Genomic DNA, 144,179 nt, shown 5'->3' on the forward strand with positions numbered 1-144,179 from the left:
TTGGGATAGCCCCTCTTTATGAAATTTTGTGCCATTTGTTGTAGGGCGGGTTCCAAATTTTCTTCATCGCTGATGATGCGCTTCGCCCTGGTCATTTGGCTCAAGGGTAAAGATCTTATCATTTGTCTAGGGTGACCATTCTCGAAGCGCAGCATCGCATTACAATCAGTTTTTTTCTTGTACAAATTTGTGTGTACTACACCATTTCTTAGACTCACTGAAGTATCCAGAAACTGAACTGTATAAAATGAATACGTAAGTGTAAATTGAATCCTGGTATTGATCTGGTTAAGGAAAGCCTGGAACTCCAAGAGCTCCAGTACACTTCCTGTCCAGATGAGGAAAATGTCGTCTATGTATCTCCACCACCCCAGTACAAGACTGAAGTGGTGGGACACATAGACGACAAATTCCTCGAGGTGGGCGACGTATATGTTGGCGAAGGTGGGCGCCACATTTGTCCCCATCGCTGTACCATTGATTTGTAAATAAAAATTATCATTAAAGGAGAAGTAATTTTTGGTTAATACCAAGTCTAGTAGTGTGATGATAAAAGACCCTTTGTCACCAGGGAGATCATTTTGTATCGCGGCTCTGACAGCCTCCACATCCTCTCGATGCTCAATGGATGTATAGAGGCTGACTACGTCCAGCGAGGCCAAAATGGCTCCTTCCGGAATGTTTACACCCGAGACTTTGCATAGAAAATCAGCAGTGTCTCGGATGTAAGATTTGGCACCCATCGCATATCTTCTAAGTACCTGATCCAAAAACACTGATATGTGGCTGGTGACCGATTCCCTCCCGGAGACGATTGGTCTCCCGGGGGGGGTCGGTCACCAATTTCTGTATTTTTGGTAGCAAATACAAGAGTGGTGTAACAGGATGTGTCACCAATAGATATTCAAATAAGGCTTTGTCAATGGCACCTCTCTCTAAAGCATGTTCTAGAATCTCTTTAATCTTCTTCATTATTTCAAATCTAGGATCATGATCTAATTTCCTATATATAATCACACAAGAAAACGTCCGGCACTCAGAAAGTTGCAGATAAAACCTATAAATGGCTTTATTCACACGCTGTAAGGCAGGACACAAACTGACGCGTTTCGCACGCTCAGGTGCTTAGTCGTAGATAGACATACATTCAATAATACGAGTTAAAATACACATGAGTTTGGTCACATATATATATATATATATATATATATATATATATATATAAAAACCAGATACAGGCGCAGCACTCCAACAAAATAAGTGATTTAATATCTCATGTCAGCATTATGCTGACATGAGATATTAAATCACTTATTTTGTTGGAGTGCTGCGCCTGTATCTGGTTTTTATCTTGGATGGACTCTGATCAAGTCCTTTGGGACGCTGGCACCAATTTTTTGGTTGGACTGGATAAGTAGTGCTGCTTTATTTTGGGATTATATATATATATATATATATATTTGGTCACATATATATATATATATATATATATATATATTTGGTCACATATATATATATATATATATATATATATATATATATTATTATTATTATTATTATATATATATTTTTTTTTTTCCTCCTTAGCCTTCGTACCGCCGGACAAATGAGGGATTCAATTGTTTACGGTTTTGAGCCAATACCAATGTACATAAATATATAATATGCAATCAGCTTTATAATACATAAGTACTGTATTATACAGATCATTACAGGAATCAGAGTGTTATAACTAAGGGTATTTTCAAAATGTCATAATAAATTGCAGTGTCACGATGCCGGCTGGCAGGTAGTGGACCCTCTGTGCCAGAGAGGGATTGGCGTGGACCGTGCTAGTGGACCGGTTCTAAGCCACTACTGGTTTTCACCAGAGCCCGCCGCAAAGCGGGATGGTCTTGCTGCGGCGGTAGTGACCAGGTCGTATCCACTAGCAACGGCTCACCTCTCTGGCTGCTGAAGATAGGCGCGGTACAAGGGAGTAGGCAGAAGCAAGGTCGGATGTAGCAGAAGGTCGGGGCAGGCAGCAAGGATCGTAGTCAGGGGCAACGGCAGAAGGTCTGGAAACACAGGCAAGGAACACACAAGGAACGCTTTCACTGGCACTAAGGCAACAAGATCCGGCAAGGGAGTGCAAGGGAAGTGAGGTAATATAGGGAAGTGCACAGGTGAAAACCCTAATTGGAACCACTGCGCCAATCAGCGGCGCAGTGGCCCTTTAAATCGCAGAGACCCGGCGCGCGCGCGCCCTAGGGAGCGGGGCCGCGCGCGCCGGGACAGAACAGACGGGGAGCGAGTCAGGTAGGGGAGCCGGGGTGCGCATCGCGAATCGCATCCCGGCTGGCAGCGGGATCGCAGCGCCCCGGGTCAGAGGACGTGACCGGGGCGCTGCAGCGGAGGGAGTGAAGCGAGCGCTCCGGGGAGGAGCGGGGACCCGGAGCGCTCGGCGTAACAGTACCCCCCCCCTTGGGTCTCCCCCTCTTCTTGGAGCCTGAGAACCTGAGGAGCAGACTTTTGTCAAGGATGTTGTCCTCAGGTTCCCAGGATCTCTCTTCAGGACCACAACCCTCCCAGTCTACTAAAAAAAAATTTTTCCCTCTGACCTTTTTGGCAGCCAAAATTTCTTTGACCGAGAAGACGTCCGAGGAGCCGGAAACAGGAGTGGGAGGAACAGATTTGGGAGAAAAACGGTTGAGGATGAGTGGTTTGAGAAGAGAGACGTGAAAGGCATTAGGGATACGAAGAGAAGGAGGAAGAAGAAGTTTATAAGAGACAGGATTAATTTGACACAAAATTTTGAAAGGACCAAGATAGCGTGGTCCCAACTTGTAGCTAGGGACACGGAAGCGGACATATTTAGCGGAGAGCCATACCTTGTCTCCAGGGGAAAAAACGGGGGGAGCTCTTCTTTTCTTATCCGCGAACCTCTTCATGCGTGAAGAAGCCTGTAAGAGAGAATTTTGGGTCTCTCTCCATATAATGGAAAGGTCACGAGAAATTTCATCCACAGCGGGCAGACCAGAGGGCAAGGGGGTAGGGAGGGGGGGAAGAGGGTGACGGCCGTACACCACAAAAAATGGGGATTTGGAGGAAGATTCAGAGACCCTGAAGTTATACGAGAATTCGGCCCATGGAAGGAGATCTGCCCAGTCATCTTGGCGGGAGGAAACAAAATGTCGCAAATAATCACCCAGGATCTGGTTAATTCTTTCTACTTGTCCATTGGACTGGGGATGATATGCAGAGGAAAAATTTAATTTAATCTTGAGTTGTTTACAGAGAGCCCTCCAGAATTTAGACACGAATTGGACCCCTCTATCCGAGACAATCTGCGTAGGCAACCCGTGAAGACGAAAAATGTGTACAAAAAATTGTTTAGCCAACTGAGGCGCAGAAGGAAGACCAGGAAGAGGGATGAAATGTGCCATTTTGGAGAATCGATCAACGACCACCCAAATAACGGTGTTGCCACGGGAAGGGGGTAAATCAGTAATAAAATCCATACCAATCAGAGACCAAGGCTGTTCGGGGACAGGCAGAGGATGAAGAAAACCAGCGGGCTTCTGGCGAGGAGTCTTATCCCGGGCACAGATAGTGCAGGCTCGCACAAAGTCCCCAACATCCGTCTCCAGAATCGGCCACCAATAGAAGCGGGAGATGAGTTGCACAGATTTCTTGATGCCCGCATGACCTGCAAGATGGGAGGAGTGACCCCATTTGAGGATTCCGAGGCGTTGGCGTGGAGAAACAAAGGTCTTTCCTGGAGGAGTCTGCCTGATGGAGGCAGGAGAAGTGGAGATCAGGCAGTCAGGTGGAATGATGTGTTGCGGAGGCAGATCAACTTCTGAGGCATCCGAGGAACGAGAGAGAGCATCGGCCCTAATGTTCTTATCGGCAGGACGAAAGTGAATCTCAAAATTAAATCGGGCAAAGAACAGAGACCACCGGGCCTGGCGAGGATTCAGCCGTTGGGCAGACTGGAGGTAGGAGAGGTTCTTGTGGTCGGTGTAGATAATAACAGGAAATCTTGATCCCTCCAGCAGATGCCTCCATTCCTCAAGTGCTAATTTAATGGCTAGAAGCTCTCGATCCCCGATGGAGTAGTTCCTCTCCGCTGGAGAGAAGGTCCTAGAGAAAAAACCACAAGTGACAGCATGCCCGGAAGAATTTTTTTGTAGAAGAACAGCTCCAGCTCCCACTGAGGAGGCATCAACCTCCAACAGGAAGGGTTGGGAAGGGTCAGGTCTGGAGAGCACGGGAGCCGAAGAAAAGGCAGACTTGAGTCGTTTAAAGGAGTCTTCTGCTTGAGGAGGCCAGGACTTGGGATCAGCATTTTTTTTGGTTAAAGCCACGATAGGAGCCACAATGGTAGAAAAATGTGGAATAAATTGCCTGTAATAATTGGCGAACCCCAAAAAGCGTTGGATAGCACGGAGTCCAGAGGGGCGTGGCCAATCTAAGACGGCAGAGAGTTTGTCTGGATCCATCTGTAGTCCCTGGCCAGAGACCAAATATCCTAGAAAAGGAAGAGATTGGCATTCAAACAGACATTTCTCAATTTTGGCATAGAGTTGGTTGTCACGAAGTCTCTGAAGAACCATACGGACATGCTGGCGGTGTTCTTCTAGATTGGCAGAAAAAATTAGGATATCGTCCAGATATACAACAACACAGGAGTATAACAGATCACGAAAAATTTCATTGACAAAGTCTTGGAAGACGGCAGGGGCATTGCACAGTCCAAAGGGCATGACCAGATACTCAAAGTGTCCATCTCTGGTGTTAAATGCCGTTTTCCACTCGTCCCCCTCTCTGATGCGGATGAGGTTATAGGCGCCTCTTAAGTCCAATTTAGTGAAGATGTGGGCACCTTGGAGGCGATCAAAGAGTTCAGAGATGAGGGGTAAGGGGTAGCGGTTCTTAACCGTGATTTTATTAAGACCGCGGTAGTCAATGCAAGGACGTAGGGAGCCATCTTTTTTGGACACAAAGAAAAATCCGGCTCCGGCAGGAGAGGAGGATTTACGGATAAAGCCCTTTTTTAGATTCTCCTGGACGTATTCGGACATGGCAAGAGTCTCTGGGGCAGAGAGAGGATAAATTCTGCCCCGGGGTGGAGTAGTACCCGGGAGGAGGTCGATAGGGCAATCATAAGGCCTGTGAGGAGGTAGAGTCTCAGCTTGTTTTTTGCAGAAAACATCCGCGAAGTCCATATAGGCCTTAGGGAGACCGGTTACTGGAGGAACCACAGAGTTACGGCAAGGGTTACTGGGAACCGGTTTTAGACAGTTCTTGGAACAAGAGGACCCCCAACTCTTGATCTCCCCAGTGGACCAATCCAGGGTTGGGGAATGAAGTTGAAGCCAGGGAAGTCCAAGGAGAATCTCCGAGGTGCAATTAGGGAGGACCAAAAGTTCAATCCTCTCATGATGAGATCCGATGCTCATAAGAAGGGGTTCCGTGCGGAAACGTATGGTACAGTCCAATCTTTCATTATTTACACAATTGATGTAGAGGGGTCTGGCGAGACTGGTCACCGGGATGTTGAACTTGTTGACGAGAGAGGCCAAAATAAAATTTCCTGCAGATCCAGAGTCCAAGAAGGCCACTGTAGAGAAGGAGAAGGCAGAGGCAGACATCCGCACAGGCACAGTAAGACGTGGAGAAGCAGAGTAGACATCAAGGACTGTCTCACCTTTGTGCGGAGTCAGCGTACGTCTTTCCAGGCGGGGAGGACGGATAGGACAATCCCTCAGGAAGTGTTCGGTACTAGCACAGTACAGGCAGAGGTTCTCCATACGGCGTCGTGTCCTCTCTTGAGGTGTCAGGCGAGACCGGTCGACCTGCATAGCCTCCACGGCGGGAGGCACAGGAACAGATTGCAGGGGACCAGAGGAGAGAGGAGCCGAGGAGACGAAACGCCTCGTGCGAACAGAGTCCATATCCTGGCGGAGTTCCTGACGCCTTTCAGAAAAACGCACGTCAATGCGAGTGGCTAGGTGAATAAGTTCATGTAGATTAGCAGGAATTTCTCGTGCGGCCAGAACATCTTTAATGTTGCTGGATAGGCCTTTTTTGAAGGTCGCGCAGAGGGCCTCATTATTCCAGGACAATTCTGAAGCAAGTGTACGGAATTGTACGGCATACTCGCCAACGGAAGAATTACCCTGGACCAGGTTCAACAGGGCAGTCTCAGCAGAAGAGGCTCGGGCAGGTTCCTCAAAGACACTTCGGATTTCCGAGAAGAAGGAGTGTACAGAGGCAGTGACGGGGTCATTGCGGTCCCAGAGCGGTGTGGCCCATGACAGGGCTTTTCCGGACAGAAGACTGACTACGAAAGCCACCTTAGACCTTTCAGTGGGAAACAGGTCCGACATCATCTCCAGATGCAGGGAACATTGGGAAAGAAAGCCACGGCAAAACTTAGAGTTCCCATCAAATTTATCCGGCAAGGATAAGCGTATCCCAGGAGCGGCCACTCGCTGCGGAGGAGGTGCAGGAGCTGGCGGAGGAGATGACTGCTGAAGCTGTGGTAGCAACTGTTGTAGCATAACGGTCAGTTGAGACAGCTGTTGGCCTTGTTGCGCTATCTGTTGTGACTGCTGGGCGACCACCGTGGTGAGGTCAGCGACAACTGGCAGAGGAACTTCAGCGGGATCCATGGCCGGATCTACTGTCACGATGCCGGCTGGCAGGTAGTGGACCCTCTGTGCCAGAGAGGGATTGGCGTGGACCGTGCTAGTGGACCGGTTCTAAGCCACTACTGGTTTTCACCAGAGCCCGCCGCAAAGCGGGATGGTCTTGCTGCGGCGGTAGTGACCAGGTCGTATCCACTAGCAACGGCTCACCTCTCTGGCTGCTGAAGATAGGCGCGGTACAAGGGAGTAGGCAGAAGCAAGGTCGGACGTAGCAGAAGGTCGGGGCAGGCAGCAAGGATCGTAGTCAGGGGCAACGGCAGAAGGTCTGGAAACACAGGCAAGGAACACACAAGGAACGCTTTCACTGGCACTAAGGCAACAAGATCCGGCAAGGGAGTGCAAGGGAAGTGAGGTAATATAGGGAAGTGCACAGGTGAAAACCCTAATTGGAACCACTGCGCCAATCAGCGGCGCAGTGGCCCTTTAAATCGCAGAGACCCGGCGCGCGCGCGCCCTAGGGAGCGGGGCCGCGCGCGCCGGGACAGAACAGACGGGGAGCGAGTCAGGTAGGGGAGCCGGGGTGCGCATCGCGAGCGGGCGCTACCCGCATCGCGAATCGCATCCCGGCTGGCAGCGGGATCGCAGCGCCCCGGGTCAGAGGACGTGACCGGGGCGCTGCAGCGGAGGGAGTGAAGCGAGCGCTCCGGGGAGGAGCGGGGACCCGGAGCGCTCGGCGTAACATGCAGTCTATAGTCAGAATTACTTCATAGGTTGCAAAAGAAAATAGAGCTACATAATTTTATAAGACGTACCATATTTATCGGCGTATAACACGCACTTTTTAGGCAAAAATTTTTAGCCTAAAGTCTACCTGCATGTTATACGCCGATAAGCCGCTGCAGTTCAATGATTTAAAGCGGGTGCTTTAAATCAATGAACTGCAGCGGCTTTGCAGGTGCAGAGACCTGCCGTCGCTGCCGGCTTCTCTGCCCCTGCCTGTCATGGGTTCTAGAGCCTTGCTGCCGGCCCTTCTCTCCCCCTGGCTATCAGTGCCGGCGCCGATAGCCAGGGGGAGAGAAGCGGTACAGGCAATGGGGCAGCGGTGCCGACAGACAGGGGGAGAGAAGGGGCAGCGGCCACCATTGCCGGCGCCACTGCCCTGTTGCCTCCCCCATCCCCGGGTGTAGAATTACCTGTTGCCGGGGTCGAGTCCGCACTGCTTCAGGCCTCCGGTGTGCATCCCATGCGTCGTTGATATGTGCTGCGAGACGCAATGACATCACTTGTCATTGCGCCGTGCCGTGCAGTGCATAGCAACGAAGCATGGGACGCACACCGGAGGCCTGAAGCAGTGCAGACTCGACCCCGGCAACAGGTAATTATACAACCGGGGATGGGGGAGGCAATGGGTGCCACTGCCCCTTCTCTCCCCCTGGCTTTCGGCGCTGACAATGGGGCACCGATAGTCAGGGGGAGAGAACGAGCGGTGCAGATAGCCAGCGGCAGAGAAGGCCCGGCAGCAGGGCTCTAGACCCCAGGAAAGGCAGGGAGAGAGAAGCGGGCAGTGACGGCCTCTCTCCCCCTGCCTTTCCTGGGGGTGTATCGGGGTATACGCATGCACACATACGCACCCTCATTTTACCAAGGATATTTGGGTAAAAAACTTTTTTTACCCAAATATCATTGGTAAAATGAGGGTGCGTGTTATAGGCCGGTGCGTGGTATACCCCGATAAATTCGGTATTTAAAAGCAGGGACTTAAAATTGTGGTCTGGTGAATAGCAACTTATCCCCCGATGTCAGATCTCGCGGGGGACCACTGGGACACCCCGCAATTTCTTTAACATGCCTTCATAAGGACAGCAATGACAGCTACACTTTAAACATTTGTTTGTGGTCGTAGCTCCTGCTCGGGAAGCGTGCCTACCTAACCTACTGAATACCAACCCCTACCTAGCCAGTAGTCTGAGGTGTGCCATAACTGCAGCGTATAGAATATGCCTGGGAAAAGAGGACATACCCTGTGACTGAATAAATGAACCTTAAGGGAGGGTGGGTGGGGATCGAAGAACCCGCGGCGCTTGGATGTGACGCCGCCGTGGGTTCTTAAAGCAGCCCACTCCTCCCACAAACTCAGGCCAGCTGCGCAGGCCTAAACACTTGTGGTCGTAGCTCCTGCTCGGGAAGCGTGCCTACCTAACCTACTGAATACCAACCCCTACCTAGCCAGCAGTCTGAGGTGTGCCATAACTGCAGCGTATAGAATATGCCTGGGAAAAGAGGGCAAAACCCAATAAGTGCATGAAGTACGTTTATTACAGAAAGTTACAAAACCAATGATTCAAAGCACTAGCCATCTCTGAACGAGGGTTAGGGATGTATTGCATGTAACATCCCGATTTCAAGCGCCCCAATTTCTTTATGACGTGAGCTGGAATTCCGTTTTTCGATGCGGCAGTGGCAGCGCCGATTCTGAGTGAATGGCCAGTCAAAGCAGATGGATCTCCACCAAGAGACCTAATGAGAATGCGAAGATATTTAATGAATTGAGAAGTGGTTAGCACATCATGCTTGAAACTTAACAGAGGGCTCTCCGGAGAAGAACTAACACAATTACTAAGTAGAGCATTGAATACGGCAACCGGGCACCACTTGTGGGTGATAGGGAAATACCGAACTATGGTTACCTGACCGGGTAGGGAGGTTTTAGTGTTAAGCAAGGACAGCTCATAATGGTCTATAACAAACCTAAGTTGGTTGACTTTGAGACACTGACCCTTGGTAGATCTAGACGTAAATTCACCTGGCCTTAGGAACCCATAAAACCCAAGATATAAGGCTGCCTTTAAGATTAAACTATCTTGAAACCCAAATGGAGAGGTAACGAGAATGTCTGACAATTCCCTGAACCATTCCCCCGAAATAGGTTGCCTTACCGGAATGTTGGGAACCTAATTTCTCTGGATGCCCTTCAGGGCTGACTTGACTAGACGAGAAGAAAAGAGAGAATGACTATAGGGATTGGTTAAGGACAAATGGAACTGTATGCCCGCTAGATAGCTTTTGATGGTATTAATGAGAGATGCAGAGATAAGTGGCAAAACCCTATATAAGCTAAAATGAACGGAACAGAGTCAATTGCACTTTCATTGTGCATGGCTTTGAATCTTGTAAACGAGTTCCAACCCGCATCATAGATTCTTTGAGTGTTGGTAGAAAGTGATTGATTGATCAATTGTTGTGCTGCTTGAACATGTAGGTTCAGTTCAGGATTAGTAAATGGTAAGGCGGGACCTGGGCCCCTAGGACATCTGCTTCTGGTATTATCTGAAAGAAGCGGGAGAGATTATTTCTAGATAAGGCATCCGCTGCCATGTTCTGAACACCGCTAATGTGGGCGCAAGTGAAGTTAAATGCATGATGCAGAGACAACCAAACTAACCGCCTTGCTAAAGCCATGATAAGAGGACAACTAGATCGGCCTTTCAACAAAATATCCACTGTAGCTGCGTTGTCTGACACAAACACAACTGTGGATTTCCTCCAAGCGTGACCCCACACCTGGGCTGCCGCCACTATGGGGTAGAGCTCAAAGGCTGCTGAGTTGCTTGTGAAACCGTCCAGCTGAGCAATCTCGGTAGGCCAAGACGCAGCAAACCAGTGAGTACCCCAGATTGCTGCGAAACCCAAAGTGGAAGCCGCGTCAGAAAAAAATCATGGGGGACTGATTATCTACTGTCGGTATGAAAAAAGATATGCCATTCCAACCAGTCAAGAATGCTTCCCACATGGCCAGGTCGGCCAGCGCTTGTTGGTCTAGGTATATGATGCAATTCTGCTGGGGCGCAGAGGGAAGCAGGCTCAAAAGACGGGAAATGAAGGTGCGACCTTGCGGGATGATCCGCATGGCGAAATTGAGCATCCCCAAGATAGACTGCAGTTCTACCTTGGGTATATGGGGGTTGTTTCTGAAATTGCGGATGGCAGTTCTAATTCTAAGTAGCTTAGTTTCAGGGAGCCTGGCTTCCATCTTTTGCGAATCGAGCACCACTCCGAGGAAGGTAATGACTGTTGAAGGGCCCTCGGTCTTTGTCAGTGACACGGGCACTTTTAGCTGATGGAATACAGCTCTTAGGATGTCTAAGTCCCTAGGAATGGAGTTGGGTGGCTCGATTAGCAAAAAATCATCCAGGTAGTGTATAACGTGCCTACAATCGAACCTGTTTTCAAGTAGCCAATGTAAAGCCGAAGCGAAACGGTTGAATAGCCATGGACTGCTTCGAGCACCGAACGTCAGCTTAGTGGCGAAATAATACTGACTCTGCCAACGAATGCCGTGCCATCTCCATTGTTGTGGCATAATGGGGAGGAGCTTAAAGGCGTCCATGATGTCAGCCTTAGACAACCATGCTCCCTGCCCCATGGAGAGAATTGTCACGATTCGGCTTCCAGGTAGTGGATCCTCTGTGTCAGCGAGGGATTGGCGTGGACCGTGCTAGTGGACCGGTTCTAAGAGGCTACTGGTTTTCACCAGAGCCCACCGCAATGCGGGATGGTCTTGCTGCGGCAGTAGCAACCAGGTCGTATCCACTAGCAACGGCTCTACCTCGCTGACTGCTGAGAAGGCGTGGGACAGAAGGACTAGGCAGAGGCAAGGTCAGACGTAGCAGAAGGTCGGGGGCAGGCGGCAAGGTTCGTAGTCAGGATGGGTAGCAGAAGTTCAGGTACACAGGCTTTGGACACACTAAACGCTTTCACTGGCACAAGGCAACAAGATCCGGCAAGGGAGTGCATGGGAGGAGGTCAGATAAAGGCAGGGAGCAGATGGAAGCCAATTAAGCTAATTGGGCCAGGCACCAATCATTGGTGCACTGGCCCTTTAAGTCTCAGAGAGCTGGCGCGCGCGCGCCCTAGAGAGCGGAGCCGCGCGCGCCAGCACATGACAGCAGGGGACCGGGACGGGTAAGTGACCTGGGATGCGATTCGCGAGCGGGCGCGTCCCGCTGTGCGAATCGCATCCCCAACGGCCATGACAGTGCAGCGCTCCCGGTCAGCGGGACTGACCGGGGCGCTGCAGGGAGAAAGACGCCGTGAGCGCTCCGGGGAGGAGCGGGGACCCGGAGCGCTAGGCGTAACAGTACCCCCCCCCTTAGGTCTCCCCTTCTCTTTGTCCGGTAACTGCCTCCCCTGGGATGAGGACACCGGGAAAGAATGGAGGGTTTCCTCAACGGCAGGCAGTACAGCAGGAGTGGGGATGGGGAGGGAGGGCAGAGGGCGAGGCCTGGCACGGGGCAGTGTGACACCAGGACGGGGGCCATGGGGAGGCACAGAGGCTTGCCTGACGGGACTGGGAGGGGGGGAGAGGCACTTCCTGTGGCAGGCAGAGTCCCAGTTCCTGATCTCCCCGGTGGTCCAATCAATGGTGGGGGAATGAAGCCGGAGCCAAGGCAGACCGAGGAGGACCTCAGAGGTACAGTTGGGGAGAATGAAGAACTCAATCCTCTCAAGGTGGGGTCCAATAGACATGAGGAGGGGCTCTGTGCGGTAACGCACGGTGCAGCCCAATCTGGCTCCGTTGACCGCGGAAATGTAGAGCGGCTTGACGAGACGGGTCACCGGGATGCTGAATTTATTAACAAACGACTCCAAAATAAAATTTCCAGAGGCACCGGAGTCCAAGCAGGCCACGGCTGAGAGGGAGGAGTTGGCTGAAGAAGAAATCCGCACGGGTACCGTGAGACGTGGAGGAGCAGACTTGGAACCAAGAGACGCCACACCCACGTGAGCTGGGTGCGTGCGTGCGTTTCCCAGGCGTGGAGGACGGATAGGGCAATCCACCAAGAAATGCTCGGTACTGGCACAGTACAGACAGAGATTTTCTTCTCTACGGCGATTCCTCTCTTCCTGGGTCAGGCGAGACCGATCCACTTGCATGGCCTCCTCGGCGGGAGGCCCAGGCGAAGACTGCAAAGGATGCTGTGGGAGAGGTGCCCAGAGATCTAAGTCTTTTTCCTGGCGGAGCTCTTGGTGTCGCTCAGAAAAACGCATGTCAATGCGGGTAGCCAAATGGATGAGTTCTTGGAGGTTGGCAGGAATCTCTCGTGCGGCCAGCACATCCTTGATGCGACTGGATAGGCCTTTTTTAAAGGTCGCGCAGAGAGCCTCATTATTCCAGGATAGTTCAGAAGCAAAAGTACGGAATTGTATGGCGTACTCGCCAACGGAAGAATTACCCTGGACCAGGTTCAACAGGGCAGTCTCGGCAGAAGAAGCTCGGGCTGGCTCCTCGAAGACACTCCGGAGTTCAGCGAAGAAGGCCTGGACTGTGGCTGTGGCAGGATCATTGCGGTCCCAGAGCGGTGTGGCCCAAGACAAGGCCTTTCCTGAAAGAAGGCTTACTACGAACGCCACCTTAGACCGTTCTGAAGGAAACAAGTCCGACAACATCTCCATATGCAGGGAACACTGAGACAAAAATCCACGGCAGAGTTTAGAGTCCCCATCAAATTTGTCCGGCAGGGACAAGCGGAGGTTAGGAGCGGCCACTCGCTGCGGAGGAGGTGCAGGAGCTGGCGGAGGAGATGGTTGCTGCTGTAGCAGAGGCAGAAGTTGCTGTAACATGGCGGTCAACTGCGACAGCTGCTGTCCTTGTTGGGCAATCTGCTGCGATTGCTGAGCGACCACCGTGGGAAGATCAGCGAGACTTGGCAGCGGCACCTCAGCGGGATCCATGGCCGGATCTACTGTCACGATTCGGCTTCCAGGTAGTGGATCCTCTGTGTCAGCGAGGGATTGGCGTGGACCGTGCTAGTGGACCGGTTCTAAGAGGCTACTGGTTTTCACCAGAGCCCGCCGCAAAGCGGGATGGTCTTGCTGCGGCAGTAGCAACCAGGTCGTATCCACTAGCAACGGCTCTACCTCGCTGACTGCTGAGAAGGCGTGGGACAGAAGGACTAGGCAGAGGCAAGGTCAGACGTAGCAGAAGGTCGGGGGCAGGCGGCAAGGTTCGTAGTCAGGATGGGTAGCAGAAGTTCAGGTACACAGGCTTTGGACACACTAAACGCTTTCACTGGCACAAGGCAACAAGATCCGGCAAGGGAGTGCATGGGAGGAGGTCAGATAAAGGCAGGGAGCAGATGGAAGCCAATTAAGCTAATTGGGCCAGGCACCAATCATTGGTGCACTGGCCCTTTAAGTCTCAGAGAGCTGGCGCGCGCGCGCCCTAGAGAGCGGAGCCGCGCGCGCCAGCACATGACAGCAGGGGACCGGGACGGGTAAGTGACCTGGGATGCTATTCGCGAGCGGGCGCGTCCCGCTGTGCGAATCGCATCCCCAACGGCCATGACAGTGCAGCGCTCCCGGTCAGCGGGACTGACCGGGGCGCTGCAGGGAGAAAGACGCCGTGAGCGCTCCGGGGAGGAGCGGGGACCCGGAGCGCTAGGCGTAACAAGAATGATGGCGATGGCCTCGTATTTTAACGCGACTTCATCCGCAGGAATTAAAGAGTTAATACTCGGGACAGAGGAAGAATACGGGGCAGACAGATCATATATTAGCCGCTTTTTATTGTCAAATTTGCCAGTAACAAGGCCAACAGGACTGACTCTCCAGGAGTCGTATGGGGAATGGGAAAATGGACCAATCACAAAACCTTTCTCTACTTCAACTTGAATAAGGGACGATACGGTGACAGGATCAGCCAGAGCTGACTTTAGGTTCCTGCATTCATAGGTCATATCAGGCAGAGCCACCAGACCCGTGTGGAAACCAGACTGGAATCCAGATAATAAGTGCTGCACAAATTGCTGATCTGGATGGCCCTGCAAAAACTGACCCAGGAAGACAGTATCAACCACAGCTAGTCAGGATTTTTCAATTTTTTGACCACATGCGGTTTTAGGGTGGGCCCTATAGCAGATGAAGCAAATATGTAATAGTCTACATTGGCTGTAAGAGCAAGACGTGTAATTGAAATTATTACATATTTGCGACTTTCCTAAATACCCGATTGGCCTACCCAACTTATCTGTTAAACCTGAAGTTTTGGGACCCTTGGCCTGGCTAGCAGCTGAAGTGCTAGGAAGAGTTTCTTCGTTCACCGAGGCACACCACTCTGGGGTGTGGGAGGATGAATGACAGTTGGCGCAAACCGGGGCCTTGAGTCCTGCGAAATGATTGCAGTACAACTCAGTGTCCACAATTGCCCAGTTGACATTGTAATTGAACTGACTGAGGGCGGCCGCGGCTTTGGCCGCAAAGGATTTGTGATACTCATAAAAGGAATACCCTCCAAATTTATGGTATAGCTCTGTGATTTTGTACAGGTATAGATCCAGTTCCTCCCTTCTTTCAGGTTTCACCGTGCATATAATATCACGGTATATGCTGAAAGCCATTATGAATTCTGACAGGGTTAACTTCCTATTCAACCTGACGTCTTTGGACTTCAATACGACAGATACGTCACCACAGGCTATAGTTTTGTTTTCGCTCAGGTCGTGCGTGGCTATCAATAACAAAGCTAAATTGACCTCTTTGCCTTCTAGTATATCCTTTTTTATGTGAGCCGGTATGAAGTGGGCTGGCGCGATGTGAGGGACGGCAGAGGCAGTACCTGAGGTGCTAGCTTGAGGCTGGAATGGTGGAGGGAGGGTTATAGCCGGCAGTGAAGTAGCTGTGGCATCCCTGTTCTCCATAGCGTCCATCCTAGTTTGCATTTTAGACATGTTAGACGTGAGATTATTAATCATGGCATGTAGCGGCGTGAGGGAAGTCTGCAAGGTGGACATAGAAACTTCCTCAGGGTTAAGCCCTGCAGCCTCATTTGTCAAGATCCTATATAATTCTGCCTTACGGGCAGAGGCCGGGAAGGGTATACCCCTCTTGACCAACTCAGCAGTGAGTTTCGGCACAGTCCATGTTCTTAAGGAGGGAAGACTGGCATGCTAGGAAGTTCTGGCTGCGTTTTCCAGCACCGAAGCGGAGTCCTCTATGTCGGAGGCGTGAGACATTCTGAAACAATCAAAACCAAACTGCAGTGAATCTCTGAGCCTATACTGAACTGCTACCAACACCACAACTCACTTCACCTATTCACTTATCCACCCAAAACAACCTATAAAGGGTGACAGAACATCCGAGGGCGTGTCAGACAATGGTTCGTATGCGTAGGGGGCTTATCAAACATGCGTTAGTGATGAGTGAAAACGACTACCGCTCAACCAATACACTCTGTACTACTTACTACTACGTGACTTATGACTTGAAATAGGTGCACCGAAAAAAAAAACATTTTAAGTAGCCACAACCTGAAGGCGTGTCAGGTTCATGAGGTGACTACTTAATCTGAGCGACTGGTATTTTTACCCGAGATTGATGTCTTGATGCAACCTAGAACTGAACATAACACGCAACATCATGCAGGCCCGGAACAGACCTAATAACTCAGTGCCAGGCTATACTAGCCATAGACCACTCTGCCACCAACACCATGACTTATCTCACCTACTCACCTATTAGCCAGTAACACTAAAAGGGGGCAAAACATCCGAAGACGTATCGGATACCGGACTGATGCGTAAGGGGCCTAACAACTATGTTAGTGACACGTGCGCTAAATGGATCAACCAGAAGTTCACCAACGACACCCTGTACTATGAAGTACGTGACTAGTGAAGTGGATTAAGTGCACCAAAGGAAATAAGTAATCACAACCTGAAGGCGTGTCAGGTTCATGAGGTGGTTACTTAATATGAAATTGAAACACTCTTACCGGAGGCAGGTCTTGGCACAACCTGGAATAAACATGACATGCGACTTCACCTTAACCCAGAATATAAGAGGAACCTACTAGAGAAATCTGAATTGACGTACCTTAAGCCTGCGCAACCTATCAGGAAAGGATACGAGAAATGCTGAGTGGTGACCCGATGCAATGACAACCTGAGACAAGATACTTGAGAACCCAGACACTCCAAAATGCTGGGTCAGAGGCTGAAACAGAGACCAGGTATAAGCTACAACAAAGAGCACCAGGCTAAACCTACCTAACTCACGTACCTGACCTTAAGATGGTAGAAGGATGAGAGAGAGCAGGACCGGAACTTGGTGTTTGTTCAGGACACAACCGGATCTACGCAGAAATGTCCGTATTAACTATGTACAAATCACCAAGAAACCAAAGAACGGAGCATGCCTGGACCTTATAGGAATCTTGAACCGAGTAAGACCAGACAATGCAACCAGTAACAGAAAGTATTCCTAGCTATGAACAGAAAAAGGAGGCCCCAGCTAACAAAAGCACTAGAACATACCTGAATATAACCACTTGCCAATTAACGATCTCTGACCAATCACAAGAAAGACACTGACTGAAGACACTGGTTGACACAGACCTGTGAACTAAATTGACATGTTGTAGTGACTGAAACCCCCGACAACATTCCTGTAAGTGAAGTACTAACCCTAATATTGGTAAGTTGCTATGAAGATCTCAGAAGCAGACAACAAACATGATCTATGATAAACAAAAGAGTGTCGTGTGACTGATGTGCACAGCTTCGTACTGAAACTACCTACTGTTAGAACTATGCGACTGGTGAAACAAGACTGGATTGCTTGTATGCGCAAAATGAAAATGAACGTACAAAATCGTTTGTGCAATACAGGTTACCCCTGCCGCGGTTATACCGAGCAACACCACAAGTAAGACAGTGATTCACGTGTGTAACACCTATCCATGCATACTGCTGTTATGATACACTACTTTTTTGTTTTTTTGTTATGATATGTATAAATATATATACATATACATGCATAAATATATACACATATACGGCCTGTATGTGCACACATGCACACCCATACACATACCTACCCCCTATCTTTTATTTATAAATTTTATATTCAATCATTTATTTATTTGTTTTTTAAATAAACGCATGGATGTGTGAAAAGGGTGCGTAAAGATATGTGATCCCGCCTATGTGTGACCGAGGCAAGGCCATGGGATTTGACACGATATGAGACTATTTGTCCTGGATATAGTTAGAAAAAATGACCAGTATTGAAATAAACCATACATTGCATGGTAGACACTATGCCATAAACATAATGATAAGACAGTAGTCGCCACCCTGCATCGATAGGAATGAATGATTGAGATATGGGCAGATGAGGTTAAGGAGCCAGGTGCATGTAGGACAGCAATTACTGCGACAGAGAGTGACGTATCATAACATTAAGTGCCTGCATTGTTTGTGAGCAGTGGGGCGCGGTGATACGGGATAGCATACCCACCGGGCCAATGCAGCCCTGTGGCAGGTGAGCTACCCCTGCCCTGAACACACAAACATGACATCCCAGGGCCGACATGCAGGCCAGGAGTCCGCTGTACCCCGCTTATTAGGGCGGTAGGTTAGCGCGACTAGCGGCCCGGCATAGCTGCAAAATGGTAACATACCCGCAATTGAGTATCACAAAAGCATATGCTGGGTGAGTCGGGAGGTTGCCGGGCTAACCATATGGCGCAACGGAAACCAGGCGGCCCGACAACGCGACTCCCGGCGTCCCCAGCAACTCACCACCCGAAGCGCTGCTCCGTGCACACGTGTAGATGCCAACTTCCGGTCAGTTTGAACGGGAATCAGCTGACACCCAGAACTGAAGGATCGAAGAACCCACGGCGCTTGGATGTGACGCCGCCGTGGGTTCTTAAAGCAGCCCGCTCCTCCCACAAACTCAGACCAGCTGCGCAGGCCTAAACACATATTTTAATACACATAGCTGCCTGGTGTTTTCTGCCTTCTTTCATGTCTGTCCTGAAAGGACACAGGCTTTCACTGGCTCTACAGACGGCATGCCCTTCATCCATTTTTATGGTAGTGCCATAGATGCCTGAGTGCTAAAGTGTTTAAAGTGTAGCTGTCATTGCTGTCATTATGAATCAACATTGCATAAATGAAAGTTCAATTTAAAAAAAAAATAACTGTGTTATATTTCTTATTAGAGAAAAATGCTTTATTAGAGACTCTATGGATTTTTAGTTTCACTATCCTGAATAGTTACTTAAAATGACAGGTATTTAATTAAATGTTACAAAACACTATACTACTATGTGGATAAACACAACAAACATCAGCCTCTATGAAAAGGAAAGAATAAAACTCAGTTTCTTGAACTCAAACTGCTTCCAATACACAGTTACACAGCAACTATAGAAAACTCCACAGTGTAATGCCACCATTTTCTCATGATAGAAAAGTGATGGTAGAGAGTTGATATTAAGTTAATTCTGAGGAGTAGTGTTGAGCAGCATAGGCCATATTCGAATTTGCGATTTTCGCGAATATATGGACGAATATTCGTCATATATTCGCTAAATTCCCATATTCGTAATATTCACGTTATATTTTCGCATATGCGAAACTTTGCATATGCGAAAATTTGAATATGCAAAAATTATCATAAAAAAAATTTGCATGTGCGAAAATTTGCATATGCGAAAATTGGCATATGCAAATTTTCCCATATGCGAAAATTCGTACGCCAGTCTCACACAGTAGTATTAGAGCCTCCTTTAGACCACACAAGCTGGAAGCAGAGAGGGATGATTACTGTGATGTGTACTTTGAAAAAAAAAACAATATTTGTAATTACGAATATATAGTGCTATATTCGAGAATATTCGCGAATATGCGATATTCGCGAGCAACACTACTGAGGAGAATAGCATATGTTGGCTTAAACAAGATACAGTAGAGGTCCATTTTAAAATGTGCTGTGTTTTCTCCTTTTGTGTACCATTATGTATTAGGTTGTCATTTCATTTACCTAAATTGTAAATTTTCTAAAAAAAAATGCTAAATCTTTTTCTTTATAAGTCTAGTTTTGTTTAGTTTTAGTAAATGTTTTGTCATGAATTTGACATATTTCAAAAATAAAGTGTTTTATCTACTGAACTGGTGTTTGTGTTATACCCTAGTCTTCAGAGTACCCATATTCTGACTACAATAAGGGCTTGCATTTAATAAATAATGTAGACTAGATTGCATGAAGTATATTCGTTGCATGTGTCTGGATAAAGCTCAATGGGGTATGGTGAAATTTTATTGTCACGGAGGGAAAAAAAGGATAATCTGGAAACTGTCCATCCCCATACACCTGCCAACAATTAAAAATGAAGGAGCTTCTTCTGCTATAATCTGATTGAGGGCTCGTTCACACGAGCGGATCCACAGCATATTTTACGATGCAGATCCGCCGATGATGGACCCCTACAGTGTGTCTCAGATTTGCCTGCTCCAAGCGGCAATCCACCCTTACGAGCAGACACACTGCTGCAATGTGCAAGTCGCCGCACGCATGCGTGGTGTACTCACACACATGGCGGCCGTTCCCCCTGCTCCCTGAGCTAGGCCGAGAGCAGCTATAATGTGTGTGAGTATACTGAGCATGCTCGCGGCGACTCGCACATCGCAGTGTGCCTGCTCTAAGCGACGGATTGCCACTCCGAGCAGGCACACAGTAGGGGTCCATCGTCAGCGGATCCGCAGCGTAAAATATGCTGTGGATTTGCCAGTGGGAACTGGAATTTTAAGCACATACCAACACATACCAAGAAAAATTATACCAAGCTCTACTTTAGTATTTCCCAACCATGGTGTCTCCAGCTGTTGCAAAACCTCAACTCTTTGGCTGTCTAGGCATGCTGGAAGTTGTAGTTTTGAAGCTGGAGGCACCCTGGTTGGAGAACACTGTTCTAGTCACTTGTCCCACACTGCTTCTCTTTATCTTATTTTGGCCACTGTATGTGCATTTTATGTAAACTTGTACTGTATATCACTAAGGTCAACTACCATCTGAATACCAACAAGGAAAATAATGATGCATATTGATATTAGTGTGGAGAAACTAAAACATATTGGATCAGCATTGTAAGAAAGAAGGTATAGAAGAACTTTACATTTTAATATATTTGCAGGAGTTTGGGGGAATTTAAACAAAAATGTGAACAAATATGTTTATTTGAATGATAATGTACATACAGGGTGGCCCATTTATATGGATACACCTTAATTAAATGGGAATGGTTGGTGATATTAACTTCTTGTTTGTGGCACATAAGTATATGTGAGGGGGGAAACTTTTGAAGATGGGTGGTGACCATGGTGGCCATTTTGAATCCAACTTTAGTTTTTTCAATAGGAAGAGGGTCATGTAACACATCAAACCTTTTGGGAATTTCACAAGAAAAACAATGATGTGCTTGGTTTTAACATAACTTTATTCCTTCATAAGTTATTTACAAGTTTCTGACCACTTATACAATGTGTTCAATGTGCTGCCCATTGTGTTGGATTGTCAATGCAACCCTCTTCTCCCACTCTTCACACACTGATAGCAACACTGCAGGAGAAATGCTAGCAAAGGCTTCCAGTATCCATAGTTTCTGGTGCTGCACATCTCGTATCTTCACAGCATAGACAATTGCCTTCAGATGACCCCAAAGATAAAAGTCTAAGGGGGTCAGATCGGGAGACCTTGGGGGCCATTCAACTGGCCCACGTCGACCAATCCACTTTCCAGGAAACTGTTCATCTAGGAATGCTTGGACCTGACACCCATAATGTGGTGGTGCACCATCTTGCTGAAAAAACTTAGGGAACGTGCCAGCTTCAGTGCATAAAGAGGGAAACACATCATCATGTAGCAATTTTGCATATCCGGTGGCCTTGAGGTTTCCATTGATGAAGAATGGCCCCACTATCTTTGTACCCCATATACCACACCATACCATCAATTTTTGTGTTCCAACAGTCTTGGATGGATCTATCCAATGTGGGTTAGTGTCAGACCAATAGCAGTGGATTTGTTTGTTAACTTCACCATTCACATAAAAGTTTGCCTCATCACTGAACAAAATCTTCTGCGTAAACTGAGGGTCCTGTTCCAATTTTTATTTTGCCCATTCTGCAGCACCTGAAACTACGGATACTGGAAGCCTGTGCTAGCATTTCTCCTGCGGTGTTGCTATCAGTGTGTGAAGAGTGGGAGAAGAGGGTTGCATTGGCAATCCAACACAATGGTCAGCAGATTGAACACATTTTATAAGTGGTCAGAAACTTGTAAATAACTCATGTCATAATAAAGTTACGTTAAAACCAAGCACATCATTGTTTTCTTGTGAAAATTCCAAAAGGTTTGATGTGTCACATGACCCTCTTCCTATTGAAAAAACAAAAGTTGGATTCAAAATGGCCAACTTCAAAATGGCCGCCATGGTCACCACCCATCTTGAAAAGTTTCCCCCCTCACATATACTAATGTGCCACAAACAGGAAGTTAATATCACCAACCATTCCCATTTTATTAAGGTTTATCCATGTAAATGGCCCACCCTGTATTGTGAGAGAGTGACAGGAATTGTGGATAGTGTTGCTCGCGAATATTCGCAATTCGAATATTATTCGCGAATATCGCATATTCGCGAATTCGCGAATTTCGCGAACATAGCGCTATATATTCGTAATTACGAATATTCGTATATATATATTTTTTTTTCTTCACAGTACACATCACAGTGATCACCCCTCTCTGCTTCCAGCTTGTGTGGTGTAAAGAAGGCTGTAATACTACTGTGTGAGACTGGCGTGCGGAAATTCGCATATGCGAATATTAGCATATGCTAATTTTCGCATTTGCTAATTTTCGCATGTGCGAATTTTGTATATGCTAATTTCCACATGCTAATTTTCGCATACGCGAATGTGCGCATATGCGAAAATAAAACGAGCATGTAACGAATATGCGAATATTCGCGAATATATGACGAATATTCGTCCAGATATTCGCGAATATTCGCGAATTCGAATATGGCCTATGCCGCTCAACACTGATTGTGGATCGCTATGTCCCCAAGGCATCTGTCATATGTTGCATCCAGGTTTCAGGAGGCACATAACTTATCAAGGGAAAGTAGGGTGGGCTATGGGAAAATCCCCTAAAGAGTTAACTTTCTGGCAGACCATAGCTGCTGGGGACGTTGTTAAATTGGTTCAAGTTTTTTTATTGGATGAAAAACAGGTTTCATAGTGGGGCTTTTCATTCCCCTTCCATGACCATGCTGGGTTTTCACAATAGCCCAGATCAGCACAGGTACTGAAGACTGGTTTTAAAAGGAGGTAAGACATAGTATGCACCAAGGAACAAAGAGTAACTTAAAGGGGTACTCCCGAGCTTAAACATCTTATCCCCTATCCAAAGGATAGGGGATAAGATGCCTGATCGCGGGAGTCCCACAGCTGGGGACCCCCGGGATCATGCACGCGGCACCCCGTTTGTAATCAGACCCGGAGTGTGTTCGCTCTGGGTCTCATTATGGTCGACCACAGGGCGGGCGGCGTGTGACATCACGCCTCCGCCCTGTGTGACGTCACGCTCCGCCCCTCAATGCAAGCCTACGGGAGGGGGCGTGATAGCTATCACGCCCCCTCCCGTAGGCTTGCATTGAGGGGCGGAGCGTGACGTCACACGGGGGCTGAGGTGTGATGTCACACGCCGCCGGCCCTGCGGTCGTCGGTAATCAGTCCCGGAGCGAACACGCTCCGGGCACTGATTACAAACGGGGTGCCGCGTGCATGATCCTGGGGGTCCCCAGCTGCGGGACTCCCGCAATCAGGCATCTTATCCCCTGGTTAATTGCCATTTGTGAGGTTACACATTTGAAGTATGTGTTGTCAGGCAGCTGATACTACATCACCTGTATAGTGAGGGCACGTTAACATGTGCAGCTACTGCTTAAACAAGCAGATTTTGTTTTGTTTTTGTGGCAGTGTGAATGTGGCTGTATATTGTGTTTTGTCAAATAAATTAAGCTCTGCATTTGAACTATATCACTGTCTCTGACTGGGGTTTACTGCCATTTGCCCATGTTTACCCTTCTTCAGAGGGTCCACACTGTAAATGAAAGGTAAATCAAGGCTTACCTCATCAGTGACCACTCAGAAAGTTTTTGGGAATTGTCTATTGTATTCTTACTAATGTATGTATACAGAGCTGCATCCTGATTGTAATCCCATCTCCCCCTTTCCTTTACCTATTAGTGCTTAGGGTAACTCCTTTTCTGCTCGGTTGTTGCTGCTGTTTCTTCGATTTTTGCTCATATAGCACACACAACTCTTCATGTAGTTGACACCCTTTATAGACATGAATAGTTTTGTGACACACCGCCAATTGCATGTATCACATTGCGCTTCCTACATCGCATGCCCCTCCCGTAAACTTGCATTGAGGGGGCGTGGCGTGACACCATGAGGGGCGTAGTCGTGACTTCACGACCCCTGTGGCCTGCACCCAGCATTCGGGAAAAAAAATTCTGAACACTAGGGCAGTGGAGTACCCCTTTAGTTCCTTCCTTAATCACCCCCTGTTCCACATTATCCCCGCTCTGGGCCACATCCTTCTGCGCAGCGCAACTATGACAAGTGATGTCCTCTTGGGCGGCTCCTCGGCGTGACATAAGGGTGTCACTTGTCAGTTCCGGAAGCCACCAGAGGTCACTGATTTAAAGTAGCCACGGCACCAGCTGCCTGTGTTCAAGATTAGCAGCTATAGCTGCCTCCACTTTATAACAGTGACAAGCAGTGGCTGTTAATGCAGGACCAGACTCTATTAACTTCCATAAGGCATCTGGTCAATCCAGTCTGGCAAGTAGTATTACTGGTATGGAATAAAATATAATAATATTTGGAGCCCGGTAGCTTAGGAGTCTCATAAAAAACATGAGCCCTTGAGTATTTTTGTTAAAGGGGTACTCCAGTGGAAAAAAATTTTTTATTTATTTATATCAACTGATGGCAGAAAGTTAAACAGATTTGTAAATCCTTCCAGTACTTATTAGCAGCTTTAAACAACAGAGGAAATTCTTTTCTTTTGGGATTTATTTTCTGTCATGACCACAGTGCTCTCCGCTCTCTGTCAGGAACTGTCCAGAGCAGGAGAAAATCCCCATAACGAACATATGCTGCTCTGGACAGTTCCTAAAAGAGAGCAGAGAGCACTCTGGTCATGACAGAAAATAAATCCCAAAAGAAAAGAATTTCCTCTGTAATATACAGCCACTAATAAGTACTGGAAGGATTAAGAATTTTTAATAGAAGTAATTTACAAATCTGTTTAACTTTCTGGCACTAGTTGATTTAAAAAAACAAAAAAAAGTTTTCCACCGGAATACTCCTTCAAGGCAATTCTGATATATCAACAGCAGTAATTATCAATGTTTTCTTATTTTAGATATTTTGGGGGTCATCTCAAAATATTCTGCTGGAAGGTTGTCGAATTAAGATGACAAAAATGTGACAATGTTGATTTTTATACAGTATTTATATCGATTCATGTAATGGCTTCACATCACAGTTCATCTTTGTCATAAAATCAATAAACAACATTAAAATCAGGTGCTAATGGGGATTTCTACACGTTGTCCTGGTACTTTAACTGTTTGCTGTCCATTGCCTTTAATAGTGTCTTCTCTGCTAAATTACACTCTTGTGCCCACAGCATACATCTTTGCAGTTTCTGTCTGAGGTGGAGAATATATCTTGCTTACAGAACTTCTTGCACGAAGATAGGTTTTTCTAGAAGAATATGAATGGTTCCTTGCATATCTTGATTCTGAAATAAATAGAAACAGAGATTATGTTCGCACCAACCAGGACAATGATATTAGATTGTTTGTAATTTTTTTCCCATAAGAGCTCACCCCATGTGCACAAAGCCTGTACAGCAGTCCATGGAGTGCCTACAGGACTGCATTATAGTATATTAGTTTAGGATAGAGTACAAGGGGTGTCATCAAATATCTCTATTAAAGGGGTACTCCAGCCTAGACATCTTATCCCCTATCCAGAGAATAGGGGAAAAGATGTCTGACTTCTGGGGTCCCGCCACTGGGGACCCCTGCGATCTCTCCGGCTGCACCCTCCGTGGCTGATGACGGGCGATACAGGGGATGGAGTATCGTGATGTCATGGCCCTGCCCCCTCATGACGTCACGCCATGCCCCTTCAATCCAAGCCTATGGGAGGGGGCGTGACAGCTGCCACGCCCCTCCCATAGAATGGAATTGAGGGAGTGGGGTGTGACATCATGAGGGGGCGGGGCCGTGATGTCACAATACCCCGTCCCCTGTATCGCCCGTCATCAGCCACTGAGCAAACATAGCTCCAGGCTGCTGATGTACGGTGGTGTAGTAGGAGAGAGGGGGACCCCCGTGGATAAGATGTCTAGGGGTAGAGTACCCCTTTAAAGAGGTCCTGTAACCAACCCCCCAAAATTGAGATTAAATAGTTTAGGATGCTCTGATCAAACACCTTATTTTAGTTGTTTGATACGTCCTTCTGATCCTGAGAGTTCATAGTTTGTAGGACAATTCAGGGAATTAGTCAAATAAAATAAAAAATTTAATTCTGAAGTTATATGGACGATGGGCGGGATTATGCAGTCAAAGGGTGTGTACTCCGCATACACCCCTCAATGTACACACTCTCCGACTGTATAATCCTGCCCATAACCTGATATTCACTCCTATTATTAAAATAAAGTTTACGCCCATCTGACTGATTCCCTGAATTGACAGACGAACTATAAATCCCAATATCTCAGGAACAGAAAGGCATATTAACCTCTTCAGGACACAGGGCGTATGGATACGCCCTGCATTCCGAGTCCTAAAGGACCGAGGGCGTATCCATATGCCCATGGGAAATCCGGTCCCCACCGCTAGCCGGTTGGGGACCGGAGCTGGATGCCTGCTGAAATCATTCAGCAGGCACCCTGGCACATCGCCCAGGGGAGTCCTGAGACCCCCCCCCCCCCCATGTCGGCGATTGGAGAAAATCGCATGTCAATTCAGACATGCGATTTTCTCCAATTCCAGGCTGATCGGGTCTCTGGTGACCCGATCACCCGGAAAATAGGGCTGATCGTAGCTGTCGGCAACAGCCCCGATCAGCCTAAAGGATAGGAGTGAGGTCGCAAAGCTGCAATCTACTCCTATCCCCTGGCATTAGTCAGAACGGAGTTCTGACCAATGGCAGCGCAGGACAGGGGGTTGCCATGGCAACCCCCCGTTCTGCCCGCCCCTGGATGTCGAGGGGCTCTGGGAAGAAGATGGAGGCCGTACCTGCAGGAGAAGATGCCTGGGGACCTGGGATCTTCGCTGGAGCCTGCTGGATCCTGATCAGGTAGGGAATCGACAGTGGGGGGGGGGGAATTGAAAGTGAAAGTAAATCGATCTTTACTGTGGCAACCACTAGGGGGGCCAAACTGCAACTCCCAGCATGCCCAGACAGCCAAAGGCTGTCTGGGCATGCTGGGAGTTGTAGTTTTGCAACATCTGGAGGGTCACAGTTTGGAGACCACTGTTACAGTGGTGCCCAAACAGTAGCCCTCCAGATGTTGCCAAACTACAACTCTCAGCATGCCCCGACTGCCCAGGCATGCTGGGAGTTGTAGTTCTGTAACATCTGTCCCTTTAGATTTGTCCCCAACATAAAGTGGACATATTGTGTTTGTGAAGAAAAATAAAATTTATTTGGAATATCCATTTTCCTTACAATTAGAGAGCTTCAAAGTTAGAAAAATGCTAAATTTTCAAAATTTTAATGAAATTGTGGGATTTTTCACCAAAAAAGGATGCAATTAACGCCGAAAGTTTACCACCAAAATAAAGTAGAAGTCACGAAAAAGCAATCTCAGAATAAGAATATTCGGTAAAAGCGTTTTCGCGTTATTAATTCGTAAAGTGACGGTGGTCATAAATGCGAAAAAGGGCTCAGTCCTTAAGGTGAAAAAGGGCTGCGTCCTTAAGGGGTTAAGAAACTTTAAAAAGGTGTGTGATCAGGAAATCCTAAACCATTTGGTTATAATGTGATCTTTTTGTTTGGTTGGCCCCAGGTCAGTCCTCCACCAATCAGATATTGATGGCCTTTTCTGAAGACAAAACTCGCTATCATGGCATATATATCAAAGCATGCCACAGTTTGTCTTTGTATAGAAACCTCTGTATGATTCCATATAAAATCCTATAGACCTGGAGGTTCAGTATGGACCTGCTATCATGAATCCATTCCACAGATTTGTACTGCAGTTGTGTGCATCAGCCCCTACAAAATTTTAAGGGGTATTCCAGTGGAAAAAAAAAAAAATTCATATCAACTGGCTCCAGAAAGTTAAACAGATTTTTAAATTACTTATATTCAAAATCTTAATCCTTCCAGTACTTATCAGCTGCTGTATGCTACAGAGGAAGTTGTATAGTTATTTTCTGTCTGACCACAATACTCTCTGCTGACACCTCTGTCTGTGTCAGGAACTGTCCAAATCCCCATAGCAAACCTCTTCTGCTCTGTACAGTTCCTGACATAGACAGAGGTGTCAGCAGAGAGCATTGTGGTCAGACTGGAAAGAACTACACAAGTTCCTGTGGAGCATACAGCAGCTGATAAGTACTGGAAAGATTAAGATTTTTAATAGAAGTAATTTGAAAATCTGTTTAACTTTCTGGCACCAGTTGATTTGATTTTTTTTTTCCACCGGAGTACCCCTTTAATGTGTCAGACGGTGTGGTCAGTCCTGGGTCAACTGACTTCCTGTTAACTACAGGATGACATCATAGAAGATACCTCCTGGCAGCTTCCGGACTCCTCCCCTCCAACTCTCTCTGTATATTGCTGCTATCTCTATGGAATCACTATATATAGTAGTTGTACACCTCCCTTGAGGCTGTGTTTGACTGTTGCATTTTTGCTGTTGTATCCTGGAGTACCTCTATAATCCAAAGTGAATATGAAACCTCAGCATCCATCAGAATATAAAATGGGGAAAAATAATGTAAATATATGAATGTGCCTGTACCTTTAATATTCATAAAACAACAACTGCATTTACTCTTCATTATTCTGATAACTTTCCTGAAGTAAATTTAGCAAAGAAGGGTCTAAATGTTGAAAAGACTGAATGCTGAGATTTGTGTGAATGGTTCTCAAGTGCAGGTTATAATACAAGTTGTACATTACATTCTCTGCACCATTTATCAAGACAGCTGGCAGAACCAATAGTTAACAGTACAAGCTCTTCAATATGCTGATCTAATCTAAAATTCCAGCATGAATTATCTGTCTTTATATGCAATGTGTTTGGAAGAATACCCCACAGCAGTAGAAAGGAAAAAAAAATAAAAAAAAACATTATTTTAATCAACATTATTAGAGATGAAAGAGAAATTATCCTTTAAGGGGATTTTTCAGTTTTGACATTTTCATTTCATATTCCACGTCAGCCCATAACAATCTATTCATCTGAAAAGCTGGGACATTGTTGGGCGACCCCCACAACCAAAATTATTGGCAAATATTTTAAATCCGCCAACACTGATCTGATCTTTATTTTAATGAGAAATCCGCTGCTTTATCTATAGATAGGGTGCCTCTTTAAAGTATATTCATAAATGGCAGTTGTTGTTTTTTTTGTTGTTTTTTTTTTCTTATTTGGTTGAGTTAGAAGATATCCATACAAAAGTTACATGAAAAGCCCCATTCAGATGTATATGGTAAAGTATGGTTTTCTAACCAATTTGAAAAATATCGAATTTGTCTTATGCATGAACCATTTATGACATAAATAAGCTTGCATACATATAAACTTTTGAGAATTTTTACTTAGGCTGGGTTTTGGCCGTAATGTTACATGCATATGTTGGCAAGTTGCCAAAATGGATGCTAACGTATTTGTCCACATACTGACACAGGCCCCATTGGCTTGGTCCATGATTAGTTTGTGTAATTTCCCGAATGTATTTGTGTATTTTCCAGAAGTCAAAAGCATGGTGGGCTACACTTTTGAGTATCAGAGAATACACTAATATATTTGGCTAATGACCCATTTTAAGTCAATAAGGCCTGTACCAGGACATGCAGGTATACGTTGGCATCACATTTTAAAAGTTTGCTGACATATATAATCTAATCACAATGTGGACCCAGCCTTAGGTTGTTAGATACCGCATTTGTGGTCTGTATTGGGTGTTCTCGCAAGGCATACAGCAAAAATCTCCATAGACCCCCAATCACAAGCCAAAAAAGGGCAATTTTAGTCTCTATTCCTCAGAACAGGATCCAGTTAAAAAAAAGTATATAACGGGAGTTTCTGTATAACTGATGCTACAGTGCCACCAACCAGGTTCCACAATTACAGCTATAGGGCAGACATATGCATCAGGGAATCCCCCAACATATATAATCCCCCATCAGACATTGCAAAGATGCAGTGTGAAAAGAGTCTTAAAGAGTACCTGTCATATAGAAATATTTTGAGATGTCAAAAGTTTTAATTAAGAGAAGGACGAGAAAAAAAAGGCCACACAAGGCGCCTAGTGCGTTACCCAAGTAAACCAGAGAGTCAGGGGGCTATTAATATGCTCACCTTGAGCGCAACAGATATGCGCATATAACCCAATTGCATTGGGTACAAAGAGTTCCTGGGATTTGCTGCGAGGCCATAGGGATATTCAGATAGACCGAGGTCTATCTGTTAGTATATGCAGAAAGAAATCCAGAAAGGTTCTGCTTTCTCATAAAATCACATAGACATGAATGTCTCAAGGGAAAATGTTCTTTATTCACCAATGACGCGTTTCGGGATTAACCCTTCCTCAGATTGGCAAAAGTTTTAATTGTTCGGGGTCTCAAGTGCTGACACCCCTACAGACCAGTGCTCTTTATCAGTGGGGGTCTCAGCACTAAGACCCCGACACGGTCAGAAGTTTTGGCATGTATCTGTGCTATGTGAAAAGTGTTTTATATATATATATATATATATATATATATATAAAACAGTTTAACCTTTATCAATTGGCTTACACATGACCTTTTATAATAATAAACATGTAAAACTGTTTTGGCCAGTGTAGCTTTTCAAAGTCAAGTATAAGAGTGGCATGATGTATGTGTTACTAGTGAGTAATATTGTGTAGGTTTGATATTAAATATGTGGGACAGCAGTAGATTTACCAAAATGGTGTTTTTTTCAGATTTGACCTAAAACTGCCTAGATAATGCTCAAAAGAAAAGATAAATATACATAGATTTGCAAAGACATGGAAAACTAACAATATCATGCCTATGTAACTACATACAAAATGAGTTTACCTTTAAAAAAGTAATAGGATGCAATGAGTAGAGCACCACACAAAAAGCATCCCAGGGACCCTACCATTCCCAGCCAGCAAGACCAGCCAAACTTATATTGAATTCCCAAAAAAACATTGTGTATAATCAAGCTTGATCGTTCCACATAAACATCAATGGCATACCACACCGAGCCGATGATCCCCGGAACACCTGGAAGGATAAAACAGACATAGAATATTTGAGCAGACATACAGTTGGGTCCATAAGTACAGTATTTGGGAATTGCCACAATTTTTATAATTTATACTCTCTTTACCACTACAAAGCCATCAATACGCAAATGAAGTGTTAACTTATAGTTAAGGGGTTTAACAAGAATATTGCATTAAAGTGCACCTGTCATTTGCAAAATGTTTTTATATAATGTAGATAATAACATTATTGTTAGGGGAAGCGCGCCGGGAAGCAATGAATGGCCGTGAGGGTCTCCTTGCCTCTCGCTGCTCCCAGCTGTTCTTCCTCTGTGCTTCGCTGGCCTGTGCATCCCCTTCCCTTAGGGCATGCATGCGCCGGTGTTGCTAGATTTAAAGGGCCAGTATGCCCATAATTGATTGTTAGCTGGACGGACTCTATATTAGTCCAGCACCTCCCTATCATGCTGCCGGATCTTTGTGCCTTGTGCCTAAGAGAAAGCGTTTTAATAGTGTGTGCCATATTAGTGTTCCTGACCTTCAGCCTGTGACCTGACCTTGCTCCTTTGCCGCCTGCCTTCTGACCTTGTGCCTGTGACCCGACTACGCTTCTTTGTCATCTGCCTTCTGACCTGTGCTTTGTCCTGACTACACTACCATCTGTGCCAAGTTACATCTGGGCAACCTGTGTGGACGGATCGTGCCAGGGGTAGTGACCTGTGTGCCGCCTGCCGCAGCAAGTCCATCCCGCTTTGCGGCGGGCTTTGGTGAAAACCAGCGGCACCTTAGACTCAGCTCCCTGGTATGGTTCAGCCATTGTTCAAAAAGGTCAGTGGATCCACTACTCAGCTGTTACGGTAAGCCGTTACAATTATATGTAGATACGAGCAAGTCGAATCGGCCGAATCTGAAAAATTTGATTCCGACCAAATCCCAATTTCCACTCGATTCGAAATAATGAATTTCTTCATTCACTCCATTTTGTTATTACTCTAAGGATAAGATTCCACTGAGTTTTTGCAGTAAAAAATGTATTTAACAACATTTTTATTTTCTATAACAAAATTTTTATAAATTTTTAAACAGGGACAAATTTATGTGGGTGGCAGGGACCTAAAAATGTAGCCGACAATAATAAAAATGTAGAAAGGGGCCATTTAAATGTAAAAATAATATATTTTTTAGAATTCATTTTGTTAAACATTTTATTAGTATTGAATTTTGATAATGTGTTTTATAAAGTGTGTGTGTTTTAACTTTTTCTTAATTTTTACAGATTTTAGGTAGTACTACTACTCCCTGCATGGAGCAGACTGTTCCATGATGGGAGTAGTAGTACTTGTACTAATAGAGAGATCGCCCGAAATCTGACACCCGTTGCAATCCTCCTATAACGTACAGATGCGGGAGGCTGGCCGCTCTCCTGCGCGATCCTGCACTATGTTCTGTGATGTAAAGTTCTTTACATCACAGATTCATGTTTCCTGCAGAGAGCTGTGATTGGCCCAATGGTCCTAGCCAATCACAACTTTCGCAACTCTCTGGGGGAAATGCAGTACGAATGATAGGTGTATGTATATATATAGCAGTGCAGGGGACCAGAGAAGAGCGGGCGTGCATCTATACATTATACAGGACAATTGCAGTGGGTGTCAGGATTGACACCCACTGTGATCTGTCCTTAACTGCAGGTACTACTGATCCCAACATAGAGTACACTCAGCTCCATGTTGGGAGGTGTAGTACCTGCATTAACCCCTTAAGGACCCAGGGTGTATGGATACACCCTGGATCCTTGGTATTTAAGGACCCAGGGCGTACCTGTACGCCCGTGGGAATTTCGGTCCCTGCCGTGTGGCAGGTGGGGACCGGACCGGAATGACTGCTGATATCTTTCAGTAGGCATCTAGTGCAAATGCCCAGGGGGTTCCTGAGACCCCCCCGCAAATCGCCGGTCAATTCAGACCGGCGATCTACGGCGATTCCGGGTGATACGGGTATCCAGTGACTCGGTGACCCAGAAAATAAGGGGGATCACCTGAAGGGATAGGAGTTAGGTGGCATGGGTGCCACCCCTCATATCCCTGCTATTGGTCAGTCAGAAGTGACAGACCAATAGCAGATCGTGGACGGGGGGATTAAAGTTCAGTTCCCCCACTCTGCCCACCCACTGTAGTCCGGGCAGAGCAGGGGAACCGTCGGTGACCGGCAGCGGAGGTCACTTACCATCAGCGGCAGCGGGCGGCGATCGGCGGTGGCAGCGGGCAGCAATGACATGCGGCTGGCTCTCTGGTACACACTACGGAAGCCTGTGAGTTGCCTAGCAACATCTGCAGGGCTAAGGTTTGAGACAACCATACAGTGGTCTCTAAACTGTAGCCCTCCAGATGTTGCAAATCTACAACTCCCAGCATGCCCTGACACATGTTTGCTGTTTGGGCATGCTGGGATTTGTAAGTTGTGCAACATCTGGAGGGCCACAGTTTGGAGATCACTATGCAGTGGTTTATAAACTGTGGCCCTCTAAATCTTGCAAATTTACAACTCCGAGCATGCACGAACAGCAAATGGTGTCTTGCCATGCTGGGAGTTGTAGTTGCGTAACTCCAGCTGTTGTATAACTACATCTCCCAGAATGCCCTTCGGCGATCAGTACATGCTGGGAGTTGTAGTTTTGCAACAGCTGGAGGCACACTGGTTGGAAAATACTGAGTTAGATAACAGAACCTAACTGAAGGTTTTCCAACCAATCTGCCTCCAGCTGTTTCAAAACTACAACTCCCAGCATGCACGGTCTGTCAGTGCATGTTGGGAGTTCTAGTTTTGCAACAGCTGGAGGTTTGCCCCCCCCCCCCCCTTGTGAATGTACAGGGTACATTCACACGGGCGGGTTTACAGTGAGTTTCCTGTTGAAAATTTTCCACCGGAGTGCAAACTCCTAGCGGGAAACTCACTTTAAACCTCCGCCTGTGTGAATGTACCCTAAAAACACTACACTACACTAACACATAATAAAGGGTAAAACACTACCTATACACGCCCTTGCACTGTCCCCCCCCCCCCCCCAATAAAAATGAAAAACGTATTGTACGGCAGTGTTTCCAAATCGGAGCCTCCAGCTGTTGCAAAACAACAACTCAAAACATTTCCGGACAGCCACTGACTGTCCAGGCATGCTGGGAGTTTTGCAACAGCTGGAGGCACCCTGTTTGGGAATTACTGGCGTAGAATACCCATATGTCCACCTCTATGCAATCCTAATTTAGTCCTCAAATGTGGATGGTGCTCTCTCTCTTCAGAGCCCTGTCCTATTTCAAGGAAACAGTTTAGGGCCACATATGGGGTATTTCCGTACTCGGGAGCAATTAGTTTAAAAACTTTGGGGGCTTTTTCTCCTTTTACCCTTATGAAAAGGAAAAGTTGGGGTCTGCACCAGCCTATTAGTGTAAAAAAAAATGTTACACTAACATGCTGGTGTTGCCCCATACTTTTTATTTTCACAAGAGGTAAAAGGAAAAAAAGACCCCCAAAATTTGTAACGCAATTTCTCCTGAGTACAGAAATACCCCATACGTGGGTGAAAAATGCTCTGCGGATGCACAACAAGGCTCAAGAGTGAGAGCGCACTATGTACATTTGAGGCCTAAATTGGTGATTTGCACAGGGGTGGCTGATATTACAGCGGTTCTGACATAAACGCAAAAAAAATAAATACCCACATGTGACCCCATTTTGGAAACTACATCCCTCACTGAATGTAACAATGGGTAAAGTGAGCCTTAAAATCCCACAGGTGTTTGACAAATTTTTTGTTAAAGTTGGATGGTTAAATGAAAAAAAAAATTTTTTTTACTAAAATGCTGGTGTTACCCAAAATTTTTCATTTTCACAAGGGTTAAAAGGAAAAAAAGACCCCCCCCCAAAAAAAAAAAAAATTTAACCCATTTCTTCTGAGTAAGATATATGGATGTAAAGTGCTCTGTGGGCGAACTACAATGCTCAGAAGAGAAGGACCGCCATAGGGCTTTTGCATAGAAAATTCGTCCGGAATTGAAGGCCACGTGTATTTACAAAGCCCCCATAGTGCCAGAACAATGAATCCCCCCCCTCCCCCGCCCCCCAAAAAATTAAATAATATTTCATTTTCTCAACCACTGTTCCAAAGATCTCTCAAATGCCAGTGGGGTATAAATGCTCACTGCACCCCTTATTAAATTCTGTGAGGGGTGTAGTTTCCAAAATGGGGTCACATGTGTGTGTGGGGGGGTCCACTGTTCTGGCACCACAGGGGGATTTCTAAATGCACAAGGCCCCCGACTTCTATTCCAACCAAATTCTCTCTCCAAAAGCTCAATGGCGCACCTTCTCTTCTGAGCATTGTAGTTCGCCCGCAGAGCACTTGACGTCCACACATGGGGTATTTCCATACTCCGAAAATGGGGGGTTACAAATTTTGGGGGGCATTTTCTCCTATTACCCCTTGCAAAAATGTAACATTAGGGGAAAAACTGCATTTTTGTGAAAACATTTTTTTCATTTACACATCCGACTTTAAAGAAAAGTCGGCAAACACCTGTGGGGTGTTAAAGGGGTATTCCAGGAAAAACCTTTTTTTATATATATCAACTGGCTCCGGAAAGTTAAACAGATTTGTAAATTACTTCTATTAAATAATCTTAATCCTTCCAATAGTTATTAGCTTCTGAAGTTTTCTGTCTAACTGCTCAATGATGATGTCACGTCTCGAGAGCTGTGCATGATGGGAGAATATCCCCATAGGAACTGCACAGCTCCCGGGACGTGAGTAATCAGAGAGCAGTTAGACAGAAAACAACAACTCAACTTTAGAAGCTAATAACTATTGGAAGGATTAAGATTTTTTAATAGAAGTAATTTACAAATCTGTTTAACTTTCCGGAGCCAGTTGATATATAAAAAAAAGTTTTGGCCTGGAATACCCCTTTAAGGCTCACTGTACCCTTTGTTATGTTCCTTGAGGGGTGTAGTTTCCAAAATGTTATGCCATGTGGGCTTTTTTTTGCTGTTCTGGCACCATAGGGGCTTCCTAAATGTGACATGCGCCCAAATACCATTTCAGAAAACTCTCCAAAATCCCATTGTCGCTCCTTCCCTTCTGAGCCCTCTAGTGCACCCACAGAGCACTTGCCATACACATATGAGGTAATTCCTTACTCGAGAGAAATTGAATTACACATTTTAGGCTGATTTCTCTCCTTTCACCCCTTGTAAAAATTAAAAAACTGGGTCTACAAGAACATGCGAGTGTAAAAAATGAAGATTTTCAATTTTCTCCTTCACTTTGCTGCTATTCCTGTGAAACACCTAAAGGGTTAACACACTTACTGAATGTCATTTTGAATACTTTGAGGGGTGCAGTTTATAATTGGGTCATTTGTGGGGTATTTCTAATATGAAGGCCTTTCAAATCCATTTCAAAACTGAGCTGGTCCCTGAAAAATTCCGATTTTGAAAATTGTGTGAAAAATTTGAAAATTGCTGCTGAACTTTGAAGCCCTCTGATGTCTTCTAAAAGTAAAAATATGTCAACTTTATGATGCAGACATATTGTATATGTGAATCAATATATAATTTATTTGGGATATCCATTTTCCTTTTAAGCAGAGTGTTTAAAAAAAATGCTAATTTTTCATAAAATTTTTGCATTTTTCACAAAGAAATGATGCAAGTATCGACAAAATTTTACCACTAACATAAAGTAGAATATGTCACGAAAAAACATTCTCGGAATCAGAATGAAAAGTAAGAGCATCCCAGAGTTATTAATGCTTAAAATGACAGTGGTCAGATGTCCAATAAATGCCCGGCTCCTTAAGATGAAAATGGGCTGGGTCCGTAAGGGGTAAATAGACAGATTGCAGTGAGTGTCACTTCTGACACCTGTTGTGATCTGTCTATTAATGCAGGTACTACAGCTCCCAGCATGGAACTGAGTGTGCTCCATGTTGGGAGCAATAGTACCTACAGGTAAAGCACAACTGTCATGGATTTTAACCCCAGTAAACTAGCCCTAGGGTGACAAAGTTGTTAGAATTTACAGTTCAAGCATGTCATTTGCTGCTTTTTAGCAGCTTTATTCGGGCTAAAAAATGCTTTTTATGAAAGTCAGCAACAGATATCCCCTGTATGTCAGCGCTGGGACCAGTGTGTGATTGACACAAAGATTCCAGCGCATATGCCCCTTATTCTTATATGTGGGTGGCAAACAAATAAAGTGTTCGTTCTCCTGTGCACAGCAGTGATGCAATGCGCGCATCGCATCACCGCTGTGCACTCTAGGAAGAACGGAGAATGGGCGGCCGGCTCATTCCGCTATGGCATTATGCCGTGCATAGAGCCTTAGGGACTGAGCATTTGCTGTCGCAGCCCGCATCGCTGCTGGGCACAGGAGAACTGGCACTGTTTATGCGCCACCCACATATAAGAAGAATAAGGGGCCTGTGTGCTGGGACCTGTGGGTCAATCACACAGCGGTCCCAGCGCTGACATACAGGGGATATCCGACTGTTGCTTACTTTAATAAAAAGCATTTTTTTAACCTGATTAAAGCTAGAAAGTATCAGCAAAAGGTATGCCTGAACTGTAATTTTAACAACTTTGTCATCCTAGGGCTAGTTTTTGGGGTTTAAAATACATGACAGTTGTGCTTTAAATGGGCACTGTCACCAACTTTATTTTTTGATATGTTGTAGTATTTATGTACTACAACATATCTCTAATATATTGTCATTATTTTTTTTTTATATCAGGGTGAAATATACGTTTAAAAACCGGCCACTAGGGGTCACCCTCCTAGTGGCCGGCTGCAGCCTGGCGTGACGTCTCGCCTGACAAAGGACTGATTTGGGCCTGGCAATCAGTCCTTTTTCATTTAGGCTGCTCTCGCTCCCTGCCTGTCAATCAGACAGGCGGGAGCGAGCGCATTGGCTCCCCGGCCACTGGCTGGGAGGCCACTCCTCCCGCACATGTCGTCGCCGCCGCTGTCCCTGCACGCCCGCTGCCGGACTCTGCAGGTATCAGAACGGAGGGAACAGGGTATGCGGGGCGGGGGGGGGGTTGTGATGGAGGGAACGGGATATGCGGGCGGGCGGGTAGGGGGTTTGTGATGGAGGGAACGGGGTGATGGAGGGAACGGGGAATGAGGGTTTGAAGGAGGGAACGGGCTAGCGGCACTAACTTATAGTTTATTTACACAGGGTGCCTCCAGCTGTTTCACTTCTACAACTCCCAGCATGCCCTGACAGCCAATAGATGTCAGGGCAAGCTGGGAATTGTAGTGGTGAAACAGCTGGAGGCACCCTGTGTAGATGAACTAAGAGCGGAAGTGTTGTCCCCAGCAGGCATCAGTGACCTGGTGCCTGCTCGGGAAGTCTGCCTGGTAGCGAGCACACTACCAGGCAAACAAAAAGTTATTTTTAATATAGTAAAAGGAAAAATTAAAAGCAGGGAGGGGGTTAGGGATAGATTGGCAATAGGCAGGGACAGAAAAAAAAATATAGGATTGTGGGAGCTACCCTTTAAGGAAAGATCACCCTGAGTGTCACTTCCTACACCCATTGCGATCCTCCTGTATAATGTATAGCTCTTCTATGGTCCCCTGCACTGACGTATATATATACACCTATTCATATTTCCCACAGAGAGTTGTGATTGGCTGGAACCCTCTGGCCAATCACAGCTCTCTGCGGGAAATAGCAATAGGTGAATAAATACGGCAGTGCAGGGGACAATATAAGAACAGCTGCCCGCATCTATATATTATACAGGAGGATCACCTGTGTGATCTTTCCTTAAAGTGCAACTGTCAAGGATTTGAACCCCATAAACTAGCCCTAGGATGACAAAGTTGTTAAAATTACAGTTCAAGCATACCTTTTGCTGCTTTCTAGCAACTTTAATCAGGTTAAAAAAAATGCTTTTTATTAAAGTCAGCAACATTCGGATATCCCCTGTATGTCAACACTGGGACCGCTGTGTGATTGACACAAAGTCTCAGTGCATAGGCCCCTTATTTTTCTTATATGCATGTGGCACATAAACAGTGCCCATTCTCCTGTGCCTAGCAGTGATGCGATGCGGGCAGCCACAGCAAGCACTCGATCCCTAAGGCCCTATGCGCAGCGTAATGCAGTAGCAGAATGAGCCGGCCGCCCATTCTCCTGTCTTCCTAGAGTGCACAGCGGTGATGCGATGCGCGCGGCCAGCTCATTCCGCTTCTGCATCATGCCACCCATGGGGAGCAAGCGCTTGCTGTGAGAGCTGGCCGCTGCTTTGCATCAACATTGTGCACAGGAGAACGGACACTGTTTATTCTTTTACAGTAGAAAACTTGCCACTCACGTATAAGAATAAGGGGCCTATGTGCTGGGACCTGTGTGTCAAAGCGCTGACATACAAGGGATATCCGACTGTTGCTAATGTTCATAAAGCTGCTAGAAAGCAGCAAAAGGTACTTGAACTGTAATTTCTAACAACTTTGTCATCATGGGGCTACTTTATGTGGGTTAAAATCCATGACAGTTGCACTTTAACTGCAGGTACTGCTGCTCCCAACATGAAGCACACTCAGCTCCATGCTGGGAGCTGTAGTACCTGCAATAATAGACACATCACTAGTATTGAGCGGCATAGGCCATATTCGAATTCGCGATATTTCGCGAATATATGGACGAATAATTGTGATATATTCGCTAAATTCGCATATTCGTAATATTCGCAGCATATTTTCGTATATGCGAAAATTTGCATATGCGAAACTTCGCATATGCAAAAATTCGCATATGCAAAAATTTGCATATGGGAAAATTAACATATAAAAAATTAGCATATGTGTAAATTCGAATACGCAAAAATTAGCATATGCTAATTCTCGCATATGCGAAAATTTGCACGCCAGTCTAAGGGTGCATGCACACTACGTTTCTTCAGATACGGGACCATATACGGCTGGGGAGAGTCGGGGAGGGGCAACCGCACGCTGCCGTATGCGGTCCCGTATCTAATGTATTTCAATGAGCGACCAGAGTGAAACGCTGCCTCCGGTCGGCTCCGTTTTGGCCCGTATACGGTTTCCTGACCGGACCTACAAACGTAGTCAACAGTGTTTTTAGGTCCGGTCGGGAAACCGTATACGGGGCAAAACGGAGCCAACCGGAGGCAGCGTTTCACTCTGGTCGCTCATTGAAATACATTAGATACGGGACCGCAATCGGCAGCGTGCGGTTGCCCCGCCCCCGACTCTCCGCCCCCCTCTCCCCAGCCGTATACGGTCCTGTATCTTAAGAAACGTAGTGTGCATGCACCCTAACACAGTAGTTTTAGAGCCTTCTTTACACCACACAAGCTGGAAGCAGAGAGGGATGATCGCTGTGATGTGTACTGTGAAAAAAAAAATTAATAAATAAAAAAAAAAAGAATATTCGTAATTGCGAATATATAGTGCTATATTCGCGAATATTCGCGAATAAAATTTGCATTGCGAATATTCGCGAGCAACACTACACATCACAGCAGGTGTCAGAAGTGACACTTGCTACGATCTGTCTATTAATGCAGGTACTAAAGCTCCCAGCATGGAGCTAAGTGTGCTCCATGTTGGGAGCAGTAATACCTGCAGTAAAGGAAAGATCACAACAGGTGTCACTCCTGACACCCACTGTGATCATCCTATATAATGTGGGATAGCGCACAGCCGCTCTTCTCTGGTCCCCTGCACTGCCATATATATATATATATATATATATATATATATATATATATGAATTATTCATCATTCCCGCAGAGAGTTGAACCATCTGGCCAATCACAGCTCTGTGCGGGAAATATGAATCTGTGATGTGAAGAGCTTTACATAGCAGAACATAGTGGAAGATCGCGCAGAGGAGCGGCCGGCCACCCGCATCTATACATTATATAGGAGGATCGCAATGGGTGTCAGACCCCGGGGCGATCTGTCTATTAGTACAGGTACTACTACTCCCATCATGGAACAGTCTGTTCCATGCTGGGAGAGGTAATACAACCTAAAAAATGTAATAAAGAAAGAAAAAAAAAATGAAAAAAGCTAAAAACACACACACTTTATTATATCGATTCACCGTGAATTTATTTGGATTGAATCGATTTTTTTCAAAAAATTAAGCGAATCAGCTAATCTCTAATTATATGTATTTTTGTGATAACCATTAGAGAAAATTTTTTTTATATTTTTTGGAGAATAAAATCCTGTCATGTCACTGCAGCTATTGCCTGTGTGTGTCTGGGCAGGGACAAAATACAGTGGGCAGGACAAGCAGGGCTATGTGTAAACTCCTGGCTTGTCAGCCTGCTGTATGAACCGGGGGCATATTCTGGAGCTTTACTGCACAGAGCCCTATTTATCCTGACTGCACAGAGCTCTGCTTTTCCACAGTGTATAGATTCCTGTAGAGATGAGCGCATTTTTGAAAAATTTGATTCGGTCAATTTGCGGAATTTTCCAAAAAAATAAGTTTTGGTCCAAATTTATTTGCACCGAATCTCTATTAAAAATGACTATTTCTGGCCTACAGAGAGCCTCAATAGGGGTGTAGAACACTTTGCCTTGCTGCAACACCCATAGGGTGTGTTCTGGGTTAGTGCAATAATACTGTTATTCAGTATGACATGAAGATTAGAGGCGTCGTTATTAGAATCACTGTCGCAGAAAGGCACAATGACAGAGCCTGGAGGTGGCATCAGTATGAGGAGACCATATAATTGCTGAATGACACAGTGTGGAGGTGGTGGCAGCATCAGGAGAACATATAGTGACTGAATGACACAGGGTGGAGATGGCGGCAGCATGAGGAAACCAAATTTGGAGGTCTTGAATGCGTGACACAATCACATTTAGGAGGTGATAGACTCTCTCTTTGCTTTTGCTGAGAGAGACTAGATGGATTATTAAGTGCAATGCCCAGGGTCCGCTAGGCTTCAATGACTGGACCGATATGTCCCCGTTTCTTCACAAAATCTAATTTCCTTTATGTAAGAATACACCCGACAGTCTCTAAAATTGCTTAACACTTTAATAGTTCATGTTTGTATTTTTATCTATCTTTACTTACTTTAATTAGCATTTCCGTTGCATAAGCCGAGTTTGGCTGCGCAAAAGTCCAGCAGATCTTCAAGGTATGTTGGCATGGTCATGTCAAGGTATGCCACCACCTGCTGGTTCAGGTCCTGCTCCAGGTCTACCTGCTGCTGATGAGTTGCTTCACTATGCGGGTGAAGAAAGCTACTCATCAGCGACTGTAGACTATAGGCTGCTGCTGATGGAGATGGTACTGCTCCTGCCACTCCACCTCTCCCCAGCAGCCATGGCAGAGGAAGGTGAGCCCAGAAAGTCCCCCTAGTCAGACCTGCGTGAGGATGGACGATGGCGCAGATAGGCATCAGCCAACTGACTATGTAGGATGTCTCTGTAGTAGGTCAGTTTGTCCTCCCTCAACAGGTTCCTCAACAGTGTCATCTGCAGAAGCCTGAACGCTCGCAACACCACTTCCCACGCCACTCTCCTCATCACTACTTGCCCGCCTAGCGGAGGAAGCAGTAACTAGGCCCTTAGGACTATAACAGTAACAAAATGGTACACCGCTTAGATGTACGTACTTGGTATGCACTTATGAGGGGAGTACAATGCGCTCCAGTATGCTTAAAACAGTATTTGTCTAGGCCTTCCACAGTAACTAGGCCCTTAAGACTTTAACAGGAGCAAAATGGTACACCACCTATGTACGCACAGGTTACACTTAATAGAGGACATTACGCTCCACTTCTCAACCAGTATTAGGCACTTATAGCAGGGTATTGTGGCTTTTAGTGCTCTGCTCACCCTAACTGTCTGACTACACGTGCTGTGTACTACACCCTAAATTGCACTCTTTCTCTCTCCATTTCTCTCCCTTCCCTATCAGTGCTTCTAGGCTGTATTTGGCTTTTCTCAGCAACTAGGCCCTTAAGACTTTAACAGGAACAAAATGGTACACCACTTAGATGTATGTACATTGTATGCACTTATGAGGGGAGTACAATGCGCTCCACTACGCTTAAAACAATATTTGTCTAGAACAGCAGCAGGTGTGTACTTTTGGCTGGCATTTCACAGTAACTAGGTTCTTAAGACTTTAAGAGGAACAAAATGGTACACCACCTATGTATGCACAGGATACACTTAATAGAGAACATTACGTTCCACTACTCAACCAGCTTTAGGCACTAATAGCTTTATTTATGACTTTATTTTAGGGACCCAAATTTCTACGATACCTAAGGTCCATAAAGATGCCAAAAATCCTCCTGGTAGGCTGATCGTTTCAGGGATTGGTTCTTTAACAGCTAACTTGTCACACTATATAGATGTTTTTTTACAACCATATGTCAAACTCACACCCTCCTTCGAGACACAACCCTAATAATACAAATAGTCGAGTTCACTGCATGGAATCCGGATTGGCTTCTGGGCACGTTAGATGTAAACTCGCTATATACAATTATTAATCACAAACAATGGATAGAGGCAATAAAACACATTTTAACCACCAAAATGGACCTACACGTTGATCAAATTTTATTCATTTTAGAGGGGATAGAATAAATTTTATTTCATAATTATTTTTTATTTGGGACAGATTTTCATCTTTAAATTAACGGAACAGCCATGGGCACCAGTTTTGCCCCCAGTTATGTCAATTTGTTTATGGCTAACTAGGAAGACACTACCATCTTACCCCTACTGGGCAGCAACCTGGTGTCCTGGCATCGCTATATAGACTATATATTTTTTTATCTGGAGAGGGACTAAAGAAGATCTAGACTAATTTTTAACTATGCTGAATGTCAACGATTTAAACTTAAATTTTACACCGCACATTAGCTCCCCCTCAGTTGAAATTTTAGATTTACTGATCACATCCACAGAAGAGCAATTAATTTGCAGTACCTTTCGGAAACCATTAGCTAAAAAAACAGCTTTATTTTACACACCAGTTGCCATCTCCCTCAACGGTTACTTAATGTCCCCAGTAGCCAATACCGTCAAATTAAACGTAACTGCACCATAACTGAACAATTTGAAAAGGAAGCCAAACAACTCACAGAACAATTCATTGAGAAAAAATATCTAGTAGACAACCTTCTAATTTCATTACATAAAGTTCGTAAATTAGATAGGATGACATTTTTTGAACCTGCAAGTACCACAACTAACCCATTAAACTTAAAATTAATTATTTCGTACAACACACAGCATAAGAAAATAGAGGGAGCCATCAAACGATGCTGCCCACTATCATGCCAAGATAAATTGTTGAGGGACATGTTACCAGAAAGACCCCTCATTATTTACACAAAAGCCCCTAATTTGTCAATAAAAGTAGCCCCTACTATAAGACAGAATCCGAAGACAAACAGTAGAGATTCCAAGGTAGTAGACTTAAATGGCTTCTTTAGGTGTGGACAATGAACAAACTGCAAGGCAACGAATTTTCCCAAAAAGACAACCAAGATTAGTAGTACTGCAAATGATTTCCAGTTTGAGATAAAAAAAAAATCCTGAATTGCATGAGCAAGGGAATCGTTTATGTTATAGAATGTCCTTGCCATAAACAGTATATAGGCAGGACATCACGTGCTCTAAAAACACGTATTCTTGAGCATATATATAATATTAAAAAGAAGAATGACAAACACCCCTTGTCCTTGCACTTTCATGCAGAGACTTTAATAACAGCAACCCTTATCAGCTTAGATATTCAGCGATTATGTCAGTCAAACCGGACTGACGTGGGGGAAAATACATAAATAAAATGTCCAGAGCAGAATCCCGCAAAAAATTTGAATTTGAGTCATTAATGCCGAGAGGGTTAAATTCGGACTTAAAACTGTTTGGCTTTTTGGACAATTGAAGAGGAGGTTGGGCCGACCTGAGGGTCCATCAGGTGCAGGCTGTTTTACCAGAGCTCTGATGGACCCTTGGGCGGTTCCCTGCCTCCTATCCCTCAATCAACATTACTACTTCCACATACTAATTTTCATTCTTAATTTTATTTTTCTTCTTTATTTATTAATATTATTTTGCTTTATTTTTTTATTATATATTTTTTATTTTATTTAAAAAAAATCCTCTTCATCTTCATTTATATGCACTAAGAAAGTTTCTTCTCATCATTTCTCCTCTTGATGTCCCAATCTATTATATTTTTGTGTATATACATATCCTTTTTTATACATATATGATTTTGACACATTTTGTCAATATTATTTGTTATATCTCATTTCACTATTTCTATTTTTGCATAAGCTTAATTAGACTGCTAACTAGTGTATTTTCATTATTTTCGTTACCTAATTCTCTTCATTTTCTGTTTGTATTTTTCAGCCACCTATAACCCAGGTTGGCATTTATTCCATGTCTGGTTTTCACTCTAACCTAGATCAATTCTAATTATTTGAAGATGTGCTTCTAATTAGTTGAAGATGTGCCTATATATACTTGGTAGCTAGTCTCCTTCCCCCTTTTTTCATTACTATAGCTGCTGAAGAAAGGTTCTATGGCGATCCTGAAACTAGTCCAGCCTGAATATTACTCGTATTTCATCATTGCCCAGTGAGGTCTGCTGATGCCCAGCATACTGCTACAGGTGCCTTGGATAGATAGTGCCCTGTCAATCAAGCACCCCTCGCACTCAAAGACATGAGGACACTGGGGCTACTTATACCTGCCGCAGAGCAGAGGTCCACACGTCTCCGAGGATCATACTGCTGACAGTACCTGCATGCTGCTGCAGAAGATCAGTGCTGGCAAGAAACAACTTACAGAGCCCCTGACATCAGAGTTGTGCTGTCAACTCCAGGAGTTGCAGGATCGCACCGCATCGATCCACACTCCCGTCTCCCGTGATCGGTGGGATAGATGAGAGGTGCACAGCACCGCCGCACTGTATACTGTGACATTATTTCTAACTTGCTGAATATTACTATCAATTGCCGGAGCAAAGCGCATTACCAAATTCCTTGCTGGAATTAGCGCTATTCATCTTGTGAGGACAACAGAATGTTTAATCACCTGAAAGTGTAAAACATTTATGTGCATGGACTACAAGTGGCACAATGCCCTACTAACTTTAATATTGGATTTTTATATATTTTTACACTTGATTTAAGCAGCAGTTCCCACGGCACTATATGTTTTACCTATTTCCTATTATTACTATCATTATTTCATGTTTTAATCATTATTTTTATATAGCTAGAGGTCAGCCACAAGGGCCCTGTGGCTTTTCAGATGGCTATATATTTTATGTATTTTTATATTGTTATTTTTAATAAAAATATACTTGAGATATTATATCCATGTAACTTTGAGCACCATCATTCTTTTCCTAATAGCAGGTGATTATGGCTTTTAGTGCTCTGCTCTCCCTGGCTGGCTACTATTAGCTTTTCAGTTGTTGTACACACCAGTGCTGCAGCACACAGTCGCTGTGTACTACACCCAAAATTGCACTCTATCTCTCAATCTCTCTCCCTTCCCTACTAGTGCTTCTAGGCTGAATTTGGGCTTGAGGTGAATCACTGTTGTAATACACCCACAATTGCACTTCCTCTCTTGATCTATTTCCCTTCCCCATCAGTGCTTCTAGGCTGGATTTGGGCTTGAGGTGAATCCCTGCTGTAAAAATGCTTTTCTGTGCAACACACACTGCTCTCTGTCCCTCTCTCTCTGCAATAGAACGCTGATGTGAGTAGCAGCAAGATGGCTGCCGATTATATAGGGCTGTGACATCAAAGGGGTGGCTGGCTGCTGATAGGCTGCATGCTGCATGTGATTCAGGGACATCCCGCCTATCCTTGTTCCCGCCTTCCCAGCATTCCTTGCCCCATGTTGGGATATGTGGAGCCACCATCTTAGATGCCCTGGAGCCTGGACCGCACTAAATGGAGTTTAATGATGCGATTCGTGCAAATCGCGACGATATTCGCATTAGTTGCGAAGCAAATTTTCCATGAAATAATTTGGATTTGTCAGATTTGATTCGCTCATCCCTAGAGTCCTGCTTGTCCTCACTGCACAGAGCTCTGCTTTTCCTCAGTGCACAGAGCCCTGCTTGTCCTCATTGCACAAAGCCTTGCTTGTCCTCAGTGCACAGAGCCCTGCTTGTCCTCAGTGCACAGAGCCCTGCTTGTCCTCAGTCCACAGAGCCCTGCTTGTCTTCAGTTTACAGAGCCCTGCTTGTCCTCAGTGTACAGAGCCCTGCTTGTCCTCAGTGCACAGAGCCCTGCTTGTCCTCAGTGTACAGAGTCCTGCTTGTCCTCACTGCACAGAGCCCTGCTTGTCCTCAGTACACAGAGCCCTGCTTGTCCTCAGTGTATAGAGCCCTGCTTGTCCTCAGTGTATAGAGCCTTGCTTGTCGTCAGTGTATAGAGCCCTGCTTGTCCTCAGTGTACAGAGCCCTGCTTGTCCTCAGTACACAGAGCCCTACTTGTCCTCAGTACACAGATCCCTGCTTGTCCCGCCCACACTTTCTGTAGTTTGTTTCTGCACAAAGTCAGGACTTTTTTCACTCAAAAATATACACATTTTTTTAACCAATGTATATTACAAATTAATAAATGTTATCTTTTTACATTATATAAAAAGGTTTACCATATGCCCTATTGCCGATTTGCCCTATTTTCTTTGAGTTTGGAGAATATATTAAATTGGCTGTAATGCAATAATTTTATTACATCCTATGAATTTTAAATGAAAATCTGCCCTTTAATCACATATTGATGGCTTTGTTTCGAATACATTGAGGCCATGTACAGAGGCTAAACTATGAAAATGGTGTCAATGTCCTAATGCATCTGGACCCAACTGTATAATACTAACCAGTTCAGTCAGTAGTACCAGTAAATCTTAAGTAGAAATGTAGAGGGCAATGTAAAATAGTTTGCGCATTTATTTAAAACTTAGGGAACCCTTTGAATTATGTCATGGTAATCCACGCTATTTAAGCTTAAGTCTTTCCTTATTACACCCTGTTTTATTACCAGACATGAAAAGGTCTGGTGCACTTCATTTTCTCTGTAATAGCAACAGGATAATGTGAACGATAATTTTCATAATAGCAGACTCTTTACTTAATGAGCAAAAACCTGGGAGGAAAGAATTTAAGCCATTCACATGAATGAAAATCTGGCAATTAAACGTAGAACGTTGAATTGTTTTGTAATTAAATTTACATGATATCTTAAAAGGCTCTCATTTGGCTCTTTCTGTAAGTCCATGGGACCACCACTCTACACATCTCCTGCAGATGTGCTCTTGTGAATATATGACTATACTAGTGATTGTTGGGGCTGCCAGTGGTGGCGCCCCCTGCAGTCTAACATTTAGCATCTATTCTACAGGTTGGTAAGATATGTCATTAGTGGAAGAACAATTTTAAAGGGGTACTCCACTGGCCAGTGTTCGGAACATTAATGTTCCAAACGCTGGCCAGTGAAGTACCCCTTTAAATGTTTAAAGATCCATGTTTAATTAGAATTTACCAGGTCAATTGGCAAACATTCAAGTTTTGGATTGACTGTGGTCAGTAACTATTTCTAAATAGGTTTTGAAAGAAGAGTGGCAATAGTTTAAGGAAACATCAAGTATTGATTGTAGGGGTTGAATGTCTGAGACCCCATCACTTGCTGAACCAAAGGAACAGAAGAGCACAGCTACTACCTTCCTGAGGGAAGCTGAGCGCAGGAATGGGCACAGAGCTCAGTTGAGTGCTTCTGCCTCTTTTTAATCAGGCTGTATACCCTGTAGACCCCCACCAATCAAATCTTTTGGCATGGGACTATAACAGGTCAGACATTTTCTTCAGTAACATTGACATTGGACTTGCCAGCTCTCCTGGCATACCTGCTTTAGCAAATACCTGATTTTCTCATTATATAACAATGGCGGAGCATCTTTTCATAGATCTCTGCGATGTGCTGTTTCTTAGTTATTTTTCTCCTGGAAATAAATAAATAAAGTGACAATTGGCTATGTATATGGCTATTCATGTGGCTTGAGTATCTTCAAGGTTATTCTATGGACCATTTCCCTCTGTGCAGGTGCTTGTGATGGCTGCACTACCTAGTATTGGTCTCTAGATACAGCACGTTATTATTAGTATTATTATTTATGAGGAAGATTTTATTGTGCACTCGGCCAAAATGGACTAATAGTAATGAGCAACTTATTAGTTAGTGATACAGCTTGTGGTAAAGGCAAGCAGTCAGAGGTGTAGCTTGTAGCTTCTAGGCCCCAATGCTAAATCTGCAACAGGGCTCCATTTGCCAATTAAAATACTGGTGTCTTATGGGGCATATGTGTTTTTGGGCCCCTTTAGGCACCAGGGCCCCGGTGTGACTGCTACCTCTGCTATCTCTATAGCTACTCCCATGTAAGCTGTGTATAGAACACTGCCTGCTACAGTGTGTTAATGGTGTTTATGGTGGTTGTTAGAGAGCTCTTTTCTTGACAACCAGCTTGTATTAATATGAGACTGATGTCACTGTCTGACATTTTTTAGCTATTAAAGGGGTATTCCAGGAATTTTTTTTTATTTGACTATGCCACAGGGGCTGAAAAGTTAGTGTAGTTCATAATATAGTGTCTGTACCTGTGTGTGACGGTGGTCTCAAAATTCTTCTATGATTATCGCCCCAATATTTATTTTTAACAGCATACAAAATGACTCATGTCTCGGGATTCCTCAGGTTGCAATGCATCGAGACCTGACATCACTAGTCAGGTGATCAGAGGGAGCCTATCCTGCTTGAACTTTGCAACAGCTCTAGGCTCCCTGGTTAGGCCCCCTGGTTAGAAAACATTGTGTTTCAATGGGTGTGGTGGCTGATGTGTGGGAGGAAGCAAAGTGACCTCAAACTTTCAAGCATGGAACTATGGGATGTGGAGTTTAGAGAACCAAATGCAACAGGAAATGCCCAGTTCTGGCAGGTAAGTCCTAAAATCACCTTATGGTGGATAACCCCTTTAATCATATTTATGGCAGCCAGATGAAAATGTTTCCATATGCTGTTAGCTCTTTCTGTTCACCATACACACATCTGACACACCGATATTGAGATTTCCATTAACATGCTGTAATTGTGTCAGCCTTACCTCCAATAATGAGTGTTATTCCAGCCACATAGCAGATTTTTAACTTAATGTGTGATTCATCTGTAAGGAATTTGACACAGTCGAGCCCCAGGAGAAGGAAAATGAAGCCAAATCCTGCCAGAATATCTGCTGTTATCATAAGACCACGTGCTGCAACCAATTTCACTGGAAGATGCAGAAAAGAACATCTAAATTTCAAAGGAAAATCTACAGTATAAGATAGAAAATAACATCTAAAATTCTAAGGAAAATCTACAGTATAAAGGCTCATACTCCAGTTTGCAGGAATACGCAGTATAAAAAACAGATCATGTCTGACAGTATAATTATTGTTCTTTAAGAAGTGTGACTGTTGCAGTCTATGCTTCCCTCCTGATATATTGCACTTTAGAAAATTACAGCAAGTTTAGAGTCTGCTCACATGTATAGAGGAATAAGGCTGGATCAGGGCCAGGGGTGCTGGATTAAGGAAGGAATAACAGTTTATAGCTTGTAGTTTGGGAGATTCAGTGCCTTTGTGGAATTATGTGAGGGGTCCCAAGGCTAACATAAAGCTTTTAAGACAGCAATGGCAATGATAGTGAAAGGAAACAAGGTCAATGGATCAGCAAATTAAACACTCAGACACTCAGAGAAGACCAGTTTTTACTTGTAGAATATGATCTTCAAGTTGTTTGTAGTGTTGTAAATTACTGACTAACACGTTCTAACATCCATTAAAATGCCAGAAATGTAAAAGCACAAATTCCTCCACCATAACCACGGGATTGAGAGGCGCTGGACACACAGATTGAAAGGGATCTCAAGTTTAATCACCATTGACGCAACGTGTTTCACAGTAAGACTGCTTCATCAGGCAATGACTGATGAAGCAGTCTTACTGTGAAACGCGTTGCATCATGGGTGATTAAACTTGAGACCCCCTTCAATCTGTGTGTCCAGCGCCTCTCAATCCCGTCACTACGGTGGAGGAATTTGTGCTTTTATATTTGAAGTTGACTTGGAGCTGCTGCCGACACCCTTAACATCACTCTTTTCCATAGTTACACTTGGTTGAGTGTAACTCTATGTGGTAAGCACCACTTTTATTTTACGTTTTTGTAAAAGTGGTACAAAAATAGAAAAGTATGTAACCATGGGTAACATTTTAATCATATTGTCCCACAAAGTAAGCAAAACATGTTATGTTTACCATAATGTGTACAGTGCAAAAACGAAGCCTTCCAAAATTTACTAAATTTCGGGGGGTTTTTTTCAATTTCTTTTACACACATAATCCTCTTTTGAGTTTGCCATACCTTTCATCATAAAATGAGTGATGTCATTACAGAGTAAAATTGGTCATGCAAAAAACAAGACCTCACATGGGTCTGTGGATGGAAATATAAAAGAGTTAAGATTTTTAGAAGGCGAGGAGGAAAAAACAAAAATGCTAAAATACTAATTTTCTTTAAGGCCAAAATGGGCTGTGTCCTGTTTGGTGAGGTGACCAGCTCTAGGATATTTTTTCAGGCTCTGATTTTTCTGGGCCCCTGTGCTCTTGAGAACTCTCTCTTTTATACCTTTCTCTAGATCTGTGGCTCCACACAATTCCTGTCTCTGAGCTGTACATGCAGGTCTTTCCACCTCATAGCTTAGTTTTTGCTCTGATATGAATTGTCAGTCAGCTGTGAGACCTTACATAGACAGGGCTGTGTCTTCTATATTATGTCCAATCACCTGAATTTACCACAGGACACTACAATCAAGGTGTCGAAACATCTCAAAGATCATCAAGAGGAATGAGAGACCATAGAGCTAAGTTTAAAGTGTCATAGCAAAGAGTCTTCATATTTATGTCCATGCTAAATTATAATTTTTCTAAATTCTAAAAATATATTTTCACATTCCCAATATCGAATGTTGAGTGCAGAAAGATGGAGAAAAATAGATTTTGCAAGACTGCAAGCTAACAAAATGTGAAAAAACTTCCCGAATGAAAACTTCCCGAATGTATTGTATATTAAGGTATCCGTCAGTTTCTCTCCACCAAGTGCTCACAGTATACTGTGATGTTACGCTTTACTTTATTGAATACACATCATTTTATCTGCAGCCTTTTTTTAATCTGTTCTCTATTCCTTTCCTTCCAAAATAACAATCATGAAATAAGTGCAAATAAAATTAGGCATAGGTGTATATGGCGACCAATCAGATATTAACTCTTATTTTTGATATCTCCTCCCCACAGTGTTCTGCTAGGAAGCCTTCACATACCTTCCCCCAGCCCTGGATTTTGTAAATCATTAATAGAAATGTACAGTTTTTTTGCCATCTTTTATTTATTACTTTCTTGAAACTGTTTTAAAAAGCCATTCATCAGCACCGTATATATTATCATATAATGGAACAAGAAAACATTTTGAGTAGCCCCCGTCCCTAAAAATCTGATTAACAGCTATTATGTATTTGATGAGGTGGATTGTGTTGTGTGTTGATTTACAACCTTTTCCTGATTCTGACTAGGGAAGAAATTGGGAGCAATGGTGCATATAGTTAGTATGTCAAAGTTTTCAGCAAATAATAGGGTCAATAAAGGTGTAACTTGAAACTTTTCAATCCCAATGCAAAATCTGTTAAAGGGTAGCTCCCACCATCGTGTTTTTTTTTCTGTCCCTGCCTATTGCCCTCCTATCCCTGCCTTTATTTTTTATTTTTTTACTATTTTAAAAATGGCATTTAGTCTGCCTGGTAGTGTGCTCACTACCAGGCAGACTTCCCCAGCAGGCACCACGTCACTGATGCCTGCTGGGGGCCAACTTCCGCCCTTAGTTCTCGTAACAGGGTGCTCCAGCTGTTTCACCACTACAACTCCCAGCATGCCCTGACATCTACTGGCTGTCAGGGCATGCTGGGAGTTGTAGTGGGGAAACAACTGGAGGCACACCGTGATGGCCGCACATCCCGCTCCCCGCCGTGCAGCCCGCAATCCCCCCCCCCCCGGCCCCGTCGCACAGCTAAACTGCCTCCCCACCACCCCCTTAGTTCACCTATTCAGTGTCCCTCCATCTATTTCCCCACTACAACTCCCAGTTTGCCCTGACATCTATTGGCTGCCAGGGCATGCTGGGAGTTGTAGTGGGGAAACAACTGGAGGGACACCGTGATGGCCCATCCCGCTCCCGCTGCGCAGCCCGCAACCCCCCTGGTCCCGCTGCGCCGCACAACCAACTACCCCCCCCCCCCCTCCTCCCCCCGCAAAAACATTCAGTAACAGACACAACATAGATAATCTTACCTGTCGCCGGGGCCTGCCAGGGAGCCTGCGCGCGTCCTCTTCATTCAAAGTGACCGCAGTGAATGAATTCCGACTCGTTGTCGAAATTCATTAGTGACATCACTGCCCAATGCATTCGGCCACTAGGACGGCGACCCCTAGTGGGCGAATTTAAAAGTGATTTTAAACTGTTTTAAAATCACTTTTTTTAATTAAAGTATATTAGAGATATGTTGTAGTACTTAAGTACTACAACATATCAATTTTTTTATTTCATGGCAGTGCCCATTTAAAGGTTCACCCCATCCCTGCTCTAGTTATCTACCATCTACTATACATTTTTTTGTGGCTCCATTGGGTTCTTCTGGCACTAGAGCTTAACCTTTTAAGGACGCCGGGCGTATGCATACGCCCTGCATACCGAGTCCTTAAGGACGTGGGGCGTATGCATATGCCCGTGGGAATTCCGGCCCCGCTGCTAGCCGGTTGGGGACCGGACCGGAATGCCTGCTGAAAAAATTCAGCAAGCATCCCGGCACATCGCCGAGGGGGGTCCTGAGACCCCCCATGTCGGCGATCGCAGAAAATCGCATGTCAATTCAGACATGCGATTTTCTGCTATTGAGGGCTGATCGGGTCTCTGGTGGCCCGATCACTTGGAAAATACGAATGATCGGAGCTGTCAGGGACAGCCCTGATCATCCTGAGGGATAGGAGCGAGGTCACAGTGCTGCGATCTCCTCCTATGCCCTGCCATTGGTCAGAACTGATTCTGACCAATGTCAGGGCAGGACAGTGGGTTGCCATGGGAACCCCCGTTCTGCCCACCCCTGGATGTCGAGGGGATCGTGGGAAGAAGATGGAGGCCGGTACCTGGAGGAGAAGATGCTTGGGGACCCCGGATCGTCACTGGAGACTGCTGGATCCTGGCTCAGGTAGGGAAACCATGTTGGGGGGGGGGGGGGGGGAGGGGGGAATGAAAGTAAGTGAAAGTAAAGTGATCTTTACTGTGGCAACCACTAGGAAGGCCAAACTGCAACTCCCAGCATGCCCAGACAGCCTTTGGCTTGCTGGGAGTTGTAGTTTTGCCACATCTGGAGGGTCACAGTTTGGAGACCACTGTTGTAGCCCTCCAGATGTTGCCAAACTACAACTCTCAGCATGCCTAGACTGCCCAGGCATGCTGGGAGTTGTAGTTCTGTAACATCTGTCCCTTCAGATTTAGCAATTTTCATGACATTTTTAAAAATTGCTGCTCTACTTTGAAACCCTCACATTTTTTCAAAAAGTAAAAATATGTTCATTTTATGATGCCAACATAAAGTGGGCATATTGTATTTGTGAATGAAAATTTAATTTATTTGGAATATCCATTTTCCTTACAAGTAGAGAGCTTCAAAGTTACAAAAATGCAAAATTTTTAAAATTTTCATGAAATTTGGGGATTTTTCACCAAAAAAGGATGCAAGTAACGACGAAAATTTAGCACCAAAATAAAGTAGAATATGTCACGAAAAAACTATCTCAGAATCAGAATATTCGGTAAAAGCTTTTTCGAGTTATTAATTCGTAAAGCGACGGTGGTAAGAATTGCGAAAAAAGGGCTCAGTCCTTAAGGTGAAAAAGGGATGCGTCCAGGGTTAAAGGGGTACTCTACTGGAAAACATGTTTGTTTGTTTTTAAATCAACTGATGCCAGAAAGTTAAACATTTGTAAATTACTTCTATTAAAAAAATCTTAATCCTTCCAGTACTTATCAGCTGCTGTGTGCTCCAGAGGAAGTTCTTTTCTTTTTGAATTTTCTTTCTGTCTGACCACAGTGCTATCTGCTGACACCTCTGTCCATGTCAGGAACTGTCCAGAGCAGTATAGGTTTGCTACGGGGATTTGTTCCTGCTATGGACAGTTCCAGACATGGACAGAGGTGTCAGTAGATACTGTGGTCAGTAAAAAAAAATTCAAAAAGAAGAGAACTTCCTCTGTAGTATACAGCAGCTGATAAGTACTGGAAGGTTTAAGATTTTTAATAGAAGTAATTTACAAATCTGTTTAACTTTCTGGCACCAGTTGATTTAAAAAAAAAAAAAAAAAAAAGTTTTCCAGTGGAGTACCCCTTTAAGTAAGACTGGTACTTTACAACCTTTATAGCTATTCCCTAAATATGGAAGAGGGGTTCTCCAGAATGAAAAATTTCATTAAGTTTAGTTTCTTTTCCTTTCATTAAGCACATTTTTTTTTTTGGACCATCGTTTTCATTTTTCAACCTTATTCATTATTCTAAATTATTTGTTATTCTTGAGTGAAATTATTGTTTCATTCCAATATGGCATTCATAACTGTGTTCTTTCAGTAAAGTTACAATGGGGAAGAAAATATGAGCAGTTGCTATTAACAACCAATCAGATTGCTTCTTAATTAAAAAAGAAAACAAAAAAGGCTTCTGAAAAATAGAAGATGCAATCTGATTGGTTGTCACTTTTCTCTCAGTCACAAGATCTGCTCCGTATCTTCCTAAAACATTACCAAGTCCCTCCCTGTCTACAGTCTGACTATATTGAGGTACACATGACAGTAACGTCACCCATCCAAAAAACAATTAAATCCGAATGCATATTCATTATGTTTGGCAGAAATGAAACAAAAATATTCAAACCTATTCCTTATTAGACAGTTTTCATTTTGTCATTGTAGTCTTCTGCGTCATGTGGATTTTATTCATTTCTTATTCGTATTGTCTATTCGGGTTATCAGGTCCAAATATATACAGTAATTTTTTTTTTCATACTTTCTGATGGATGTAATGTACAAAAACTTTGAAAATTAACAAATAAATGAATTGTTAATGTAACAAATTGCACGTTTAACCCCTTAAGGACGCAGCCCTTTTTCACCTTAAGGACTGAGCCCTTTTTCACAATTCTGACCACCGTCACTTTACAAATTAATAACACGAAAACTCTTTTACCGAATATTCTGATTCAGAGATAGTTTTTTCGTGACATATTCTACTTTATTTTGGTGGTAAATTTTCGGCGTTACTTGTATCCTTTTTTGGTGAAAAATCCCAAAATTTCATGAAAATTTAGAAAATTTTGCATTTTTCTAACTTTGAAGCTCTCTAATTGTAAGGAAAATGGATATTCCAAATACATTTTATTTTTTTTCACAAACACAATATGTCCACTTTATGTTGGCGTCATAAAATGGACATACTTTTGCTTTTTGAAAAAATTAGAGGGCTTCAAAGTAGAGCAGCAATTTTCAAAAATGTCATGAAAATTGCTAAATCTGAAGGGACAGATGTTACAGAACTACAACTCCCAGCATGCCTGGGCAGTCGAGGCATGCTGAGAGTTGTAGTTTGGCAACATCTGGAGGGCTACTGTTTGGGCACCACTGTAACAGTGGTCTCCAAACTGTGACCCTCCAGATGTTGCAAAACTACAACTCCCAGCATGCCCAGACAGCCTTTGGTTCTCTGGGCATGCTGGGAGTTGCAGTTTAGCCCCCCTAGTGGTTGCCACAGTAAAGATCGATTTACTTTCACTTTCAATTCCCCCCCCCCCCCCCCCCCCCACTGTCGATTCCCTACCTGATCAGGATCCTGCAGGCTCCAGCGAAGATCCCAGGTCCCCAGGCATCTTCTCCTGCAGGTACGGCCTCCATCTTCTTCCCAGAGCCCCTCGACATCCAGGGGCGGGCAGAACGGGGGGTTGCCATGGCAACCCCCTGTCCTGCGCTGCCATTGGTCAGAACTCCGTTCTGAGTAATGGCAGGGGATAGGAGTAGATCGCAGCTTTGCGATCTCACTCCAATCCTTTAGGCTGATCGGGGTTGTTGCTGACAACTCCGATCAGCTCTATTTTCCGGGTGATCGGGTCACCAGAGACCCGATCAGCCCGGAATTGGAGAAAATCGCATGTCTGAATTGACATGCGATTTTCTCCGATCGCTGACATGGGGGGGTCTCAGGACCCCCCTCGGCGATGTGCCAGGGTGCCTGATGAATGATTTCAGCAGGCATCCGGCTCCGGTCCCCAACCGGCTAGCGGTGGGGACCGGAATTCCCACGGGCGTATGGATACGCCCTGCGTCCTTAAGGACTCGGAATGCAGGGCGTATGCATACGCCCTGCGTCCTTAAGAGGTTAATTGCTGGGTATATTACATGGGGCAGATATCAGCCCATCCGGCCACTAATAAGCCTGACTAAGGGTGGGTTCACACTACGTTTTCTCCCATACGGGAGCGCATACGGCAGAGGGGAGCTAAAACTTCGCGCTCCCGTATGTCACCGTATGCGCTCCCGTATGTAATTCATTTCAATGAGCCGGCCGGAGTGAAACGTTCGGTCCGGTCGGCTCATCTTTGCGCCGTATGCGCTTTTACAACCGGACCTAAAACCGTGGTTGACCACAGTTTTAGGTCCGATTGTAAAAGCGCATACGGCGCAAAAATGAGCCGACCGGACCGAACGTTTCACTCCGGCCGGCTCATTGAAATGAATTACATACGGGAGCGCATACGGTGACATACGGGAGCGCAAAGTTTTAGCTCCCCCCTGCCGTATGCGCTCCCGTATGGGAGAAAACGTAGTGTGAACCCAGCCTTATACAGGCTTAGAACACACAGCTGGTGCCTTTCATAATGCTTGTGGTCACTGCAAACTCTCCATTCTATCACCTATTCTGTACCCTTCTCTTAAATGGGTACTACGCCCCTAGTCATCTTATCCCCTATCCAATGGATAGTGGATAAGATGCCTGATCACGGGGGTCCCAACTGGATCTCTTGTGCAGCACCAGGGCCGGCGTTAGGGTGGGGCATCCTGGGCAATTGCCTAGGGCCCCCATCCAAAAGGGGGCCCCTGAAAAACTTTAGGGCATTACTTACAATACTTCATTTTGCGCAAAATCGCGGTAAAATCGCAGCGTTTTTTGCCGCGATTTTAGCGCGAATTTGTGTAAAATGCAGTATTTAGGGCCTAAGGCTCTAACTCCTCCCCCTGTCCTGACCATTCTGGAGGAGCGCTGCTTGCGCTCCACTTATCAGAAGTCACCAAGTTCGGACCCCTCCCATCCTGCTCGCGCTCCATTGCTCAGGGTCCCGGGCTATCACTGCCAGCACTTTTTAATTTTTCCCCCTTCTACTATGTGCGGCCCTGCAGGGCTGAGGAGGCCAGGGGCTGCTGGGAGCCCCTGTTGTCATAACCCTGGCGTAGAAGCAAGGCAGCCTCAGCCTACCCGATCTCCAGCAATCATCTCCTGACGGTAAGGAGAGGCTATTGTATATATGTATGTGTATTGTATGTGTAAGATTTTGTATGATGTGTGTGTATATATATATATATATATATATATATATATATATATATATATACATATATATTATGTGTGCATGATAGACTTACGTGTATGTATGATCTGTGTATGTGTGTTAGATGTATATCTATGATGTATGCATGTATGTATGTTTGATGTGTGTATGAGGTTTGTTACAGTGTGTCATCCCAGTAGTAAGGAAATTACATGAGGAGGGGGTTTGTTACAGTGTGTCACCCAAGTAGTAAGGAGATTACATGAGGAGGAGGTTTATTACAGTGTGTCTCCCCAGTAGTAAGGAGATTACATGAGGAGGAGGTTTGTTACAGTGTGTCACCCCAGTAGTAGGGCAATTACATGAGAAGGTTTGTTACTGTGTGTCACCACAGTAGTAAGGAGATTACATGAGGAGGAGTTTTGTTACAGTGTGTCATTCCAGTAATAAGGAGATTACATGAGGAGGAGGTTTGTTACAGTGTGTCACCCCAGTAGTAAGGAGATTACATGAGGAGGAGGTTTGTTACAGTTAGTATGCTTATTACATGTGAAGGGGGCTTGTAACAGTGTGTCACCCCAGTAGTAAGGTGGGAGTGAAGGGGTGACAAAATTAGCTTTTGCCTAGGGTTGCAAAAATGGTGGTGGTGGTGGGGGGGGCGGTGCAAAAAAAATTGCTTGCCCAGGGTCCAATCAAATTTAAAGATGGCCCTGGCAGTATTGGTAGTGTAAGTATCAGTGGCAGATCCAGTGGGGGGGGGGCGCAACGGGGCAATTGGCCCCCCCCCCCCCAAGATAAATTTACCCAATCACTATTAAGGACATTCCTATGACCCATTAACTCTCTGCGGCCCCTCATTAACTTTAAAAACGCAGGGGCCACCGGGAGATAGCGCACGCTGGGACGTCACTGACATCCCATGCGTGTGCCCATAGGAACGGACGCGCGGAGCATCAAGCAGGCGGAAGCCCGCTGGCCAGCATGGTAAGTTGCCAGCAGCACATCATCTTTAGTGCTCCGACCACTGCTCCTCCGGTCCCGGGACCTACTGCTATGGCCTATAAGCCAGGAGGAGCAGTGGTTGGAGCACTGAAGCAGGGCAATACATAGACATACAGCCTCCAGCCATACACTGTATATGGTTGTAGGCTGTATGTCTGTGGGGGAATATACTGCCAACCTAAGGTGGGGGAACTATACTGCCAACCTAAGGTGGGGGGACTATACTGCCCACCTAAGGTGGGGGAACTATACTGCCAACCTAAGGTGGAGGAACTATACTGCCAACCTAATGTGGGGGAACTATACTGCCAACCTAATGTGGGGGTACTATACTGCCTACCTAATGTGGGGGAACTATACTGCCAACCTAATGTGGGGGAACTATACTGCCAACCTAATGTGGGGGAACTATACTGCCAACTTAATGTGGGGGAACTATACTGCCAACCTAATGTTGGGGGGGAACTATACTGCCAAACCTAATGTGGGGGGAATATACTGCCAAACTAATGTGGGGGAACTATACTGCCATACTAATGTGGGGGAACTGTGCTGCCAACTTAATATGGGGGGAACTATGCTGCATACTTAAAGGGGTAGTCCACTGCCCCAGCGTTCTGAACATTTTCAGCAGGCCAGTGGCAGGTGAGGCAGGGGAAGGGGGTGGCAACAGCTGGATGCACAAAATGGGTCGGGTCACCGGCGGATCCACAGATGTTTCTGGCACGGAAATTCCATTTTCTGTGTCCGCACAGAATGCATGGCTGTCTATGAGACGCTGCATTCCTGTGCTGTCCTAGTGCCGGCATATTATGTCGGTGTCCTGCAGTTTGCGGAATATCTGCATGGAGATTCCCCATGTGGACATTCTGTCTGTGAACTTAGCCTTATAGTATATGTGGGCGCTATTACTGATAGGTAGCATTGAGATCACTGTTTATCTGTGTGCGGTGACTATTACTGTATAGAGAACAAGGTTACAATATAAGGTTAGGGCTACATGGCAAAAATGGGTCGCACAGTCATAGAGCGCCATGTTGTTCTCCTTGAATTGTGCTGAATCTCAGCTAATGTAAGTAAATGTGGTCACACGTAGAGACATCCAGCACAAATCAGTTCTTGCTCTTTGGGGGGTTTATTAAACCCTTGAAACAGCATCATAAAATGTATGGCTTTCTGTGACCCTGTGGTTTCCTGTGACCATCCATTTTATGATGCCGTTTTGTGCTGGATTTCTCTACGTGTCCTTACAAGTTGCTGTTGCTCCACAGCTGTCTGTGCGCTTCGCTCTTGCAAAGGGGGGGAGCTGAGCTGATCTATATATGGGGTCACGTGGTGACCCCCAAATTACCACAGCCACAAATTCATCTTGGATGAAATTATTACATTTCTCATGTTGTAGTCACAGCCATTTGTGGTTTGCAGCGCAATCTCATTTACTCGCATTAGCCGAGATACAGCACAATTCAGGGGGCGCAATATAGTGATCTTTGGTCACGCAATCTGGGGGGCCCCCATTTTTTATTTTTGCCCAGGGCCACACTTAGTCTAAAACCGGCCCTGTGCAGCACCCAGTGTTCATTTAAAATGCTTGGAGTGGGCAGAGGGGGTCGTGATGTCACACCACGCCCCGTCAATGCAAAACTATCGGAGGAGGTGTGGTGGCCGTCACATCCCCTCCCATAGATTTACATTGAGGGGGCGTGGTGTGACATCACAAGGGGCATGGCCGTGACTTCGTGATCCCTGCCGCCTGCTCCAAGCGTTCAGAACAAAATGTTCCAAAAACTGGGGCAGCGGATTACCCCTTTAAGGTCATAGTGCACCAGAGGGCACCCAATGCTTGTCAGCATATTGTCAGCCTCTGGTTATATTTAGGCCTGCACCAATCACAGATTTCTCCTTCTGTAAGTTGGTGTACAAAAAGCTATGGGAGAGATTCATTAATACCTGCACTGAGAAAAAGTTGCCCAGTTGCCCATAGCAACCAATGATAGTACTTCTTTCATCTTTCAGAGGCATTTTCAAAAATAAAAGAAGCAATCTCATAGGTTGCTATGGGCAACTGGTCAACCTTTCCTCTGCACAAGTTTTGATGAATCTCCCCCTATGTTTCCTGGTTCCCAACAACACTGGCAAGTGGTACCACCATGTAAAGCAGCCCACCAACCATTATGTACCATGAGGCAAAATGAGCATACAGTACAGCTGGGGTAGCATGGGGACACATCAACAAAGCCAACACCAAGAAAACTGTAAGGTATGCTATAGTAAAAATAGGTAATTTCTCTGGTTTTAAAGATACAGTAGAATCCAGGATTTCTTTTGAAATCTACAGGTGGAAATAAATATGAAAATAAATGCAAATGAATGTTTCTATGCGAATGTTAGTAATAACAGATGACTGACAGGTTTTTACTATTATTTTCAATAACACATCAGCAACATAAATTACACTTTATATTAACACTTAATCTTATTAACATAAAAGTAATTTGTGTGTACCCTTTACATAATATGTAATTATTATGACACTTTTTTCTGCTATATTTATAAATCTGCTGAGAAGCCTGCTATAAAGGCTGAAAGAGCTGAAGGGAAATAAATGACTGCTAAAAGAGAAGTTGTAAATGAGGTCTTTGATGCCATACCATTGAAGCCACTTGTCTAATATTGTGTATGTTCCCCTCAAGACACCAAAACAGCTGTCCCACTGAGAAAAGGACTTAACCCCAAGGGTAAGGTCACACGTATTTTGCTGCTGTGTATTTTCCTACCAATAGAAGCCAATTGGTAGCAAAAGAGCTGCAGAAAATACACAGTAAGATACAACACTTGTTACCCTACCCTAAAAGGCTCAGTGCTTAAAGGGGCACTATGTCCCTAGACATCCTATTCCCTATGTAAAGCACTGTGAATTACAGTGTCATGTACAAGTGATTACACAATCACATAAGAATGTCCTCTAGGATGACTAAAAAAGTAAATAAAAAATGCATAAAAATGCATACAATGGGGGATGCCTGCAGCAGACCACAAGGGCCACAATGGCATCCAACACCAGATAAACGGTGTGGATATGTAACTATTAGAATTATACAATGCAAGAATTTAGGTGCACTACTGTGGTAGATGTAAACAATGACATTAACCCTCAAAACTGATAAACTGATGTTAAAATTGAGACATTAGCCACGCATATCCTTGTATGAAGGACATACCTGAGCACGCACACCAACGCCAAGGTTTCTCAAGTGGCATTTGACCTAACACTAAACCTACCTGTGCCGTATGGGCAAAACCAGGGCCAGTGGGCAATTACAGCAGCATTAGGTCCGACACACAGCCTGCTCCCGGGTTACCTCCAGTGTGGCTGGGCACACATACAATTGGATGAGGGAGGCAGGCTATAAGCCCCACCCAAGTTGGCTGATGTTGCCAGCCTCACAGGTGAGCCTTAATCTTATATTTTGAGGTGTATAAACTCCAGCATGTGCACAGAGGAGTGGCAGAGGCCTAAATTCATCAGTCAGAGGTTGCAGGAGACTAGGGGTGAGTGGCAGCAGGAGTCGCAGTGAGAAGCCTGAGCTCCCAATATCAGCTAGCGGTCGTGTCTCGACCAGCAACCCATCTGTCGTCATCGATTGGTTAACACGGTCATCACAAGTGACATCTTACACCTCCAGTCAACAATCGGTGGTTCCTCAGACACAACCCTCAGTTGGCATGGCCCGGGAGCAGTCCCTGTCCTCCCATTGACTCTGTCCTATGCTGTTCCCTCCTCCACAGAAGTATCTCATATTGTGGGTTCAGCTCCACTATTTAGAGAGGATGATCTAGAGGACAGTAAGCAGCTACTGCCCAGCCAAAAAGTGGAGGAGACATCCGCCGCTCACTCCGCTAGGCGGGCAAGAAGTGATGAGGATAGTCACGTGGGAGGCGGTGTTGCGAGCAATCAGGCTCCTGAAGGAGACACTGTTGAAGAACCTGAGAAGGACATCAGTGACGTGCAGACACAACTCGATGATGATGAAGCCGATCGCACTTGGGAGCTGGGTGCAGAAGGGGCTGCATCCTCATCAGAGGAAGAGGGTTGCAGGTTGCACATGAGGAAGCAGCTGAGCCAGCAAAGTGGTAGCATGGTTGGCAGTCAGCATGGTGGCAAAACTGGAAAGTCTGGAACCAAATGTGCCCGGGGTAGACCACCTGCTTCGCGGCAGCCTACCTTCCTGGGAGGTAGTGGGGTTCCTGGAGTCGGAGACTGTAGCAGTCAATCAGTGTGGACTGTTGGTGGGAAAATCAGTTACTCGGCGGTGTGGCAGTTTTTCATCAAGCATCCGGAGGATGTGTGAAGGGAAAGCGTAGCCAGGGTTCCAATGTTGGCACCACGGCCCTGCGTCAACAAATGCAACGTCACCATAAAGCAGTCTGGGAGAACTGTGGCTCAGATGTGGTGGTCCAGCCTGCTGCATCACCCAGTGGCACGCCGCTCTCTGTTTTAGCCAGTCAAGGCTCCACCACCAAGCTCCATATGCTCCTGTACCTCCTACTTCTAGTCAGTCATTCCGCCAGCAATCCATCGACGAAGCCATGTCTAAGAGACAACAGTATGTGCCCACTCATATAACGTTGCAGAAGATGAATATGCTCCTTTCCAAGTTGCTGGTGCTGCAGTCCCTCCCTTTTAAAGTGGTGGACTCTGCACCTTTCAGAGAGCTGATGGCTTGTGCCGAGCCGAGGTAGAGAGTCCCAAGCTGTCATTTCTTTGTGAAGAAGACAGTACCAGCCATGCACAATTTTGTGGAACAGAAGGTGGGCCAGTTCTTGAGCCTGTCGGTTTGTATCAAAGTGCACGACAGTACCGATGTGTGGAGCTGTAACATAGTAACATAGTTCGTAAGGTTGAAAGACCAGAATCCATCAAGTTCAACCTATAACCCTAATGAGTCCCTACTGAGTTGAGTTGATCCAGAGGAAGGCAAAAAACCTCATACTAGAGGTAAAAATACCTTCCCGACTTCAAATATGACAGTCAGTGGATCACTGGATCAACAATCAGTCCCTATAAATCTGGTATACAATACCTGGGATGTTATTATTATCCATAAATACATCCAGTCCCTTTTTGAACTCTTTTACAGAGTCCACCATGACCACCTCTTCAGGCCGATAATTCCCAAGTCTTACTGCTCTTACAGTAAAGAACCCCATCTGTGCTGGTGTAGAAACCTTTTTTCCTCAAGACGTAGATGATGCCCCCTTGTTATAGATACAATCCTGGGTATAAATAGATCATGGGAGAGATCTCTGTATGGTCCCCTTATATATTTATACATAGCTATTAGGTCTCTACTAAGCCTTCTTTTTTCTAAACTAAATAACCCCAATTCTGATAATCTTTCTGGATAATGTAGTCCTCCCATTCCCCGTATTACCCTGGTTGCCCGTCTTTGAACCGTCTCAAGCTCCACTATATCTTTCTTGTATACTGGTGCCCAGTTCTGTACACAGTATTCTATGTGTGGTCTGACTAGTGATTTGTACAGCGGTAGAATTATTTCCTTGTCATAGGCATAAATTTACTGTTAACTAAGACTCCCAAGTCCTTTTCCACGTCAGTCGTCCCAAGTGTGCTCCCATTTAATACATAATCCCAGCCCGGATTGTTCCTCCCCATGTGCATTACCTTACATTTATGTGTTGAACCTCATCTGCCACTTCCGAACCCAAACCTCCAACCTATCCAGATCCATTTGTAACAGTGCACTGTCCTCTATTGTGTTTACCGCTTTACAGAGTTTAGTATCATCTGAAAAGATTGCTACTTTACTTTTTAACAACTCTACAAGGTCATTAATGAATATATTAAATAGAAATGAGTGAATCAAAGCTGACAAACCCGAATTTGTTACTAATTTCATTAAATATTCGATTCGCAACGAATGTGAATATCGCTGCGATTCGATTATGCAAATCGCTTCATTAAACTTCATTTTACAGCATTCCAGGCTATTGGAGACCTAAAATGGGGGATCCACGAATGAATACATGGGGCAGGGGATTATGGGAGGGCGGGAAACAGCGGCGGGAATGAATGTAGGTGGGATGACCCTGAATCACATGTGAGATGCAGCCTATCAGCATTCATTGACCCCTGTGATGTCAAAGCCCTATATAATAGGCAGCCATCTTTCCTCTCTTCATTTCGTCTATGCACTCAGAGATAGAGAGAACGGGACTGCTTGTGTCTGACTAGCTTATACGACAGCGTTACACTGCAACTGCTAGTCACATCAGCATTAGGGAAAGGCAGGAGTGCAGAGTGCTGTGCTGTTCACACTGACAAGGATCATTGATAGCTAAACCTCCTATTCACGTTATTGAGCATTGCAGCAGAGAGGGGCAGATAGCTGTTAGCTGCCTCATACAGATCAACAAGTTGCCTGAACTTTATCAACCATCTTATCACCTCATTTTGCAGCGCAATTCAGTATTTTTTTTTTTGCTCCACAAATCATCTGCTGCTCAGAATTGTGTGACAGAGTGCAATTTAGGGTTTAATCCCTGTATTTTTTTTATTGTGGTGCTGCACTGTTGGGTCCTGCTGCTTTTCACAAATATGTTATTTTTCAGCAGACTGTATTGCATTTATCTGCCCTCATACGTGCATAACACATGCCTACATCAAAGCAACACATGCCTACATCAAAGCAGTCTAATATTCTGTATCTGTAACAAGTCTAGATACAGGGAAAGTCCTGACTCCTGGCAAAAGTAATCAGCTGCTGGTGTTTTAAAAAAATACTTATTTTTTCTGCATATTGTTGCGCATATTATTGCCCTTATCAGTGCATACCGCATAGGTACATCCAAGTATTGTACCATTTTTTACCTGTTAATCTGTCAAGTGGCTACATACTGTCAAAGTCTAAACAATAGTATTCACCGGGTGTTTTTTTCAAAAATACAGAGTTTTTTCTGCGTATAGTTGCGCATATTACTGCCCTCATCAGGGCATATCGCATACGTACATCCAAGTTTTGTACCATTTAGTACCTGTTAATCTGTCAATGTGCTCCATACTGTCAAAGTCCAAACAATAGTATTTACCGGCTGGTGTTTTTAAAAATACAGAGTTTTTTCTGCGTATAGTTGCGCATATTACTGCCCTCCTCAGTGCATACCTCATAGGTACATCCAAGTATTGTACCATTTTGTACCTGTTAATCTGTCAAGGTGCTACATACTGTCAAAGTCCAAACAATAGTATTCACCGGCTGGTGTTTTAAAAAAATACTTAATTTTTCTGCTTATTGTTGTGCATATTATTGCCCTCGTCAGTGCATACCGCATAGGTACATCCAAGTATTGTACCATTTTTTACCTGTTAATCTGTCAAGTGGCTACATACTGTCAAAGTCCAAACAATAGTATTCACCGGCTGGTGTTTTACAAGAATACAGATTTTTTTCTGCGTATAGTTGCACATATTACTGCCCTCATCAGTGCATACCGCATAGGTACATCCAAGTATTTTACCATTTTTTACCTGTTCAGCTGTCAAGGTGCTCCATACTGTCAGTCTTTTTCAAAAATTTCTAAAATTGTTGTGTTTTTTTTGGGGGGGGGGGATTGGGAAGCCCTGCTGTGTGTTACGCCGAGCGCTCCGGGTCCCCGCTCCTCCCCGGAGCGCTCGCTACACTCTCCTCACTGCAGCGCTCCGGTCAGATCCACTGACCCGGGGCGCTGCGATACCGCCTCCAGCCGGGATGCGATTCGCGATGCAGGTAGCGCCCGCTCGCGATGCGCACCCCGGCTCCCGTACCTGACTCGCTCTCCGTCGGTCCTGTCCCGGCGCGCGCGGCCCCGCTCCTTAGGGCGCGCGCGCGCCGGGTCTTTGCGATTTAAAGGGCCACTGCGCCGCTGATTGGCGCAGTGGTTCCAATTAGTCTGATCACCTGTGCACTTCCCTATATCACCTCACTTCCCCTGCACTTCCTTGCCGGATTTTGTTGCCATCGTGCCAGTGAAAGCGTTTCCTTGTGTGTTCCTAGCCTGTGTTCCAGACCTCCTGCCGTTGCCCCTGACTACGATCCTTGCTGCCTGCCCCGACCTTCTGCTACGTCCGACCTTGCTTCTGTCTACTCCCTTGTACCGCGCCTATCTTCAGCAGCCAAAGAGGTGAGCCGTTGCTAGTGGATACGACCTGGTCACTACCGCCGCAGCAAGACCATCCCGCTTTGCGGCGGGCTCTGGTGAAAACCAGTAGTGACTTAGAACAGATCCACTAGCACGGTCCACGCCAATCCCTCTCCGGCACAGAGGATCCACTACCTGCCAGCCGGCATCGTGACAGTAGATCCGGCCATGGATCCCGCTGAAGTTCCTCTGCCAGTTGTCGCTGACCTCACCACGGTGGTCGCCCAGCAGTCACAACAGATAGCGCAACAAGGCCAACAGCTGTCTCAACTGACCGTTATGCTACAGCAGTTACTACCACAGCTTCAGCAATCATCTCCTCCGCCAGCTCCTGCACCTCCTCCGCAGCGAGTGGCTGCTTCTGGTCTACGCCTATCCTTGCCGGATAAATTTGATGGGGACTCTAAGTTTTGCCGTGGCTTTCTTTCCCAATGTTCCCTGCACTTGGAGATGATGTCGGACCAGTTTCCCACTGAAAGGTCTAAGGTGGCTTTCGTAGTCAGCCTTCTGTCTGGAAAAGCCCTGTCTGGGACCGCAATGACCCCGTCACTGCCTCTGTACACTCCTTCTTCTCGGAAATCCGAAGTGTCTTTGAGGAACCTGCCCGAGCCTCTTCTGCTGAGACTGCCCTGTTGAACCTGGTCCAGGGTAATTCTTCCGTTGGCGAGTATGCCGTACAATTCCGTACTCTTGCTTCAGAATTATCCTGGAATAATGAGGCCCTCTGCGCGACCTTTAAAAAAGGCCTATCCAGCAACATTAAAGATGTTCTGGCCGCACGAGAAATTCCTGCTAATCTACATGAACTCATTCACCTTGCCACTCGCATTGACATGCGTTTTTCCGAAAGGCGTCAGGAGCTCCGCCAGGATATGGACTCTGTTCGCACGAGGCGTTTCTTCTCCTCGGCTCCTCTCTCCTCTGGTCCCCTGCAATCTGTTCCTGTGCCTCCCGCCGTGGAGGCTATGCAGGTCGACCGGTCTCGCCTGACACTTCAAGAGAGGACACGACGCCGCATGGAGAATCTCTGCCTGTACTGTGCTAGTACCGAACACTTCCTGAAGGATTGTCCTATCCGTCCTCCCCGCCTGGAAAGACGTACGCTGACTCCGCACAAAGGTGTGACAGTCCTTGATGTCTACTCTGCTTCTCCACGTCTTACTGTGCCTGTGCGCATATCTGCCTCTGCCTTCTCCTTCTCTACTATGGCCTTCTTGGACTCCGGATCTGCAGGAAATTTTATTTTGGCCTCTCTCGTCAACAGGTTCAACATCCCAGTGACCAGTCTCGCCAGACCCCTCTACATCAATTGTGTAAACAATGAAAGATTGGACTGTACCATACGTTTCCGCACGGAGCCCCTTCTAATGTGCATCGGATCTCATCACGAGAGGATTGAACTTTTGGTCCTCCCCAATTGCACTTCTGAAATTCTCCTTGGACTTCCCTGGCTTCAACTTCATTCCCCAACCCTGGATTGGTCCACTGGGGAGATCAAGAGTTGGGGGCCCTCTTGTTCCAAGGTCTGCCTAAAACCGGTTCCCAGTAACCCTTGCCGTGACTCTGTGGTTCCTCCTGTAACCGGTCTCCCTAAGGCCTATATGGACTTTGCGGATGTTTTTTGCAAAAAACAAGCTGAGACTCTACCTCCTCACAGGCCTTATGATTGTCCTATCGACCTCCTCCCGGGCACTACTCCACCCCGGGGCAGAATTTATCCTCTGTCCGCACCAGAGACTCTTGCCATGTCTGAATACGTCCAGGAAAATTTAAAAAAGGGCTTTATCCGTAAATCCTCCTCTCCTGCCGGAGCCGGATTTTTCTTTGTGTCCAAAAAAGATGGCTCCCTACGTCCTTGCATTGACTACCGCGGTCTTAATAAAATCACGGTTAAGAACCGCTACCCCCTACCCCTCATCTCTGAACTCTTTGATCGCCTCCAAGGTGCCCACATCTTTACCAAACTGGACTTAAGAGGTGCTTATAATCTCATCCGCATCAGAGAGGGGGATGAATGGAAAACGGCATTTAACACCAGAGATGGACACTTTGAGTATCTGGTCATGCCCTTTGGCCTGTGCAACGCCCCTGCCGTCTTCCAAGACTTTGTTAATGAAATTTTTCGTGATCTTTTATACTCCTGTGTTGTTGTATATCTGGACGATATCCTGATTTTTTCTGCCAATCTAGAAGAACACCGCCAGCATGTCCGTATGGTTCTTCAGAGACTTCGTGACAATCAACTCTATGCCAAAATAGAGAAATGTCTGTTTGAATGCCAATCTCTTCCTTTCCTAGGATACTTGGTCTCTGGCCAGGGACTACAAATGGATCCAGACAAACTCTCTGCCGTCTTAGATTGGCCACGCCCCTCCGGACTCCGTGCTATCCAACGCTTTTTGGGGTTCGCCAATTATTACAGGCAATTTATTCCACATTTTTCTACCGTTGTGGCTCCTATCGTGGCTTTAACCAAAAAAAATGCCGATCCCAAGTCTTGGCCTCCTCAAGCGGAAGACGCCTTTAAACGACTCAAGTCTGCCTTTTCTTCGGCTCCCGTGCTCTCCAGACCTGACCCATCCAAACCCTTCCTATTGGAGGTTGATGCCTCCTCAGTGGGAGCTGGAGCTGTCCTTCTACAAAAAAATTCTTCCGGGCATGCTGTTACTTGTGGTTTTTTTTCTAGGACCTTCTCTCCGGCGGAGAGGAACTACTCCATCGGGGATCGAGAGCTTCTAGCCATTAAATTAGCACTTGAGGAATGGAGGCATCTGCTGGAGGGATCAAGATTTCCAGTTATTATTTACACCGATCACAAGAACCTCTCCTACCTCCAGTCTGCCCAACGGCTGAATCCTCGCCAGGCCAGGTGGTCTCTGTTCTTTGCCCGATTTAATTTTGAAATTCACTTTCGGCCTGCCGATAAGAACATTAGGGCCGATGCTCTCTCTCGTTCCTCGGATGCTTCTGAAATTGAACTCTCTCCGCAACACATCATTCCTCCTGACTGCCTGATTTCCACTTCTCCAGCCTCCATCAGGCAAACTCCTCCAGGAAAGACCTTTGTTTCTCCACGCCAACGCCTCGGAATCCTCAAATGGGGTCACTCCTCCCATCTCGCAGGTCATGCGGGCATCAAGAAATCTGTGCAACTCATCTCTCGCTTCTATTGGTGGCCGACTCTGGAGACGGATGTTGTGGACTTTGTGCGAGCCTGCACTATCTGTGCCCGGGATAAGACTCCTCGCCAGAAGCCCGCTGGTTTTCTTCATCCTCTGCCTGTCCCCGAACAGCCTTGGTCTCTGATTGGTATGGATTTTATTACTGATTTACCCCCTTCCCGTGGCAACACTGTTATTTGGGTGGTCGTTGATCGATTCTCCAAAATGGCACATTTCATCCCTCTTCCTGGTCTTCCTTCAGCGCCTCAGTTGGCTAAACAATTTTTTGTACACATTTTTCGTCTTCACGGGTTGCCTACGCAGATCGTCTCGGATAGAGGCGTCCAATTCGTGTCTAAATTCTGGAGAGCTCTCTGTAAACAACTCAAGATTAAATTAAATTTTTCTTCTGCATATCATCCTCAATCCAACGGACAAGTAGAAAGAATTAACCAGGTCTTGGGTGATTATTTACGACATTTTGTTTCCTCCCGCCAGGACGACTGGGCAGATCTTCTTCCATGGGCCGAATTCTCGTATAACTTCAGAGTCTCTGAATCTTCCTCCAAATCCCCATTTTTCGTGGTGTACGGCCGTCACCCTCTTCCCCCCCTCCCTACCCCCTTGCCCTCTGGTCTGCCCGCTGTGGATGAAATTTCTCGTGACCTCTCCATCATATGGAGAGAGACCCAAAATTCTCTCTTATAGGCTTCATCTCGCATGAAGAAGTTCGCGGATAAGAAAAGAAGAGCTCCTCCCATTTTTTCCCCTGGAGACAAGGTATGGCTCTCCGCTAAATATGTCCGCTTCCGTGTCCCTAGCTACAAGTTGGGACCACGCTATCTTGGTCCTTTCAAAATTTTGTGCCAGTTTAATCCTGTCTCTTACAAACTTCTTCTTCCTCCTTCTCTTCGTATTCCTAATGCCTTTCACGTTTCTCTTCTTAAACCACTTATCATCAACCGTTTCTCTCCCAAATCTGTTCCTCCCACTCCTGTTTCCGGCTCCTCGGACATCTTCTCCGTCAAAGAGATTCTGGCATCCAAAAAGGTCAGAGGGAAAACCTTTTTTTTAGTGGATTGGGAGGGTTGTGGTCCAGAAGAGAGATCCTGGGAACCTGAGGACAATATCCTAGACAAAAGTCTACTCCTCAGGTTCTCAGGCTCTAAGAAGAGGGGGAGACCCAAGGGGGGGGGTACTGTTACGCCGAGCGCTCCGGGTCCCCGCTCCTCCCCGGAGCGCTCGCTACACTCTCCTCACTGCAGCGCTCCGGTCAGATCCACTGACCCGGGGCGCTGCGATACCGCCTCCAGCCGGGATGCGATTCACGATGCGGGTAGCGCCCGCTCGCGATGCGCACCCCGGCTCCCGTACCTGACTCGCTCTCCGTCGGTCCTGTCCCGGCGCGCGCGGCCCTGCTCCTTAGGGCGCGCGCGCGCCGGGTCTTTGCGATTTAAAGGGCCACTGCGCCGCTGATTGGCGCAGTGGTTCCAATTAGTCTGATCACCTGTGCACTTCCCTATATCACCTCACTTCCCCTGCACTTCCTTGCCGGATCTTGTTGCCATCGTGCCAGTGAAAGCGTTTCCTTGTGTGTTCCTAGCCTGTGTTCCAGACCTCCTGCCGTTGCCCCTGACTACGATCCTTGCTGCCTGCCCCGACCTTCTGCTACGTCCGACCTTGCTTCTGTCTACTCCCTTGTACCGCGCCTATCTTCAGCAGCCAGAGAGGTGAGCCGTTGCTAGTGGATACGACCTGGTCACTACCGCCGCAGCAAGACCATCCCGCTTTGCGGCGGGCTCTGGTGAAAACCAGTAGTGACTTAGAACCGATCCACTAGCACGGTCCACGCCAATCCCTCTCCGGCACAGAGGATCCACTACCTGCCAGCCGGCATCGTGACACTGTGTACTCGTGCATCAGCCAACTCCAAGTTGTGTCATTCAAGCAATATATGGTTTACTGATGCCGCTGTGGGGCCTGGGTCTGGGAATTTCAAATTTTCTCATAGGTGGCCCTTCATCGTACCATTTGTGTAGGGCACGGCGGTGTCACACTATTCTTCACATGGTTTGCCTTGGCGAGAAGTCTTGGAAACAATGGCCGGTCAGGGCAATGGAGAAGTTGCGCCTAAATCTCTCGGCCACATGAGTCCTGTGGGGGCTTGTTGGATTTGGTTCTTCGTACCCACATGCTGAGGTTCGGGACACGCAAAGGTTGTTTTAAATTTCAAATAAAAAAATTATGGCGCTGCTGGGCCTGGGTCTGGGAATTTCAAATTTTCTCATAGGTAGCACCCGCTATCCAAAATCTTTTTCAAAAATTTCTAAAGTTGTGGTGTTTTTATTATTTTTTTTTTTTGGGGGGGGGGGGATTGTGGAGCCCTGCTGTGTACTCGTGCATCAGCCAACTCCAGGCTGTGTCATTCAGGCAATATATGGTTTACTGATACCGCTGTGGGGCCTGGGTCTGGGAATTTCAAATTTTCTCATAGGTAGCACCCGCGATCCAAAATCTCCGGGCTGTGCCATTCATCCACTATATGGTCTCCTCATGCTGCAACACCTCCACGCTGTGTCATTCAGCCACTGTATGGTCTCCTCATGCTGCCAACATGTTCACACTGTGTCATTCAGCCACTATATGGTGTCCTCATGCTGTCAACACCTCCACGCTGTGCCATTCAGCCACTATATTGTCTCCTCATGCTGCCAACACCTCCATGCTGTGTCATTCAGTCACTATATTGTCTCCTGACACTGATGCCACCACCAGGCTCTGTCATTGTGCTGCTGTGCGGCAGTGATTCTAAAAGCGATTCCGGTAATCTGCATGTTATTCTGAATAACAGTATTATTTCACTACGCCAGCACACTCCATATGCGTTTTAGGACACAGCAAAGTGTTCTATACCCCTATAGAGGTTGTATGTAGGCTAGAAATAGCCTTTTTTTAATATAGATTTGCTGCGAAAAAATTTGGATCCAAACAAACTTGTGGTACCCCACTAGTAACAGTCACCCAATCAGAATAAGTACCATTAATAACCACCCTCGGTTTCTTATCACTGAGCCAGTTACTTACCCACTTACACACATTCTCCCCCAGCACAATCCCTCTTATTTTATTCATCAACGTTTTATGTGGAACCGTATCAAATGTTTTGGAAAAATCCAGAAATGCGACATCCAGCGATTCCCCCTGGTACAGTCTTGAGCTCAACTCCTCATAAAAGCTGATCAGGTTAGTTTGGTAGGACCAATCCCTCATAAAGCCATGCTGATATGGAGTCATACATTTATTTTAATCAAGATACTCCAAAATAGCATCTCTTAGAAAACCGTCAAACAATTTACATACAACGGAGGTTAAACTAACAGGTTTATAATTCCCGGGGTCACTTTTTTACCCCTTTTTTAAATATTGGCACCACATTTGCCATGCGCCAGTCCTGGGGAACCGTCCCTGTCACTATAGAGTCCCTGAATATTAAAAATAGGGGTCTGTCTATTAGATTACTTAATTCCTTTAGAAAACGGGGCGGGTAAATGCCATTTGGACCTGGTGATTTGTCTATTTTGAATTTTTTTGTAGGCGGCACTGTACTTCTTCCTGGGTTAGACAGGTGACCTGTACTGGGGAGTTTACCTTATCTCGCTGTATTTCACCTGCCATTTAATTTTCCTCGGTGAACACAGTGGAGAAGAATTTGTTTAATACATTTGCTTTTTCCTGATCCCCGTTTACAATTTCTTCCTCACCATTTTTTAAAGGGCCAACACTTTAATTTTTAACCTTGTTGCTATTTATATAGTTAAAAAACCTTTTGGGGCTAGTCTTTCTGTTTCTATTTTTGCTGCTTTTATCAGGTTTTTTTTTTAACATATTTTACATTTTTCTCTATAGCTTTTTAATGCTTCTTCACTGCCGTCCTGTTTTAGTAGTTGAAATACTTTATTTTTTTCATTTATTGCCCCCTTTAGGTTTTTATTCATCCATATTGGTTTTCTTTTATTTCGGACCCTTTTATTCCCATAAGGTCTATACATCTTACGGTGAGAATTTAAGATATTTTTAAAATTCTCCCATTTAGTGTCAGTATTCTTGTTTTTGAGGACATTGTCCCATTTTATATTGTTAAGGGCTTCTCTGAGTTTATCGAACGTTGCCTTCCTAAAGTTCATTGTTTTTGTGGCCCCTCGAGAGATTCCCTTATTGAAGAATAAGTTATAATGTATTATATTATGGTCACTATTTCCTAGGTGTCCTTCTACTTGCACATTAGTTACTCTGTCAGGTCTGTTGGTTAATATTAAGTCTAGTAGGGCACCCCATCTGGTCGGGCCCTGCACCATTTGGGACAGATAATTGTCTTTAGCTATAGTCAGAAACCTGTTTCCTTTATGAGATTCACAGGACTCAGTTTCCCAGTTTATATCAGGATAGTTAAAGTCCCCCATTATTATAACCTCATTCTGATTTGCTGCCTTGTTTATTTGCCTCAGTAGTTGATCTTCTGCCTCTTCCATTATGTTTGGTGGCTTATAGCAAACCCAATCAGAATTGTTTATATTTTTCTCTCCATATATTTCTACCCATAGTCACTCCACATTATTGTTTCCCTTCCAAATATCCTCCCGCAGTGCGGTCTTCAGACTGGACTTTACATAAAGACAAACTCCTCCCCCTTTCCATTTTGTCCGATCTTTCCTGAATAGACTATAACCCTATATGTTGACCGCCCAGTCACAGCTATCGTCCATCCAAGACTCTGTTATATCCACTATGTCAATCCTTCTCAGACATTTTCAACTCCAGTTTGTCAGTTTTATTGGTCAGACTTCTGGCATTACTCAACATGCAATTCAATGGTGTATGTTTTTTTTTTTTTTCCTATGATGCCTCTCTTTATTAACTATTCTAACCTCTCCCTTCGCTCCAACCCCAGGTACATTAATAAGTCCCCCCTCTCTATCTACACTATCTTCCCCCTCTATGTTGTAGGTTCCCTCTCCCCAAGTCCCTAGTTTAAACACTCCTCCACCCTTCTAGCCATCTTCTCCCCAAGCACAGCTGCACTCTCCCCATTGAGGCGCAGCCCGTCCCTACGGTAGAGCCAGTATCCGACAGCGAAGTCGGCACAGTTCTCCATGAACCGAACCCCTCCTTCCTACACCAGTTTCTGAGCCACTTGTTATGTCCCTAATCTCCCTAACGATGGTCAGGGAAAATACATGTCCTTTATGACCCACTGGGTGAATGTGGTTCCTGCACAGCCACAACAGCAACTTGGACAGGTCACGCCGCTTCCGCCTCCACGCTCTCAGGCGCGTGACAGTGTGTGACTCTGCCTCCACATTCTCCACCATCTCCTCAGTCTCCCCTGCATGGACAAGTCTAAGTGCCCCTCCAGCATAACATGTGTGCAGGGCACGGCAGTGTCACGCTGTACTTCACATAATTTGCCTTGGTGAACAGCATCACACAGGGGAGGAACTGCTAAAAGTAATTCATAAAGAAATCAAATCATGGCTTACTCCACCAAAACTGTAAGTGGGAACCATGGTGACCAACAACAAGAAGAACATCTTGTCTGCACTGTGACAAGGAAGCCTAAGCCTTGCACCCTGCATGGCACACGTGTTAAATCTGGTTGTCAAGCGGTTCCTGAAGTGTTCCCCGCTTCTGCAAGACATTCTAACAATGGGAAGGAAACTTTTCATGCACTTCAGCCACTCGTACACCGCAAAGCACACCCTCCTTGAGCTGCAGCGTCAGAACGGCATTCCCAAACATAGTCTGATTTGCGACGTTTCCACACATTGGAATTCCACCCTCCATATGTTTTACCGACTATACGAACAGAGAATAGTCATCACTTATATTTTTGATGAGCCAAGCGGATAGGGGGACTCCCCTGTGTAACTTCAATGTCAACCAGTGGCAGCTTATACGTGACACCTGCCGTTTGCTCAGGCCCTTTGAGGAAGCGACATTATTAGTCAGTAGCCAGGATTACGGGATGAACAACATCATTCCACTGTTTCATCTACTACAACACGTGTTGGAAACGATGGCTGGTCAGGGCACTGAAGACATGGCGCCTACATCTCACGGCCACATGAGCCCTATGGGGGCTTAACTGGAGGAGGAGGGGGAGGGGCACAGTGGAGCACAGTTTAGGTTTCGTAAGATGGGCGGTGTTTCTAGTCATCTGACAGGAGTAGGGGGGCAGGAGCAGCTAGAGGAGGTAGAGGGTTATGAGGAAGGCGAAACACAGGACCCAGACACACCATGGCAGTATGCAGTGGAGAGGGAGGAAGGGAGTCCCTCCGAGTCACTTGCACAAATGGCAAGATGCATGCTCACTTGGTTGGATAGTGACCGCCGACTTGTCACCATTTGGCAGCAGGATGACTTGGGGGCCTTTTTCACACCCACTGAGAGGGAGGACAAACTCACCTACTACAGAGACATCCTATGTAGTCAGTTGGCTGAAGCCTATCTGCACAATCGTCCACCCTCTCGCAGGTCTGACTCGGGGGGGTCCTCTGCACTCACCTTCCACTGCCATGGCTGCAGGTGGGGTGGCAGGAGCAGTACCAGCTCCATCAGCAGCAGCCTGAGTCTACAGTCGCTGATGAGTACCTTTCTTCACTCGCATAGTGAAGCAACTCATCAGCCGCAGGTAGACCTGGAGCAGGACCTGAACCAGCAACTTCTGGGCAGACAAACTTGATTTGTGGCTGCAACTAGCAGAGTTTGCCCTGGAAAAGCTGTCCTGTCTGGCCATTAGTGTACCATCAGAGCAGGTGTTTAGGGTGGTGAGGGTCATAGTAACCCCAATGAGAAGTCATCTGTCCATGAAAATGTGGAGAGCCTGACCTTTGTGAAGATGAATCAAGCATGGATCAGCCAGGATTTCCACCCACCAATGCCTGATGCATCAGAGTAGATTAACCATGGTGCTACACCAACACTTCACAAATATGGATAGTGAAAAACATATTTAAGATGCTGCTCTCCAGTTACAGACTTTCCTCCGCATCAGACCACAAGTAAGTATTAGGGTACGTTCCCACACAGCGTATTTGCTGCGTATTTGCTGCTGCGTATTTTATTTTCCCTGTTGAAGTTAATGGGTAGGAAAATACGTAGCACCAAATACGCAGCAAATACGCAGCAAAATATGCCACGTGGAAATGCACCCTTAAGCATTTGCATTAGCTAAACGTAACTTTTCTTAGGATAAAATATATGTTGTCAATTTTTTTTTTTATCAAACAAAGGGAAAGGTGTGCAAAAAACACCATGTGCCACCTACACCGCCAAGTATTGATATGATGCAAAGACCTCTAAAAGATGGAAGGGAGCAACGTATGGCCATTGTTACGGGTGGGGGTAAAAACTTCCCCTGTAAGGCCCTACTCTTGCATTATTAATTCCCTTCTTGGCAAATGTTACTCGCCCTAAAAAGGGCAACCCCACACAGGAACCTCTCTCTATTTTCCCCTACAAACACTGCCATTTCCCAGGGTTTTTAGATGGAGATAGAATTTCCTGTGTGGGTCCGCCCTTTTTAGGGTAAGTAACACTTGCCAAGAAGGGAATTAATAGGGCGAGAGTAAGGTAAGTTTTTATCCCCACTGGTTACAATGGACCATACGTTTTTCCCTTCCACCTTTTAGAGGTCTTTGCATCACATCAATACTTGGTGGTGTAGGTGGCACATGGTGTTTTTTCCACACCTTTCCTTTTGTCCATATATTTTATCCTAAGCATATTATTAAAAGTTAAGTTTTACGTAATGCATATCCTCAATACTTACTTCTTACTTGTGCACACTACCACTTTTACAAAAGAGACTGTTTTCTTCTGCCTACCTGCCTCAGCTATTATTCTGATCTTGCCACCCATCTGATGCCAAGTTCTCCTTTTTTCTCCCACCTTTGTCACTGGGTACTGGTAATGCCACTCATCGCACCACTCTGTCACTGGGTCACTTTCAGGACTTCAGATGCTGCTGCTGCCACCTCCAGGCTGTCTCATTCTGCCTCCATATGTTCTCCTCATGCTGATGCCACCTCCAGGCTGTCTCATTCTGCCATTATATGTTCTACTCATGCTGATGCAAGCTCCAGGCTATCTCATTCTGCCACCATATGTTCTCCTCATGCTGCCGCCAACTCCAGGCTGTTTCATTAAGCCACTATATGGTCTCCTCATGCTGCCGTCAACTCCAGGCTGTGTCATTCAGCCACTATATGCTGCCGTTACCTCAACGCTGTGTAATTCAGGCACTATATGGTCTCCTCATACTGCCGCTACCTCCATGCTGTGTCATTCAAGCACTATATGGTCTCCTCATGCTGCTGCCACCTCAACGCTTTGTCATTCAGCCACTATATGGTCTCCTCATGCTGCTTGAACATTACCTAAAAAAAAAATTGGGTAGTACCAGCTACCCAAAATCTTCAATTAAAATTTGAAAATGTATCTTTTAATCTTAGGGATTGTGAGGCCCTATGGTCTCATCATGTTGCTGAGACATTACCTACATTTTTATGGTAGCACTAGCTCCCAAAAATCTTCAATTAACATTTTAACATGTATCTTTTCATCTTTGGAATTGTGAGGCCCTTTGGTCTCTTCATGCTGCTGCGACCTCCAGGCTGTGCCATTCTGCCACTATGTGGTCTCCTCATGCTGCTGCATCCTCCAGGCTGTGCCATTCAGCCACTATGTGGTCTCCTCATGCTGCTGACATCCTCCACACTGTGTCATTCAGCCACTCTATGTTCTCCTCATGCTGCCGCCACCTCCACGCTGTGTCATTCAACCACTATATTTTCTCCTCATGCTGCCGCCATGTCCACGCTGTGTCATTCAGCTATATGGTATCCTCATACTGATGCCAACTCCAGGCTTTGTCATTGTGCCGCTCTGCAACAATGATTCTAATAGCGACGCCTCTGATCTGCCATACTGAATAACAGTATTATTTCACTAACCCAGCACACACCCTATGCGTGTTACAGCAAGGAAAAGTGCTGTACACCCCTATTGACGCTCTCTTTAGGCCAGAAATAGCCGTTTTTAATAGCGATTTGCCGCAAATAAATTTGGACCGAACCGATTCAGCCGAATCAAATTTTTCAAAAACTCGCTCATCTCTAATTGTGGCAGCCACGGAGGCGCCTGGATGATACGACAACTGACTGACATGCTGTAAGTGACTGTAACCCCCATTGACCACAGCATCTAGGAAGTTAAATGGTTGGGATTGAAGTTTACCACGATGCCAGCTGATGATGGCAGATTTCAGCTGCTGATAGCTGCTGACACGGTCCAGGGCTGCCATCAGAGATTTTGGGGCCCCTTACACAGATGAAGGCCTGGGCCCCCTTCCCCATAGGTGGCCTGCCCCCAGGAACCACCCCCACTACCCACCTAATACATTTTTCAAATTATGTATTTTTAATTAGATTAGATTAAAGCAGAGGGCAGTGCAGTAAAACACTGTGCTGCAAAGTATGTCACTGTGCCGCACACTGCTATAATCAAATATATCCTATTCTGGTTACTGTTAAACTGGCCAAAAAATTTGTGAATATTCCCACATACTTGGGAGATTTATGAAAACCTGTGAGAGAAAAAGTGGAGAAGTTTTCCAAAGCAACCAATCAGGTGGCTTATTTAATTTTTAAGAAAGCCTTTGAAAAATAAATGGAAAGATCTATGAAGACTTCTCCCAGCTCTGACTTGTCTCTGCAGAACCTGATCAACACACATTTTAGGCTCCTTTCTAAAGCACCATCCCCACCCCTATACAAACTCCCCATCAATATTGCCTCACATAGTAATAGTGTTCACTTTGTACCCCCCCATTGTCACGATTCGGCTGGCAGGAGGTGGATCCTCTGTGCCAGAGAGGGATTGGCGTGGACCGTGCTAGTGGACCGGTTCTAAGTTACTACTAGTTTTCACCAGAGCCCGCCGCAAAGCGGGATGGTCTTGCAGCGGCGGTAGTAACCAGGTCGTATCCACTAGCAACGGCTCAACCTCTCTGACTGCTGAAGATAGGCGCGGTACAAGGGAGTAGACAAGAGCAAGGTCGGACGTAGCAGAAGGTCGGGGCAGGCAGCAAGGATCGTAGTCAGGGGCAACGGCAGGAGGTCTGGAACACAGGCTAGGAACACACAAGGGAACGCTTTCACTGGCACGATGGCAACAAGATCCGGCGAGGGAGTGCAGGGGAAGTGAGGTATACATAGGGAGTGCACAGGTGAACACACTAATTAGACCAACTGCGCCAATCAGCGGCGCAGTGGCCCTTTAAATCGCAGAGACCCGGCGCGCGCGCGCCCTAGGGAGCGGGGCCGCGCGCGCCGGGACAGGACCGACGGAGAGCGAGTCAGGTACGGGAGCCGGGGTGCGCATCGCGAGCGGGCGCCACCCGCATCGCGAATCGCATCCCGGCTGGGGGCGGTATCGCAGCGCACCCGGTCAGTAGATCTGACCGGGGCGCTGCAGTAGCGAGGATGTTGCGAGCGCTCCGGGGAGGAGCGGGGACCCGGAGCGCTCGGCGTAACACCCATACACAAATACTGCCCTCACACATGTGTCCTCAGCCCCTATACACATCCCCCCACACAAACACAGCTACCATATACACATACACAGCCCCCATATACACATACACAGCCCCCATATACATATACACAGCCCACATATACACATACACAGCCCCCATATACATATACACAGCCCCAATATACACACACAGCCCCCATATGCACACACACAGCCCCAATATACACATAGACAGCCCCAATATACACATACACTGCCCCCATATACATATACACAGCCCCAATATACACATAAACAGCCCCCACATACATATACACAGCATACATATATATATATATATATATATATATATATATATATTTATACACAGCCGCCATATACACAGCCCCCATATACACATGCACAGCCCCATATACACATGCACAGCCCCCATATACATATACACAGCGCCCATATACACATTCACAGCCCCCATATACACATATACAGCCCCAATATACACACACAGCCCCCATATATACATGCACAGCCCCATATACATATACACATACACATCCCCCATATACACATAAACAGCCCCCATATACACATAGACAGCCCCAATATACACATACACAGCCCCCATATACACATACACAGCCCCAATATACACATACACAGCCCCCATATACACATACACAGCCCCCATATACATATACACAGCCCATATATATATATATATATATATATATATATATATATGTACATATTTATACACAGCCGCCATATACACAGCCCCCATATACACATGCGAAGCCCCATATACATATACACATACACAGCCCCCATATACACATACACAGTGCCCATATACACATACACAGCCCCCATATACACATACACAGCCCCTATATACTCATAGACAGCCCCAATATACACATAGACAGCCCCCATATATCTACACAGCCCCATATACACATACACAGCCACCTTATACATATACACAGCCCATATATATATATATATATGTATATATATACAGCCGCCATATACACAAACCCCATATACACATGCTCAGCCCCCATATACATATACAAATCCCCCATATACATATACAAAGCCCCCATATACACACACACAGCCCCTATATACACATACACAGCCCCCATATACATATTCACATAGACAGCCCCCATATATACATACACAGCCCCCATATACACATACACAGCCCCATATACACATACACAGCCCCTATATATATATATATATATATATATATATATATAGCCGCCATATTCACAGCCCCCATATACACATGCTCAGCCCCATATACATATACACAGCCCCCATATACACATACACAGCCCCCATATACATATTCACATAGACAGCCCCCATATATACATACACAGCCCCCATATACACATACACAGCCCCCATATACACATACACAGCCCCCATATACATAAACATAGTCCCCATATGCACATAGACAGCCCCAATATATACATAAACAGCCCCCATATATACATACGCAACCCCCATGTACACATACACAGCCCCCATATACATATACACAGCCCCTATATATATATATATATATATATATATATATATATATATATACAGCCACCAAATACACATTCACAGCCCCATATACATATACTCAGCCCCCATATACACATACACAGCCCCCATATACACATACACAGCCCCCATATACATATACACAGTCCCCATATACACATAGACAGCCCCAATATACACATAGACAGCCCCCATATATACATACACAGCCTCCATATACACATACACAGCACCCATATACACATACACAGCCCCCATATACATAGCCCCCATATACATATACACAGCCCCTATATATGTATGTATATATATATATATATATATATATATATATATATATATACAGCCACCATATACACATACACAGCCCCCATATACACATACACAGCCCCCATATACATATACACAGCCCCTATATACACAAAGACAGCCCCAATATACACATAGACAGCCCCCATATATATACAAAGCCCCCATATACATATACACAGCCCCCATATATACATACACAGCCACATATGCACAGCCCCCATATAAATACACACAGCCCCATATACACATACACAGCCCCAATATACACATACACAGCCCCCATATACACATACACAGCCCTCATATACACATACACAGCCCCCACACACACATACTCTGCCCCCAATACACACATACACTGCCCATATGCACACATGCACATAGGGTTGCCACCTTTTTTGCAAAAAATACAGACCATGGTAATTTGCATAATTAATTATATATGACATCACAGGAAGCATGCCCATACACGTCTTGTCACGTAATTGCACAGGGGGATCAGTAGGGGATTAAAATGGCATGTGGGGGTGGGGATCAGAGGGGGGCAATTGAAATGTCGTAGTGGGATCAGAGGGGGGCAATTGAAATGGCACAGGGGGATCAGAGGGGGGGGGAATAAAAAAATGGCACAAGAGGATCAGAGGGTGGATAATTTCAGTCCCCTCCTGATCCTCCTCTGCCATTTTAATTGACACCCCCTGATTCAGGTCAATTTAAATGGCACAGAGGAATTAGGGGGGTTAATTTAATTGATTGATTTAATTGATTAACTCCAACAATACCTTACCCCACTTCACCCCACAATACTATACAATTTAATTTGACCCCTCCTTTATTTCCCCGCTGGTGGTCTAGAGAGCTGCCTATACCACACTGCAGGCAGCTTCTCTTGCAGGCAGTCTGTTGGCACTGGCGGGCTCTCAGTTAGGATGGCACCGACAGTGACAAGTGGCGTCCTCCTGCGCGGCTCCTCGGCGCAAGAGGACGTCATTCATCATTGCCGCAGACCGCAGTTCACTGATTTAAAGTGCCCGAGGCGCTGCCAGTTCAGCATTTCGGGCTGCCACCACTTAGTACAGTAAGCGGCAGCGGCTGCTGCTTCATCGGGGTTGAGGCTAATTTTATTCTGGCCGAGGTGGGCTCTTATTACTGAAAAAATGTTCATATGAAACTACCGGCGGCAAATTAGAAATAGCAGGTGCATCGGTAAAGTAACGACTGGGTGGAAACTCTACATACACACCCCTCCATACACACATACAAAGCCCACACACACGCATACACAGCCCCTCACCACAAACACAGCCCCTGCACACATACACAGCCCCCCATACACACATACACAGCCCCCCATACACACATACATAGTCCCCCATACACACATGCACAGCCCCCCATACACACATACACAGCTCCCATATACACACATACACAGCTCCCATATGCACACATACACAGCTCCCCATATACACACATACACAGCCCCCCACATACACACATACACAGCTCCCATATACACACATACACAGCTCCCATATGCACACACACACAGCCCCCCATATACACACAAACACAGCTCCCATATACACACATACACAGCTCCCATATGCACACATACACAGTTCCCATATGCACACATACACAGCTCCCATATACACACATACACAGCTCCCATATACACACATACACAGCTCCCATATACACACATACACAGCTCCCATATGCACACATACACAGCTCCCATATACACACATACACAGCTCCCATATACACACATACACAGCTCCCATGTGCACACATACACAGCTCCCCATATACACACATACACAGCTCCCATATACACACATACACAGCTCCCATATACACACATACACAGCCCCCATATGCACACATACACAGCTCCCATATACACACATACACAGCTCCCATATGCACACATACACAGCTCCCATATACACACATACACAGCTCCCATATACACACATACACAGCTCCCATATACACACATACACAGCTCCCATATGCACACATACACAGCTCCCATATACACACCTCCCATATACACACATACACAGCTCCCATATGCACACATACACAGCTCCCATATGCACACATACACAGCTCCCATATGCACACATACACAGCTCCCATATACACACATACACAGCTCCCATATACACACATACACAGCTCCCATATGCACACATACACAGCTCCCATATGCACACAAACACAGCCCCCCTTATACACACAAACACAGCTCCCATATACACACATACACAGCTCCCATATGCACACATACACAGCTCCCATATACACACATACACAGCTCCCATATACACATACACAGCTCCCATATGCACACATACACAGCTCCCATATGCACACATACACAGCTCCCATATACACACATACACAGCTCCCATATGCACACATACACAGCTCCCATATACACACATACACAGCTCCCATATACACACATACACAGCTCCCATATGCACACATACACAGCTCCCATATGCACACATACACAGCTCCCATATGCACACAAACACAGCCCCCCATATACACACAAACACAGCTCCCATATGCACACATACACAGCTCCCATATGCACACAAACACAGCCCCCCATATACACACAAACACAGCTCCCATATACACACATACACAGCTCCCATATGCACACATACACAGCTCCCATATGCACACATACACAGCTCCCATATACACACATACACAGCTCCCATATACACACATACACAGCTCCCATATACACACATACACAGCTCCCATATGCACACATACACAGCTCCCATATGCACACATACACAGCTCCCATATGCACACATACACAGCTCCCATATACACACATACACAGCTCCCATATACACACATACACAGCTCCCATATGCACACATACACAGCTCCCATATGCACACAAACACAGCCCCCCATATACACACAAACACAGCTCCCATATACACACATACACAGCTCCCATATGCACACATACACAGCTCCCATATACACACATACACAGCTCCCATATACACATACACAGCTCCCATATGCACACATACACAGCTCCCATATGCACATATACACAGCTCCCATATGCACACATACACTTTAGGTTCACATATGAGGTATTTCCTTACTCAAGAGAAATAGGGTGAAACATTTTGGGGGGCTTTTCTATTTTTACCCCTTGTAAAAATTCAAAAACTGAGTCTACAAGAAAATGTTAGTGTAAAAAAAAATGGAGATTTTGAATTTTCTCCTTCACTTTCTGAATGTCATTTTGTATATGTTGAGGGGTGTAATTTTTATAATGGGGTCATTTATGGGGTACTTCTAATATGAAGGCCCTTCAAATCCACTTCAAAACTGAACTGGTCCCTGAAAAATTCCAATTTTGATAATTTTGTGAAAAATTTGAAAATTGCTGCTGAAGTTTGAAGCCGTCTGATGGCTTCCAAAAGTAAAAACATGTCAACTTTATGATGCAAACATAAAGTAGACATATTGTATATGTGAATCAATATATAATTTATTTAGTATGTCTATTTTTCCTTACAAGCAGAGAGCTTAAAAGTTAGAAAAATGCAAAATTTTTTAATTTTTCATTAAATTTGGGAATTTTTCACCAAGAAATTATGCAAGTATCGACGAAAATGCCCCACTATGTTAAAGTAAATTATGTCACAAAAAAACAATCTCGGAATCAAATTCATAAGTAAAAGCATCCCAGACTTATCAATGCTTAAAGTGACAGTGGTCAGATGTTCAAAAAATGCTCGGGTCCTTAACCCAAAATTCACTTCAAAACGGAAAAAAAAATAGCTGTGCAACAAAATCGAAGAAAAAACGCCATTTTGTAACTTTTGGGGGCTTCCGTTTCTACGCAGTGCATATTTTGGTAAAAATGACACCTTATCATTATTCTGTAGGTCCTTACGATTAAAATGATACCCTACTTATATAGGTTTGATTTTGTCGTACTTCTGGAAAAAATCATAACTATATGCAGAAAAATGTATACATTTAAAAATTTATTTTTCCACGTACAGGGCGGTATGAGGGCTATTTTTTTGCGCCGTGATGTGAAGTTTTTATCGGTACCATTTTTGTTTTGATCGGATTTTTGATCGCTTTTTATTCATTTTTTAATGGTATATAAAGTGACCAAAAATACGCTTTTTTGGACTTTGGAATTTTTTTACGTGTACGCCATTGACAGTGCGGTTTAATTAATGATATATTTTTATAGATCAGACATTTATGCACGCGGCGATACCACATATGTTTATTTTTATTTACACCGTTTTTTTTTTTAATGGGAAAAGGGGGGTGATTTAAACATTTATTAGGGAGGGGTTAAATGACCTTTATTAACACTTTTTTTTACTTTTTTTTTTTTTGCAGTGTTATAGGTCCCATAGGGACCTATAAAACTGCACACACTGATCTTTTACAAAGATCACTGGCGTATATTAACACGCCTGTGATCAGTGTTATCGGCGCTTGACTGCTCCTTCCTGGGTCTCAGGCACGGAGCAGTCATTCGCCGGTTGGACACCGAGGAGGCAGGTGGGGGCCCTCCTGGTGTCCTGTAAGCTGTTCGGGACGCCGCGATTTCACCGTGGCTGTCCCAAACAGCCCGACTGAGCAGCCGGGATACTTTCACTTCAGACGCGGGGGTCAGCTTTGATCGCCGTGTGTGAAGGGTTAATACAGGGCATCACCGCGATCGGTGATGTCCTGTATTAGCCGCGAGTCCCGGCCGTTGATAGCCGCCGGGACCGACCCGATATGTCACGCAGTGACCCCGCGGCATATCCCGGGAGCCGGCAGAGGACGTAAATATACGTCCTTCGTCGTTAGGGGGTTAAGGTGAAAATGGGCTTGGTTCTGAAGGGGTTAAGAAAAAGTACCCAACTTATCATAATACATATAATGCATTGGATAATAGTATATACATCTTTTCATACACTATTCTGACCCTTGGACCAGGGATAGTTGAGGTGAAAAGGATATGCAAACAGTTTGTTTATGAATGCATTACATCTCCCAGGTAAGGAAACCACATCATAATGAATGAATACACATCAGGCCGGCAATCTGTTCAACCACAAAGCAATTTTCAATGTGGTTCAGAACATCACTGAATTGGTTGGGATAATTCATTGATCTGTCAGTCATTGGATCTGGCATTCAGTGCAATTAGAAGCCTGATGTAAATAAAATTTGAAGTCACCTCTGATTATGATAGAGCGGCTTTGTTATTGAGAGCCTCATACAGTCACATCCATTACAGCAGATTGATCTGAAGGACTGCAGTCTGTGGGGGTGTAAATTAAATTGTACAAGATCTTCAATTTCAATTTGGAAAGTGATTTTGTTGTCTAATTAACCGTTCTTGATACCAGTCAGTTCAGAGAAGTGACGTATTGACAACATGTCATAGGGTTCATACCGTTTACTGCTTGTTCAGGCAGCCAGACCTGTGGTTAACTGTTTACTGGTTTAAGGAAATAAAGGCAAATATGTGCTATTTATGCAGTGTCTTGCAAAACATGATACTTTGTATTGTAAATTGATCAGAATTAGCTATCATTCTTAATGTGCAGGCTCAACCCAGAGATTAAATTTAGTCAAAACATAATTTAGAAGTTAGAACAGGTACATTTTATAGTCTGAAAAGTAACTTAATTAATTAAACATCATAACAAACATTCATAATATTGAACCCCTTAAAGACTAAGTTGGAAGCCAATTTTAGTTTTGCATTTTCATTTTTACCTCCTCGCCATCTAAAATTCATAACTTTTTTATTTCAATTCCCAGACCCATATAAGGGCTTGTTTTTTGCGTGACCAGTTGTACTTTGTGATGACATCACAAATTTTGCCCTAAAATGTGTAGTAAACCCCCAATTTTTTTTGTGTGTGTGTAAGGAAATTTAAATGAAAATCATAATTTAGCAAATTTTCGTTGTCGCGCTGTACACTTTACAGTAAAAAATACATGTTTTCTTAATTCTCTGGGTCATTACGATTAAAATGATATCCAATGTTACATACACTTCTATTATTGTACTGCTTTTAAAAAATCTCAAACTTTTTTTACAAAATCTGTATTTTTTTAAATTGCCCTATTTTGACCACCTCTAACTTTCTTATTTTACCATATTCAGGGATTTTTGAGGGCTCATTTCTTGCGCCATGATCTGTCATCTGTTTTGGTACCAGATTTGCGTATATATGACTTTTTGATCGCTTTTTATAAAAAAATTTTGCAGTTTGATATGACATAAAAGCAGACATTTTTTTTAATGCTTACGCCGTTCGCCGTAGGGGATCATTAACATTATATTTTTATAGTTCGGAAATTTACGCATGCAACGATATCAAATATGTTTATTATTTATTGTTTTTTTACGCTTTTATGTATTAACTAGCTTTTGCCCGCTGCTTCGCTCGCGTTAAATAGATTAGATTAAATAGATTTACTTTTTACGATCCTATAGTAATGAGGCTGCTCTGGGTAAAGTCTACGGGCATCCAAACAACCCGAAACATTACAGCTGCTGTTTCATGGAATTGAAGATCGACATCATTTGAGGATTTGTACCGAGTCTGCGCGCAGGGGAGCCTGCCTTCTCGCGCTGCTTATATACTGCCAACAGTCCTCATATCCCATCCTCATATCCCGTCCTCCTATCCCGTCCTCCTATCTTGAACTCCTATGTTGACCTCCTATCCCAACCTCCTATCCGCTCCTGATCTCCTATCTCGATCTCCTATCCCGACCTCCTATCCCGACCTCCTATCCTGTCCTCCTACCTTGACCTCCTATCTCGACCTCCTACCTTTACCTCATATCCCGACCTCCTATCCCGACCTCTTATCCCATTCTCCTATCCCGACCTACTATCCTGTCCTCCTATCCCGTCCTCATATCCAGTCATCCTATCCCGACCTCCTATCTTGACCTCCTATCTCGACCTCCTATCCCGACCTCCTATCCCAACCTCCTATCCCGACCTCCTATTCCTTTCTTCCTACCTCAACCTCCTATCTTTACCTGCTATCCCGACCTCCTATACCGTCCTCCTTTCCCGACCTTCTATCCCAACCTCCTATCCCGTCCTCATATCCCGTCCTCATATCCCGACCTCCTATCCCGACCTCCTATCCCGACCTCCTATTCCTTTCTTCCTATCTCAACCTCCTATCCTGACCTCCTATCCCATCCTCCTATCCCGACCTCCTATCCCGACCTCCTATTCCTTTCTTCCTATCTCGACCTCCTATCTTTACCTCCTATTCCGACCTCCTATCTCGACCTCCTATACCGTCCTCCTATCCCGACTTCCTATCCCCACTTCCTATCCCGTCCTCCTATCCCATCCTCCTATCCCGACCTCCTATCCTGACCTCCTATCCCGTCATCCTCTCTCGACCTCCTATCCCATCCTACTATCCCATCCTTCTATCCTGTCCTCCTATCCCATCTTCCTATCCCGACCATCCCGTCCTCCTATTTCATCCTCCTATCTTGACCTCCTATCCTGACCTCCTATCCCGTCCTACTATCTCAACCTCCTATCCCAGGTTTCTAGGTCCAAGGGTTTAGGCTGGGCTTCGATGAGTCAGTGAGTCAGGTCTTCTCTTTTTATATATATATAAGATATGGGGAAAAAGGGTGATTAAAAACTTTATTGGGGAAGGGGATTTTTCTAATATTTTAAACCTTAAAAAAAAAATTTACATATATTTTACACTTTTTTAGTCCTCATAGGGTACTATTTATAGCAATCATTAGATTGCATAGGGCAGAGCAAAGATCAGTATTATCGTCAATCTTCTGCTCTGGTCTGCTGGAAGGCAGATCAGTGCAGAAGACCCCGGAAAATGGACGGAGGCAGGTGAAGGGACCTCTGTCCGCCATCTTGGCTGATCTGATTCCCGCAGCAGTGCCGCAGGCGATCAGAACAGCCATTATAAGGGCCGCACTGCCGCAGATGCCGTGATCTGTATTGATCCCGGCACCTGAGGGGTTAATGGCAGACATCAGTGCAATCTTCTGCGCTCATATCACAGCCGTGCCATAAGTGTATGGCGCTGTGCGCTAAGAGGTGCTTTGCAGCACCGTACATTTACGGTGCATGTCCTTAAGGGGTTAAATATGTATATGACTTTTCTAAGGCTGGGTTCACACTACGGTTTGTATTTACGGTTCCCTTATACGGCTGGGAGGAGGGGTAGGCGGGGCTTAATTGCGGCGCCCGCACTCAGCCGTATTCGGGAACCGTTGGTAATGTATGTCTATGAGCCGACCGGAGTGAACCGCAGCCTCCGGTCGGCTGCTTTTTCGGCCGTATGCGGTTTCCCGACTGCAGGCAAAAACGTGGTCGACCCGTTTTTGCCTACGGTCGGGAAACCGCATACGGCCGAAAACGAAGCCAACCGGAGGCTGCGGTTCACTCCGGTCGGCTCATAGACATGCATTAAATACGGTTCCCGAATACGGCTGAGTGCGGGCGCCGCGATTAAGCCCCGCCCCCCCTCCTCCCAGCCGTATACGGGAACCGTAAATACAAACCGTGGTGTGAACCCAGCCTTAACCAGACACAGATTCAGTCAGAGAAAGACAAGTCCAGTCAGGTGTATAGGTATTGGAATACAGAGGTAACACATACCTGGACCCTGTTGTCTGAAGAAGCATAAAATCCCCTCTGCTACATAGGCAAACATCAAATACATGAATGGCACTTGATAGGTGACAAAGAGGTTGTAATATATGTTGTATTGGGTCCTTGAGGTTTAACATATGGTCACTTATGGTCAAAACTGCCTCCCGAGCTATATCTCACCCACAACTGGTGGGGCACCTCTAGAGAACAGCCATTATGTGTATCTACCTTCTAAATTTTTTTGTTTGGTACAAAAGATTTAGGGCAAAACACATTTATGTGTATTAAGATATATTAACAAAGATAATGAAAAAAGAACACATCCTCGCAAATTGTCCAAATCTAAACAATACGTACTTGGGTGCTCTGCATAGATGGAGTCATACTCATCGCAGGTTGTGATTCCATCAAATACATTGGTGACACATTCCCACCAAAGACCACGGCACTTGGTACTCACCTATAACAAAAGTACAACAGGCCTGTGTTAGTCAAGGAAAATCAATTATATATTTTTTACTTTGGTATAAGGCAAATTTATAGGGAGCCATGTTAAAAAGTCTACAAGGCAGGGGAAGCTAAATAGGAAATTAACTAACCACAGCTGCCAACCTTGGGTCCTCCCCCTCAGCATTGTATCGGTGTGGAATTGGTCCATAAAAGCCTTTTTCCATCCATGTGCAATTGTGATAATTTGATACCCTCTTTTCTATAGATTATAAATAGTTACTTAGTTTGTAAGGCTGAAATAAGACCTATGTCCATCCAGTTTAGCCCAATAGCCTATAATGCAAAAAAACAAGAGGTACAATAGAAACCGATTTTCCTAGTTTTTTGGAGATTAGAAACCTTTTTGTCTCAAAATCTGTCAATTGTAATGAATTTCTGGATCAACATCCCACCTCCAGACTCATGGGACTATAACTCTTAAAGGGGTACTCCGCCCCTAGACATCTTATCCCCTATCCAAAGGATAGGGGATGAGATGTCTGATCGTGGGTGTCCCACCGCTGGAACCCCCCGCAATCTCTGCTGCAGCACCGCAGTCATCAGGTGCACGGAGCGAACTTCGCTCCATGCCTGATGACTAGCGATGCAGCGCTGACGTCACAGCCATGCAGCCTCATAACGTGACGTTCTCCCTCTCAATGCAAGTCCACGCCTCCTCCCATAGACTTGCATTGAGGGGGCATGGCCATTACATCACGAGGGGTGGGGTCATGACATCACAAGCCTCCAGGGCAGCAGCCGGGCAGGGAGATCACAGGGGGTCCCAGCGGCGGGGCCCCCGCCATCAGACATCTTATCCTTTGGATAGGGGATAAGATGTCTAGAGGCGGAGTACCTCTTTAATGTTATTACTCTTCATAAATACTCTTCATAAATGCACTCTTTGAGTTTACTATAACCACGTCCTCTAGCAGAGAGTTCCGCAGTCTCACTGCTCCTACAGTTAAGAAACCCCTTCTGTGCTGGTGTAGAAACCTTTTTTTCCTCTAGATGTGGAATAGAGTATAAATAGATCATGGGAGAGATCTCTGTACGGTCCCCTGATATATTTATACATAGTTATTAGGTCGCCCCTTAGCCGTCTTTTTCTAAACTAAATAACCCTAATTCTAATAATCTTTCTAGGCACTGTACTCTTCTATTCGCTGTATTGATCTGGCTGCCATCTTTGAACCCTCTCCAGCTCAACTTGCTCCTCTTTCTAGTACACTGGTGCCCAGTACTTTACACAGTATTCCATGTGTTGTCTGACTAGTGATTTGTACTGTGGTAGAATTATTTCATTGTCCAAGCAAGACTTAGCAAGTCTTTTTTGTTACACTTTATCAAATGCTTTGGAAAAATGAAGGTATGCGACATCTAGCATTTCGACTCTGCTAGTAAAGCAGCTGTGGTATCCCGATGTGGAACACACCTCTCTTCCTGACCTGTCAGGTGGATGTCACCTAGCCTGTCTGCTCCAGGTTCACTATTCAGGTGTAAATGTGTTATTTTTTGCCTTGTATTATATTGTTTATGCACTTTTATGCTACTGTGCCCTAAGGGGTTAACCTGTCGGTGCAGGAGGATGCTAAGGGAATCACATACTTTCTTTAGCCAACCAGGGCTCCGGCCCTGTCTCCCCCAAGTCTGCTAGAATGGGAGGAGTTAGTTGTGAAGAGAGGAGAAAAGAGTGGAGGTCACCTCTAGACCTCTGCTGTGAACCTGTACCTCACCACATGAGGACAGGACTAAAGATATTCCAGTTGCTGCACTAAATTATTCCAGAGCTACAGCACCCTTCACAGGTTCTAGCTGACCAGGGCATCTATTTCAGTCAGAAGCAAGTCTGCAGTGGGGAGAAGGGCCAAGAGAGCCCATGGACCCCATGAGCCAAATGGGGATTACAGGAGATAGAAAGCTTCCAGCAACTACGATCCATAAATCTACAGATGTCACTTGGCGGTAAGCCTAATTCCAGATACCTATGTGGAAAGGAGAGTCAGTGTTTGTCAGTTCCCAAGTCTCCTAGAAGTTAGACAACCCAAACCAGTTGTCAGGACTGGACAGGGTAGGAGTGCACACTATTCTCGCCCACTTCACCTATTCCTGCCTACTTGCGTACCTGTCCTAAATAACAGGTCCACAACCACGGAGACAGTCCCTTCCTAAATAAGTTAGGGGGCAGTCAAAAAGTCAAAACAATAAACTACAAGACTCAGGTCAAGGAACAGTAGGAAACAGACAGACTAACAAAGGAAAACTAACACACTCACGCAACAAGTCAAAGTCCACTATCCACGTCAAGCCAGGATTTGTACAAAATCGCTAATACCAGAGAGAATAGTCAGAGAGCGGAGCCAAGGGGTAAAAAAGCCAGATATAACAGATTCAGTAGAAGGTTAGCTAGAGTGCAAACTGAGCTCTTTAGCATGCACTGACTGTGAGTAGACTGCCAGTTTTATGGAGCCAGAGCAGGTGCTCCAATTAAGGTCAGCTGACCAGTCTAGACAGGCGTAACCAAAGCAACAAGACCAAACAAAAGCTCTCAGTGCAAGGATTACAAGTCCCATAGTGCCCTAAAGCAACTGTGGTCCCTGCAGCAAACTCCAGCAAACTTTGCACTACTGTTTAAATTGTTCCTTTATATTTCTGCAAGTTCCTGAATAAAAATGTAGCTTGCGTAACCCTGCATCTTTGGTCATTATTACTTCAGCCCTTGGCCCAGGAAGCTACTACCCTTGGAGCGTGGAGGTCAATGCTACCCTGGCGTCACGAACTGTAAGTTGTTATTGCCACAACACACACATACTAAAACACGCATATAACAATATTAGCATTGTAGCAAAACTTTGGAATACTTTGGAAAGGCTGGACTGATTTCAAGAAGGTAAGCAGCATTTTAATCAGGATCACCTGCACTATCCAGGTTAGTGTGGGAGATCCTGCTGTCAGATTACCTTTAAGCAAGCTGGCTAAGTCCCTGAAATAATTTTTAAACCCCTCTACCTACCTTTTATTGTGTCATTGGTGCCAATGTGCAGCATGCTTACTGGGTCTTTGCGAGCCCCTCCCCAAGTAATCTGTCAACTTAATTCACAATATGGTGAATTTGAGCGCCAGGAAGACAACACATTGTTAGATGACCCTGGTCTCTGTGACAAATTACCTTGTCTTATAGTTGAATCCCCTATTATCCAGGATATGTCTGGCCTGCCCTGCACTCCTATTGCCCTCCTTACTGGAACAGACACTCCTCTGGCTGTCAGAGGCACTGTCTTGTTGAAGCTGAATGTTACTCCTAAACTAACATCCCCACATCTGCCAACTTGGAAAACTTGTTTAAGTTGTGCACGAACAGGATTAGGGTGCATTCACACCACGTTTTTGCAATACAGTTCCCGTATACTATTTCAACTTGAAAACCGTATGGAACGTATTGAAAACCATATGCATTGGCTCTCCATTGAAACAATATGCCAAATGATGCATCCGGTTGCATCCGTTTTGTATCTTGTATGGTTTTGTCCATTTTATTTCTCGTACCCAAAACCAAAGCCTATCATGGTTTTTGGTCTGAGTGAAAAACCTTATTGAAACTGTATACGTTTTTTTTTTTTTAAACATGGGAGTCAACGGGAACCTTAGAGAACCATATGTGTGTTCGGTTCCATCTGGTTTGCACCATACGGTTTTTGACTTTGCACAGTTTTTTTCTTGAAATTTAAATCAAACAAGTGAAACTTTATTCATAATGGAGTGAAAAGTTAAAGACTTACTGATGACCCACTTGCACCCACAAGTGGGTCATCAGTAAGTCAAATCATATTCTTGTCAGAAACCAACTCTATCAAGTCAAGTCCATCTGTAGTCACCGTGGCCTGCACTAAAGTCAGTTTAACTAGTGCAAGTCCCAACAAGCCTGCAAGGTCCCCCTGTGTCACTGGTCACTTCCCTGGGGTATTTGGCTGTACTGTAAAGACTGTATAACCTGTCTTGTCTCAGTAAAGCTGCCATTATCCTTCATCTGGTGTTGGTGTCTTCATTGCCCCTGCCTAACCCATAATCAGTGGTATCACCTTCGGATGGTTAAGGCTGAACCACACCCTGGCTTCACGACAAGAAAGGGTTAATACCATCTGCCCCTTGGGCCATAACATCTGCCCTGCATAACTATATTGTTGTGTTTTTATGTGATTTTAACTTCTTTTGATACCTTTTGATACGTGTTTTGTAATTTTTATATTTCCGCTGTAGAACTAAGATCTCGCGAGAATGTAAACGTATTTAATGTGGTGATGGGCGTTTTTCACATCATGCTGGACAAAGAAGGTGTTTCCTTCGAAACGTTGCATGAACTTACTCACCTGCTGGTGTAGGAGATGGCCGTATACAGGTTATAAAACTAAAGAAAACCTGATGAGCTGAAATATGTCTCCCGCTGGACGCTACTGATTTATTTGTGCACATGGGTGAATATTTTTGAAAATTGTATATTTGCTGAATATATACATAAAGAAAAATCTAAGCTGCATTTAAAACGTGTGTCGCACCCTCCTTGTTTATTGACTGCATCTACCCTGCATTGCATCGTTTGAAATTATAATGTGCACAGTGTCTCTGCCCATATGACAGGTTTTTATATTTATTCAGAAACAGCGGTGCTCGTGATGGAAAAATATGCAACAAGGAGTGCAGGCCTTTGTTGTAATATGTATCCTGTTGCTTGATATTCTTCATAATGACTGTGTGGCCTGCTGCATCACATTTTATAAATCCCTTCATAGCAGGTGTATTAAATAATGTCCCCCTGGTGTACCATGTTACTCTACAGAATCAATATTGCTTACTGCAGCAAATAAGCACATTCAAATCCTAGCACCTTGATGAGATTAGTACTGTAAATATAATAGGAAGCCGGTAGAATAGGCTAGTGGTTGAACAGTCTCCAAATGTCTTTCCATCCTCGAGAGATGTGATGTAGTTTCATAACTCAGCAGAAGCTGTGAAGCTATGGGTCATTTACTTGCATGTACATAGTAAAAAGTCTCTGAGGTCATTCAGCAGAGAAGGAAACCCACTCTATCACATATTAATGCCTAAGGCTTGTTCTTGGAGGGTTTGGCAGCGATTCGACTCCCAGATACGTGAGAAAATTAGCTGTCATTAAGTAAGAACTCTGTTAATGAGGCTGTTATACCCGATACCTTTTAAAGGTGCCTTTGTCTATAGCAGAGAAGGTTACTATTCTTTTCTTTTTAAAGATTACTACTAATATAGACATTATATATTTTATGATTATTATTAGTATTATCACTACTTAACACTTTATTGGTTTGTTGTACTTTTCAGATACCTGGAATGTGCTTTACTACATTCTGTCTAATTCATGCTTTAAAGGAAAACTGTCTTTAAATACTCAAGATTTACCAATACAAAATTTTAAAAACCAGAGCTGGATCTTAACCCCTTAACGATGCAGGAAGTTTATTTATGTCCTGCGCCGGCTCCCCGCATCACATCACGTTGGTCCCGGCGTTCATCAACGGCCGGGACCCGCGGCAAATACCACACATCACCGATCGCGGCAATGTGCGGTATTAACCCTTTAGAAGGGGCGGTCAAAGCTGACCGCCGCTTCTAAAGTGAAAGTGAAACTATCCCGGCTAGTCAGTCGGGCTGTTCGGGACTGCTGCGGTGAAATCGCGGCGTCCCGAACAGCTTACAGGACACCGGGAGGGCCCTTACCTGCCTCCTCGCTGTCCGATCGACGAGTGACTGCTCCGAGCCTGAGATCCAGGCAGGAGCAGTCAAGCGCCGATAACACTGATCACAGGCGTTTTAATACACGCCAGTGATCAGCATGAGAGATCAGTGTGTGCAGTGTTATAGGTCCCTATGGGACCTATAACATTGGAAAAAAAAAAGTTAAAAAAAAGTTTAATAAAGGTCATTTAACCTCTTCCCTAATAAAAGCTTGAATCACCCCCCTTTTCCCATAAAAAAATAAAACAGTGTAAATCAAAAAAAAATAAACATATGTGGTATCGCCGCGTGCGTAAATGTCCGAACTATAAAAATATATCATTAATTAAACCGCACGGTCAATGGCGTACGCGCAAAAAAATTCCAAAGTCCAAAAAAGCGTATTTTTGGTCACTTTTTATACCATTAAAAAATGAATAAAAAGTGATCAAAAAGTCCGATCAAAGCAAAAATTGTACCAATAAAAACTTCAGATCATGGCGCAAAAATGAGTCCACATACCGCCCTGTACGTGGAAAAATAAAAAGTTATAGGGGTCAGAAGATGACATTTTTAAACGTATAAATTTTCCTGCATGTAGTTATGATTTTTTCCAGAAGTACGACAAAATCAAACCTATACAAGTAGGGTATCATTTTAACCATATGGACCTACAGAATAATAAGGTGTCATTTTTACCGAAATATGCACTGCGTAGAAATGGAAGCCCCCAAAAGTTAAATTGCGTTTTTTCTTCGATTTTGTCTCGCAATGATTTTTTTTCCATTTCGCCGTGAATTTCTGGGTATAATGACTAATGTCACTGCAAAGTAGAATTGGTGATGCAAATCATAAGCCATGATATGGATTTTTAGGTGAAAAATTGAAAGGGTTATGATTTTTAAAAGGTAAGGAGGAAAAAACGAAAGTGCAAAAACTGAAAAACCCTGAGTCCTTAAGGGGTTAAAGGGGTACTTCGGTGGAAAAGTCTTTTTTCTAATCATAGGGTGCCAGAAAGTTAAGCAGATTTGGAAGTGACTTCCATTTAAAAATCTTAATCCTTCCAGTACTTATCAGCTGCTGTATACTCCAGAGGAAGTTGTGTTGTTCTATTCTGTCTGACCACAGTGCTCTCTGCTAACACCTCTGTCCATATCAGGAACTGTCCAAAGCAGGATAGGTTTGCTATGGGGATTTTCTCCTACTCTGGACAGCTCCTTACATGGAGAGAACTGTGGTCAGACAGAAAATAGAAGTAATTTAAAAATCTGTTTAACTTTCTGGCACCAGTTGGAAAAATTGTTTTCCACCAGAATACCCCTCTAAAGGCATAATAAGTATTAAACAAATATGGCTGCTTTCTTCTAAAACTTGCATCATGCACCACACATGTTGATGTATGGTGTCCGGTACTGCAGCCAACCATTCATTGAAGTCAAAGGGGTATTCCAGGAAAAAACTTTTTTTCTTATATCAACTGGCTCCACAAAGTTAAACAAATTTGTAAATTACTTCTATTAAAAAATATGAATCCGTTCAATAATTATCAGCTGCTGAAGTTGAGTTGTTGTTTTCTGTCTGGAAACTGCTCTCTGCTGACATCTCTGCTTGTCTCGGGAACAGCACAGAGTAGAAGAGGTTTGCTATGGGGATTTGCTTCTAAACTGGGCGGTTCCCGAGACGTGTCATCAGAGAGCACTTAGACAGAAAAGAACAACTCAACTTCAGCAGCTCATAAGTACTGAAAGGATTAAGATTTTTTTATAGAAGTAATTTAAAAATCTGTTTAACTTTCTGGAGCCAGGTGATATATAAAAAAAAACTTTTTTCCTGGATAACCCCTTTAATGTAGCTAATGCACCAGATTTATCACAGTGTATCTGGCACGTCTGAAGACTCTCTAGTTTAAGTTAAGTTAGTTGGGTAAATATGTGCTAGAATTTGCAGGCAGATTTTGACGCAATTTTTGGAACATTTAAAGCTACACCTTTTCTTGAAGCCATACTACTTTAATGAGGCCATCTCCCTTTTGGGCCCAGCAAAAAAAGTGTTTAAAAGTGTCTCAAACGTATAATAAATGTGGGGCAAGTTATATGCACCAGTTTATCTGGGCCATTTGAAGCTGTGTTCAGTCAATTAGTTTGCATTGAAATTTGCTGCCTAAAATCTGCAGCTTTGAATCCTGCGCATCAAACACTGTATGTGTAATTAGATCCTGAGGGTAGGGTCAAACGGAGAGCATGTGCAGCATATTCCACAAGAGTGAGCTCCCTGCTGCGGCCTAGTAGCTCTGTGTGTCCACTCATACCGGCAGAGCAGGCACTGTGTCTACAGCTGTAAATCTGTCTATACAAGTAGACACACAGAGCTATTCCACCGCAGCAGGAAAATCACTGTTGTGACTGCCATTGTCGCATCCACAGCATTAAATACGCTGCGGATGCACTCTGTGTGACCCTCCCCTAATACAGTATTTCTTCAATGGTTCACCAAAAGGTGATCTTATTTCAACTTTTTTTCAACTTTCTAAATCTATAAACAACGGCTATGGATTTTTATTATTATTTTAAAAAAAAAGGGTTAAAGGAATAGGATAACTGAAATATTTGCATACATTATTTTGGTATTTTAATTCAACAGTCAAGCCTCAGAAAAATGTGTATTGTCCTTGAAACTCAAGGTTTGCTTCATTTTATAACAGCAGCAGCCAGCTTTTTATTTCTTAAGAAGATAAGAGCAGCTTTGGGATATAAAGTTGTTTTGAAAATGTGATTTCATATTTCTTTCTGGATTATGGAGCCGATTTTCGCTAAGAAAACATAGTTCAGCATCCTTTTATTATTGCAATAGTCTTTGAAAGCTTTGTTATACATTATAGATAAATATATAAAGACCAGAGGAGGCTGATGTTCTGATTTTAATTAGCTTACAAAGTCCCCATGCTGCTTCAGGGCTTAACCCTTCTGTTACATTTATATTTATGAACACAGGGTACTTAGCTGGGATACTGTGACCCTTAAATACTATCTAAGATATGTCTTACATTGTTCTAAAGCTTTTAGTATAAACTTTTTATCTGTAATTCAGTGACTTTTCATTTAAAAAACCATGCAACGGATTAAGGGAGACAAATTATCAGTGGAGAAGAAAAGTCCCACTATTGAGAAATTAAAATGTTTTTTTACAGTAAAAATAGTCAAATTTCAGAATGTCTTTCTAGGAGACATTAAAAATATTTCTCTTATGACTAAATTGATTGTGAGTACCGTATATACTCGAGTATAAGCCGAGTTTTTCCGCACGATTTTTCGTGCTGAAAACACCCCCCTCGGCTTATACTCGAGTGAACTCTCCACCCGCAGTGGTCTTCAACCTGCGGACCTGCAGAGGTTTCAAAACTACAACTCCCAGCAAGCCCGGGCAGCCATCGGCTGTCCGGGCTTGCTTGGAGTTGTAGTTTTGAAACCTCCGGAGGTCCGCAGGTTGAAGACCACTGCGGCCTTCGACATCATCCAGCCCCCTCTCACCCCCTTTAGTTCTGTACAGTACTCACCTCCGCTCGGCGCTGGTCCGGTACAGGACTGTCCGGAGAGGAGGTGGTCCGGTGGGATAGTGGTTCCGGGCTGCTATCTTAACCGGGGAGGCCTCTTCTAAGCGCTTCGGGCCCGGCCCCAGAATAGTCACGTTGCCTTGACAACGACGCAGAGTTACGTTGTTTGCCAACGTACTTCTGCGTCATTGTCAAGGCAACGCCTCTATTCCGGGCCCGCAGCGCGGAGAAGAGGCGCCCCCAGTGAAGATAGCAGCCCGGAACCACTATCCCACCGGACCACCTCCTCTCCGGACAGTCCTGCAGCACCGGACCAGCGCCAAGCGGAGGTGAGTACTGTACAGAACTAAAGGGGGCTGAGAGGGGGCTGGATGATGTCGAAGGCCGCAGTGGTCTTCAACCTGCGGACCTCCGGAGGTTTCAAAACTACAACTCCCAGCAAGCCCGGAGGATGATGACAAGAGGATGATGAAGGGGGGGTGTGGGATGATGAAGGGGGGTGGGGATGATGACAAGGGGATGATGAAGGGGGGGGTGTGGGATGATTACAAGGGGATGATGAAGGGGGGTGGGGATGATGACAAGGGGATGATGACAGGTGATGATGATGACAAGGGGATGATGAAGGGGGGGTGGGGATGATGACAAGGGGATGATGACAGGTGATGATGATGAGGGTCTGAATGATGACAGGCGGTGATGATGATGAGGATGTTAATGACGGGTCTGGATGATGACAGGGGGGGATGCTGTATTTCCCACCCTAGGCTTATACTCGAGTCAATAACTTTTCCTGGGATTTTGGGTTGAAATTAGGGGTCTCGGCTTATACTCGGGTCGGCTTATACTCGAGTATATACGGTACTTTTAATAAAAATAAAGATACCGATGATTTTAAAAAGATCTTAGGAATGTGCTTCTGCTCCCTTATTCTGTAATGGCGTCCTCTAGCTGACCGATATAGTAAGCGGTAGGACAAAAAAAAGTCTTCCCTTCCGAGAATTAAGTTCCAGATTTCCCCCCCCCCCCCACACACACACACACACACATGCACAAATGGGACAAATTTCTGGGCACTGTTTTTAACATTTTTCTGGCAGGTTTCAGATTAACATAATAAGGATCCACTTTTGAATCTGTACCATATTACGTCTGTTAATTCTACCCCAACTACAAGTCTATTGTCCTAAAACGAGAAAAAGAACAAGGGGGGGGGCTCAACCTAATACTATTAATGGGTGCTACTCAGTGAAAGGACCATAACAATTTCGAAAAAGGAGAAAAAGAATTCACTGATTCAGTAGCACACCAAAAATCATTGATTCCATTTTTATTCAGAAAGATATCTATAAATACACAAGAAAACCAATTTACACACATAATGACACAAACACATTAAAAACATAAAAATTCTGTCTTACACATGCCAGTGCACAACTTAGGGGAGGGGCCATGAACTCCCTCACCTACACCGACACCCGTCCTCATATACAATGAATAAGATCAGTAATACATAGCCCCAGTATAAGCACCAGTCTGAGTTAGAATATACATTATTATATTAAGAGATGCAACTCATAAATTACAAAATAGCAGCAAAAAGAATCATCTGAAGTGACCAGTGCCTGTGCAAAAATACAAATGAGGGAATGATCATATAATGATAATATCAAAAGAAATGTAACAGGTAAAAAAAAAGTCAAATCACAATAAAGGGATTACAACTGATGAGTGTACTCTGATACTTAGCAAAAAATATCCATGATCAGAAGCGAGCGTCCCAGACTGGAGCGGAGCTGATATATTAGATGGTAAAGGAGGATGGGGGTCACCCAAAAACCCATCCTAAACCGAACACATCATACATCCATATGATGCTTTCTACATTAGACCTGTAATTGGGCCAGAACTTGCAATGATAATATGGACACTAGAATTACAAAACCAGCCCAACATGAACAGGATCCATCATCCTGTAGATCCCTATGATGCCCTCAGTTTAAGTGATTAGACCTGTAGTCGGGTAGGGACTTGTTGCCATAAAACAGACCCAGAAATGTGTCCATATGACTAATTTTTTGGGATTTCTGAAACATCCATCCCCTGTAGGAATAAACACTGTTATACACTTTATGGGCAAGCCAAGTTTTCTTTTATCTATTGAACATGAGATTTAAGCAAAAAAAAGGTTCACTTTTATTGGAACATTTTTAATAAAACTGTTTTACTAAAATACGCTCACAGTTTCTAATCCAGTTCTTTCATTTAAAAGCTATTTCTTTAAAAAAAAAATGTAAAAACTTTTTATGGAGCAGGCAGCAAATAATTACACGGATAAACAGGATACGGGTTTTATTATATATTTTGTTAAGATTACATGACTCATGAGATTGAGTGGATTGAATGGACTTCCATGTGCAATAAAGAAACATAAAAACACAATACAGTCCTAAAATGGGTCTTACAGATTTAGAAGATAATAGTTGCAATCTTTGCTAAAAGTTCATATCTTCCATGGACCAGAAAGCAATTAATTATAATGATTAACAATGGAGGGGTTTTTATTACGTATTTGTAGACAGCATTAAGCAGTAAATTTGAGTAGCCGTATGAGTCCAGTGATGGAAATCATAAAATGTTGCAGTATCTTGTAATACCTTTTTTATTGGACTAACAGCATTTTGTAGAGACAAGCTTTCGGGATTCCTCCCTTTATCAAGTCATAGGCAAATCATTAGAAATCATGGCTAGACCCATCAATGTTATATAAAAAAAATTACCCTTCATTATGAAAAATCTAGTTGATTATTCCCTCTTTTAGATGAGTTTTATTATGTCTTACCTCCAGAGAGTCATCTGCATTTTGCATCCAACAGTCAGTCCAAGTTGCCACAATCAGAAAGCTGGCAGACACAAAGGCAAGAAAAAAGCCTATGTATTGTGATAGGTTCCTCACTATGCCAAGACTGGCACTTGAGGTTTCCATATCATTAGACTACATACACCCGGTGACCAGATGAAAATCAAGTCTTAAAAAAATATATAAATAAATGCCTATGAAGATGATTGCAAAATATAATGATAGCTGTGTCCCACAACAGAAAAGATAACTTTTAGGAAGGAGGCTGCTAAGGAGGCTGCGCAACCATAAAAAGCCTATGGATTAAAGGCTACAGTACAACAGCCAGACACCATAGTCTTTGAGAAAATAGAAGTATAGTTCACAGTGAACCACAAATTTCGGCATAGGGGAGTAGGATGGGGGATAAGTAAAAAGAAAGACATTCTCATTAGAAAGATCAGTTAATAATTGACCAGTATTACTTCACCGCTCTACACCATTATAGGTGTATATGTATGCACCTGCTAAATGCATGAAAACACACTGAAAATGAGAGAAGCAAACATAGATGATAGACACGGACATAAACAGCTGAGGGCCCCTCTGCAAGAACAGTATATGGGTCCTTGATCACCAGTTATAGAGCATCCACCTTATTATAGAGCATGCAATTACAAGATTCATTAGCTCAACCATTTACATATAGTTTGAAAACAGTAAGTACAGGGTCCTCTTACCAGCTGGGTTCCTGTAAAGCTGCACTGGATGGACATTGAATTAAGTAAATGAAAGCATCATGGCATATGGGACTGCCGACACTGGACCAGGAAAGTATAGCATAGTTCTTTTACCGTCCTATCTGCCTGCTGCTTACTTTTTAAAGCAATTGAGCAACCTCTTTAAAGGGGTAGTCCAGTGGTGAAAAATGTATCCCCTATCCTAAGGATAGGGGATAAGTTTGAGATCGCGAGGGGTCTGACCGCTGGGGCCCCCTGTGATCTCTCTGTACAGGGCCCCGGCTCTCTGCCCAGATAGCGGGTGTCGACCCCCGCACGAAGCGGCGGCCGCCACGCCCCCTCAATACATCGCTAGGGCAGAGCCGGAGATTGCCGAAGGCAGCGCTTCGGCTCTGCCATAGAGTTGTATTGAGGGGGCGTGTCGGCCGCCACCTCGTGCGGAGGTCGACACGCCCCCTTCCCGCGGGCTGTCGGGGCTCCGTACAGGAGATCGCAGGGGGCCCCAGCGGTCGGACCCCCCGCGATCTGCAACTTATCCCCTATCCTTAGGATAGGGGATAAGTTGCTCACCATTGAGTCACCACTGGACTACTCCTTTAAGGAAAGGAATGGTTCTGTATGTTTATTAAAACTGTTGTTAATTTATTGATAAGTGGATTATTTACTATAGCAATCATTTTAGTGTAGAAGATTTTGCTCCTTAATGTAGTTTTAAATTCTTAGAGGACGGGCCATTTTTCATTTTTGCACTTTCGTTTTTTCCTTCTCCCCTTCTAAAAATCATAACGCTTTCAATTTTTCAACTACAGATCCATATAATGGCTTGTTTTTTATGCCAAAAATTTTACTTTGTAATACCATTAATCATTTCACCACCAAATCTACAGCAAAACCAGAAAAAATATATTTGTGAGGGAAAAAAAAATACTAAATTTTGTAACTTTTGTGGGCTTCCGATTTTCGCAGTGCATTTTTCATAAAAACGATACCTTAGATTTATTCTGTAGGTCCATACAATTAAAATGATACCCAACTTATATAGGTTTGATTTTTTTTTACTTGTTTTAAAAAAATGATAACTTTTTGGAAGAAAATTAGAATGTTTAAAATTGTCCTTTTCTGACCCCTATAACTTTTTTTATTTTTCCGTATACGGTGCTGTATGAGGGCTAATTTTTTGCGCAGTGATCTGAAAGTTTTATCGGTACCATTTATTTTTTTTATGGGACTTTTTATACCATCTTTTTTGGGTATACAAATTGACCAAAAATGCACAATTTTGGATTTTGGAATTTCTTTACTCATACAGTGGGGATCAAAAGTTTGGGCACCGCAGGTAAAAAATTGTATTAATGTGCATAAAGAAGCCAAGGAAAGATGGAAAAATCTCCAAAAGGCATCAAATTACAGATTAGACATTCTTATAATATGTCAACAAAAGTTAGATTTTATTTCCATTATTTACACTTTCAAAATAACAGAAAACAAAAAAATGGCATCTGCAAAAGTTTGGACACCCTGCAGAGTTAATATTTTGTACTGCCCCCTTTGGCAAGTATCACAGCTTGTAAACACTTTTTGTAGCCAGCCAAGAGTCTTTCAATTCTTGTTTGAGGTATCTTTGCCCATTCTTCCTTACAAAAGTCTTCCAGTTTTTTGAGATTTCTGGGCTGTCTGTCACGCACTGCTCTTTTAAGGTCTATCCATAGATTTTAAATTATGTTGAGGTCAGGAGTAGAGATGAGCGAACTTACAGTAAATTCGATTCGTCACGAACTTCTCGGCTCGGCAGTTGAAGATTTTCCTGCGTAAATTAGTTCAGCCTTCAGGTACTCCGTGGGCTGGAAAAGGTGGCTACATTCCTAGGAAAGAGTCTCCTAGGACTGTATCCACCTTTTCCAGCCCAAAGGAGCACCGGAAAACTAATTTATGCAGGAAAAGCCATCAACTGCCGAGCCGAGAAGTTCGTGACGAATCGAATTTACTGTAAGTTCGCTCATCTCTAGTCAGGAGATTGTGAAGGCCATGGCAAAACCTTCAGTTTATGCCTCTTGATGTGATCCCCCGTGGATTTCGAGGTGTGTTTAGGATCATTATTAGTGTTGAGCGACATAGGCCATATTCGAATTAGCGATATTTTGCGAATATATGGAAGAATATTCGTCATATATTCGCTAAATTCGCATATTCGTAATATTCGCGTTTTATTTTCGCACATGCGAAAATTTGCATATGCAAAAATTTGCTTATACAAAAATTAGCATATGTGAAAATTTGCACACGCGAAAATTTGCATATGCTAATTTTCGCATATGCGAAAATTCGCACGCCAGTCTCACACAGTAGTATTAGAGCCTTCTTTACACCACACAAGCTGGAAGCAGAGAGGGGTGATCACTGTGATGTGTACTGTGAAAAAAAAAAACAACAAATATTCGTAATTACTAATATATAGTGCTATATTCACGAATATTCGCGAATTCGCGAATATGCGATATTCGCGAGCAACACTAATCATTATCCAGTTGTAGAAGCCATCCTCTCTTCAACTTCAGCTTTTTCCCAGATGGCATCAAGTTAGCATCCACAATTTGCTGAAATTTTATTGAATACATTTTTCCTTCTACTCGTGAGATGTTCCCTGTGCCACTGGCTGCAATACAACCCCAAAGCATGATTGATCCACCCCCTGCTTAACAGTTGGACAGAGGTTCTTTTTATTAAATTGTGTTCCCCTTCTTCTCCAAACGAACCTTTGCTCATTCCGGCCAAAAAGTTAAATTTTAACCTCATCGGTCCACAGAACTTGTTTCCAAAATGCATCAGGCTTGTCTATATGTTCATTTGCAAAGTTCAAACACTGATTTTTGTGGTGAGGATGTAGAAGAGGTTTTCTTCTGATGACTCTTCCATGAAGACCATATTTGTACAAGTATCTCTTTATAGTGGAATAGTACACCACAACTCCAGTGTCTGCCAGATCTTTCTAGAGGGATTGTGCAGTCAAACATGGGTTTTGAATTGTTTTTATCACAATCCTGCGAGCTGTTCTGTCTGATATTTTTCTTGATCTTCCAAATCTTGCTTTAACTTCCACTGTTCCTGATGACTGCCATTTCTTAATTACATTCTAAACAGCTTTGTGAGCGTCAACTATTTTCAGTTTCAGATTTCTAGACAACTGCTTAGAAGAACCCATGGTGCTGATTGTTGGGGCAAGGTCAGATGAGTCTGGGCATTTAAAACATTTGAGATTGAGATATAGGGGTTGGGGTAATTGCCTGCCAAGTACATAATGCTGTACTCAAAGTGCGCGCATAGAGAGGAACGTCCTGCAATGGCATGATACCATCCTAGCTGTAATAATGAGTCTACCCACTTCTAGGACAATCTATCAACGAGTCCAATTTGCTTCCACCAGTTGCATAGATAATACAGGCCTTTATCTTGGAGGATTCCAAAAAAATCTGACTAGTCACAGAAGGGTTAAATAAATACATTTTTTGAAGTACTTCTGTGGTTCTGTCTCAATATTATAGTAATGTCTGCTCTGTCTATTTTGGGTTGTGATATAAGTAATTCATAAAGTGGTAAGGCTACATTTAAATTGGGTTCATCATTTGTATTTTTATGCCGTTTTAGGATTTTTATAACCCTTTGTAACAGCTACTTAGTAATGAAGCCTGCTGTTCATCTAACTGACTTCTAGTATTTCACAATCCTTTACGATCTCATATTTCCCCAACTGTATCTGATATTAAATTTAAGTAGCGCAATTAGGAATCCTATAAATTTAACATGATCAACCACTTCAGCCATGAAAACTGAGAGGCAGTCATTGAAACTTGTCACATTACTTTACCAGGGGCTTAATTTATCGAGAGAAAAAATTTGGGGTGAAAAAAGTAGATTGTCTTGGTAAAATAGTAAGTTACTAAGTATCTGTTCTTGTTTCCAGCTTTATATTCTTTAACCTATAAATCAACACCCCTGAGGAAGTCGCTCTGCGAGGCAACGCGTGGGGCTCTGGCGTGATCCCGTCCCTCTAGACATTGGATGTCCATGTCTGTCTCTTGCCGAAGTAGTATTTAGTACTGTCTGTATTGTTAGGCTTGTTTTCTATTTTTGGGCAGGATAGGTGACTGTGACACATTGTTATTATCTGTCATCATAGTACTGAGTGTTTATTACGGACGGGGTCACATAACTGTGAGAAGGGGTTCATGGCCCTTCCCCAGGGTTGTGCTATGCTCTATATTGAGCTATTTAAATTGTTTTTAAATGTCTCCCTATATATGGATTTGTTGATTTATGTATAATAAAGAATTTTTGTATTTTTCCTTACTTTATTGGTGGTGTGCGCCTTTTTTCCAGTCATCACTTTTGCTCAGTTGTTGTTATGTATGCTTTTTCACTGGAGCTGCACCCCCGAATTTTATGTACATTTTGGTGTATTTATGAGTTGAGCCCCCCTCACTTAATTGCAGAAAAGAACAACTCAACTTCAGCAGCTCATAAGTAGTGAAAGGATTAAGATTTTTTAACCCCTTAACGACCACGGACGTAAATGTACGTCCTGGTTTGGTGGGACTTCCCGCACCAGGACGTACATTTACGTCCTGTGTATGACCGCGAGCATCGGAACGGTGCTCGCGTCATACACGGCAGGTTCCTGGTAATGGCCGGTAATGGCCGACATCCGCGATCGCGCGGATGTCCGCCATTAACCCCTCAGATGCCATGATCAATACAGATCACGGCATCTGCGGAAGTGCAGCACTTTGAATGGATGATCGGATCGCCCGCAGAGCTCCACGGTGATCCGATCATCCAGCATGGCGGCCGGAGGTCCCCTCACTTGGTATCTAGCCACGGGTATCATTTTAATTGTATTGACCCACAGAATAAAGAACACATCATTTTTACCGTAAATTGTAAAGTGTGAAAACAAAACCCTCCAAAATGAGCAAAATTGTGGTTTTCATTAAAATTTCCACCCTAAATTTTTTTTGGGGGGGTTTGTTGTACATTTTATGGTAAAATGAGAGGGTTCATTACAAAGTACAATTGGTCACGCAAAAAAACAAGCCCTTATTTGGGTCTGTAGATGAAAATATAAAGGAGTTATGGATTTTAGAAGGCGAGGAGGAAAAAACGAAAATGCAAAAATAAAATTGGCTTGGTCCTTAAGGTTAAAATGGGCATGGTCCTTAAGGGGTTAATAGGAGTAATTTACAAATCTGTTTAACTTTCTGGAGCTAGTTGATATATAAAAAAGTTTTTTCCTTGATAACCCCCTTAAGTCTAAAGGCATTCATATTGAACTATTTTACAAATATCTTGCATCGGTATTTGTAGGCCAAAATCAGGAATGAGGCATAAACTAGATAAAGTGTAATGGAATATTTGCACATATTCTATGTTTTGGACCCAACTGTATTGGGTAAGTATTCAGATGCAAAATAATAACATTCTGGATATAATCTTTATAGTTACAATGCATTTATAAAGTGTTCTGACCCTTTCACTTTTTCACTTTTTGTTATATTGTGGCCTTGCTCCAAAATAAAACAAAATTCGCATTCCCCTATCAAATCTGAAATCAATATCACATTATGAAAAAGTGAAAACAGAATATTAGACATTATTATTTTACATTATTTTTCAGAACCTTTACTCAGTACATTCTAATAACAACTATTATTTATCAGCTGACTCAGATAATTCCGAGAACATGCCCTAAAAAGAGCTTAGAGTCCCACTTCCCCATGGAGAATGGTGCTATTATATACAGTGGTCCCTCAACATACGATGGTAATTCGTTCCAAATGAACCATGGTTTGTTGAAACCATAGTATGTTGAGGGATCCGTGCAATGTTAAATATAGGCAGGTATACCCATCTGTCCACGCCGCTTTGGACCGTCACCGCTGCCCTGCATGTCGCCATCCATCGCTGTCTACGTGTCCCCATGGTGTCCTCGCCGCTCCAGACCATCTCCGCTGCCCAGAATCGTCGTTCCTTATTGCCGTCATCACGTCGCTACGCATGCCACTCCAATTGGATGAAGACGACGTGATGCCGGATAGCCGTTTATGCGATGGCCCGGACAAACGAAAGCATTTTATGTTGATGCTGCCTTCAACATGTGATGGCCTCTGAGAGGCCATCGTATGTTGAAATTATCGTATGTCGGGGCCATCGTAGGTCGGGGGATCACTGTATATATATATATATATATACATATAGAAAAAACTATAATGATCCAAAGGATGTAGGTCTCCCAACTCGTATAAATATATCAAAAATGAAAAAAATTAGGGAACCTTTAAAATGTTAGTATTTATTGTATCCATTAAAATATGAAAAAACTTTTTGGAAAAAATCACACCACGTGAAAAAACTAAGAATGAATTGCCACCGCCATATGTTGGTATCTTTCTTGGTGCTCACCTCTCCACATTAATTCATACAGATGAGAGCCCCAACATTGTATTCTTATATTCTTATATTATCGCCACAGTCTTTTGATCACTGTTCACACTTCTAGTAACGACACAGTCTTTTGATCACTATTCACACTTGGTTTTTAGAGCCAAGCGAAAATAATCATGCAAATTTCGCAATTGGAATCCATAAAACTGTTAGTAATTTACTGCATCCAGTGCCACAACATGTGTGGATGATTGAGCTTGGTGCTAAATATCTGTAAAATCGCAGACACTCATATATAATAAATATTACGGGCAATCACTGAAGCGTGTTCCCATAACATCAAAAGGAACAGTGCATGTAGTAAATCATCCATTTCAAACATATGGCACTGGATGCAGTAAATCACTAACAGCTTTACGGATTCAAATTGCGGAATTTGCATGAATATTTGTTCTTGGCTCTACAAACCAAGTGTGAACAGTGATCAAAAGACTGTGTAGTTACTAAAAGACTGTGTCGTTACTAGAAGTGTGAACAGTGATCTAAAGTATATGGCACTGGATGCAGTAAATTACTAACAGTTTTATGGATTCCAATTGCGAAATTTGCATGATTATTTTCTCTTGGCTCTAAAAACCAAGTGTGAACAGTGATCAAAAGACTGTGTCGTTACTAAAAGACTGTGTCGTTACTAGAAGTGTGAACAGTGATCTAAAGTATATAGCACTGGATGCAGTAAATTACTAACAGTTTTTTGGATTTAAATTGCGGAATTTGCATGAATATTTTCTCTTGGCTCTACAAACCAAGTGTGAACAGTGATCAAAAGACTGTGGCGTTACTAGAAGTGTGAACAGTGATCTAAAGTATATGGCACTGGATGCAGTAAATTACTAACAGTTTTATGGATTCCAATTGCGAAATTTGCATGATTATTTTCTCTTGGCTCTAAAAACCAAGTGTGAATAGTGATCAAAAGACTGTGTCGTTACTAAAAGACTGTGTCGTTACTAGAAGTGTGAACAGTGATCTAAAGTATATAGCACTGGATGCAGTAAATTACTAACAGTTTTTTGGATTTAAATTGCGGAATTTGCATGAATATTTTCTCTTGGCTCTACAAACCAAGTGTGAACAGTGATCAAAAGACTGTGGCGTTACTAGAAGTGTGAACAGTGATCTAAAGTATATGGCACTGGATGCAGTAAATTACTAACAGTTTTATGGATTCCAATTGCGAAATTTGCATGATTATTTTCTCTTGGCTCTAAAAACCAAGTGTGAATAGTGATCAAAAGACTGTGTCGTTACTAAAAGACTGTATCGTTACTAGAAGTGTGAACAGTGATCTAAAGTATATAGCACTGGATGCAGTAAATTACTAACAGTTTTTTGGATTTAAATTGCGGAATTTGCATGAATATTTTCTCTTGGCTCTACAAACCAAGTGTGAACAGTGATCAAAAGACTGTGGCGTTACTAGAAGTGTGAACAGTGATCTAAAGTATATGGCACTGGATGCAGTAAATTACTAACAGTTTTATGGATTCCAATTGCGAAATTTGCATGATTATTTTCTCTTGGCTCTAAAAACCAAGTGTGAATAGTGATCAAAAGACTGTGTCGTTACTAAAAGACTGTGTCGTTACTAGAAGTGTGAACAGTGATCTAAAGTATATAGCACTGGATGCAGTAAATTACTAACAGTTTTATGGATTTAAATTGCGGAATTTGCATGAATATTTTCTCTTGGCTCTACAAACCAAGTGTGAACAGTGATCAAAAGACTGTGGCGTTACTAGAAGTGTGAACAGTGATCTAAAGTATATGGCACTGGATGCAGTAAATTACTAACAGTTTTATGGATTCCAATTGCGAAATTTGCATGATTATTTTCGCTTGGCTCTAAAAACCAAGTGTGAATAGTGATCAAAAGACTGTGTCGTTACTAGAAGTGTGAACAGTGATCAAAAGACTGTGGCGATAATATAAGAATATAAGAATACAATGTTGGGGCTCTCATCTGTATGAATTAATGTGGAGAGGTGAGCACCAAGAAAGATACCAACATATGGCGGTGGCAATACATTCTTAGTTTTTTCACGTGGTGTGATTTTTTCCCAAAAGTTTTTTCATATTTTAATGGATACAATAAATATTAACATTTTAAAGGTTCCCTAATTATATATACATATATATATAATTGTCTTAAATATGTTATTATAATCATTGTCTTGTTGGCAGGAGAATCTTCGGCCCAGTCTCAGGTTCAAAGCTCTCTGGATCAGGTTTTCATTAAAGGGGTACTCTGGCTCTAAGACATATTATCGCCTATCCAAAGGATAGGGAATAAGATGCCTGATCGCGGGGGTCCCGCCACTAGGGAACCCTGTGATCTTCCACACCGCACCCTGTTAGAATCAGCCCCCGGAGCGTGCTCGCTCCGGGTCTGATTACTGGCGATCACGGGGATGGAGCATAGTGACGTCACGGCTCCGCCCCTGTGTGACGTCACACCCCCTCCCATAGTATTGCATTGAGGGGGCGGGGCGTGACATCACACGGGGCGGAGCCGTGACATCACTATGCTCCGTCCCCGTGATCGCCAGTAATCAGACCCGGAGCAATCTCGCTCCGGGGGCAGATTCTAATGGGGTGTGGTGTGGAAGATCACGGCGGTCCCCAGAGGCGGGACCCCCGCAATCAGGCATCTTATCCCCTATCCTTTGGATAGGGGTTAAGATGTCTTAGCGCTGGAGTACCCCTTTAAAGCTATCTTTGTACTTTGCCCCATTCAGTTTTCCCTGTACCTTGACTAGTCTTCCTATCCTAGCTGCTGAAATAAATCCCCACAGCATGAGGCTGTCACCACCATGCTTCACTGTAGGGATGGTATTATGCAGGTGATGAGCAGTGCCTGGTTTCCTCCAGAGATGAAACTGAGAAATGAGGCCAAAAACTTGGTCACAGTCTTGGTCTCATCAGATCAATAAGTCATGTTCTCACAGACTAAGAGTCCTTTAGGTGCTTCCTTGCAATTACCAGGTGGGCTTGCTTTTTTTCTGGCCACTTTGGCCTAAAATGTCCCAAAATGTCCCTTCCATCTGCATACAAAATCTTTGGAGCTTAGTCAGAGAGACCATTGGGTTCTTGGTCACCACTGTTACTAAGGGCCATCACCTCAGATTACTTTGTTTGGTGGGGTGACCAGCTACAGTATAGAAAGAGTCCTGTTCTTTTAAACTTCTTCTATTTAAGAACTATGGCAGCCACTGTGCTCTTGCAAACTTTCAGGGCAGCAGAAATCTTTGTGTACCCTTCTTCAGATCTGTGCCTCCACACAACCCTGTCTCTGAGCTCTACAGGCAGTTCTTTTTATCTCATGGCTTGGTTTTAGCTCTGATATGCATTTTTACCTATGAGATCGTATATAGACTAGGCTGTGTCTCTTCAAATCAGGTCCAATCAATTGAATTTACCACAGGTAGGACTGGACTGGGACTGAAAATAAGCCCTGGCATTTTGGAATAAGCAGCCCATTTTGATCATGGTTGTGGCAATGTAGAGGTTGAGCCACAAAGGGGAGTGGTCAAATGTCAAACATAGTTGGGCATAGTTGAGACGGGACAGCCTGGCCCACCAAGCAAATGCCTGATGTGCCCGATGGCCAGTACGACCCTAAGCACAGGTATCCCCAATCAAGGTGTAGAAACCTCTAAAAAATTATCAAGAGAAATGGGAGACCCCAGAGCTTAATTTTCATAGCAAGTCAGAATATTGGTCTGAATACATATGTCAATGGTTAATTTTATTTGTAGCAAATTTCCAATAATGTAAAAAAAATCTATTTTGACATTCTCATTATGGGGTATTGCGTGCAATATCATGGGGGAAAAATTAATTTTTATTTTGTTTTAGCATAAGGCAGCAAAATAACAAAATGTGAAAAAGTGAAAGGTCTTTAAATGTTCCAAATGCACTGTATGTGTGCAGAAATACTATGACGCACTAAATATTAGGACAATTCACATTCATAGACTCTTCAGGGGTAGTTTATGTAGACATGGTGACTCATAACCAGTTCATATTATTACAAAGTGGTGAAATATACCCAATGTTTCTTTCGTCTATTCATGGCACAAAACATCAGGTAAACATACAAAATATGATCAGCCACACACTTTTCTACAGCAAGAGTGGAGCACAGAACATTACTAAATGTATTTCTCAGGAATGACCACTGAGGGGCAATATGACTGCTGTATATAGAGAGTCAAATATACGTTCCCTCTTTTACTGAAAATTATTCTGAATTTTCTATTCAATTTGTTCATATTTTTTCTTCCCTAATTTATATATATATATATATATCTATATATATATATATATATATATATATATATATATTTATATATAATAAAGCTAAGTAAAGTTAAAGGGGTATTCCAAGCCAAAACTTTGTTTTATATATATCAACTGAAAGTTAAACAGATTTGTAGATTTGTAAATTACTTCTATTAAAAAATCTTAATCCTTCCAATAGTTATTAGCTTCTGAAATTGAGTTGTTGTTTTCTGTCTAACTGCTCTCTGATGACTCACGTCCCGGGAGTGCAGTTCCTATGGGGATATTCTCCCATCATGCACAGCTCCCGGGACGTGACATCATCATTGAGCAGTTAGACAGAAAACTTCAGAAGCTAATAAATATTGGAAGGATTAAGATTTTTTAATAGAAGTAATTTACAAATCTGTTTAACTTTCCGGAGACAGTTGATATATATATATATATATATATATATATATATATATATATATATATATATATATATATATATGTAAAAAAGGTTTTGCCTGAAATACCAATTTAATTTCATACCCTGGTTGATCAGAAAATAATATTTCTTTGAAACATATACTGTCCACAAAATTCTTGTGCCTTTAAAGCATCCATTTCATATATCCCTAAAACAAAGACATTCAACTGCATATAGGTGTTACCTCTTGTTTCTTTCAGTGGTTCCAAATGCATAACCAACAATACTTGCATACATCTGCCATTGAGTTACATTTTTAAGAAATGTTTACTTAATATATATGTTAGGTTATGTTTTTGTGGTGATGCCTTGTTTGACAGCTTACATTTTTTTTTAAACAGTCAAAAACAGGTATCCATATGCACAGCTGCAAGACCCGTTTTGGAATTGATATATAAAAGTGTAGAAATATGGAGGGCACTCACCAAGGTTGTAGCTTCAAAATGTTCTTTATTGTGCAAGCAAGGTGGCGTTGTCAAGAAGTTATCAGGGTGGGGGCGCCGAGGACCTCAGCGTTTAGGTAACAGCTGTGTCAGTTATGTAGTTATGATGTTGGTCTAAAGAAGTACGGAAGTATGACGCAGCTGTTACCTGCACGCTGAGGTCCTCGGTGCCCCGTTCATTTCCTGCTTGACACCGCCACCATGCTTGCACAATAAAGAACATTTTGAAGCTATTACCTTGGTGAGTGCCGTCCATATTTCTACACTTTGTTATTTGGATCCACTTCTTATGTCTCTGGACTGAGCACCGTGTTGGTTAGTTAGCAATCTCTATACACACCTGTGCCTTGCCTATACCTGTAATTGCAGCAGTGACGGACTCTTAGCCTTGTCCACGTTATATATATATATATATATATATATATATATATTTATTTATATATAAGTGCAAAATCTGTAACAGTGTCCTTAGCTATAATGCTTCATTTAGAGCATAGAGGGAATCGAGACCTTAGGGACTGTCTTTAGATACTGTGCTGAATATCTATATGAATATAGGGGATAAGATGTCTGATCATGGGGGTTCCGCAGCACCCACCTGTCATTACTGCACAGAGCAAACTCGCTCTGTGCATAATGATGGACGATATAGGGGCCGGAGCATCGTGAGGTCACGGCCCACCCCCTTAATGCAAGTCTATGGGAGGGGGCGTGGTGACTGTCACGCCCCCTCCTATAGACTTGCATTGAGGGGGTGGGCTGTGACGTCACACGGGGCGGAGCCGTGACGTCGCGATGCTCCGGCCCCTGTATCGTCCGTCATTACGTACAGAGTGAGTTTGCTCTGTGCAGTAATGACAGAGGGGTGCTGCAGCCAAGATCCCGGGGATCCCCAGCAGCGGTACACCCGCGATCAGACATTTTATCCCCTATACTTTGGATAGGGGATAAGATGTCTAGGGGCGGAGTACCCGTTAATGTTTCTGAAGTAAAGGCCAATCTTCCATTCCTAGATATGATAGTATTCTTCAAGACATTTACAGTAACTCAATACCAAGTAGAGCTGATCAACATACGGACTAATAGTCCAACAAATATTTTATAGAATCTTGCGGAAATCTAGTATGTTATGAGGACAGATTTGACTTTCCTGCCCTGCCCTACATACCAGATTGGCCAGTGGTTCTTTGACGGCAGATATCAAAGTAAAGAAGTATTGTTTGTGCCAAGCGTATCAAAAGCTGTTACGCTGTATTATATCTAAACACTTGCTTTATAAAGGTTTGTTTCCTAATTTTAAGTACTTGGTCAGATTCAAAGATGTGCTGCTTGTTTTCTCATTCAAAGTTTTATTGGGTTTTCAAATGGTAAAAAAGAGAAGGGATACATTAAGCTAAAAATGGGAAAGATGAGGGAGAGAAAAACAAAATAAACAGAAGCATAAAACAATCAGTACTGGTACAAAATTTAATACAATGATCAAAAGCCGGCTTGAGCGTAAAACAGCATTCAAAAGTGTTACTTGTTTCAACATAATTTAGAAATCTATATCTATCCCCTCAAACTCCATACCTATAAGAGAACAAACTGTTTATTATTTTGGTATCAAGAATGTGCCAGTGTGGGACTTCTAGATATAAGCAAAGTTATATACCTATCCTATATACCTTATATACCTTCATAATATAAACAAAGGTAAGGTCCATCTCCAGTACACTTTTGTGTGAGAGGGATTCTGGTGACCCCCTGTAGTTCATATTTGTGTTATCCTTGGATGTGCATGGAATTCAGGGACACTCTCCCACATGGTGATGAGAAATACAGATTTTAGACAAAAGAAAGTGTTCCTGCTGTTTTACACACCCTGGAGCTGCATTGCATAGTTGGGTGTGACAGCTCACTGGGAACAGCAATGGGAGCGTGAGGAACAAGTTCCAACAATCAGATTCTCCTCTGTACCTCCGAAAAACAACATCTGTTGGGAATAAGAAGAAAAGAAGAGAAAATGCTGACAGAGATAGATAGATAGATAGATAGATGAATATAGGCAGACATGCAGCATAACTATTTTTATACATCAATGTCAATGATAATGTATTTGTCTTCTCAGGATTTTTGCCCATATGTTGTCCATATTTAACAACAACTTGTTACTATTTATATTACTTTGGTTACATAATAAGTCACCGAGGTTGTGGCGCTGTAAACTTTCTGTGTACTTCAATTCCACACCCTGTTACTGGACACAAAAAAAAATCAGTGTTTCAGCAAAACAAGCAAGTATGAACACATCCTGGAGAAGACTCATACTTACAGGAGATCTGATTAACTCCTCTTTCATAGGGGTGAAACTCGGAAAGTAATGTTACGAGTTCAGTGGTTGAAACTGGAAACCCCTTATAAAAATAAGTGAGGCCGACAGCAGTGTTACATATTGCTTCCTCGCTGGAGTCATCACACCTTTCCCAGTTCACATCTAGTTTTACTCATGGAATAAGAAATGTAGTATCAGAAAATTAGGTATTCCCTGGCCATATAGATTATGTTCCTTTGAATAAAAAGTAAAACAAACCCATATTATATGCTAATGCACTCTTAAAGGTGTACTCCGGTGCTTAGATATCTTATCCCCTATCCAAAGGATAGGGTTAAGATGCCTGATTGCGGGGGTCCTGCCCCTGGGGACCCCCGTAATCTTGCACGTCGCACCCCATTAAAATCAGTCCCTGGAGCGTGTTCACTCTGGGTCTGATTACTGTCAATCAAGGGGCCGGAGCGTTGTGACGTCAAGCCTCCGCACCATATGACATCATGCTCCACCCCCTCAATGCAAGCCTATGAGAGGGGGCGTGACAGCTGTCACGCCCCCTCCCATAGGCTTGCATTGAGGGGCGGAGCATGATTTCACATGGGGCAGAGCCATGATGTCACAACACTCCGGCCCCGTGATCGACAGTAATCAGACCCGGAGTGAACACGCTCCGGCGACTGATTTTAACTGGGGGGCGGCGTGCAAGATCACAGGGGTCCCCAGCGACGGGACCGCCGTGATCAGGCATCTTATCCCCTATCCTTTGGATAGGGGATGAGATGTCTAAGCACCGGAGTACCCCTTTAAGCCCTTGTCAGCACTTACAATTCCCAATGGTATGAACAGCACCTTCCAGGAATTAGGAATCCATTAAGGAGATAAGACATTATCCAAGAATTGTACTTCTCATACATCAAAGTGACTTTTCTCCAATTTGACAAATTATAGATTTACTTGCAAAGACCAATTCAAAAAATAAATCAGGATATCATCTAAGTATACCACTAGAAACCTTTCTAGAATTTCCCAAAATATGTAATTGACAAGATTTTTGGAACACAGCAGGCGCATTTGCACAGTTGGATGGGCCTAACAACATATTTGAAGTGCCCTAAGGAGTATTGAAAGCTGAACCACTCATCCTCTTCTTTTATAGACCCCCCTGAGATCCCATTTGGTGAACCAGCAGGCCCCCCTGAACCTGGTTGAGAAGATCAGGGGTTAGTAGCAAAGCCAAATAGTTTTGGAGAGTTTCAAGCCACTGTCCTTCATAGCTTTGAGTAGTGTTAAGATGGACCTGATGAAGAGAATTGGGCCCTTCTCGAAACATGTCCTGATTTTTATGTTAAAATAAAACGTTTTTTTTTTTCAAGGTAGTCTTGGTAATTCTACTTACTGTGCATTCAAATCTTTATAGATCATTGGCAAGGATGTAGGCTGCTGCTGGGGATTTTAGCATATACTGAATATTATATGCACCATTATGTGTTGGACCCTGAGGCCAACACCAAAAGGAGAGCAGGATATAGTTATATTGTTTTCATCATCTCACTTTATTCCACTAGGGAGCACCCCTATTGTTCTTCTTTTTTACTTCACATATCCAGCCCCCCTAGGAGACACAGAAGGCCAGATATGACCCTTTTGAAGGCTGAAATATATATAAATTTTCATGGCCTCTCTCTCTGGCCCTGAGGAATAAAAGATTAAATGTCGAATCATTCCAGCCAGAAGCAGTACAACACTTGCGGAAATCCATGGAATATTCATCTGCAGTCCTGGGGCTTAGCTTTAGGGCTATCAAGGCAGTCTCCCCAAAAGTTACTCTGGCCAGCTCACCATACAGAAGACCTAGAGAAGAAAACAAAATATCCACAGAATTCAACTCAGGGGCAGAAGGTGGAAGAGAAAAAACCTACTCTTCAGGGATCTCCCTAGACTAAAGACATGCTGGAAACACTGCTGGAAACACCCCCACTCTAAAGAACCTGCTACTCACTTCAGAATGGAACGAAGAGTTGCGTATGTGGAAGGCTATTCCATTCAAAATCTAGGGTGCTCCTAGAGATAGCCACAAGCAGGCTGGAGGGGGTTGCAAGTTCCTCGATCTCAAGATGCAGAAAGTGGTACCTATGTCTACCAGACATTCATGATATATCCTGTGGATATGCCATAAATGTCCTAGATGGGAATACTCCATGAATAAATGCCAATTCTAATAATTATTATCTTACAGAATTAATGTTTGGAAGTGTACATACAAGCAGTCAGTCATTCAGTATGTGCATAGGATTGTATGTTGCTGTAGGTTGTGCTTTATTTATATAATGTACACTGTTTTATAGGTTTCTTGTGGTATTGTGAAGAATACAGTATTTCCAATGTGTGAATGGATACATTCAGGTAGTGTCTGGTTTAAAGGAAATTACCAGGAAGAAAAGGTATGTCCCACGGGAAGATCTTTGTTGCCTTTGTCTTAGTTAATAAACAATTATTTCTTACAGTCGCTTAAGCCTAACGACAGATCTGAAAAACGGTTAAAAATGTAGACAGTCGAAACCTCACAAGTGAATCCTGTGTTCTAAAAAGAACATTAGTTGAGCAACCTGTTATTGAAGTCATCAGTCTTGCCTCTTTTCCTGTTTAAAAAGTGATCCCCCTTCATTGTCAGAGACCATAAAAAAGTAACAGTATAGCTGAAGACAATAATTCATTTATTAAACAATTCCTTTGATTCTTAAACTCTCTTTTTTCTTTTGCCATAATCCAACCTTAGATGTTTTGCATTTTTTATTTTTATAATTCTTAAACTCCTTAATAACAGATGTTTTTTTGGTTGTTTTTTTATTTCTTTTATTTTTTGCCATAATCCAACCTTAGTTGTTTTTTTTTTTTTTTGCCATTCACTTTTTAGTATAAATTACATGTTTTTAAGGAGGGTTAAACTGGGGGTCGCAACCTGTAAAACCTTTGTTAAGGTGATGGAAAAAACTAATTCCCATCAGGAAAGGTAAATGAGGTGTTGAGGGGGCAACTGGATAACAATACATGATAAATACTTTGGATGTAGCTGCTGCCATATTGTAGCATAGAGAAATAACATTCCCTATTTTGGTTGAATATACACGTCATGACTGCTGCAAAATGTGCTTGAAGATTTACAGCTGCAGCATGATCATTACGTCACCACTTCAATGTATAAGGGTAAGATCCACAATGAATCTGTAACAAATCCAACTGTAATGGATGTAGTTTTTGCAGCATATTTAGAACAGATCTGCATGAAATAGATCCATAAGCAATCCCATCTGCAGCTTATCAGACAGTAGGATGAAGAAAACCCTGGCACTTCAAATGAATGCATGTTTTTATCTATGCTATTTTTATTTATTTTATGATATGCACACAGTTTATCCCAAACGTAGTGTTGAAGATTATAATATAATATATATATCCGTGGCAGGCATGAGTGCTTTTGTTATGCTTCCAGTTACAATGGCAACCAATGATCATACTCAAGGAGTACGAGTGAGTTCACTGGGGGTTTCCCCTCCCACTGTCTTACAGCCTTGATAGTCACTATTGACAGCAGGGCCTAACCTCTATTTGAAATCGGATGTAAATGTATGCCCTCTGAGCGTTGGCTTGAAGGCACTAGGGCATACATTTTCACCCTGCATGTTTCCTATTACAACTGCTACCCATGCGATGATTGGGCTGAACCCAGTTCAGTGAGCAAGGCATCCCTGTGTCACCTTCCGACCTCTCTCTTGCTCAGAAATAGTGTATTGCAGGCAAGGTGAGTTTGGAGTGTAAAACTAAAAGTAATTTTAGATTTTTGTGAGAAACATGCACAGAATACCTGTCCAAAGGTCCACAGCACCTTTCACTGTAGGACCTGGACCCTTCTTTAGGGTTCTGCGGTCTGCCCACAGTCTTTTTTGGAGTACAGCCTTTTTTTCTTTTACTAACTTTGTGGATGGACCCTCTTCTGCATAAAAGAGTGGCCATCCACTGGGCCATCCCCATTGCTGATCTGTATAGTACCACTAATAAGCTTTTATTGGGGTGCATGCACGTATTTTTTGAGAAAATAAAGTTTTTTCTCTTTAGCACCTTTTTTGGAGTATTTGTAGTCCATGCCACCAGCAGCATTCCCCTTGTGCCTACCCAGACCACTGACCACGGATGTATCCTTGATCAGCTTTTTTGGGGGATGCAAGTTATTTATTTATTTATTTTTGTCCTTTTCATGTGGACATCTCTGTCCATGCCACCAGCTACTGTTCTGTGCTGTGTGGCTGGACCCCCCACTGTATAATTTTTTTGTCTTCGGCTTGCTGCCAAGCACTGATCAGTGATGCACACCACTCATTAACAAATGCTCTTTTCTGATGCAGGGATTTTTACCTAAAAGTTTAACATTCATTTTAGCATTAGCAGGAGTCCTGCAGGACCTGTACGTTGATAACTTTTACAAATCCTCCTCTGCCAGAACCACTGCCATTTGTGGCACTGTGCAAATTAACTAAAGAGGCCTCCTGACCCCAATCCCTAAAGCTTAGAGCAGAACCCTTACTAGTAAAAACTTGTAATTGGTCAGATATAACAAAAGGCAGGTCCTTATGTTGACCACAATTCACAGTAATGGGAATAAATCAAAAACAAAGCGTGACTACAGATCAACATAAACTTTATTAATACATACTGTTTAAAAAATACAGAGGTAAAGGTCAAAGACCAGTACATCAAGAACCATATAAAAACACATACTGAACACACAGTAAGAGACTGCACAGAAATTGCACTATACATCAAAATACATGGCCCAAAGGTATATAAGGGATCAAAGGATTACTGTACTACAAGACTCCCTCAAGTAAGCGAGACATAGCCATTACCACTGGCCTAAAAATGACACTTAAATACTTTACCAAGTGGTAGATAAAGTGATTGATGAGGAGCGCCACTACCCAACGTTTCGCCACCTGTAGGCTTCTTCTGGCGCGTGATCTGACTACAGGTCGGTCCCTGTTATATATACCTCCCTAGCCAATCAGGAGGCAAACTGCAATCACATTGCTATCGCGAGACCGGACCAAGCGCTCAATACTGAGCGCATATTCGGGCTGCGAGACAATGACACGCCCCCATGACAACGCCAACCAATGAGACCGTACCTAAAGATGTAAACAAAACCAGCATGTGGAGCTGCGGCCAAGTGAGGCGCACGCGCGTGAAGCGAGAGCAGGAGCATGCCCCATATGACCGAGAGGGCCAATAGAAAAGAATATCAGATGTAAACAATGAACACGTTGAGCACCGCTGTCAGCCGCGTCCATCCAAATAGAGCGTCATGACACTGACAGCGCATGTGCTCGATGGGCGCAACTGCCACAGCGCCTCACGAACAGGTGGAGACTAAGATTTGGAGGTAAGTTGTTAGTCATGGTATTGGCACTAATTCAAAGCACTTACCGGGAATAGCAACCAGTGGGGAGAATTATCGTAATATCCATAATTAGAGGAATGATAATAACCAAGTGCACAAAAGTAACACTATAATTAGACACACATATTGAATATAAAACTGGGTTATAAACACCACATTGTAAAATACAACATTACTTATTGTAGATCTACCGACAATTAATATCCATAATAGAAATGGACAAGTGAAAAGTGAAAAAAACTAAATAATAATAATAAAAATAATAAATATATGTAAAAAGATATTAAATAAAATAATGAAAAGCAGTGTGCAATGATGAACAAGGTATAAATATATGTATATATATATATATATATATATATATATATATATATATATATATGAATGAATAGACTGATGGAATGGCCAGTTCCATCAGAAAAAAAGTGGGACAATGACATGTGACATAGAAACGTGAACATGCAGTGAAGTGAACATGCAAGTGAGAAGGTGCCACACAGTGAAAATTATATGACAGTGAAGCCATACATACCATTGTGAACCATAATTACGGTAAGTAATAAAAGTGAAATGCCGCTGACCTAACTGGAAACATAAAACCACTTGTAGAGACACAAATCAACAAAATTTAACTATTAAGTCAGAACCTCCAATCAATAAAGTGCATAGTGCAGTTTTATATGTTTATTGGTGTACTGGTCTTTGACCTTTACCTCTGTATTTTTTAAACAGTATGTATTAATAAAGTTTATGTTGATCTGTAGTCACGCTTTGTTTTTGATTTATTCCAATTATCCATAGCGTGGGATCTTTACTGTATTTGGGAACTTCTGTGGTATTTAATTCACAGTAATGGTAGCATGCATGTACTAGTGCGAGGTATCACAACAACCATCCTCAAACCTGATTGTATTGTGGACTACAATCAGTATATGGGAGTAGTTGATCTCTAAGATTAAGCCCTAAAACCATATGGCGCCATGCTCAAAACCCAGGCAGGGTACAAAAAAGGTTGTGGTGTACATGATCCGGATGGCAATGTACAATGCCCTTGTACTATTCCACAGTGCTAGTAACACAGGGACATTCCTTCCATTCCAGGAGGTAATCATCAAGGCCCTGATCTTTGGTGACCCAGAAGGAGTGGGGCCAAGCACCTCTGGAACTGGAGGTGCCCAGACCGTACCAGGCCAACACTTTCCAGGTAAAGTACCTGTTACGCCTAGCGCTCCGGGTCCCCGCTCCTCCCCGGAGCGCTCACGGCGTCTCTCTCCCTGCAGCGCCCCGGTCAGTCCCGCTGACCGGGAGCGCTGCTCTGACAGGGCCGTCGGGGATGCGATTCGCACAGCGGGACGCGCCCGCTCGTGAGTCGCATCCCAGGTCACTTACCCTTCCCGGTCCTCTGCTGTCATGTGCTGGCGCGCGCGGCTCCGCTCTCTAGGGCGCGCGCGCGCCAGCTCTCTGAGACTTAAAGGGCCAGTGCACCAATGATTGGTGCCTGGCCCAATTAGCTTAATTGGCTTCCATCTGCTCCCAGACTATATCTGTTCACTTCCCCTGCACTCCCTTGCCGGATCTTGTTGCCTTGTGCCAGTGAAAGCGTTTAGTGTGTCCAAAGCCTGTGTTACCTGAACCCTTGCTATCCATCTTGACTACGAACCTTGCCGCCTGCCCCCGACCTTCTGCTACGTCTGACCTTGCCTCTGCCTAGTCCTTCTGTCCCACGCCTTCTCAGCAGTCAGCGAGGTTGAGCCGTTGCTAGTGGATACGACCTGGTTGCTACTGCCGCAGCAAGACCATCCCGCTTTGCGGCGGGCTCTGGTGAAAACCAGTAGCCTCTTAGAACCGGTCCACCAGCACGGTCCACGCCAATCCCTCGCTGACACAGAGGATCTACCTGTAAGCCGAATCGTGACAGTACCCCACGCTGGAAAGAAGGGACGGTCCCACAAAAAATGCAGACTGTGTCAGACACCTGAGGAGATGTATTAAAACCTGTGCAGAGAAGAAGTTGACCAGTTGCCTTTCTTAAAATGAAAGAAGCAGTCTGATTGGTTGCTATGGGCAACAGCTCCACTTTTCCTCTACACATGTTTTGATAATTCTCCTAGATCATCTTTTAGTGCTACATCTGTGCTGATAATCCAGGTCTCCGCATTAAAGAATGCTTTAAGGCGTGCTATAAGTGTATGCAGTTATAAATTTATAATTTTTTTACCCCAATGTTATGTTTTCCTATTTTACCCCAATGTACTTGTCCACTCTACATTTTTCCCAAGTTTTAAACCCAAAAAACACAAACCACTGCCTCACACAAAACCCCTGATAACACCTCTTGGGGTATATTTTCAACAGGCAGGTCACCAGGTCGCTTGCATTGAAGCTTTCAAATTAAACCTCAACACAGTGCTTTCTCTCCCCGTGCCCTGTCGGATTTGCATACAACATTTTAGGGCACAAGTAACATTTTAAGGATGTTCTGGATTCAACATTCAAGAGCAATTTTCCTTTTTCACCAACTTCTGTCCATGCAATCCAGGAAAGTAAACACATGTGGGGTAGAAACATTCACTGCACCACTACACACACTCCTTGGGGGTGTACTTTCTTGTAATAGGGGTAATTTTGAGGTTTTTTTTTCCATTATACTTTTATTTCTTCAACTGTCAGTTTCCAAGTTATGCTTTAAATGAGCGCAGTGCTCTCTCCCCCTGAGCCCTGTTTTATTTTCAAGCAACAGTTTAGGGCCACCCATAAAATGCTCCCAGAATGATGAAGCTGAGCATAGGGCTTAGGATGGGCACATTTTACTTTTGACATGCTTTGGTTTCATCATACTGGGTACATAGTTAGCATATCAGTAGGGAAATTTCATTTTTCACACACTGCAGTACATCCTTTCCTGGAAAATAAATATATGAATTACTCATGTGGTCAAGATGTCCACATCCCCCCTACACACATTCCACGGAGGCTGTTCTTTCTGTAATGGGGTCACATGTAGGTGTTTTTTTTTTTTAGTTTTCTCTAAATGTTTGTAACAGACAGCTCTTCATATGTCAGTAAAAAACTTAGGCCTTAAATTTAAACAAAGTTCTTTCACGATCCCCATCTTATTTTCAAGCAAACTTTAGGGTCACATCTTGGATGCTCTTAGAATGATGAAGCAGTGTATAGGGTTCGGTGTGGGGGCAAATATTTTACATTTGGCATGCTCTGGGTTTATCATACTGGGTACAAAAAATGGCATATCACTAGGAAAAGTTTATTTTTACACACTGCATTACATCCATTCCAAGAAAGAAATGTATGAAACACATGTGCAGTCAAAATGTCCACTTCACCCCCACACACATTCCTCAGGAAGTTTACTTACTGTAATAGGGACACATGAGTGTTTTTATTTTTTATTTTTTTGGGGGTTCTTCTTTTTTTTTCCCCCTCTGAATGCATGTAACAGTCAGCTCTTCATATGTCTAAGAAATTTAAGCCTCAAATGCGAACAGAGCTCTATGACTCCTAAGCCCCGTTGTATTTCAAAGCAACAATTTAGGACCACATATTGGGTACTTCCATAGTCAGGAGAAATTGCAATACGAGCTTTAGGGGGCATTTTCTCCTTTTACCCCTTGTGAAACTAAAAGAATTGGGGTTGCACCAGCATTTTAACATAAAAATTGCATTATTCATTTTCAGAGCATTGTTCAAAACACATGTGGGGTCTAAATGTTCACTGCACCCTTTCTTATGTTCCCTGAGGGGCGCAGTATTAAAATTGGGGTCACTCAGTGATATTTCTTTTTATATATCTTATGTCAGACCCTCTGCAAGGGTAAATCACAACTTTAGGGTTCAAATGTGAACAGTGTTCTCTCAAGCCCTGTTGTGGGCCTGGACAGAATAATACATCCACATATGGGGTATTTCCATACTGAGGAAAAATTGGGTTATTCATGGCTTTTTTCACTTTTACACCTTGTGAACATGAAAAATTATGGGTTACACCAGCATTTTGGTGTAAGAAGTCAAAATTTTCATTTTCACGGCTCACTGTTCCAAAAATTTGTAAACCACCTGGGGGTGTAAATGTTCACTGCACCCCTTGTTACATTCCTTGAGGGTGTTTTTTTCAAAATGGTGTCACATGTGTTTTTTTTTTTTGTTTGTTTGTTTTTTGCTGTTCTGGCAACATAGGGGCTTTGTAGACACAATATGGCCACCAACTTCAATTCCAGCCAAATCCTTTCTCCAATAGCTCAGTGTTACTGCTTCCTTTCTGAGCCCTGTTCTGAGCCACACAACACTTTACATCCACATATAGGGTATTTTCACACTCAGGAGAAATTGGGTTACAAATCAAGGGTAGGGGGTGGGTCTTTTTTCCAAGTATCCCTTGGGAAATGAAAAATTAGAGATTACACCAGCATTAAAATGTAAAATTCTACTTTTTTCAACCCACTGTTTCAATTGCCTTGTTATGTTCCTTGAAGGGTGTAGTTCTAAAATGGTGTCACTTGTGGGAGATTTCTAATGTTCTGGCACCACGGGGGCTTTGTAAATGTGACATGGCCCCCAGCTTCAATTCCAGCCAAATACTCTTTCCAAAAGCCCAATGGATCTTCTTCTCTTCTGAGCCCTGCATTGTACCCACACAGCACTTTACATCCACATATGGGATATTTTTATACACCGGAGAACTTGAGTTAAAACATTTGTGGGGCTTTCTCTCCTTTTATCCATTGTGAAAATGTAACATTAGGGAATACACCAGTATTTTAGTATAACAATTGTAATTTGTCATTATCATGTCTCATTATTCCAAAACTGTGGCAAACACCAGTGGGGTGTAAATGCTCACTGTATCCTCTAATACATTCCTTGATGGGTGTAGTTTCCATAATGGAGTTACATATGGGGAGTATTCACTATCCGGGCACCACAGGGAGCTTTTGTAAATGTGGCATGGCCCCAAAAGACTGTTTCAGACAAACTCTTTCTTCAAAATCCAAATGTCACTATTTCTCTTCTGATTCCTGTTGTGCACCTTCACAGTACTTTACCTATACATATTGGGTATTTCCAATGGAGAATTTACAATTTTGTGGGGCCTTTTACTCCTTGTGAAAAATAAAGCGTTATATCTGCAAAGAAAATGGGGATTTTGATTTTTCTCCTCCACTTTGCTGCTATTTCTGCGAAACACCTAAAGGGTTAAGAAACTTTGTAAATGTTCATTTGAATACTTTTAGAGGAACCATTTTTATAATGGGGTCACTTATAGGGAATTTCTGACATGAAGGTCCCTCAAATCCACTAAAAAACTGACCTACCCACCTTCAGGGGATACCTACAGGCTGAGCTAACTTCAAGGGAGATACTTACTACAGGGGGCCTACCTACAGGTGGGATACTATGGATGCTAACAGGTGGGATAGTTTCAACCCTACCTAATGGGGGATACTACCTACAGGGAGACCTACCTACGGGGCTTTGGCTGCTATCCCACATGGGTAAGGTTATGTTTGCACTTTGATGTTAGACCGCACTATGTGTAGACTGTGTCTGTATTTACCTGATATTTGCTACATATATGTAATGCACTAGCACTTTATGTTGAGTTTATATGATTTAGCAATGTTTGGAGTTAACCATTTGTTACCCTAACAGGTATTTATGCATTGGTATGTGATAGAAATACTACATAGTGCATTTTTGCATTTTCTGGATAGTACTATAATCTTGATAAAAACTACCATTGCTGTTTGTATATATAAAGAATCTTTTTTGTGCTTGGATGATTTGCCTTTGTTGACTATATAACAACCTGTAGTAGCCCCTTTTTTTGTATTGGATGCCCATTATGTCACTTCTCCATTGCCGTATATTACATGTTTTTTTTTATTAAATATGTTTTCAATAAAGATGTATATTTTTTCAATGTAGGTGTTGTTTGAACTCTTTTTCTTTATGTACAAAATGTATCTTTTGGAGTTCCCCTGTTGCTGACAAGATTATATGCACTCCCTTATGGGTGTCATGATGACACAAGGGAGACAATTTTGCAAAATACTAGAACTTTATTATTTACTACAGGGAGACCTGCCTACTGATAAACCTACTTACAGGGAGACCTACCTATGAGAGGGACCTACTTACAGGGAGACCTACCTATAAGAGGGACCTACTTACAGGGAGACCTACCTTCTCTGGCAACCTGTCAAATTAAGGAAATAACATTCTGGCAAAACTTTTTACAGACTGGAGCTACCTAACAGCTTAATGAGGGGACCTACTTGTTCAGCAAAGTAAGGCTATATAAGTGGGGAGGACAAAAAATGTGCATGTGTTCTTATGCTCTATGATGTTCCTTCTCAAAACTTGGCAGGTATGAATAAAGCAGCATGCTTCACTATTCTCTCCATCAAAATAACATAACCTTACAGGTTTCATTATAAGGTTCAGTTCATATCGCCATTGTTGTGCTGGAAAACCATAAGCACAGAGCTAGATTTGTCACACAATTGGCATTAACAGCTTGACAGACCCCATTGACTTACACTGTGTTCACACTATCATCAGAGGTTTGGAACCTCCATTAGTAGTTCCACTAGAAAGAATAGTAGAGTATTCAGCTGTATTGTTTTTGTCAAAATCACAGACACATGAATAGAGAAAACTATAGCACAATAGGGTCTATCAGATAGATCCAAGTGCACTTGTCACAGGGGCCCACTAAGACTCACCAAAGGGACCACATGAACCTAAAGCCTGCCCTGGCCCCTACTAATCATAATGAAACATTATTTCATTTTCATTTAAATCAATGGGCCATTTCAGTAAGGCACAAAAGTGCTTGTGTTTTCTAAACCAGACAACTCCTTTAAGTACAGTACTGTACCTTTGTACCAGTTTTTGGTGGAAATTCCCTATTTATGACCCAAATGTTTTTATTTTTCTACTGATTGATAGTCCTTACCTAATAAGACTACTGTAGAACATTGCATTGCATTATTATACACTGGACTTTTACCATAATTTAAACTGAGGGTTTATGCACACTACAGAATCTCTACATGATTCAGAGGGCAGTCAGAATCAGTCATAGCTAGGAGTGCCCTGACATTGGTGATCCCCATAGCTGGCAATGCATTCCACCTGATATGAACATGTTTATTCATTAAGCGGAAGTTCATTAAGCGGAAAGTTCCGCCACTGAAATTTACCAGTGTGCAATGTGCAGCAGAATCCCATTGACTGGACTCTGTTGCACCTGAATTTTCAAGTAGAATTGCTCTGCTTGGAAATTCCATAGTGTGCATGGGTGCTTAGGGTGCTTTATAGGCTGACAGTTAGTATAAACCTATTCCCCGCTTCTTTTTGTATTTCCAACTAAGAAACAGTAGTCCCTGACCCTAAACCATAGCTAATCCATGTCACCTTTCAACACAACAACAAAAGTATGAAGAAGCCCGGTATGTGAAAGATCCTTTGTTTTTCTGCTGTATATCTATAAAGGCTTGGAGAAACCACTGTAGACTTAACTAAATGGACTTTACATTATGTTCTTGTTTTCTAATATGTAGCTTTAGTGTTCCTTTAACTCAGCCAAAAATAAGTCTTTTATTATCTCTCATGCTTTTGTATTTTCATAAATTTGTGTCCACAGGGGAAAAACTCAAATGATCTTTTCCAGAATTCGTCAAAGTTATGACCCCCAGGGAAGGATAATGTATCTAACCACTTCTAGGGCATTGGCTTGCAGTTTTGAAGGCTGTAAGTAGAAATATACATATTCAATATTTTAACATAAATATATGTTTAACGTAAATATTTCATCCCACAATTAGCTGTGTATCATGCTTTATTTACATTATTAAAACTATTATTTTCTGCCCTAATTTATTGAAACGAGGATACTGAACGGCATAGCTACAGCATAGTTGGTACAAATAAAAGGTAGAAAGCATGCTCTTTCACCAAAACTACACATCTAGTCACCAGGGTCCTCACAAGACGACATGCGATGGCAGTAAATTATGTAATTTAGCAGACAGGTCTCCTTGGAGTGTTGGAGATCCTCACAACTGTGTGTAAAGCAAACTTGATAGCAGGTTTATACTGCCCTAACCATGGCTAGCATAAAATAGCAACAGGCCCCCTGAAAACAAGAAATAAAATGTGATGCTCAAACACTACAGTATTTCTAATAAAGACCATATATACGGTGTCCATTTTAGGACATCGTCAGTCGTCAGCCATACCGCCGTCCTCCGTCAGGCAAAACAGCGTCCCGCCTCCTCCCTCGGACCAATCGCCGTCTGCCACAACTCCGTCCTCCGTCAGTCAGAACAGAGTCCCGTCTCCTCCCTCGGACCAATCGCCATCAGTCGTCATCCGCAACTCCGTCCTCCTTCAGGCAAAACAGCGTCCCGCCTCCTCCCTCGGACCAATCACCGTCAGTTGTCAGCCGCAACTCCGTCCTCTGTCAGGCAAAACAGCGTCCCGCCTCCTCCCTCACACCAATAGCTGACATCCTTCAGCGACAACTCCCTCATCCAAAAGTCCCACATGCAAAATGCTGTCATGTCTCTAACGATTCTCCCTCAGACGCAACTTCCTGCCGCATAGCAGAGCCAACGCTGCACAGCATGTATAGCAGAGCAGACATTGAATAGCATGTACAGCAGAACACGTATAGCAGAGAGCCGACACTGACTCGGCTCTGCTACACGGCAGGAAGGTTTTTAGTCTGAGGGATGACAGAATTTTGGATGAGAGACTTTAAGATGACAGAGTTTTGGATGAGAGACTTTAGGATGACAGAGTTTTGGATTAGAGACTTTAGGATGACAAAGGAGGGAGTTGCGGCTGACGCCTGACGGAGATTGGTCCGAGGGAGGAGGTGGGACACTGTTTTGCCCAACGGAGGTCGGAGGTACGGCTGACGACTGATGATGTCCTAAAATGGACACCGTACATATGGAATAATATTTTTATAAATATATATATACCGTATATATATCTATATATAAAATAATAATTTTGTGGGACACCCTTAATGCATTTCATTAGGCATTCTTACGAGTCCCCATCTCCCATATAGTCTAATCTGGCTTTGCTATGCTCAGCACTAGAAAGACAATGGGGGAGATTTATAAAAACCTGTACAGAGGAAAAGTTGCTGAGCTGCCCATAGCAACCAATCAGATGGCTTTTTTCATTTTTGAAAAGGCCTCTGAAAAAGGAAAGAAGCGATCTGATTGGTTGCTATGGGCAACTCAGCAACTTTTGCTCTTTTCAGGTTTTGATAAATCTCCCCCAATATGAGTAATAAGTTATGACCCTACTGATTCCAACAAGGAATTGTGGTTGGAAGCTATATCTTGAGTTCCTGACAAAACCCACAACAGGCTTTTTAATATTAAACAATCATCATTATGCAATACTACCACACCTTACCCAACAACACTATCCTCACTGACCAGCAAATGGCCTTCCTGGAATCACAATGGAGAAAATCTCGAAGACTATTAATAACTGGAAGACAGCATGTTCTGATGGGATTCCTGAAGAAGCTAAAGCTTTTCACTCCAGTCCTATTAAATATGTGCCATGCAACCACGAAAGAGCAGATGCTTCCTGTATTTCTTACAGAGGCAAATATAGTTTTCTTTTTAAAACTCAACAAAGAACCCTGGACTATGGGTACATTTACTTTAAAATGCTTGCTAGAATCCTGGCTACCAGACTCAACATAGTCATTTTATTGTTACTGCATGGGGTTAAAACAAGATTCATGGCAGGCAAATATACATTTGTCAATATTAGGAGCGCTAAGGTGACCTCGCAAGTAGGGTTCACCCAAAAGCTAAATTGGGCCCTAGCTTCTATAGATACAGCAAAGACTTTCCATAAATGGCCATTTTTGTTATCTATAAACTTAGATTTTTCCCAGTCTATCCAAAATACAATGAAAGCAAGCAAGTATTGCACACAAACAAATACATAAATGTGGAGTTACTTTGCCTCCAGCATTGCCCATTCTCTAATTCTTAATTCTTGTTTCACTGTTAATTCTAGTCTTAAACATGGCTACCCATCTCATTCCCAGTTTACAGTATAGCTCTTTGTTTCATTCCTAGTTCATGTTGTGACTCCCTATCTTAATCCTGGTCCCAGAATGGCTCCAATCACATGGCTCAACATCTTGTTCCTGGTCCCATGCATGGCTTCCCATCTCACTACTTGTCCAAATCATGGCTCCCCATTTCATATATATAAGAAATTGGGATGTACAGGTGTAGTACCTGCGAAGGTCAGTATTAAGATGGAATACTCAAAAAAGTATTGTGTATATTAAATATTGTATCTTAGAGTCTTACGTGCATGGGTCTACTAAAAGATGATAAACATGCTCTAGATTAATAGGTATACATGATGATAACTTGACCACAATTCAGTTTTCTGTACATCTTACTCAATCCAATCTTGCACTTACGGTGTTCAGTGCTCCCCCAAATAATCAATAAATCATCTATATAACGTCCTATCCAGCAGATGTTCTCAAAGAAAGGATTAATGGGTGTGAACAAAAATTGCTGCTCCCAATAAAACATGAAAATGTTTGCAAAAGAGGGTGAGTACTTCGCACCCATAGATGCTCCCCGAGTCTGAAGGAAAAAATCGCCATCAAACATGAAATAATTGTGTTGTAACAAAAATTCAGTGACCATGACGATAAATTCCTTCATACCCGGGGAGTAGCTGCTATAGTGATCCATTTAGTCTACGTTTAAGCTCAAGAGAGAGCAAAACGCGTCAGATTATCACAGTCCTGTGATGTCTGTTTCCTTGCTATGGCATGAATAAAAAGTGATCTTTTAGAGCATACCTGGTGCCGGACAATCCTTCCTTTTCATGCGCTGTTGAAGCCGGGGTGGGACCGGCGGGTCCGTGGAAGCGCGGGTGTGTTGGGGATCTGCCTCAGGAGGTGAGCGGACATTGCTGCATTTGGACGATTACTCCCAGCATGGAACATATTGTTCTATGATAAGAGTAGTAGTACCTGTGCAAATAGACAGATCACCCCGGATGTCACTCCTGACACCAGCTACGATCGTCCTGTATAATGTATAGATGCAGGTGGCATATGATTGGTAAAACTGATTTTCAGCAATGTTGCTGCAAGCTGTGTTCCTCCACTTGTTGCAAAAGCACAACTCCAAACATGCCCACACATCATTTGGCTGTGCAGGCATGCTGGGAGTTGTAGTTTTGCAACAGCTGGAAGGGACATGCAGGGACATTTACTTTTTAAACAAAGAAATTCTCCATTCAGTCTTCTGTATCCTGGTCAGTCACAGCAGCAGTGTGCTTCTGATCCGTCACTAGACGAAACTTCTTGCCCAACAGATAATAGCGGAGAGATTCGAGTGCCCACTAAATGGCTTCTCTGTCCACAATACTATACCTGGTCTCGGCCGGGGTTAGTTTGCGGCTGAGAAAGACAACGGGATGCTCTTCCCGTTGACTTCCTGAGAGAGTTCAGCACCAAGACCTACCTCAGAGGCATCGGTCTGTACAACAAATTCCCTTTTGAAGTCGGGTGTCACCAACACCGGAGACCCACATAGGGCCGACTTCAAAGCGGAAAATGCCTGCTCTGCCTGTTCGTTCCAACGTACCTTTACGAACTTGCGTCCCTTCAGGAGGTCTGTTAAGGGTGCAGCCACAGTAGTAAAATGGGGTATGAATCTCATATAGTAACCCACCCATTCCCAGAAACAACTTCACCTGTTGGGTAGTGATAGGTCATGGCCAATTCCGGATGGCCTCTATTTTGTTTACCTGGGGTTTGACAACTCCACACCCAATGACATACCCCAAGTATTTGGCCTTTTCTAACCCTATGGCACATTTTTGGGGGTTAGCAGTTAACCTGGCTTTCCTAAGGGAGTCTATCACTGCCTTCACTTTTGGAAGGTGACTTTCCCAGTCTGTACTGTGAATGATGATATCGTCCAGATAGGCTGTGGCATACCGACGATGTGGCCAGAGTACAATATCCATTAGCCTTTGAAATATAGCGGGAGCACCATGTAGACCAAAGAATAGCAACTTGTACTGGAATAAACCTTCTGGTGTGACAAAGGCTGCTTTCTCTTTGGCAGCCTCCGTTAAGGGTACCTGCCAGTACCCTTTGGTGAGGTCCGGTTCCCAGGGTTCTGGGGTCACCCCTGAGTATGGCCAGTCTATTGGAGACACCCCTGCCTCACGGGTTTGGGGAATTCCTGTCTGATGCCACAAAGACACAAACCCTGGAAAGTCTCTCCCAGTTATCAACTCATGTGGCAACTTCATGGCAACGGCCATCTCATGAGTCCACCGGCCGGTCGCCGTTGACAAAGTTAACAGGGCAGTATGATAGTCTTTCAAGTCCATGTTAATGCACACCACCCTCACTTTTTAGCAGGATGGTTGCCCCTATCAACAACTACAACGGGTTATCCCAGGCTTGGTTCTTAGCAACAGCGTGCTGCAACTCAATCGCTGACCTCACTGAGTTGCGCGCATCCTCCACCAAATGTGACGACTCGCTCTTGCAGACAGGTGCAGTTGCAGTATAGGACTTTGCAAATCATAGTGTTTTATTCACACTTCGCAACAGCAAACAGTCTTAAATGGAGATCAAAGCAAAAGTAACAAAAGTCCACCTGCGGTGTTTGTACAAGCAAGTCTCTGCTCACCTGCTTCCACACTACACAAGGAAGATCTCAAAACTCAGCTCTCTGGCAGTGTGATCTGCAACATGTAAATCCCCCTCCGCTGGTGGAGCAGCCTGCCTTTAAGGCCAACAAAAGGAGGCCTGGATTGTGGGGAATGGCCCCCACCCAACACTTGACCATTCCCAGTAAGAGCCATCCCGGATTGGCTTTCCAGCCATACTACAGCAATAGTGTCAGTCTGCTTCGCAGCACAGACACTGGACAATTATGCTCTTACTTTACCAAGGCCAGGAGCCTTGGTGACACATACTGACCATCAACCACAATGCCCTTCACCTTCTCACAATATATATATATATATATATATATATATATATATATATACTCGATATGCAGGGTCCTGCAACAGTATTGAGGTATACTGCGGGACCCACCAACAGTCCCTCATCCTATTTGAGTACCCATGGAGAGTTTGCAAACATATATTTTGCACTGTTTGCAAACTGTCCATGGGTTCTCAAATAGGATGCGGGTCTTGTTCCCTCAACCCAGATCAGATGTGCTGCGGGATCGGCGGTACCGATGGACAGTTTGCAAACATATATTTTGCACTGTTTGCAAACTGACTGTCGGGGGTTCCCACAGCATATCTCAATACTGTTGCAGGACCCAGCATATCGAGTATATGTACCATATGGATAATATGTAATAATATATACTGTAGATGTATGTAGATGTAAACTTTTACATTAGATTATATATATATATATATATATATATATATATATATATATATATGTATATACTGATCAAAAATTAAAGGGAACACTAAGATAACACATCCTAGATCTGAATGAATGAATGAATGAACTAATCGTATGAAATACTATCATCTTTACATAGTTGAATGTACTGACAACAAAATCAAACAAAAATTATCATTGGAAATCAAATTTATCAACCCGTGAAGGTCTGGATATGGAGTCACAACCAAAATCAAACTGGAAAACTAAACTACAGGCTGATCAAACTTTGATGTAATGTCCTTAAAACAAGTCAAAATAAGGCTCAGTAGTGTGTGTGTGTGTGTGTGTGTGTGTGGCATCCATGTGCCTGTATGACCTCCCTACAACGCCTGGGCATGCTCCTGATGAGGAGGCGGATGGTCTCCTGAGGGATGTCCTCCCAGACCTGGACTAAAGCATCCGCCAACTCCTGGACAGTCTATGGTGCAACATGGCATTGTTGGATGGAGCAAGACATGATGTCCCAGATGTGCCCAAGCGGATTCAGGTGTAGGGAACGGGCGGGCCAGTCCATAGCATCAATGCCTTCCTCTTGCAGGAACTGCTGACACACTCCAGCCAAATGAGGTCTAGCATTGTCTTGCATTATGAGGAACCCAGGGCCAACCGCACCAGCATATGGTCTCACAAGGGGTCTGAGGATCTCATCTCGGTACCTAAGGCAGTCAGGCTATCTCTGGCAAGCACATGGAGGGCTGTGTTGCCCCCCAAAGAAACGCCACCCCACACCATTACTGACCCTTGGCCAAATCGGACATGCTGGAGGAGGGTGCAGGCAGCAGAATGTTCTCCGCGGCATCTCCAGACTCTGTCACGTCTGTCACATGTGCTCAGTGTGAACCTGCTTTCATCTTTGAAGAGCACAGGGCACCAGTGGCGAATCTGCCAATTTTGGTGTTCTCTGGCAAATGCCAAGCGTCCTGCACGGTGTTGGGCTGTAAGCACAACCCCCACGTCTGGATGTCGGGCCCTCATACCACCCTCTTGGATTCTGTTTCTGACCATTTGAGTGGACACATAAACATTTTTGGCCTGCTGGAAGTCATTTTGCAGGGCTCTGGCAGTGCTCCTCCTTGCACAAAGGTGGAGGTAGCAGTCCTGCTGCTGGGTTGTTGCCCTCCTACGGTCTCCTCCACATCTTCTGATGTACTGGCCTGTCTCCTGGTAGTGCCTCCATGCTCTAGACACTACGCTGACAGACACAGCAAACCTTCTTGCCACAGTTCGCATTGATGTGCCATCCTGAGCCACTTGTGTGGTTTGTAGACCGTATCTCATGCTACCACTATAATGAAAGCACCACCAGCATTGGAAAGTGACCAAGACATCAGCCAAGAAGCATAGGAACTGAGAAGTGGTCTGTGGTCACCACCTGCAGAACCACTCCTTTATTGGCAGTGTCTTGCTAATTGCCTATCATTTCCACCTGTTGTCTGTTCCACTTGCACAAAAGCATGTGAAATTGATTGTCAGTCAGTGTTGCTTCCTAAATGGACAGTGTGATTTCACAGAAGTGTGATTGACTTGGAGTTACACTGTGTTGTTTAAGTGTTCCCTCTATTTATTTATTTTTTTGAGCAGTGGATATATATACTGTAGCTATCCATCGCTCTCGCTCTCTCTCTCTCTCTCATATATCTGTATATAGATATAGATATATATATATATATATATATATATATATATATATATACGGGATGAGAATTTAACTTAGGGAGAGTTCACCACGCCTGGTGTGACGGAGCTTTCAAGGGCCACTAAGCACTCCACAGGCATTCTGGGTAGGGGAATATGCAAATCAGCTCATTACATCACCTTTTCAGGCAATGTTCCCTGGTATCAGCTTAGCTCCAGTTACGGAATATAAAAAGCTAATCGGGATTAATGCCAAGCCAGAACTCTCTCACTAGAAGGAAAGCGTATCCGTCTGCAGACTGCTGTTTCGGGATTTATTGAAAGAGCTTTATTGTCCGTTCAATCATTACAAGTCATACAATAAATTACAATCACACAAAGCATGACAGCACGATACACAGCAAAGGTTCCCTAAGCTATACATCGCACATCATGCTACTCTAACACTCCGCTCAATCCTATAATAGAAAAGCACAAGAGATCGAATAACAAAACAATACAATCTGTGATCGGGTTAGGGGCCTAGGCTGTGGGGCGGGGGCGTGGGGGGTATGGGCGACTATGTGAGGGTGGGGGGGGGGTCAGATCACAGGGCCAAACTGCTGGGCTGTATCTTCAAGGAGACATGGGAGAAGGAGAGGGGTCTTCACTCCTCTTCTTCCTCATCGACATCCAAGATGGAATAGTCTCTAAGCAGGCTCTTGATGAACATGCGACAGTCCAGGACGGACATGTTCTCCCTGTTGATCACGAGGCGGTTCCTGGCAAGCCACACTGCGTCCTTAAAACAGTTCATAAGGCGCCAGGCCTCCTGGATGGCCTCCACATCATGGGTCCCAGGGAACAGACCGTAAAGCACCGAATGGTACGATAGGCAGTTCCTGGGTACAGAGTCTCTGAGTTCATGTTCCAGGGCGTCCAACAGACCCTGTGCAAAGGGGAACTGCCAAAACACGTGCAAAGATGTTTCCTCCACATAGGGGCACCGGGGGCAGTACCGGGTTGTGCACAGGTTGCGGGCATGCATGAATGACCTGAGAGAGAGTCCTCCCTTGACGGCCATCCACGACAAGTCCTTGTGTCCAATGGTAAGCCACTTTGAGGCCACATTAGTCCAAACTGTCTCTGGAGTGGCTACGGGGAGTCCCGGAACCAGCTGAGTCAAGTCCTTAGCTCGCATGAGCTTGTAGATTGTCTTCGGCTTCCATAGGTCAGGTTTCAGTCCTTCCAGCTGGTGCTCCCTCACAAACCGGACAACATCCCCATAGAACCAGGGAGCATTCCAGTTGTAAGGGATGGAGCTGTCCCACCTGTCCCCGCCCAGCTGTCTCCAGAGGGGCATGAGAAACAAGCGATACATGGACCTGCCCGCTGAGCCAGTCTTTTCAACAAGAGTCCGCTGTACGCTGACACATGCAAAGGAGGCCCTCAGCAGAGTGGGGATATCGGGTATTCCCTTCCCACCCTTGCGGGGCTCCTTGTACATCACAGTCCTCTTGACTCTGTCCATTTTGCCCCAGATGAATTGAAACACTGTCCGGGTAATGGCCTTGCAAACGGTGGTATGGGGAGGCCAGGCCTGTGCGGTATGCTGGAGCACAGGCAAAACTTCACTCCGCAGGACAAGTACTTTGCCTTCAATAGAGAGCTTTCTGGAGCTCCACAGTTCGATCTTAGAGTTCATCTTTCTTAGTCAGTCTTGCCAAGACTTAAGGGCCGCTCCTTCCTTCCTGAACCAGACTCCAAGAATTTGAATGAAGTCCGGCTTAACAGTAAAGGGGAAGGGGGCGGAAGAGGCCAGGTGCCATTCCCCGAAGAGCATGGCTTCCAACTTCTCGTAGTTGACTTTTGCCCCCGAAGCTCTGCTGAAGTCCTCGCAGGTCTGGACGAGTGCAGTCACCGAACGCTGGTCAGCGTAGAAGACGGTCACGTCGTCCATGTAGAGGGAACACTTGACCTCATAGCGATCTGGTCCTGGTTCGGTGATCCCTCTGATCTCTCCATTCTGCCGGATAGTCTCAGCGAAGAGCTCTATAACACAAACAAAAAGAAGAGGTGAAAGAGGGCAGCCTTGTCTAACCCCTGAAAGGATGGAAAAGGGGTTAGTCTTCCAGCCGTTCACCAACACCGTGCTGTAAATATCAAAATACATGACGTTAACAAAAGAGCAAAACATCTTCCCCAGACCTAGCCTGCGCAAAGCCCTGCCCATGAATGTGTGGGAGACACGGTCAAACGCCTTCTCCTGATCCAAACTGACCAGGGCGGCGCGGCCAACACGGTCCTGGATGTAATGGACCGTGTCCCTCACAAGGGCAAGGCTGTTAGCAATCCTGCGACCAGGAATGCCGCAGGTCTGGTCCAGATGGACGATCTGCCCGCTGACAGATTTCAGCCTTTTGGCCAGCACCTTGGCGAGGATCTTGTAGTCCACGTTCAGGAGAGAGATGGGATGCCAGTTTTTCAGGTCACATCTCTCCACCTCCCGCTTATACAAGATCGTGATCATCCCTTCCCTCAACGACGGAAGCATTCTGCCTCCCACCACCATCTCCTCGTACACCTCCAACAGGTCTGGACAGATCAGGTCACCCAGCACTACATAGAGCTCGGCCGGAAGACCGTCACTGCCCGGGGTCCTGCCGGGCTTATAGGATTTAGCGGCAGAGAGCAGCTCCCCCACCGTCAAGGGATCGTCCATAGCCGCCGCACCTGCGGGATCTACAATGTTAGTGATACCTGACAGGAACCTCTCGGCGGCTTCGGGGAGGGATGACTTGGGGGCGTAGAGGTTGCTGTAGAAGTCGGAGACAAACCCCACCACCTCCTCCTTGCCCCTTCTCATGTGTCCGGTCTCATCTCGTAGCTCAGTCAGGGGCGTGTGGCTAGCATGGAGCTTCCTGAAAAAGAAAGAGTTACACTTCTCACCCATCTCCAGGTTCTCCACCTTGGAACGAATGACGATTCGCTTGGATTCCTCCTCAAAGTGCCTTTTTAAGCTCTTTTTGGTCTCCTCCAGCTCCTCCCTGACGTCCCAGCCACACTGGAGTAGGTCCTGCAGGGACCGCAGCTCGCGCTGCAGTTTCCTGAAGTCCCACTTCTTCGCACACGCCTGTTGTCTGCCTTTTGCCTGAAAGAAACAACGGAACTCGACTTTAACATATTCCCACCAATCGCTGATGCAGTTAAAAAAACATGTGTCATTACGCCATACAAGTTACGCATCCCTAAGTTCCTCAATGACCTCCCTCTGCTCCAACAGGGCACAATTCAACTTCCAGGAGCCTGGGCCAGGTGAAAATCCATGAGTCCCCCAAAATCGAATGGCCCTGTGGTCAGAATGGCCCTGTGGTCAGAGAAGAAGCAGGGGACCATAGAGTACGACACCTTTCTGACTTCTCTCGAAGTGAAGATGAAGTCTATCCGAGAACGGAGCGAGCCATTGGGGCAGCTCCACTTACAGTTTACGGAACCGTTCCCGACGGACCCAACAACGTCCTGCAAGGATGCCTCTGTCCCCATCTCAATCAGAAGCTTAGACGTCACGTCCAGGTTGGCGGATGTGCCGGAACTGCGCCCGTCCACCTCAATGGGGCAGTTCAAGTCACCACCCAACACCACCGCCCTAGTGGTGGCGAGCTGAGCCCGCAGGGCCTGAAGAACCTCCAGTCGGACATTCTTCTCAGGGGAGGCATACACGTTGATGAGCCGCACGGGCTCACCCGCCCAGGAACCGTCTGCGACGAGAAGTCTGCCGCAGACGAGCTCCCGGACGGAATCAAGTGCAAAGTTACCTCCCCTGATCAGGATGGCCACCCCCCGCAGACCTACTGTCACCCCCACCAGACCCGTAGGAAGCGCCGT

General features: G+C 44.1%; 1 protein-coding gene across 1 annotated transcript; it reads right to left on the bottom strand.

Annotated features, from left to right (window-relative positions):
* Positions 1-25,042: 25,042 nt before the first annotated feature.
* Positions 25,043-105,294, bottom strand: CLDN16 (claudin 16). The gene is made up of 5 exons (XM_056565431.1): positions 104,956-105,294; positions 92,687-92,789; positions 50,222-50,386; positions 30,842-31,033; positions 25,043-25,307 (listed from the first exon to the last, which is right to left on the bottom strand). Exons 1-5 carry the CDS (start codon positions 105,097-105,099, stop codon positions 25,174-25,176), a joined length of 738 nt encoding a protein of 245 aa, XP_056421406.1. The 5' UTR covers positions 105,100-105,294; the 3' UTR covers positions 25,043-25,173.
* Positions 105,295-144,179: the final 38,885 nt, after the last annotated feature.

The sequence above is a fragment of the Hyla sarda genome, chromosome 3 (genome assembly GCF_029499605.1).
Source record: "Hyla sarda isolate aHylSar1 chromosome 3, aHylSar1.hap1, whole genome shotgun sequence".
NCBI classification, from domain to species: Eukaryota; Metazoa; Chordata; class Amphibia; order Anura; family Hylidae; genus Hyla; species Hyla sarda.

Bases quoted from the DNA above. Each gene is read 5' to 3' on its own strand.
- CLDN16 (XM_056565431.1), bottom strand. From the start codon at position 105,099: ATGGAAACCTCAAGTGCCAGTCTTGGCATAGTGAGGAACCTATCACAA. The intron at 50,387-92,686 runs GTACGTATTGTT...TGCATCTTCCAG, and splicing joins CATCTATGCAGAGCACCCAA to TGAAATTGGTTGCAGCACGT. The intron at 31,034-50,221 runs GTAAGGCTGACA...TTATCCTTCCAG, and splicing joins AATAACACTCATTATTGGAG to GTGTTCCGGGGATCATCGGC.